General features: G+C 39.4%; 2 protein-coding genes and 1 pseudogene across 5 annotated transcripts in view; 1 reads left to right on the top strand and 2 right to left on the bottom strand.

The window, feature by feature from the left end:
- The first annotated feature begins 5,574 nt into the window (after positions 1-5,574).
- TBC1D8B (TBC1 domain family member 8B) lies at positions 5,575-78,799 on the top strand. 3 transcript variants are annotated; one of them, XM_036305420.1, is made up of 21 exons: positions 5,576-5,847; positions 18,541-18,651; positions 30,409-30,527; positions 31,030-31,255; positions 32,125-32,365; positions 36,400-36,607; positions 39,966-40,133; positions 46,571-46,720; positions 47,428-47,578; positions 48,053-48,267; positions 59,551-59,668; positions 60,574-60,859; positions 61,780-61,909; positions 62,438-62,536; positions 65,216-65,284; positions 65,420-65,660; positions 66,593-66,658; positions 68,064-68,147; positions 69,813-69,869; positions 76,308-76,405; positions 78,105-78,799. In XM_036305420.1, exons 1-21 carry the CDS (start codon positions 5,718-5,720, stop codon positions 78,498-78,500), a joined length of 3,363 nt encoding a protein of 1,120 aa, XP_036161313.1. In that variant the 5' UTR covers positions 5,576-5,717; the 3' UTR covers positions 78,501-78,799. The 3 variants fall into 3 exon arrangements, 2 of the variants coding, with proteins under 2 accessions (XP_036161314.1, XP_036161313.1); XM_036305421.1 differs by lacking the exon at positions 66,593-66,658 and having other exon boundaries at positions 5,575-5,847; XR_004966976.1 differs by lacking the exons at positions 61,780-61,909; positions 66,593-66,658; positions 68,064-68,147; ... (1 more) ...; positions 76,308-76,405; positions 78,105-78,799 and having other exon boundaries at positions 5,580-5,847; positions 65,420-65,489.
- On the bottom strand, positions 38,720-39,431 carry LOC118654239 (annotated as a pseudogene).
- A 29,716-nt stretch (positions 78,800-108,515) lies between the features above and the next one.
- RIPPLY1 (ripply transcriptional repressor 1) overlaps positions 108,516-109,003 on the bottom strand; it is a 2,533-nt gene continuing 2,045 nt past the window's right edge. For both annotated transcript variants that reach the window (XM_036304406.1, XM_036304407.1), the window contains one exon: positions 108,516-108,669. In XM_036304406.1, coding sequence (XP_036160299.1) covers positions 108,516-108,669 — 154 coding nt within the window. The remainder of the gene's footprint in view (positions 108,670-109,003) is intronic.

The following is a 109,003-nucleotide window of genomic DNA, read 5'->3' as shown; positions in this document are numbered from 1 at the left end:
TTTATTACCTTAGGCTATAACATATTTTGAGTTATTTACCTCAGACATCACCTTTCTGTTTGTAGTGGATTTTAAAAATATTTTAGATGGAAAACCAAGATGGTGGCATTCCCACAACCAGATCAAAATTACAATTAAAATACAGAGCAATCATGTTTCAGAACCACCTGAAAGCTGGCTGAATGGAAGTCTTACAACTAGAAAAGTAAAGAAGAAAGTACATCAATACTAGTAAGAGGGGCAGAGGTATGGAACAGGCTGATCCAACACCCACATGTGGCTTTTTTTTTTTTCATCAGGAGGAATATCTCCACTGCAGAGGCCTCCTGTGAGAAGAAAAGAGACCCAGCTCCACACCAGACCCCTAGCCCAGGGTTGCAGAGCTGGGAACCAAAGTTCCCATAACTTCAGGCTATAAAAACCAGTGGGGATTGTGACCAAGTGACACAAAGGCTGCTGGAGTCGATGCAGTTCCTCTTAAAAGACTGGCACACAAACTTACATGATCTTGCTTCCTCTGAGTTCCAACACTGCGGCAGTGGCTCAAGAGGAGCCAGGGGCATACTGGAAGGAACTGGATTGTCTGCATTTGGGCAGGAACTTCGGGGCAGCTTTCTCCCAAAAGGGTGTGCCAGTCACCTCACAGAGCTGACTGGCAGCCATATCTGAGTTTCCATCAGTGTGGCCCACAATGTTTGCTCTGCCCTTGTGATTCCCAGAGACCCCATCCAAGTTGTAGCCCCACCCAAGCTGTTTGCAACTGCTTTCCCATATGAATGGCCTGTCATGGCTCAGGCTTTAGACCTTCCTAAAATCTCTCAAACAAGCAGCAGCTGGCTTCAGTGTGTCCCAAACTTATCAATAAAAGGCTCAAGACAGGGCACTAGTGCCAGCCTGCCTTGCTTCACAGCTGGGCCTCGCCTGGGCACTTCCAAGCCCAATACAAATAGCATCAATATGCATATCTCTCTGTATCTCCTGCTGGGTGGCCCCTGGCAGTGGCTGACTTTGTACCTCCCTGGAGACTCCAGAGCTAGTGTACCTGGTGGACCAATTTCAGACCATACTAGATTACAACTCTACACATCCACAAGGGACATACTCAAAGGACAGTCTCAGTGAGCACTGAAGCCCCACTAAAGCAAGTGAAGATAGTGTAAGGATCAAATCAGTGAGTTGGAATATGAGGAAGCAAAAAACACCCAATCAGAAGAACAAAAGGAAAAACAAATCCAAAAATATGAAGATAGTGTAAGGAGCCTCTGGGACAACTTCAAGCATACCAATGTTTGCATTAAGGGGGTACCAGAAGGAGAAGAGAGAGAGGGAAAGATATTGAATACCTATTTGAAGAAATAATGATAGAAAACTTCCCCTACCTAGTAAAAGAAATAACCTTACAAGTCCAGAGGGTTCAGAGTCCCAAACAAGAGGAACCCAAAGAGGCCCACACCAAGACACATCATAATTGAAATGCCAAGGGTTAAAGAAAAAGTGAGAATCTTAAAAACATCAAGAGAAAAACAGTTAGTTAGCTACAAAGGAGTGCCCATAAGATTTTCAGCAGATTTCTCAAAAGAAACTTTGCAGGACAGAAGGGAGTAGCAAGAAATACTCAAAGTAATGAATAGCAAGCACCTACAACCAAGATTACTCTACCTAGCAAAGCTATCATTTAGAATTGAAGGTCAAATAAAGAGCTTCACAGAGAAGAAAAAGTTAAAGGAGTTCATCACCATCAAACCAGTATTACATGAAATGTTGAAGGGTATTCTTTAAAAGGAAGAAGGAGGAGGAGGAAGATAACAAATATGAACAATAAAATGGCAATAATACATATCTATCAACAATTGAATCTAAAAATCAAAATAAATGAACAAGAAATCTAATTAATAAAATAAACTGATGAATAAAATAGAATTAGAGGCATGGAAACATGGAACAGAATGATGAATCTCCAAGGGAAGTGGGTGGTTGGGGGCAAGAAGAGATTAACCTATGGATGCAGACAATAAGGTAGTGAAGGCCTGGGGTGGGGAGGGAACCAGGTGGACAGGGGCAATGGGGGGGGGGTAAATGGGGGACATCTGTAATACTCTCAACAATAAAGATTTTTTAAAAAGATTTAAAATATTTTAAAACATGGTAATACAAAATTTAGGTTTACACACTACATGAGACTTAAATTCCTGATTATTGGCAGGCCCTTTGACCTCCATAGATAAATATTCAGTGTCTTCTACCTAATTCAGTGAAATGTTTGAAAAACCGTACTTACTAATTCTTAACTTCTTTCTACAGAAAAATATGATCTCATGAATGTGAGACATTTGTGAACCTCCTAGGTTTTAATAGTTAGCGTAGTGCATAAAAAAGAGTTTAACATAAATAGTTATTGGCAAGTTCTCCTCCAACTGATATCTCAGTTCTCAACCACTGCATTAGAAAATTTTAATAGGCATGAGTTGATAGAATCCACTTTAAAAAAAGCAATTTAGTCAGCTAAAATTCATTAACAGAGCTTATTTTTTAAAAGATGCCTAGCCCTAGACGGTTTGGCTCAGTGGATAGAGTGTCAGTCCACGGACTGAAGGATCCTGGGTTCGATTCTGGTCAAGGGCACACACCTTGCTTGCAAGTTCCCCGGCCCTGGTTGGGGTGTGTGCTTGAGTAAAAAGTTTAAGATTAAAATGTTTAAGATTATTCCAAAGATGTTAGCCTGAGCATCTAAAGCAGGAGCTCTCTAAATGCCCCTACTGGACTAAAAGTAGGAAACATGTGGGCATATTTCGTGGAGTTGCAGAATAAAGAGGCAGAGGAACCATCCATTTCAGGACAGCCCTTGCCACAACCCTAACCTTTGAAGGGTGTTAGGAAAGAATGTGGTATGATGAGAAAGGAAATGAAAAAGGGAAGGAAAGGTAAAAAAAAGAAAGACACCTCACATCTCTCTACATTTACTACATTTACTGATCTTTCACCAGAAACAGGAATTATTTTCCTTAGTACACATCTATACCTCAACATTGGAAAGACTTTTTCCCAGGGATACATTGCAGTTTGGACTCTGGGTAGACTGCCTCTTCCCATCCTCTCCAGAAAGCTACCATGAGACTACTTACAGCTTTTTTTTAAAAAAAAATTATCTTTATTGTCCCCCTTTTCCCTTCCATTGACCCTTGCACCCCACACCACCCCCATACTGCACGATTGTCTGTGTCCATGGGTTATGCATATCCTATATAATAAAAGGCTAATATGCAAATAGACTGAATGGCAGAAAAACCAACAACTGGTTGCTATGACATGCGCTGACCACCAGGGGGCACTTGTTGAACATGGCGGGCATCGGCCGTGACCGGATAATGGAGCAGGTGAGCGGGGACGCCAGACCAAGGCAGGGTGCTAGTTGCTGTCATCAGGGCGAGCCTCTGGTGGTTACTGAAAATGATTTGCTTCTGTGTGCCACGGTCCCGCCCGGTGCTTGCACCTGCTGCTGGCGCCGGCCCCACTTGCACCCACTGCCAGCACCAGGCCCCAATCGCTCAGTGCTGTCAGTGGGTGAGAGCGGCAGCTTCCAGCCACGATTTCCCCTCAGGGCTTCTCTACCTCCCCCTGTTTCTAAGGGGCAGCAGCCACCTCTTGCACACACTGCTGGCGCTGGCCCCAATTGCTTCGCACCACCATCAGCAGGATCAAGCAGGGCTGGTGGGTGCCATCAGCACACGGGAGCGGCAGCAGCAGGAGCGGAACTGCTGGTAGACAGGGGACTGAGGGTCACGGTGGGAGGGGCCAGGTGGGGGTATGGAGGATGGGCCAAGACCCGGCCCTGTGCCCACTGCAGCCTTGCGGCCCACAGTGCCTTTCAAGGTGCATGAATTTGTGCACTGGGCCCCTAGTCCTATATAATAAAACTGTAATATGCAAATCAACTGAACAGGGAACAAGCAGTCGCTATGACATGCACTGACCACCAAGGGGCAGACGCTTAATGAAGGAGCTGCCCCTTGATGGTCAGTGCGCTCCCACAGGGGGAGCGCAGCTCAGCCAGAAGCCAGGTTCACTGCTGGCGAGTGTAGTGGCGGTGGTGGGAGCCTCTCCCACCTCTGTTGCTGACAGGCAGTAAGGAGTGAGGGGTCGTGGACTCTGAGAGCCCTGGACTGCGAGAGGGATGTCTGACTGCTGGCTTAGGTGGACATCCTCCGAGGGGTCCCAGACTGGGGGAAGGTGCAGGCCAGGCTGAGGACCCCCCCCACCAGTGCACAAATTTTGTGCATTGGGCCTCTAGTATGCATATAAATTCCTTGGTTAATCTCTTCCTGACCCCTCTTATTGCCTTTTAATAAAAGAGAATTGCAAATTGATCCTTTTCTCACCCCCAAGACAAATCTGCTTATAGTACATGTCTGTCTCCCTTGAGCTGGCCCACATCTTGAGAAGTATAAGCCACAGATGCTGCTCCAAGGCACTCTTTGGCTCTGCAACTAGGCTTTGGGTCTGCCCCACCCCATTTTCTTAGCCAAATGGCCTTGAGGCTGCTTCTCAAAATATCTTACCAAAAGTTCCTAGATACTTTGTACATTGTCTCCTAATTCCTTCCTTCATATAAACCTGTCCTCGCTTTTAGTGCACTCTAATTTTGGTGGGCTTAGTTATCACAATAAATAAAAAGATCCCTCAAATAATTCCTCACTGCAATATTATACAAATCACTGAACTTATTCGCCTTATTGTTTAAGCAGCTGTGTATTATAGCCTTGGTACAAAGAGGCGAAGGCTGCCCTAAAAGGATTTTTTTTTTCTTAAAGAGCTTAAAAAAGAAAAAATATATTACTCAAATTGTTTAGACCCTGAAAAGGAAAGTCTACGAAGACATTTTGTGGCTGATTACAGTAGTTAAATAAACTGATTGGGGCGGCAGTGGGGGAAGGAAAGGGCGCACTCCGTGAAGAAACTGGGTGGCTTCTGGATATTTTATATTCTTCCTGTAAGGGTAGAAAGAGCTTTCTAAGGAAGGTTTTGAATTAGACAAGATGTCGTATGACTACTTACTGGGTGCCCTTCGACAAGTCCTCTCACCCATCTGCACTTTGTTTATTTACGTGCAAAATGAGGAATGAAATCTACTTCGAAATCTCCTTAGTACATAGTAAGAGCTCCTTAAAGGTTAGTTGGTGCTGCTACCGCTTCAGAGAATGGGCCATTCCTTACTCCAAAATTCCAGAAACTTTGTTTTCTGTAGTTTAACGCCCTCGGTTGTAAAAGGATGAGAAGAAGAAACACTTTTCTATCTGAAACTCACTTATTTGGACAAAACAAACAAACCCCGCTTTAAATTTTAGATAGGCAAAATACACTTAACTGGTGGCGGGACCCACTTTGAAAGCACCCCCTCAGTTCTCACTCCAGTGGATTATGGGAAGTGTAGTCCCGCGTTCCAGTGGGATGAGTACAGAAAAGCGGGTAGGAAACTACAATTCCCAGAAATGAAGCGGGACTATTTCCCTGTCCGGAGGTAGCGCTGTGGGAGGGAATTGGCGATCTCGCTGCCTACGTGGGAGAGAAGGAGGGTTGGGGGAAGTGTGGAAAACCTGAACCTGAAGCACTGGTGCCTGAAGATTTGGTGGGAGGAAAAGTAGAAGGGAAAAGAGGGGTGGGAGGGTGAGGTGAAGAGGGGATTTAGGTCGCTGCTCACGGGCTGCACAAAGTTCTTGACGATGTGGCTGAAGCCGGAGGAGGTGCTCCTGAAAAATGCGCTGAAGCTGTGGCTGATGGAAAGGTCCAATGACTACTTCGTGCTGCAACGGCGTCGGGGCTATGGGGAAGACGGCGGAGGGGGACTCACAGGTAAGTTGTGGCCACCCTCACCCGCCTCGGGGCCGTGGTCGCTGGTACTGAGAAGGTGGTGAGGAGGACAGTTACTCGTCGCCACCCACCTCCGGATCCTGAACCCTGGGCGGAGGACTGGGGTTCTTACCCCGCCACCACCTTTGCGTTGCTCTCCTCGAGTCCTGAGAATGTATCCCTGGATCAGCAGTTGCTCTTTCGATGGGACAGCGTAAAGGAGGACGGGTTCTTTCTGAGGCAAAGTACCTTCCCTGTCGCTTCTCATGGGGGAGGAGCTGCTGAGTGTTAGACCTGAACGGGTCGCGTTTAGGCTGGTGACCAGGGCCAATTCGCAGTTGAGGACTTAACTATTTTCACAAAATCCCTATTGATAATCACTACCCTAAGGAGTGTAAACGTGTGTGCGGGGGGGGGGGGGGGCGAGAGGGGGGAGAGGCAGGGAGGATGGTGAGAAAGAAAGGAAGGAGCCCCATCACATCCAGAAGGACTGGCTTCAAATGAGAGAGTAAGGAGTGAAGGGAGGGCGAGGGAGAGGTCTACCAAATTGCTGACCTCTTCCAATTTAGCATCTTTTACTTTGTCTACATGGTTTCAATCCTTGGGCTCCCCTCTCTAAGTAACCTTCACAGTTTACTCCTGTCTTGAGTGCTTGGCGCTGCCCTTTTCTTTCAAAGCCATGATTGTAAGCAAACCAATTAAGCCAACGGAAGTTTTAACTCTTCCTGCCTTTTCCATCCTGCCTTCAATTCTTTGATTTACAAATCAAGAACTATTCCTTGGTCAAGTACTTAAAGCCCCCAAAGAATTTGATTTTCAGACCCCTCCTCTGGGGTAGGAGCATTCAAAGTTTTGGACATTGCTAAGACCAGAGCTCTTTTTTGCGTGACATTTTCTAGTTTGGTGTTGTGGCCTTGAAGTGGCGGACCAGGCTTAATTTAGGCAGTGTGAGTAGCAGAAAAAGGGAAGAATCAGAAACTCTGCCCTTTAGTCCCATTCGCATCTCTTGTTAAATGGCATTTGACAATTTTTTTTTTCATTTATTCAACCTTAAGTGCCTACTAGGTGCCTCATAGAATGCCAGGGTACAAAGATACAAGATTCAGTTATCTGCCTTGCAGTGCTCATAATCCTCATAGGTGGGAGAGAGTCTGCTTAAGAGGAAGTAACCAGTAATCCAGGGAAATTATAATTATAATCAGTAACTAGTAAACCAGCTAAATTGTAATTAGAACCAAATAACTGAAGGATTGAATAAAGATTCCTGGAGGAGATGACATTGCTTTTCCTCTTCTGCAAAATGGTGTTTATCTCACAGAGTAGAGAGGATAAAATGAAAGCTAATAGGTGCCAAATCAATGTATGTTGTTAAGATGTGTGCTGCTATTTCCTTTTTTCAAGCCACACCCAGCGTGGCAATAATTTTGAGTTTCTACAGGACATTTTTAAAAAGCCTGCAAGACCTATCTTATCCAGCTTCTAAAAAGGCTCTTTTGAAAATATGGCAAAGACAATTACCTCATTAGATTAACATTTTTTTTTTTTTTAGTTTTCTGGTTTTTAAAAGTTGCAAGTGTTATTTCTCAGAGGAATCTTTCCACTTAACAGATACATATACTTTCCAGATTAAAATTTGAGAATCAGTCTTCATCATTACCCAGTGATGTAATTTATCCTCTTAGTCTATTGAGAACAAGTCAAAATATATTTAAATAGATCCTTACAGCCCTGTGTTACAGCATAATATTTTGGTTCCCCATCATTCTGTTTGACCAGAATTTTTCTGGTGTTCTTGCCCACATTTACCCACATTAGGAAATGTATTTTGCTTTTTACCATATTCCTGAAAAATAATAGGCAAGTCATTCTTGAGAATCCAATCACTGTGATATATTAAATGGTTTTTTACTTGTTGCACATTTCCTTTAAATGATCACTTCTTGTTTTCTGTATTTGATTTTTCATTTCACATGCTTTCTTAAAGCATGGACCCTTTGCACCAGTTTCTTATCTCTTTCCCATCCACTATCAATTAATCTTCCCCATATCTCTAGAATAAGAGATTTGTCTGAAGAAATGAACCAAGATTTCTACCACAGGTGAATGTTGAGAATATCCATAGCCAAATTTTTGTGGTCAACTTATATCTCTGCATGATTGTTTTATTTGTGGTATTGTCAAGATCAGTGGTTCTCAACCTTCTGACCCTTTAAATACAGTTCCTCATGTTGTGACCCAACCATAAAATTATTTTCATTGCTACTTCAAACTGTAATGATGCTACTGTTATGAATCGTAATGTAAATATCTGATATGCAGGATGGTCTTAGGCGACCCCTGTGAAAGGGTTGTTCGACCGCCAAAGGGGTTGCGACCCACAGGTTGAGAACTGCTGGTCAAGATGCTTGAAATTACCAAGTGAGAGCTGCCACTATATTTCATGTAAATTAAACAATGGGTAAGAAAGGACCAAAGAGATGTTGTTTTTGTTACCTCACCTCACAAGGATATTTTCCCATTGATTTTTAGAGAGAGTGGAAGGGAGGAAGAGATACAGAGAGAGAGAAACATGGATGTGTCATCAATTGGTTGCCTCCTGCATGTGCCCCAACCAGAGCCAGGAATTGAGTCTGCAACCAAAGTAGTGCCCTTGATGGGAATCGAACCTGTGACCCTTCAGTTGCGGGCCCATGGTCTATTACTGAGCCAAACCAGCTAGGGCAAGGGGTATGTGTGTGTGTGTATGTGTTTGTGTTTTTTTGTGTGTGTTTTTTTGGAGGGGGAGTTGTCTAGAGCTAAATAAAGTGTGTGGTGATTTTCATGGCTGCTCAATTACCTTAGTCTTACTAAAATTGTGAAGCCAAGAGCTTTGCTGTGCTTTACTACAAATCCACATGTGGATTATCTCCCACAGGAGTTTGACTGTGCGAGCATAAGCTTGCCTTTATCCATTTTGTTTGCTAAAATCCAGTGTTATATCCTACTCCTTTAAAAGATTCATTTATACATTTTGTTTAATGAAGAAAAGATAATGACCATCTCAAAATGTTACTAGTTGTACTATCTTTAAGATTTCATTTCTTTGCCTTGTAATAACTGGCAATAACCACCAGCAATGTAATGACTTTTACTGTGGAGTTGGTGACTTTATTTTTTTCTAATAATGGAATTGGAGCAATAGAGAACCCTAGTATGGTTATAATAGGAGACTAATTTGGAAGTTAGAATTCTGAGGTCCTTTTTAAAATTCTGAAACACTTTTGGTGGATATCTGATAGATTATTTACCATTTGTCTAACTTTATCTTACTTAATTGTCCTGGTTCCCAGCAGAGTGGAATATCTTGTGGAAATTTTTGTTAAACATAAGATTAGTTTAATATAAAGTTACATTCTTTCATTTAGATAAGTAATTCACCATTCAGGATTTTTGCAGTTACCTTACATTATCCCTTGTTCCTCCTGCCTGATTAAGGATAATGTCTCTTCTATGGCATCTAAATTTAGCACCTCATTTTATGTGATTAAAAATAATTTATGCGTATTTGGCTTATTAAACACAAGTGAATTTGCTCTGCTTTGCAATTGGGAACTACTACCTGAGTGGAATTATGGTGCTGCATTCTATTAAGAACTTTAGTGTATGGGATTTAGGAAGATCTGACAAACAGGAACACAGAGTGTTCCCCTAGGGAGTTTCTATTTAATAAATTAACTATAAGCCAACATCCACAAATACATGAGTACACCACCGAGTCCAACAATTCCACTTACCGCATTAACCCACCTTCCTTTATCTTTCCTGATTCTTTAGTATTTTTATGTCTCTATTCAGTTGTAATTGTTTTGTAAAGGTGTTGTTTCCTCATCTTCTCTACCTCACAGCATTGTTATGTGAGTCAAGTGAGTTTTGAAACCTGTGAGCAACGATATAAACATTTGGTATTCATTTATCTATTAAAGAAGGAGTAAGATGTTAAGTACCATTTTCCCTAGTAATTACTTTTCTCATGTTGTACATAGAAATTTATTTGGAGTAGTAACATTATGTCCAATATGCAATGATATCACTGTAAAAGCAAAACACTGCTAGTTAATAATTCAAGAATTTGGGTATGATGATGATTGTGCATTTATGGTTTATAATCAGAGTGATGTACAACAATTAGAATAAAATATCACAGTAGCATTACTTTGTGATCTACAATTGCCCAAAACCTAGAAATTCTCAAATACTAGTAGAAATTTTACAGATATAAATACCACTTGTTGTCTTACTGAGTGGTACTAAAGAGTACACATAACTTTAGTTATCTTAGTTATGTTTTTAAAAACATAATAATTGAAAAAATAAAGATTCAGCTGGTGAAATCCCATGCTTCTGTTGTACAGTTGTAGAACGACTATGGCTGTAAAGTAAGTTAAAAATTAATAGCAAAATAAAGAGCACTGCAATGTTTACCATGTTGTACAGCTATGACATGGATTTTACATTACCTTTGTGTTAGAAAATTTGCCCAGTTTTCCACCTCTTGCTGCTATATAAGCACAAAAGGAAATGTAATGGAACAAGATATATTCATTCAACAGATAATTACAGGTGCCTTCTAAAATCCAAACACTGTTTTAAGTGCTAGCAATAACAGCAGTGAGCAAAACAAAATCCCTGTTCTCATGGAGCTAACATTTTAGTTGAGGAAGGCAAATAAACAAATAATGTATTATATGGCTGGTGGTGATGAGCGATATGAAGAAAAATAAAGTAAGGTATAAGGATAAAGAGGGTATTTTAGAAAAATTTGGTCTGAGAAGGCCTATTAGGTGATATATGAGCAGAGAGCAGAGGGACTAGAGTATATGAGCCAAGCAGATATTTGGGAGCAGAGTGAATATATATATATAATTTTTTCTAGGAATTTTGCTGTGAAGGAAAGCTGAGAAATGGATGGTAGCTAGCTACTGTGCTAGATTTTGAGTATACATTGTTGAATAAAACAGAAAGGGTTCCTACCCTCACACAGTTTATAATCTGGTGGGACAGACAGATAATAAACAAGTAAGCAAACTATATAATTACTAAGGTAGTCAATAATATCAGCCTGGTTTCGGTAGCTTCTAAATAGTCACGAATAAGGGGTATTTGAAACCCCCAAAGCAATTTTCCAAGGCCAGTTCTGGTGTAAAGTATGCTGATAAGATGTCCTGTTAAATGATACAAAGATTTCCTAAAAATAGTGGTTAATAACAATAGGTGGTATTCTGCTGGCAGAATTCCAGTGTGACATCTGTGGTGCAATTTGCCAAAAACCAGTTTGGATTGTTTTTGAATTAAATCAGCCATCTATGAGCACTAGCAGTATCTGGGATGGGATGGGAAAAGCATTCTAAGTGGGAGGAATAATATGATAGTACAAAAGCCAAAAATGGCAGTTGTTGGGGACTTAGCAGTTAGTCCATATTCAGTTACTTGTGATTGAAAATATGAGAATCAAGAGATAGTGCCCTTAGCAATTAGAAAATGTTAAAGAGCAATGACCTCATCTGTGGAAGATGGAGACCTGAGATAGAGAATTGAAGGGACCTGAGAATTAAACCGTTGTTATTTTTGTTCTAGAGCTCTTTCCACTCCAGCCTAGGTGGTCTTATTTTTCTCCCTTACTCCAGTAAAAATAAGTGAATTTTTAAAACAAAGAAGGGATAATCACATTTGTTGATTTTTATCACTATAATTGTTGTCCTCTTGTTTAAAACTAACCAAAATAATGGTCAGCTTTAGTTTTTCTAAATAATGTTTTTAAAGTACTGTACTGTATATGAATTTATTCATTTGTGGCCACACTTGCTTATTGCTTTGCAGCTAGGAATTTAAATTCTGTTATTTTCTTTAGTTTTCTGTGGGGCTACTCTTTTTGTACATCATACATGAAATCTTAAAATGTAAGAAGGTGCTATAAATAAAAATGGTAACAGTTCTCATAGTTCCCTATGTTTTAATCTTTAGAATTGTAACTAAGTTTGATTGATAATTCATGCATTCTTTCCTCCCCCCCCCCATGCTATTATAATCTGCCATTTTGGGTATCAGTTACTTCACTAAAATATTTTTGTAAATCTTTTAATGAGTAAAGATTTCAATTAGGGAAGGAAATGAGTGCTTACATATTTCCAGTTTTCAAGTAAATGCATTTTAAAAATTCAGGGAGAGGGAAAACAGAACAAAAGAGGAATTACTATTAACTGTTTTTTAATAATCTTTAAGTTGGTAGCTTTCAGAATACCACTGTGGTTGTTAGATTATTTTAAAATAAGCATGCATAATACTGTTTTAAGGACTTAGATCTGGTAGCAAAAGCAGTAAAATCGGGAAAACCCACACCTCTACTGAGAACACTATGTTTTCCTATTTGAATGTATTTCCTACTAAGTGTTTTGACAGTTTACTAGTTTGTTCATTAACACTTAATGAAATTGAAATTATAAAAAATTCAGTAAAGGTGTACTTGTTTGACTTTGTGAATATAGCAATTAATGACAGAATCTACTATAAAGTTTCATTTTTATGGTCAAAATTTATAATTCAACATTTTACTTAGAATGGAAATAAATCTTGTTTGTAATTAGGAAGTTCATTTAAATGATTCCTGTAGCTAGAGCAGTATTGCCTTACACATTGCCCTCAGTCTAGTTTACAAGTAGAAAGAGCCACTTGTCAAACTAGCAAATTGATAATGAGTACCATCTTCAAGCTGTGGCTGTTTTAATGGCCTCCCCTCCAACACTCCACCATTGGTCCTACCTGTGCATCATTATAATTAATCTAACACAAAAAAGAAATGTTTATCAAATTTGCAGGTGTCTGAAAATTGAAAGGGAAAATTACTACCATAGATCAGTTTTGTCAACACTGGCTGCATGTTAGATTCAACTGAGAAACTTTTAAACAAACTAAATGACATAAGTATTTATGGGTAAAATGATATTGATATGATGTCTAGTATTTACTTTAAATGGGGCAAATGACAGAAGACTGACAAAGTGATGATAATTATTAAAGTTAGGTGATGGGCACATAGAGGTTGCAGTATATTCTCTCTACTTTTTATATGAATGAAAATTTTATAATACAACATTAAGGGAAAAATAGAATACCCAATCCCTACCCCAGATGAATTAAATTAGAAACTCTGGGCTTCCGTAGCTTGAAAACTTGAGCTTGAGTAGTTTCAAAAACTTCTCCAAATTATTTATATTTGCAGTTTAAAATGAGACTCCAAATTTGGAGTCCAGAAAATAAAATCAAGATTCAGAAAGATCTTGGCAAATTAGAATGCTCAGCTGAAATCAATGAGATAAAATTTAACATGGGTAAATGTGCACTGCTTTTAGGTTTTTTTTAAAGAAAATCAACTGTATAGGACAGAATACCTAGGTTGGTGCTTATATTTGTGAAAAAGATCAAAGTTGCTTAGTTTATCATAAGCTTAGTATGATAATATGATGTAGTAGCTAAAAAAAGCTAGTATGATATTAGATTTTATTAATACAGCCACCAAGCCCCAATATAAAAAAAAAAAAACACTGCAATTTTTCAGATCACATCTGGTATTCAGGTTTGAATGACACATTTTATAAGAGACCTTGACAAATATATTAAGAGAATAGTAGAAGAAATAATAAGAGGCCCAGACAATCTCACAAAACAGTTGAAAGAACTAGGTATATTTTAACCTAGGAGAAGAAAAGAATAAGCAAGAGGAGACAAGTCAGCTATGATCATATTTGAAGACCCATCATGTTTAATAGAGTATAATATATTTTGTGTCGTCCCCCAAATTGCAAAGTAACCTTTTATTTATCCCAATAATGACCTTCCTTTTTAAAAAAATACATTTTTATTGATTTCAGAAAGGAAGGGAGAGGGAGAGAAAGATAGAAACATCAATGTTGAAAGAATTATTGATCAGCTGCCTCCTGCATGCCCCACACTGGGGATTGAACCCACAACCCAGGCATATGCCCTGACCAGGAATTGAATCATGATTTCCTGGTTTGTAGGTCAATGCTCAACCACTGAGCCAGGCTGGCAGAGTGCCCTTCCTTTTTTAAAAAAAATATTTTTATTGATTTCAGAGAGGAAAGGAGAGGGAGAGAGAGAAACATCAATGATGAGAGGGAATCATGCCCCCTACTGGGGATTGAGCCTGCAAGCTGGACATATGCCCTTAACTGGAATCGAACCCAGGACCCTTCGGTCCACAGGCTGATGCTCTATCCACTGAACCAAACCAGCTAGGGCCATCCTTCCTTTTTTAGGTGTGTAAGAAGTAGCTTTATTTTTCTATCTTAAAGATTAAAAAATGTTTATTGTAAAAATTTCAGAAAATATGTTTAAGTATAAAAAAGGAAAATAATAATTACCCATTATCCCACTACCCAGTTATAACCACTATAACCTAATTTGTGGGGCTCAGTACAAAAGGAACAAGCAGGACTCTTTGTTTAAAAATTAAGAATTTCAAGATGGTGACAATCGAGCATTTAACCAGGCAAGGGGCCCTTCTGAGCATAGGGCCCTATGGATAGATCACCAAGCCCCTGAAGCCAGCCCTGACTATACCATGTAGAGATTATATATATATATATATATATATATATATATATATATATCCTTTCATATTTTAGAAAGGCTTTCCAATTAATGAAATGCAATAGGCTGCCTTAAGAGAAATAAACTCTGGGGTTATAAAGGACAATGCTAGGCTTTCTATCAGGGATCCTATAGTGTAGATGAATGTGCTGGAGGTTGGCCTACAAGACCTGTTAGGATATTTTTCATCTGTAAAGTCAGTGGTGCTGTATCTCCAGCCAAAAAGAATTGGTTTGAGCCCTGGCTGGGTGCTCAGTTGGTTAGAGCATCATCCCAACAAGCCAAAGTTGGGGGTTGATTCCTGGTCAGGGCACATACAAGAATCAACCAATGAATACATTAATAAGTGGAACAACAGATCTCTCTCTCTCTCTCTCTCTCTCTCTCTCTCTCTCTCTCTCTCTCCCCTCAAGTCAATAAATTAAAAATAAAACACAACTTGGCCAGCCTGGACTTTGGGAGGAAGACATTCAGAGACAGTGATCGGTGCTGTGGCGGGGGTGGGGGTGGGGTGGGGGGTGGGGGTGCCTTTATGCTCTTCGGGGCTCTCTAAACCTTGTCACCTGTACAGAAAGTGTCAGGCCTGGGCTGAGCATTGATGGACCCAGGCCTTTGGGGATGTTTTTCAGCCACCTCCATGAGGCACGTGTGGGCCCAGCCAGCGAGAGCTGACCATGTAGAAGACGAGGAGGCATCCTGGGGACCCTCATGTCCAAGGACAGTCGGGGGCACAAGGTCTACTTGTCTATTCCTCCTTTTTTAGGTCATTGATGTTCTAAACAAATGGCTCTTTGTACTCTTCTTCCAAGTTTTATGTGAGTTTGAAAGTGTTTCAAAATAAAACGTTAAATTAAAATAAATAAATAGATAAATCAAACAAAGAATGGGTTCATGAACAATAATCATCACCTGTAAATTGACTATTTTCTTAAATTATGGAACCTTGCTTCTTTTGTTAATTTGCTATGCCGTTTAATAAAAAAGTATTACACATCAATTATGGTGGTGAGCCCTAGCTGATTTGGCTCAGTGGATAGAGCGTCGGCTGTGGACTGAAGGGTCCCGGGATCGATTCTGGTCAAGGGCACATGCCCGGGTTGCGGGCTTGATCCCCAGTGTGTGTGTTGGGGGGAACATGCAGGAGGCAGCCAATCAATGATGCTCTCTCGTCATTGATATTTCTATCTCTCTCTCGTCCTTCCTCTTTGAAATCAATAAAAATATATTTTTTTAAAAAAATTATGGTGGTGAATTTCTTTAAAAAGTTTGGTTTTACTTGTATGGCAGGATGCTACTGAAACCCCAAAGAGCTTTACCAGGCTCTAGAACAGGGGTGGGCAAACTTTTTGACTCGAGGGCCACAATGGGTTCTTAAACTGGACCGGAGGGCCGGAACAAAAGCATGGATGGAGTGTTTGTGTGAACTAATATAAATTCAAAGTAAACATCATTACATAAAAGGGTGCGGTCTTTTTTTTTTTTTTTTTTAGTTTTATTCATTTCAAACTGGCAGGATCCAGCCCGCGGGCCGTAGTTTGCCCACGGCTGCTCTAGAACATTGGTACCTTACTCAGTTATAGATATTCAAATGATTATTTGAATCATGATATTTCTTATTATTTTTAAATCTGTTGTTTTTTTTCATGCCGCTGAGAGATAATATCTATTATCTTCCCAGTTTACTATGGCTAAAGGACTTCCCATGTGTAGGCTGATTCATGACCTTGGATGTTCAGGCTGTCAGATGATAAACCTCTATGTATGTGGAAAAGCAACCCAAAGTTGTCAACTTATTGCCTTGTACTTTTAAAACCCAGACATTGGCACATATTAATTCCTGAATGACTTGCTGAAACTTAATGATTTTAGCTTAATGAGCTGGAAGAGTTCCCCCAAGTGACTACAAATGTATTTTAGAACTAGCTTCCAAATTATCTGTTGCATAGTTTTATATGAACTGCCTGATTTAATGCACTTACAAAAACTTAGCAATTTCCTTTCTACACAGTGCAAGGTACTTATCTTGTAAACATTTCTGTTGTAGAACGAAATGAATGACCTTTCTTGCCAGTGATTTTGACCACTTTGTACACAGTCTCAAAACATTCTATGAGAGAAATAATTGTTATGATGTTACCCAGGAATGATTATCTGTGGCCTCTCCTTTCCTTTCTGCCCCCTCACACTCCCACTGTTATCTTTCAACTGAGTCAAACTTTTCTTTACCTCTTTGTTCTTTCTCCCATTTTTCTAATATTACTTTTTTCTAGTGTATATAAGTAAGAAAATTGAGTTTGAGCTAGTTTTATTGAAAGTGTGGTAAAGGTGAAATAAATTATTTTCCTTGCAAATTTGAAAATACTTTTCTGAAATCTTTTTTTTTTTAATTTAAATTCTTGGGAGGCAAATCTAGAAGCTCAAACAGGGCTGTGTTTAATAAATGGTTTTGTTTGAAATTATAATGCCTTTATTTTGACAGTTTTGTCAAGTGATTAGCAACCCTCTGCAGGTTGCTAATTGTTATTCTGCTTTTGTGACCTCAGTTTTTATTTTCTACCAATTTCTACATCTACGCTCCCCCACCTTTTCCTTTCAGTTGAGCCAAATTTCTCTTTATCTCTTTGTTCTATCTCCTACTATTCTAATTTACATCCCTCTAAGTTTATAACTTCCTACCTCACATCTGCCAGCCTATACATATTCTCATTCAAAGCTTGCTTGTATTCTTAACTCCTTTTAAGTGGGTAAAGATAGGAAAATAGCCAAAAGCCTGCTTTATAATTGATTTAATGTTTTTCTCAAAAATATGTAATCTAAATTAAAGATAAATGCTTCATAAAGCAAAACCAACACTCAACCAATCAAAATTTCCAAAAAGGAAAGTGGATTTATGTATTTCAGCCATCCCATTGATACAACTAAGTCAACAATTTAGCACCTATTTTGTCCAGAAATATGTTGAAAATTAAAGGTGCAAACCCAGAGGTAGAAGATGTGGTTATTATCCTCAGCAAACTAATAATCTAGATAAAGAGATAAAATTAATATACCTCAAGCACTTAACAAATAGTTGTAATAACTAGCCTAATTATCAGAATGATAGGTTGTGTTTTATAGACTTTAAGTGCTATAAGTAATCAGAGAAAAGGGAAGGCATTATTGCTTGGGGTTGCCAATGAAGATTTCATGGGGGAAGCGGGTCTTGAAGAAAATGTAGAATTTGGATTAGCTAGACTGGGCTAGAGACTTGCGTTAGCATTTCTAAGTAAAAGAGAATTGCTTAACAAAGACCCCAAGGGAGAAATTAGTTGGTTGTTTAAGAAAACTGAAACCTTTGTTCTAAGGAGGAGTAGGAAATATAATCAGGTCATTAAATTGAAACTAACTGATCAAAAACCTCGAATTCCAAATGAAAAATTAAGAATTGTTTTTAAAAAATCCTTTTACCTAAGCATTTTAATTAATCAAGGTTTTATCTTGTTTAAATAGCTAAGATTTTCTTATATTAGTATTAGCTAACATTGAGTGTTTTACTACATGGTAAGCATTGTTCTAAGTGTTTTATATGTAATAATAACTAATTTTATCTTTACAACAACACTTTGTGGTTGATTATATTTTAATCCCCTTATTTTGCAAATGGGTGTGTAGAAAAGGTTAGGTACAACTGGCTCAAGTTGACATAAGTAAGTGACAGAGCAGAGCCAGGACTCAAACCCAGGTAGTCTCTGGTACTGGTATCTACATTCTAACTTGTTATATATACAACCTGTTATATTTATTTGAAGTATATATATATACTGAAAATATATCTTGAGATCTGGACAATTGAACTTGACATTTTATTGAAAGATCATTTTCTCAAACACTACTCACATTGCAACACTAATTTCTTCATCCAGAATATATTTTTTCTTTATGAAAGGTCTCTATAAGGAAACTTTGGGCTAGAAATTTTAAAAAGTAAATCCATTGTTTTTTGTCATTTGAAGTACTATTGATTTCATCTCTTGTAAAATCCTTATTTCATCAGTTTCTTTATTCCAACAGGGCTTCTGGTTGGGACTCTTGATTCAGTCTTTGACTCTACTGCTAAAGTAGCTCCATTTCGTATTCTACACCAGACACCAGATTCTCAAGTTTACCTGTCAATTGCATGTGGTAAGTATGATTTTTAAAGCATATACATCAACTCAATAAGGACATGAATAAATTGAATAACTATATTTATATTTCCTAGTTTTTTTGATTTAGAAAGTGTTATATTTCTCAGATTCTACTTTGAGAGAATAGGAAGACATCTAATTGTTTATTTAAGAAAGATTACAGATTATTACAGTTTGTAAAACATTGATCAGACTCACTAGGGCATTCCAACATGGTGGCTGACAGGACCAGAGTGAGGGAGTGAGAGGGAGAGTGTGTGGTAGTGTGTGTGTGTGTGTGTGTGTGTGTGTGTGTGTGTGTGTGTGTGAAAGAGAGATAGTCCAATTGACTGCACAGAAGTCTCAGGGTAGGGGGCCAGTAGTTCAAGCTCTTATGGCCAAAGAGACCCTGCTACTGCCACAGCCACTCCCAGGGCGTGGCTCAGGTTCAGAGACCATGCAAACTATAGCAACATGAAAAAGGAAATAGAAACCATGAACCAGGACCAGATAGAAATGAAGAATAACATATCTGACATCAAGAACACGCTGGAAGGAATTAAAAGTAGATTGGATGAAGCAGAGGATCAAATCAGCAAATTGGAAGATGAGGTAGAAATAAATACTCAATTAGAGCAGCAAATAGAAAAAAAAATTAAAAAGCAGAAAGATAGATGTGAAATTGAACAACAACATGTGAATACCAGAAGGAGAAGAAGGTGAACAAGAACCAGAGAACCTGTTTAAAGAAATAATGATAGAAAATTTCCCCAACCTGGTGAAGGAAAATGTCACACAAGTTCAGGAGGCACAGAGTCCCAATCACCATGAACCCAAAGAGACCCACATCTAGACATATCATAATTAAAATGGCCAACATTAAAGACAAGGAATCTTAAAGGCAGCAAGAAAGAGACAGAAAATTACCTACAAAGGATTTCCCATTAGAATGTCAGCTGACATCTCAATAGAAACACTTCAAGCCAGAAGGGAGGGGCATGAAGTATTCAAAGTAGTGAAAAGCAAGGGCCTAAATCCAAGACTACTGTATCCAGCAAAACTCTCATTTAAAATTGAAGGTGAAATAGCTTTCCAGACCAAAAAAAAAAAAAAAAAAGGTTAAAGGAGTACATTACCACCAAACCAGTAATGCAAGAAATGTTAAAGGGACTGCTTGATGAAGAAGAGAGAGAGAATCATAGGCATAAAGAACATAAAAATGGCAATAAATAAATACCTATCAATAATAACCTTAAATGTTAATGGACTAAATGCTCCAGTCAAAATATATAGGGTAGCTGAATGGATAGGAAAGCACGATCCATATATATGCTGTCTACAAGAGACCTGCCTGAGAATGAAAATAAAGAATGGAATATATATATATATATAAAGGGAAAAAAAGCTAGGGTAGTAATACTCATATCAGACAAAATAGACTCCAAAACAAAGGCCATAGCAAGAGACAAAGAAGGCCTCTACATAACACCAAAGGGAATGATTCAACAAGAAAATATAACACTTGTAAACATGTATGGACCTAATATAGGAGCACCCAACTACATTAAAAACTCTTGATGGGCTTTAAGGGAGAGGTTGACAGCAATACAGTCATAGTAGGGGACTTTAACACTCCACTGATATCACTGGATAGATCTTCTGGACAAAAAAATCAACAAGGAAACAGAGGCATTAAGTGACACACTAGATCAGATAGATCTAACTGAAATTTACAGAAGATTTCACCATAAAGCAACAGAATATACATTCTTCTCAAGCACACATGGAACATTCTCAAAGATAGACCATATGTTAGGACATAAAACAAATTCAAATTCAAAAAGATTGATATCATACTGAGCATCTTCTTGGATCACAATGGCATGAAGTTAAAAATCAACTACAATAAAAATAACCTCAAAACACTCAAATACATGGATGCTAAATAGCACGTTACTAAACAATGAATGGGTTACCAATGAGATCAAAGAAGAAATTAAAAACTTTCTGGAAACAAATGAAAATGAACATAAAACCACACAAAACCTCTGGGACACGGTAAAAGCAATCCTGAGAGGAAAATTCATAGCATTATAGCAGTGGTTCTCAACCTTCCTAAGGCCGCGACCCTTTAATACAGTTCCTCATATTGTGGTGACCCCCAACTATAAAATTATTTTCGTTGCTACTTCATAACTGTAATTTTGTTACTGTAAACAATATGTAATTATATATGTGTTTTCTGATAGTCTTAGGCGACCCCTGTGAAAGGGTCGTTTGACCCCCAAAGGGGTCGCGTCCCACAGGTTGAGAACTGCTGCATTATAGGCCTACCTCAAGAAACAAGAAAAAGCACTAATAAGTTACCTAATCCTACAACTAAAGGAATTAAAGAGAGAAGAGCAAGAAAAGCCCAGAGGAAGTAGAAGGAAGGAAATAATAAACATCGGAGTGGAAATTAATGACATAGAGACTAAAATTCAGTACAAAAGATCAATGAATCTAAAAGCTGGTTCTTTGAAAAGATAAACAAGATTGAAGAACCCCTAGGCAGACTCATCAAGAAACAGAGAGAACCCAAATAAATAAAATCAGAAATGAAAGAGGCAATATAACAATGGGCACCACAGGAAAAAAAAGAATTGTACTAGTAAGTATATACTATGAACAAGTATATGCCAAAAAACTGGACAACCTGGAAAATGGACAAATTTCTAGAAACATTCAATCTTCGAAAACTCAATCAGGAAGAATTGGAAAACTTTAATAGGCCAATAACAGCAAATGAAATTAAAGAAGTAATTTAAAAACTTTCAGCAAACAAAAGTCCTGGACTGGATGGAATTACAGTATAGTTTTACCAAACATTCAAAGAACTAGTACCTATCCTCCTCAAACTATTTCAAAAAATTCAAGAGGAAGGAATACTTCCAAGCTCTTTTTACAAAGCCAGGATTATCCTAATTCCAAAAACAGATAAAGACACTGCAAAGAAAGAGAATTACAGGCCAATATCCCTGATTAACACAGATGCTTAAATCCTCAGCAAAATATTAGTAAAGTGGATCCAGCAATATATTAAAAAGATCATACATGCATGAACAAGTAGGATTTATTCCAGGGATGCATGGCTGATACAATAATTGCAAATTTATGAATATGGTGTACCACATAAACAAACTGAAAAACAAAAATCACATGGTCTTATCAGGAATGCAGAAACATCTTTCAATGAAATCCAGCACCCTTTTCTGATAAAAACTCTCAGTAAAGTGGGAATAGAGGGGTCATATCTCAACATAATAAAGTCCATATATGACATACCTACAACCAACATAGTACTCAATGCAAAAAAATCTAAAAGCGTTTCCCTTTAGAACAGGAACAAGACAATGATGTCCGCTTTCACCAATCTTATTCAACATAGTAAGTGGAAGTGCTTTGGAAGTCCTAGCTACAGCAATCAGACAACAAGAAGAGATAAAAGGCATCCACATTGGAAAGGAAAAAGTAAAACTGTGATTCACAGATGACATGATATTGTAAATAGAAAACCTTTAAGACACTACCAGGAAACTACTAGACTTAATAATAAATGAATTTGTCAAGGATCCAAATTCAACATCCAAAAATTGGTGACATTTTTATACACTAATAATGAACTCTCAGAAAAAGAAACCCCCCCCCCCAAAAAAAAACAATCCCTTTTATCATTGTAACAAAACAAATATAATATACCTAGGAATAAACTCAACCAAGGAAGGAAAAGATCTGTACTTGGGAAAACTATAGCACACTGAAAAATAGAAAGAGGGAAGATACAAACAAATGGAAACGTTTACCATATTCATGGATTGGATGAATTAACATCGTTAAAATGTCTATGCTACCTAAAGCAATCTATAGATTCAGTGCAAGCCCTATTAAATTACCAATGGCATACTTCACAGAACTAAAATTAATACTTCAAAAATTTATATGGAACCATAAAAGATCCCAAATAGCTGCAGCAATCTTGAGAAAGAAGAACGAAGTTGGAGGGATCACAGTACCAGATACCAAACTATACTACAAGGCCATTATAACCAAAACAGCCTGCTACTGGCACAAGAACAGACATATAGACCAATGCATCAGAATGGAGACCCCAAAAATTTATTCACATCATTACGGTCAATATTTGACAAAGGAGGCAAGAACATACAATGAAGTAAAGACAGTCTCTTAAATAAATTCTGTTGGGAAAACTGGGCAGACACATACAAGGAGATGAAACTTAGACCACTAACTTACACCATCCTATATAATAAAAGTCTAATATGCAAATCGACCAAACTGTGGAATGACTGGTCGCTATGACATGCACTGACCACCAGGGGGCAGACGCTTAATTTGGGAGCTGCCTCCTGGTGGTCAGCTGCCTCCCACAGTGGTCAGAGCGCCACTTAGCCAAAAGCTGGGCTCACAGCTGGCGAGTGCAGTGGTGGTGGGTAGAGCCTCTCCCGCCTCTGCGGCAGCACTAAGGATATCTGTCTGAATGCCGGCTTAGGCCCGCTTTCCAGGGGAGTGGGCCTAAGCCATCAGTCAGACATCTCCCGAGGGCTCCTGGACTGCAAGGGCACAGGCTGGGCTGTGGAGACCACCCCCCACCCCCATCCAGTGCATGAATTTCATGCACCAGGCCTCTAGTACAGAATAATAAGCTCAAAATGGCTAAAAGACTTAAATGTAAGGCATGAGACCATAAAAATCTTAGAAGAAAACGTAGGCAGTAAAATCTCAGACATCTCACGTAGCATAATTTTTGCCGATATATTTCCTAGGGCAAAAGTACAAAGGAAACAATAAACAAATGGGACTACATCAAAATAAAAATTTTCTGCACAGCAAGAGAAACCACTATCAAAATGAAAAGGGAAGCTACTGTATGGGAGAACATATTTGCCAACAATACATCTGATAAGAGGTTAAAATCCAAAATATATAAAGTACTCATACAACTCAATAAAAGGAAGAAAAACAATCTAATTAAAAAATGTGCAGAAGACCTGAATAGGCATTTCTCCAAAAGAGGACATACAAATGGCCAAGAGACATATGAAAAAATGTTCAAAGTCCCTAATCATCAGAGAAATGCACATTAAAATCACAATGTGGTATCACCTCCCACCTGTCAGAATAACTATCATGAAAAAAATCAACAAACAACAAGTGCTGGCAAGGATGTGGAGAAAAGGGAACACTAGTTCACTGCTGGTGGAAATTCAAATTGGTGCAGCCACTATGGAAAACAGTATGGAGTTTCCTCAGAAATTAAAAATGGAACTTCTGTTTGACCCAGTGATCCCAATTCTGGGAATATATCCTAAAAATCCTCAAATACCAATCATAAAGAATATATGCACCCCTTTATTTATAGAGGCATTATTTACAATAGCTAAGATTTGGAAACAGCCCAAGTGGCCATCAGTAGATGAATGGATAAAAACGCTGTGGGACATTTACACAATGGAATACTATGCAACTGTAAGAAAGAGGATCTCTTACCCTTTGAGACAGCATGGATGGACCTGAAGACTATTATGCTAAGTGAAATATGCCAATCTGAGAAAGACAAATACCACATGATCTCACTTATTTGTGGAATCTAATGAACAAAATGAATTGATCAACAAAATAAGGCCTGGAGCATTCAAGCATGGAACAGACTGATATGCCTCAGTGTGGGGATGGGAGATGCGAAGAGATAATCCAAAGAACTTATATACTTACTAGAGGCCTGATGTACAAAATTCATGCAAGAGTAGGCCTTCCTTCCCCCGGCTGCCAGCACCAACTTCTCTCTAGCACCCAGGACCCGGGCTTGCTTCACAGACCCGGCTTCATCCAGAAGATCGTCTGGAAGGTCATCTGGTCTAATTAACATATTACACTTTTATTATAGACTAGAAGCCCGGTGCACAAAAATTTGTGCACTCGGGGGGGAGGGGGGTCCCTCAGCCCGGCCTGTGCCCTCTCGCAGTATGGGACCCCTCGGGAGATAATGACCTGCTGGCTTAGGCCTGCTCCCGGGTGGCAGAGGGCAGGCCCAATCCCTAGGTGCAGCCCCTGGTCGGGCTCAGAGCAGGGCCGATTGGGGAGTTGGGGCGCCGCCCCCTGTCATGCACAGAGCAGAGCGGATCAGGAGGTTGCAATGCTACCCTCAGTCACGCTCAGGGTAGGGCCGATTGGGGGGTTGGGGCACCGTCCCCTGTCACACTCAAGGCAGGGTCGATGGGGAGGTTGCGGCGCCACCCCCTGTCACGCAGAGAGCAGGGTCAATCAGGGGGTTGGGGCACTGCCCCCTGTCACTCACAGAGCAGGGCCCATCAGGGGGGTTGGGGCTCTGTACCCTGTCATGCACAGAGCAGGACCCATCAGGGGATTGGGGCGCCACCCTCTATCACCCACAGAGCAGGGCTGATCAGGGGGTTGGGGCGCCGCCACTGTCACACTCAGGGCAGGGCCGATGGGGAGGCTATGGCTCTACCCCGTCACACACAGAGCAGGGCCCGTGGGGGGGTGGAGGGGTTGGGGCGCCTTCCCCTGTCACGAACAGAGCAGGGTGGATAGGGAGGTTGTGGCCCCGCCCCCTGTCACACACAGAGCCACAGGGCGATCAGGGGGTTTGGGCGCTGCCCCCGTCACGCTGATCCCGGTGCCGGGAGGCCTCGTGGCTCCGCTGATCCTGGTGCTGGGAGGCATATTACCCTTTTACTATATAGGGTAGAGGCCTGGTGCACGGGTGGGTGCCGGCTGGTTTGCCCTGAAGGGTGTCCTAGATCAGGGTGGGGGGTCCCTACTGGGGTGCCTGGCCAGCCTGGGTGAGGGGATGATGGCTGTTTGCAGCTGGTCACACACCCTTCAGGGTGGGGTTCCCCACTGGGGTGCCTGGCCAGTCTGGGTGAGGAGCTGAGGGCTGTTTTCAGGCTGGGGGTGACTGAAGCTCCCAACCGCTCCTTTTTTTCTTTTTCTTTTTTTATTCTGAGCCAGCTTTAGCTTTGAGGCTTGGCTCCAGCTCTTAGGACTCCACTGCTGAAAGTAGGTTTCTGGCCTTTGCTTACAATGTTGCGATCTTGCTGGCTGAAGGCCGGCGGACTAAAGCAGGTTTCTGGGGTTTTGTTTAGCTTCTATATTTGTTACATAGTTGCTTAGAGTTGCAGCTCAGAGGCCTTCAGTGGCAGGAGGGGAACGTTAGAGTCCTCCGTCACTGAAGCAAGCAAGCCTCATGTTACGTTCAAGCTGCCTGGCTGCCGGCCGCCATCTTGGCTGGCAGTTAGTTTGCATATCGTCCTGATTAGCCAATGGGAAGGGTAGCGGTCATACGCTAATTACCATGTTTCTCTTTTATTAGATAGGACTAGAGGCCCGGTGCACAAAAATTAGTGCACTCGCGGAGGAGGGGGGGGGTCCCTCAGCCCGGCCTGTGCCCTCTCACAGTCTGGGACCCCTCGAGAGATAACGACCTGCTGGCTTAGGCCTGCTCTCGGGTGGCAGAGGGCAGGCCCAATCCCTAGGTGCAGCCCCTGGTCGGGCTCAGAGCAGGGCCGATTGGGGAGTTGGGGCGCCTTCCCCTGTCATGCACAGAGCAGGGCCGATTGGGAGGTTGCGATGCCACCCTCAGTCACGCTCAGGGTAGGGCCGATTGGGGGGTTGGGGCACCGCCCCCGTCACACTCAAGGCAGGGTCGATGGTGAGGTTGCAGCGCCACCGCCTGTCATGCACAGAGCAGGGTCCATCAGGGGGGTTGGGGCTCCATACCCTGTCATGGACAGAGCAGGGCCAATCAGGGGGTTGGGGCGCTGCCCCCTGTCACGCACAGAGCAGGGCCCATCAGGGGGTTGAGGAGCTCCCCCCGTCACTCACAGAGTAGGGCTGATAGGAGAGTTGGGGCACCGCCCCCTGTCACGCACAGAGCAGGGCCCATCAGGGGGTTGAGGAGCTCCCCCCTGTCACTCACAGAGTAGGGCCGATAGGGGAGTTGGGGCACCGCCTCCTGTCACACTCAGGGCAGGGCGGATCAGGGGGTTGAGGCGCCGCCCTCTATCACCCACAGAGCTGGGCCGATCAGGGGGTTGGGGCGCCGCCACTGTCACACTCAGGGCAGGGCCGATGGGGAGGTTATGGCTCTACCCCATCACACACAGAGCAGGGCCCGTGGGGGGGCGGGGTTGGAGCGCTGCCTCTATCACCCACAGAGCAGGGCCAATTAGGGGGTGGGAGTGCCGCCACTCTCACACTCAGGGCAGGGCCGATGGGGAGGTTATGGCTCTACCCCATCACACAGAGAGCAGGGCCCCTGGCGGGGCGGGTTGGGGCGCCGCCCTCTATCACCCACAGAGCAGGGCCGATCAGGGGGTTGAGGCAGCGCACCCTGTCACACACAGAGCCGCAGGGCGATCAGGGGGTTGGGGGGCTCCCCCCTATCAGGCACAGAACCGGGCTAATCAGGGGGTTGGGGCTCCTTCCCCTGTCACAAACAAAGCAGGGCGGATATGGAGGTTGTGGCCCCGCCCCCTGTCACACACAGAGCTGCAGGGCGATCAGGGGGTTTGGGCGCTGCCCCGTGTCATGCTGATCCCGGTGCCGGGAGGCCTCTCGGCTCCGCTGATCCTGGTGCTGGAAAGCCTCGCGGCTCCGCTGATCCCAGTGCTGGGAGGCATATTACCCTTTTACTATATAGGATAGAGGCCTGGTTCATGGGTGGGGCTGGCTGGTTTGCCCTGAAGGGTGCCCTGGATCAGGGTGGGGGTCCCCACTGGGGTACCTGGCCAGTCTGGGTGAGGGGCTGAGGGCTGTTTTCAGGCCGACTGAAGCTCCCAACTGCTCCTTTTTTTTTTTATTTTTTACTTTTTTTTATTCTGGGCCAGCTTTAGCTCTGGCTCCAGCTCTGAGGCCTCTGCTGCTGAAAGAAGGTATCTGGTTTTTTTCGGTTCTATAATCGAAACAATGTATAACTCCAGCTCTGAGATCCCGGGCTCTCTGAAAGCAGGTTTCTGGGGTTTTGTTTAGCTTCTATATTTGTTACAATGTTTCTTAAACTGCAGGCTCAGAGGCTGGCAAGGCAGGCAGGGAACGTTGGAGTCCTCCGTCACTGAAGCAAACAAGCCTCATGTTAGTTTCAAGCTGCCTGACTGCCGGCCGCCATCTTGGCTGGCAGTTAATTTGCATATCTCGCTGATTAGACAATGGGAAGGGTAGCGGTCGTATGCCAATTACCATGTTTCTCTTTTTTTAGATAGGATAGGATATGCATAGCCCTTGGACATGGGCGATAGGATGGTGAAGACCTGGGGGATCGGTAGGGGCTGGGAGGAGCGGTGTAAGGGGGAAGAAAATGAAGATATCTAATACTATACTATCAATAATAAAAATATGTATATTTTAAAAATAAAACTATAACCCTTAATAGATTAAAAAAATACAGGAAGAAAATGTTAGAACTTTTATCTTGTACTTTAATTATTTTGTTTCTGTGTATGGTTTATAATGTATATAAAATATGAATGTCATAGGACATGTACTATAATAAACAAAAATATGTGTAAAAAATAAAAATAAAACATTGATCAGTTGAGGGACCTGAAACATGTGTTCCATTAGTGCTAATTTTGAATAGATTTTGGTCATTGCTACTGCTATATAACTCCTTTCTTCAACTTATTCCTCCTTATTCACCCAACTGTAAGGAAGGTAAGAACTTCCCCATAAAATACTGTTTCATCTGTAATAACTCAGATGAGGAGAATCAAGCCCAAAACTTCAAAGTCATTCCCTAAGAAAGGATAAGTCTGAAAAATTGAATCTTTTTTAATTGCACACCTACGTTCTCACAAAAGGAATCATATCCTTGAAGTACTTGAAATATGAAAGGATATCTCTCAGGTAATGCTACATATTAATTCTCCTGGAGCGGTTTAGATTCTTCCTAATAAAGCAACTCAAAATCTTAAAAAACACCATGACAGTATGTTACTTTTTTATGATGCTATTATAATGTTGCTCTAAATTAGAATCCCAGATTTTTAGCTTTTTGTATGCTGAAATACTGTCTTTTCTCTCTCTCTTTCTTTTCTCCATCTCTGTTATCAAGTAGATACACTTTTCAAAAAAAAAAATTCATGTGACTTTTGGATAGTTCATATGCATCAGCATATAGCTACAGCATACAATTAATTTTTAAAGATGTGTGGCTTGTGCAGCCAGCATGGCTCAGTGATTGAGCATTGACCTATGAGCCAGGAGGTCACAGTTTGATTCTTGGTCAGGGCACATACCTATGTTGGAGTTCAATCCCTGTGGGGGGGTGTGCAGGAGGCAACTGATCAATGATTCATCATTGATGTTTCTCTCTCTCCCTTCCTCTCTGAAATCAATAAAAAAAAATTTTAAAGAAAAGATTTGTGGCTTATTTTTTACATCTCCCTCTAAATTTCCTTTAGTGTAGGAGGTGAGCATTTTCTCCTGGATCTCTTAAATTGAACGTCATTTAAACTAAATGAAGAAGACACTACACCTGCTGATATTATGAGATGTCTGTAACCTCAACTCTAAACTTGGTTGGTCAAAATTATATAGAAAAAATGTCCTTTCATTGCACTGATGCAGAAATATAGTAGTTACCTACTAATGAAGCTTCCTTATAATTAAAGGACCAAAATAAAGGCCTTAAAATTTTCACATAAATTTTATTTGTGGTTCATTAAAGAAAGTTATTGCACTTGGTATGGTGACTTTAACAGCATGAATATGATTCTAACTGAATTGTAGGAAATAGGCAACTTTGCAGTTTCAATACATTTTTAAGTATCACTCTATATTATAAGATAAACTAGGAAGTCAAGGTATTTCTTTTGATTGAAATTTGTATAATCTACAATGCTTGGGAGATCTTAAAGATATGCAGAGATTGATATTGCAGTGTTCTTCAGGCCAAAGCAACCCAAATTTAATTTATTTAAGCTAACCTCCTAAAAGCCACCTAACCCTGATTCAGCAGGTACCATGGATTTAATCTTGCTACAGGGTTTCTAAACTCTTCCATGAAATTTTGACAGGCCTTTTAATTTAAGGGTGGCTCTGAGCAAAGGTTTCACACCTTCTGAAATAAGTTGAATTGCCACAGTTGAAATCTATATTCATACAGTGTGTTTAGGGTTGTCATGTGCATGCTGTTTTCAGTAACACAGATTATAGGCACAGTAGTATTATTTGAAGACCAAGAATTAAGTTATGTATATTTATATTCTGGTATTCTAGCTATTCTCTTAAAAGATACTGGTTATTGTAGGCACCAGTTACTGGCATCTTGTTTTTAGAATTTTATCTTTCCTCATGAATTATATTTACTTTTCTCCCCTTTCATTAAATATTTTGTTTTTATTTATAATGAAAACTAGAGGCCCAATGCATGAAATTCGTGCAAGAGTAGGCCTTCCTTCCCCCAGCTGCCAGCACCGGCTTCCCTCTGGCACCTGGGACCTGGGCTTCCCTTGCAGCCCCAGCTTCATCTGGAAGGATGTCTGGTCTAATTAGCATATTATGCTTTTATTATAGTGTTCATGCCCACATGTAGAGATGAAGTAGAGAATAAATTTAATACATTTATTTTTATGAATATCATTTTTGAAAAGAGCATATATAATTTTATTTTTTTTAACTAAGCTTGTAAATATTGAGCAGTTTTGTTGTGGAGTTTTTCTTGTGTCTTTTATTCTTTTCCATTATTAATCAGGAGCCAACAGAGAAGAAATAATGAAGCATTGGGATTGGTTGGAACAAAATATCATGAAGACTTTATCTGTGTTTGACTCAAGTGAAGATATTACTAATTTTGTACAAGGAAAGATAAGAGTAAGTGGCCTGGGTACAATTTGTAGATGAAATAACAAAAATCTTGACCCTCTTATTGAAGTATTAAAAGCTGCATAGAAGGTCAATGTTTTATTGGCACCTTTTAGGATTGGCAGAAGCACACATATGAATGTCAGAATCAGTGCTAAAGAAAAATTGCAAAGTCAGTGGTTAGTTTTTGGTGCCCTTGTGAGTGCTCTTAGGGATATTTTCATTTTAATATCTCTTGAGTTTGGAGTTAGAGTGAACACTTCACTCAATCAAAACAATATTTAGCATCTGTATTTCTGGTAGTTCTTTGTGAGGCATTAGAAAAAACCTAATGACAAAATTAAAGAAAATCTCATCTCTGTCCTAAGTATGTAATATGCATACATATACATATGATATATGTATCTGTGTAGATATACACAGTTGTATTCAATGAACTGTTTAAATATATGAAATAAATTTTTGTTGATAGGTAATGATTGATTTTCAGAAAATATTTTGTCTCCCTTAGGGATTAATTGCTGAAGAGGGAAAACATTCTTTTGCAAAAGAAGATGACCCTGAGAAATTTCGAGAAACTCTCTTGAAATTTGAAAAATGTTTTGGTTTGCCAGAGCAGGAGAAATTAGTGACGTATTACTCATGCAGTTATTGGAAAGGACGGGTTCCTTGTCAGGGCTGGCTCTATCTTAGCACCAACTTCCTGAGCTTCTATTCTTTTTTGTTGGGATCAGAAAGTAAGTGATTTCTATTGCTTACCATGACTTTGAACTTTCTGACTGACTTATCAACTCTGTAGTGGTATTAGATTGTATATAAAGTACTAGGATTGATATTAAGGGTAATTAAACTGTACATTAAAAGTTCAGTTGATCTAGCCCTGGCCGGTGTGGCTCAGTTGGTTGGAGCATTATCCAGTGCAACTGAAAGGTTTCTGGTTCGATTCCCAGTCAGGACACATTCCTATGTTGGGGGTTTAATCTCTGGTGAGGGTGTTTATGGGAGGCAACTGATCAATGATCTCTCTCTCTCTCTCTCTCTCTCTCTCTCTCTCTCTCTCTCTCCCCCGCCCCCATCACTTTCCCCTTCTCCCTCTTTCTTTCTCTCTCCCTCCCCCCCTCTCTCTAAATATAAAACAAGTTTACTACATCTAGAGAAAGAATTCTTTTAAGGCTGGTTATTTAACATAGGAACCATAAGAAATATGTATAAAATGTCTTGCATAATGCCTTTCATATTGTGGGAAGTGAATGAATATGAAATGATGGTGATCTAGCATATAACTCCTTTTCTTCAGTTGTTATAAACTACCTACTTTCCTCGATCTATGCTTTAATCCTTGTTTTAAACATACAATATAAATATAGTAGCCATAGTACCACTATGTAATTATGTAAAGTAACAGAATAATTTATATCTATTCCTAGACTCCCCAATTATTATGTTTATGGTTATGTTTTAAAATTATAACTAATGTTGGATTCAAAGATTTTAGTTGTTCATATCATTTTTCAAGTATGTTACTATTCTTTTGAAAGACCTGATTGATAAACATTAATCAACATTTACAAATTTAATCTGATCTACTTATAACTCTTATTTACAGTAAAACTCATTATCTCCTGGGATGCTGTCTCAAAACTTGAAAAGACTTCAAATGTCATACTGACAGAGAGTATTCATGTGTGTTCTCAAGGGGATAGCCACTACTTTTCCATGTTTTTGCATATTAACCAAACATACCTTCTTATGGAACAGCTAGCCAACTATGCTGTAAAGAGACTTTTTGATAAGGAAACATTTGATAATGACCCAATTCTTGATGATCCTCGACAAATCACCAAAAGGTATTCAAACCTTAATTAATACTTACTTTTTTAAAATATTGTTTGACCAAAGAATGGTAGCATGGATTAGCATTAAAAGTTAACCATTCTGTATTATGTGATGTGCTTTTTTGGGGGGGGTGGTAATTATTGATATTTATTTATATGCATTTCACAAATAGTGTTCTCTTCATGAAATTTAGTGCTAAGAAGCAATTGAAGTTAGGTTTGAAAATTATTTCTTGAGATCCCAGTAGGATTTGCCATGGAGTGCTTTTAAAAATGTAGAGATTTATATGTGCAAGGTTAATCTAACTCTAAATTTCTGTATGAGTAGTATAGTTTTAGGTCTGAAATTATTAAATGTATTTATTTTAAAATAATTTATAAAGAGCATTGTTTTTTGTTTTGTTGTTTTATGTTTTTAAATATTTTTTATTGATTTCAGAGAGGAAGGGAAAAGGAGAGAGAGATAGAAACATCAATGATGAGAGAGAATCATTGATCGGCTGCCTCCTGCACGCCCCACACAGGGGATCGAGCCCCCAACCCAGGTATGTGCCCTTGATCAGAATCCAACCTAGGACCCTTCAGTCCCCAGGCCGGCCTTCTATACACTGAGCCAAACTGGCTAGAGCAAGGGCATTGTTTTTTTATGAAGAGGCAAGTTTGTGGAGTCAGTGGAGAATATAGTGTTTAAAAGGAGAGTACAGGAACTCTTGGACAAGTCATAATCACTCAGGACCTCTGTATTTTCAGAGAGCACTTATAAGGAATGAGCAATATATTATGTGAAAGCAATTTATAAAATATAAAGTACTAGATAAATATTAATAATTAGTTTCTGCATCAGAAGTATATGTCTGAAAGCTGTTTGCCTCTATATGTATTTAGTTTGCTATCACATATTCTACAATTTGCTTCCCCTCCTTAAAATAATATATCATGGACTTCTTTTCATTGATATAAATAAACCTCATCCTTTTAAATAATAATGAAATAACCCATTGAATTACAATTTGAGTTAAAATTAATGTGGTTTTCCGTTCATATTTATAAAAATTATTTTTTTTCAATTAAATCTTTATTGTTCAGATTATTACATTAGTTACTCTTTTTTCCCACCATAACTCCCCTCCACCCAGTTTCCACCCCACCCTCCACCCTCACTCCCCACCCACTGTCCTCATCCATAGGTGCACGATTATTGTCCAATCTCTTCCCTCACCCCCACACCCCTTCCCCCCCCACAAGAATAGTCAGTCCATTCCCTTTCTATGTCCCTGATTCTATTACAATCACCAGTTCATACTGTTCATCAGATTATTTATTCACTTGATTTTTAGATTCACTTGTTGATAGATGTGTATTTGTTGTTCATAATTTGTATCTTTACCTTTTTCTTCTTCTTCCTCTTCTTAAAGGATACCTTTCAGCATTTCATATAATACTGGTTTGGTGGTGATGAACTCCTTTAGCTATTTTCTTATCTGTGAAGCTCTTTATCTGGCCTTCACTTCTGAATGATAGCTTTGCTGGATAAAGTAGTCTTGGTTGTAGGTTCTTGGTATTCATCACTTTGAATATTTCTTGCTACTCCCTTCTGGCCTGCAAAGTTTCTGTTGAGAAATCAGCTAACAGTCGTATGGGTACTCCCTTGTAGGTAACTGATTTTCTTTCTCTTGCTGCTTTTAGGATTCTCTCTTTGTCTTTTGCTCTTGGCATTTTAATTATGATGTGCCTTGGTGTGGTCCTCTTTGGATTCCTTTTGTTTGGGGTTCTCTGTGCTTCCTGGACTTGGAAGTCTATTTCTTTCACCAGGTAGGGGAAGTTTTCTGTCATTATTTCTTCAAATAGGTTTTTAATATCTTGCCCTCTCTCATCTTCTGGCACCCCTATAATTCGGATGTTGGTACGCTTGAAGCTGTCCCAGAGGCTCCTTACACTATCTTCGTATTTTTGGATTCTTTTTTTATTTTGCTTTTCCGGTTGGGTGTTTTTTGCTTCTTCGTATTTCAAATCTTTGACTTGATTCTTGCGACCCTCTAGTCTGCTGTTGGGAGTCTGTATAATATTCTTTATTTCAGTCAGTGTATGCTTAATTTCTAGTTGGTTCTTTATCACAACATCGAGGGTCTCATTAGATTTCTTGAGGATCTCACTGCATTTATCGGCGGTCTCACCAGTCTTTTCGAGGGCCTTATTAAATTTATCAGCAGCTTCTAGACAGTTCTTTAAAGACCTTAAAAGTGTGGTTTTGAACTCTATATCCAACAGTTTGCTTTCCTCTAATTCTGTTGTTTGTGTCCTGTTTCTTTGTCTCGGCATTTTTTATGCTTCACTGTGTCGATAGAGTGCCTTTCTGTGCTAAGTGTCCCAATCACCTGAGGTAGACACTCTTGGTGCACCCCCTTGTGGGCTTTGTGCACAGTCTTGTTGTAGTTAAGCCTTGATTGTTGTAGTTATCACTGTGAGGAATTGACCTCCAGGCCAATTGGCTGTGAGAATCAGCTGTGTCTGCAGTGGGAGAACTTCTGTGCTGGAGACACCCCTCTGGGGCTAGACTTGCTTCAATGGGGCTTTGGTGCTCACTGAGTCTGCCCCTGAGTGTGTCTTTTATGGTTCCACGGAGCTGAAAACTGGGATGGTCCCACTCTGACCTCTGGGTTTCCTGGCTCCTGGATCTCTAGGGAGGTGCTAATCTAGCCTTTGCCTGAGGCTATCCAGCAAAAGCCTCCCTGCAGGGCTTGGCGGGGCAGGTCCCACGGGATCAACAGGGTGGGGTTAGCAATTATGGCTGCTCTCAGTCTTGCCCTCAGAGGCTCTGCTTCTCAGTGTCCCAGTAATCACTGCAAGCCCCACGGAGAGAAAGCTGCCCTAGGGTTCTGAGTGATGCCAGACAGTCCCGCTTCTCCCGTATGAGTCTGGGCCCCTAGAGACTCGCCCAGAACTTTAGCTCAGAGCCTGAGACTCCCTCCCGATTGAAAACGACAACGGCACCCTCAGCCGCCAGCCCGCTCCGCATGCACTCCGCACCTTAGTATTTTACTTCAGCACTGTGCCTCCTCTGAGTCTCGGTATGCTTTTCTCTTTCCTTCTAGTTGTAGAATTTCCCCTCAGCCAGCTTTCCTGTGGTTCTGGATGATGTCCGTTCCGTCTTTTAGTTGTATTTTTGAAGTGGTTGTTCGAGGCAACAAACTCCAGTGTTTACCTATGCCGCCATCTTGGTTTCTCCTATCAAAATTATTTTGAAAGACATGAAGTATCTCATATTCAAATAGTATATGCTGGAATGATGAATTTAGTTTTAATTTTGTTGGCTCTGAGTTAGAACTTGCATAATTTACTTACTACTCCAGATGGCATAGCTGCTTAACTTGAGTGTTTAGTGCCACTAGAAAATTGTTCTATTTTAAGCAATTGTTTTTTATTTATATATGTATGTATAAGTTAACAACTAATCTGTATTTATTGACACCTATATGGTGCCTAATACTGTGCAAACAGTATTGTTTTATCTTGCTTCTAATTTGGACTTTTTAAAATATTAATATTATCTTTTATGTACTATTTATCTTTTATGCAAAATTTTAGTTTTAATATTACTTTTTATGCATTAACTTTCTCTCTAAATTTGGATGCCATAAATTTTCATTATTTTATTTTGTTTGAACTGGGTAACATGATTTTCTGATAACCAGATTATAACGATTACTGTCTACTGAGATTAGTTTTAGCCATAATCAATAATATGACAATATAGTAGTATAATAATAATCTTCCAGCAAATCACTCCTTAGCAGATGGTTTGAAGACCTATATTATCTCTAATTTTTGTGCATTCTAATCCACTAATTTAAAAAATTGGAAAAGAGAACAAACAAAATGAATCTGTTAGGAATCAGTAGTTTCTTCCATTTCATAATTTGTTGAAGAATATAGCATCTAGTGTTTAAACTTTCTGCTTTACATTGCATTTGTATTAATCAGTATAAACATGTGCACCCTTTAGAAGTCATTATTTTATTTAAGTCCCCCTTTTTTCTTTCCTACAGAGGTCTAGAAGATCGAGCCCACAGTGAGCAGTTTAATGCTTTTTTTAGGCTGCCCAAAGAAGAGACTTTGAAAGAAGTACATGAATGTTTTTTATGGGTGCCATTCAGCCACTTCAATGCTCATGGCAAAATGTGCATCTCAGAGAACTATATCTGCTTTGCTAGCCAGGATGGCAATCTATGCAGTGTAATCATTCCATTTCGAGAGGTAATGTAAGTTTGGTTGCGTACCAGTTTTTAGTTTGAAGATATTAACATTCAAAGAGGAAAATTTCCTTTAATTCTATAAAGTATTAAAAACTCATTATGCCACTTTATTTTAGTAATTTTTAGATAATAATTTTTAAGTCAGCATTATTCTTTAGGATAAGAATACTAAGAGCCTTATAGCTCTTGTTGAAAATGAAAAAAGTTACATAAAAATTTAGAAACAGGGTTAGGGTTTAGGATGACTCAAAATGGAACATGATTAGACAGACATATATGACATGAACACCAAAACTTAGATATTTGATATGCACAGTCAAAAAAGATAGAATTGATAGCTTTTGTGTAAGTCAAAAATAGTCAGCATTGCACCACTAAATTGTGTTGTCATTTTTAAAGACTACATGTTAGTTAAGACTTTCCCTTGAGAAGTTAAATAACTTGTACCTGTATCAGTGGTACAACTAGTACATAAAGTCTATTTCTTTTTTTTAGGATAATAAGAAATTTTATTATTTCCTTTTTAAATTTTTTTCAATTACAATTGACATTCAATATTATATTAGCTTTAGATGTACAGCATAGTGGTTAGATATTTACACCCCCCAATAAGTCTAGTACTCCCTGACAACATACATAGTTATTACAATACTAGTGATCCAGTGCACAGATTCATGCACATTGAAAGGAAATTAATTAGAAAGTGGCTGGTGGGGCGGGACTGGGCGAGATGGGCCAGACACATCCTGGAGCCAACCTCCTGCGGTCCCTACCTGGCATCTGCAGAGTGAGTGGGGTCCCTCTGGCAGGTGGGGTCCCTCGGCCTGGCCTGTGGGGATCTGGCTGAAACCAGTTCTCCGACATCCCCCGAGGGGTCCTGGAGTGCAAGAGGCCACTCTGAAAAGTTGCTGTAGTACAGGGTGTGGAACGCAAATGCAAGTGTGCAGTAAACCAGATTCAGGGCTGACAGTGCCCCAGCAACAACATAACCCACAGCCAAAGGTGGATTTGCATGGCCCCGCGAGGAATCAGGCTCCCTCCTCTCTGGTTTTGAGGTGCGTGACCTGAGAACCACTGCTGCCAAGTCACTGCTGCTCAGCAGCTCCTGCATTGAACATCTGCCCCCTGGTGGTCAGTACGCGTCATAGCGACCGGTCGGACGATCGGAAACTTAGCATATTAGCCTTTTATATATAGACTAGAGGCCCGTGCACAGAATTCGTGCATGGGAGGGGGTGTCCCTCAGCCTGGCCTGCACCCTCTCAAAATCTGGGACCCCCTCGAGGGATGTCTGACTGGCAGTCGGACATCCTTCTCAAAATCCGGGACCACTGGACTCTAACTACACGTCTGCCTGCCTGATCACCCCTAACTGCCTCTGCTTGCCTGATTGCCCCTCAGCACTCTGCCTGCCTGCCTGATTGCACCTAAGCACTCTGCCTGCCTGATAGCCCCTAACCACTCTGCTGCCTCCTTGATCACCCCTAACTGCTCACCTGCCTGCCTGATCACCCCTAACACCTCTGCCTGTCTGATTGCCCCTAACTGCATCTGCCTGCCTGATAGCCCCTAACCACTCTGCCTTCCTCTGTGATTGCCCCTAACCACTCTGCCTGCCTCCCTGATCGCCCCTAACTGCTCGTCCATCTGCCTGATTGTCCTAACCGCTCGCTGGGGGCTGCCGGCCAGGGTGAGGCACCATGGTCCATGGTCATTCTGGTCTCTGATCGTTCTGGTCATTCTGCCATTTTGGTCCTGGGCTTTTATTATGTAGGATTAATGACTATATTCCTTATGCTATACTTTACATCCCCATGATTATTTTGTAACTGCCAATTTGTACTTCTTAATCGCTTCACCAGCTCTCCAAACCTCTTCTCATCAGATAACCATTAATTTGTTCTCTGTATCCATGAGTTTCTTTCTTTTTTTTCAATTTGCTTTATTTTTCTGCTGAATTGAGTACTCGCTCCTAGTTAAGTTAGATTTTTTAAAAAATGTGTTCTAAACATTAGCACAGGGAGCAACACCTTACCAATAACCAAATAATAAAACAAACTAGATCCCAGTGGTTATGGCCACATCTAAGTTGTTGTGATGATCAGGAACTCTTTTATTTGTTTGCGTTAGTTTTTAGTTCTTGATTTTATCTCCAAATACGAAAGAGCTGAGAGGCTCCTGCTGCCCCAACAAAGAAATTAACAGCAAACTCCAGTTTTTTGGAATAATTACAAGTGAGTATCTTGACCAAATAAGCCCTGTAACCATCAAAACAACAGACTGAGCTGTACTGAGATTTTCTGCAGGTCAAGCCATGTCAGCCAATCCAGTACACACCACCCCCAATTCATAATTGGAGCCCAGAAAACTGTTCTTGGACTTGCCAGATGGTTGTACAGTGGCCTCAATTTCTCAGGCAGCATGAGCTCCACTTTATCGAGGACCCGGTGGTAGGTGGCCCTCAGGCCACGGACACTGGTGGCTGATATCTCTGTGGATGAGGGATCGTGGCCAGGCAGGCGGGTGGTCACATACTCATCCCTGGCTGACAATGAAGGGCAGCTTGTCACTTCCCCTGCCTCAGGGCCTCACGTCCTCCTCTCCCCTGGGGTGCCCACCCCACCGCTGTTCAGCCTGTCCCCCCTGCGAATCACCCTGGAGCTGGTCCAGGAGAAGACCGAGGAGACCTGTATCTATGAGTTTTTTCTTTTTTGTTTGTTCATTGATTTTATTTTTTAGATTCCACATATAAGTGAAATCATATGGTATTTGTCTTTTTCTGTCTGACTTATTTCACTTAACCTAATACCTGCTAAGTACATCATGCTGTCACAAATGGTAAGATTTTATTCTTCTTTATGGCTGACTAATATTCCATTGTATATAAGTACTATGACTTCTTTATCCAGTCGTCTATTGATGGACACTTAAGTTGTTTCCATATCTTGGCCATTGTAAATAATGTCACGTTGAATAGGGGATGCATATATTTTTTTGGATTTCTTGGGATAAATAACAAGATGGTGGAATGGTAGTTGTGTTTTTAATTTTTTGAGGAACATGCATACTGTTTTCCATAGTGGCAGCACAAATTTTCAATTTCACCAACAGTGGACAAGGATTCTTTTTTCTCCACATCCTCTCCAACACTTGTTTGTTGAATTTTTGATAATAGCTATTTAGGTAGGTGTGAGGTGAGATCTCATTGTGGTTTTTCAAAGTTTATTATTTAATAAGTCATACCAGGAACCTAAACTTTAGCCACAAAAGAGTTAGCTAAACACATTTTGCCTGGAAGTGTAAGCATCAAGGGAGAATGTGATTCATTTATAATATGTTTTTACTTCCCCCTCCCCCAGGTCTTAGCTATAGATAAGACACATGATTCCAGCAAATCTGTCATCATTAGCATCAAAGGAAAAACAGCTTTTCGCTTCAGTGAAGTTATAGACTTTGAACAACTGGTGGCAAAACTCAGGCTCAAGTGTGGGACAACTTTAAATCAATATCATGATATTAGCACAGAGGTAATTATATAGCAATCAAATAATTTTGAAAAAATGTTATGTGTTTTGTGTGGTCCATTATTTCAAATGTAATTCATAGTGACTTTCCTATTCATTCTTATATTTAATTTTTTAAAAGACTAATACCAAAGAAATTATATTCTCTAAGACCCATTATAAAGTAGAATTGAGAATTAGGAATGTATCCTTTTTAGGAACTCATAAACAATTTATTTTTCATTTTATTTAATATTTGTTAATCCTCACATGAGGATATTTTTTTCCCATTGATTTTTAGAGAGAGTGGAAGGGAGGGGGAGAGACAGAGAGAGAAACATGGATGTGAGAGAGACACTATCTATTGGTTGCAACCAGGACCTGGATCTAGCCCACAACCAAGGCATGTGCCCTTGACAAGAATCAAACCCATGACCCTTCAGTCTGCAGGCAGTGCTCTAACCACTGAACTACCGCCTAAGGCAAAAAAAATTTCTTATTTTTATTTATTTTTTAAATATATTTTTATTGATTTTAGAGAGGAAGGGAGAGGGAGATAGGAACATCATTGATGAGAAAGAATCATGGATTGACTGCCTCCTGCATGCCCCACACTGGGGATCGAGGCCACAACCTGGGCATGTGCCCTTGACCGGAATTGAACCTGGGACCCTTCAGTCCACAGGCCAACGCTCTATCCACTGAGCCAAACCCGGTAGGGCAACAATTTATTTTTTATTTATAGTTTACATTTAATAACTTAATTTATATTAGTTACAGGTGTACAGAATACTGGTTATGCAATCACATACTTTACAAAGTGTTCTCTCCAATATTTCAAGCATCCACCTGGCACCATGAATAGTTATTATAATATTATTGACTATATTCTCTATGCTGTACTTTACATTCCCATTATTATTATTATTACTGTTATAATTATTATTATTATTTTGTTGTTGATAATCCTCACCTGAGGATATTTTTTCCATTGATTTCTAGAGAGAGTGGAAGGGATGGGGAGAGACAGAGAGAGAGAGAAACATCAATATGAGAGACACATCAATTGGTTGCCTCCCACAATCACCCCGACCAACGCTAGGGATCAAGCTTGTAACTGAGGTATATGCCCTTGACTGAAATCGAACCTGTGATGTTCTAACCACTGAGCATCAGCTAGGGCCCTATGATTATTTTGTAACTACCAATTTTTACTTCTTTTTTAAAATACCTTTTTATTGATTTCAGAGAGAAAGGGAGAGGGAGAGAGAGATAGAAACATCAATGATGAGAAAGAATCATAGACTGGTTGCCTCCTGTACACCCTCCATTAGGGATAAGCCCACAACCCTAGGCATGTGCCCTGACCAGGAATCGAACCGTGACTTCCCGGTTCATAGGTGATGCTCAACCACTGAGCAACACTGGCTGGGCCCAATTTGTACCTCTTGATCTTTTCACCTGGCACTGTACATAGTTATTACAATATTATTGACTATATTCTTTATGCTGTATTTTATATCCCCATGATTATTTTGTAACTATCAATTTGTACTTCGTAATCTCTTCATCTTTTTCAGTTTTGTTTTCTCTTTCTTTAGATTTCACATATAAGTGAAATCATGTGGTATTTTTCTTTCCCTGAAGGACTTATTCCACTTAGCATAATACCCTCTAGGTCCATCGATGCTGTTGCAAATTGTAAGATTTCATTCATTTTTATGGCCAAGTAATATTCCATTGTGTGTGTGTATGTGTGTGTATATGTAAATTAAAAATAAAGAGAGATCCAAAATGGCAGTGGATTAGTTGGAAGCTACACTAACTACATTTTTTACATTTTTTAAAATTGATTTTTAGAGAAAATGGAAGAGAGAGATAGAGAAACATCCATTTGTTGCCTGGTGCACGAAATTTGTGCACTCTGTGGGGGGGGTCCCTCAGCCCGGCCTGCGCCCTCTCACAGTCTGGTAGCCCTCGTGGGGTGTCCAACTGATGGCTTAGGCTTGAGCCCGGCTTCTGGCTGAGCAGTGCTCCCCCTGTGGGAGCACACTGACCACCAGGGTGCTGCTTCTGTGTTGAGCGTCTGCTGCCTGGTGGTCAGTGTGTATCATTGTGACTGATTGTTCCACCATTCAGTCGATTTGCATATTAGCCTTTTATTATATAGGATATGCACCACAATTTTCTTATCCAGTCCTCTATTGATGACACTTGGGTCACTTCCATTTTTTGACTATTGTTAACAGTGCTGCAATGAGCATAGGGTTGCATATATACTTTACGTTTTTTATTTTCTGAGGTAACTCCATGCTGTTTTCCACAGTGGCTGCACCAATCTGAAATACCACCAACAGTGCATTAGGCTTCCCTTTTCTTCACATTATCACCAGAACTTGTGTGTTGATTTATTGATAATAGTGATTCTGACAGGTGGTATCTCATTGTGGTTTTAATTTGTATTTCTCTGATGATTAGTGGTGTTCAGCATCTTTTTATATGTTAAATGGCCATCTGTATATCTTCTTTGGAGAAATGTCTATTCAGTTCCTCTGTCCTTTGTTTTTTAATCCTCACCTGAAGATATATTCTTTATTGAAATGAGAGAGAGAGAGAGAGAGAGAGAGAGAGAGAGAGAGAGAGAGAGAGGCAGACACATCGATTGGCTGTCTCCCATATGCAGCCTGACCTGGGGTTGAACCAACAACCTAGGTATGTGCCCTGGCTGGGAATTGAATCTGCCACCTTTTGGTGTATGAGACATTGCTCCAACCAACAAGCCACCCAGCCAGGCCCATTTTTTAATTGGATTGTCTGTGTTTTTTGCTGTTGAGTTGTCTGAGTTCTTTATAAATTTTGGATATTAACCCCTTATCAGTTTTATCATTGACAAATACCTTTCCTCATTCAGTAGGTTGTATTTTTGTTTTGTTGATGAGTTCCTTTGTTATGCAAAAACTTTTTAGTTTGATGTAGTCCTATTTGTTCATAATTTTTCTTTGTTTCCATTGCAGAGGAGATACATTACAAAAAAAAATACTTCTAAGAGAAATGTCAGTGATTTTCCTGTCTTGTGTTTTCTCCTGGGAGTTTTATGGTTTTGAGTCTTAAATTAATCTATTTTGAGTTTATTCTTCTGTGTGGTGTAAGAGAGTGGTCTAGTTTCATTTTTTGCATGTATCTGTCCAACTTTCCTAACACTATTTATTTAATAGACTATCTTTACCCCATTGTATGTTTTTGCCCCCTTTGTCAAATATTGACTATAAAGGCATTTATTTCTGGGCTCTTTATTCTGTGCAATTGATCTATGTGTCTGTTTTTTGCCATTACCATGCTGGTTTGATTACTATGGTCTTGTAGTATAGTTTGATATTAGGTAACATGATACCTACAACTTTGCTCTTTCTCAAGGTCACTGTTGCTATAGAGCAGTGGTTCTCAATCTTCCTATTGCCGTGACCCTTTAATACAGTTCCTCATGTTGTGGTGACCCCCAACCATAAAATCATTTTCGTTGCTACTTCATAACTGTAATTTTGCTACTGTTATGAATCGTAATGTAAATATCTGATATGCAGGTTGTATTTTCATTGTTACAAATTAAACATAATTAAAGTATAGTGATTAATCACAAAAACAATATGTAATTATATATGTGTTTTCCGATGGTCTTAGGGGACCCCTATGAAAAGGTCGTTCAACCCCCAAAGGATCACGACCCACAGGTTTTGAACCGCTGCTATAGGGGGTCTTTTGTGGTTCCATATAAATTTGTTGGCATAGTTGTTTATAATGTTTTCTACTACTCTCTCTAAAAGATCAATAGAAAAATATCCTCGGGTGAGGATTAAAAAAAGTAGTTTTCTTACAGTCCTTTCTATTTCTTTGGTTTCAGTTCTTTCATTTTTTATATTATTTATTTGGATCCTTTGTCTTTTTTCTTGATGAGTCTTGTTAAAGGTTTGTCATTGTTTATCTTTTCAAACAACTAGATCTTGGTTTCATTGATCTTTTTTATTGTTTTTGTTTTTACTCCTTTTATTTCTGTTCTGAACTTTATTATTTTCTTTTTTCTTCCTCCTACTCACTTTAGGCTTTCTTTGTTGTTCTTTTCCTAATACCTTTAAGTGTAAAGTTAGAATGTTTATTTGACCTTTTTCTTCTTTCTTGAGATAGGCCTGTAATGCTATGATTTCCCCCCTAAGGACTGCTTTCCATGTATCCCACAGATTTTGGGTTGTGTGTTCTCATTTTCATTCGTTTCAAGGTATCTTTTGGTTTCTTCCTTGATCTCATTGCTAACTCATTCATTGTATAGTAACATGTTACTTAGCCTCCATATTTTTGTGTGTTTTTTCAGTTTTCGCCTTGTGATTGATTTCTAGTTTCAGAGCATTATGGTCAGGGAAGTTGCTTGATATGAGTGGCTGTAAATAAATTTTTTTCTGTTGGCCCTTTAAGAGGATGCCCTGGCAGACAGAGATCATGCTGCTTTTCATAGCAGGATGTTTTAAGTGAGCACCATTTCTGGTTCTGGTGCTCTAGGCTTGGGAACCTGTCTTGGGGTTTAGACCCCAAACTTTTCAGGGGGAACCCCCAACAATTGAGATATCCCCATAGGAGCCCAGCCAGCCCTCTCATGCCTCCATACTTCCTACCAGTTTCAATATGGCTACTTCTATAAGTCCTTGATTAATAAGGCTTCTCTCCAGCTAGTCTTCAGTTGGTTATTCAGGATGATTTTTGTATTATTTAGTTGTAATTCCAGTTTGGTCCTGGGAGGAGGTTAGTATAGCTTCCAACTAATCCACTGCCATCTTGGATCTCTCTGTATTTTTAATAAATAATCTTTTTTACATTTTTTTAAAATTGATTTTTAGAGAGAGTGGAAGAGAGAGATAGAGAAACATCCATTTGTTGTTCCACTTATTTATGCATTCATTGGTTGATTTTTGTATGTGCCCTGACTAGGAATCGAACCCTCAACTTTGGCATATCGGGATGATGTTATAAGCACCTGAGCTACCTGGCCAGGGCATCTTTTGCCCACTTTTTAACTGAATTCTTTATTTTTTTTAAGTCTCCTTTAGTTCTTTGAATCTATTTATAATAGCTGCTTTACATTTTTAGTTTACAAAATCCAAAAACTGGGCTCCTCAGGGACATTTTTAATGGTTTGCTTTTTTTGTTGTTGTTCATATTTCTTATTTTTATTTTTAAGCCTGGGTTGCTTGGATCAGCCACTGGGTCAGTATAAATTGGTGGTCAGCCAAGGATAGATCAGAAGATTTCTTTAAATGCCTTAAACCATTAAGTTTACCACCTTTTGCCAAGGGGATCTTTGTGTGAAGATATACCTCAAACTTTTGGCAGTTTATAAATCAGTCTTAGCTTTCATTTCTTACTTCCAAAGTCAGCCAGAGTTGAGTGACTGGGATCTTTTCTTCTGTCTCTTTCTTTTCTTGGGCAGGTTCATAGTCCTGCACATGCACGTATACATTTAGATCCCCAAGAATATGTTGGAACCTTTCAAAGTTCCTTATGGCCATCTAGTTCTCCAGGCCTTCCTTTTAAGTTTCTAGCCAGGCTTTTGTTTTCCACATACATAATTAGGTTTAGACAGTTGTGATGTAATTAGCATATTGCTACGTTTTTTTCCTAAAAAAGCTGAGGTCTGAATCAAATGAAATGATAACACCCTGGAAATGGAGATTTTCCAGGGAGGTGATACTTTGGTCAAAATCAGTGGTTCTCAACCTTCCTAATGCCGTGACCCTTCAATACAGTTCCTTATGTTGTGGTGACCCCCAACCATAGAATTATTTTCGTTGCTACTTCATAACTGTAATTTTGCTACTGTTATGAATCGTAATGTAAATATCTGATATGCTATATGTGTTTTCCGATGGTCGCGGCCCACAGGTTGAGAACTGCTGGTCAAAATACTGACTGTGTCCAAGGGATGGGAATTTTAGTGAAGCTCCAATGAAACATCCTTGGCTATGATGATGCTGGCTTTCATGGCTACCACACCTCTGAGCTTGAGAGGGTAACAGATAGGAATAGCCCCAAATTAAAATTTCACAGCCTGGAGTGCTCTTGTTGATATTCATTTGTTTTACTTCAATTGATGCTTTTCCATTCATTCTGTGGCTTTGGTTAATTTCCTATGTTCTGTGTGTTGTTTTTTTCCCCAATGTTTTGCGAGTATTTTATTGCTGTTGTAGGGGAGTGGTTTGGTTCACTTAGGTCCTGAGTTTTCTGTTACAGATAGTAATTTGTTGTGTCTCTAGTTTTGATAGAAAAACAATGTCTCCTGGTCTCCTTGAAATATTGCTTTTGAAATATTTATTATGCATATAAATTGTGGTTTATAAATGATAGATAAAACATCACTTTTTCTTTTTGCAAAAACTATTAAGCATACGTTTGGGACAATTACATTCTTTCTTTTTCAGGTTCCTATTAGTTCTCATTCTACAGATCCATCTGATAATATTGAGGTACAATCTTTGCCATGTCAAAGGGAATACAGTGAAACTGTGAACACCGAAGCTTTAATGACAGTATATCACCCTCAGAATATGGAGACTCTTAATTCCAAAATGGTACAGAAACAAAATATTTATTACTATGGACTGAAACACTTGATTAAAAATGAAAATCTTGGAACAGAACAGTGGTCGCCAGCCTTTTGGACCTCACAGACCACCAGTGGTCTGAGGACCACTGGTTGGTGACCGATACTCCAAAGGTTTCCTTAAACCAGCGGTCGCCAACCTTTCGGACCTCACGGACCACCAGTGGTCCACGGACCACTGGTTGGCGACCACTGGACTAGAAGGTACCGCAATTGAACACTCTTTTGGGGCTTGAAAAGGTTTTCCAGCAGGTACTTCTATGTAACTTGTTTGGTTCCATTACACAAAAGGACTGTTACCATGAATTAAGATAAAGGATAAAAGTTGAACATTGGGCTTTAATTGTACATATTTCTAATAATCAGTCCTAATCAAGGTTATTTGGGGAGAATGATGGTTCAAACCTTTACCTCCTAAAAGTATTGATATTGCCATTTTATATGAGTTTAGCTAAGCATTAAAATAGTAAATTAAATCTGTTATGCTCACATGGATTTAAAAGATTTTTGTGATGACAATAGACCAGTTTGGGGCCCATCTGAATACTGATTTTGAGTTTCTACAATCTTGATTTCCAAACGTATTATTTCATGATGATGAGAGCTATCAAGTTATTTGAAAGAAGTTAATGTCTCATTATGTTTAGTTGCTTAGATTTTTTGTTGTTGTTATAGTTGAAAGAAAAGATGAAGGAACAGTCATGGAACATCCTATTTTCAGAATGTGGGCGTGGTGTTACCATGTTTCGGACTAAAAAGACTCGAGATCTGGTTATAAGAGGGATTCCAGAGACCTTAAGAGGAGAGCTCTGGATGCTTTTTTCAGGTATTACATTTATTTATTTAGCAGACATTAATTATGCCCCTTCTAGGACTTATGCACCAAGCTACCTAAAAATAATTGCAAAGATGGCTAGGATAAAGTTATTCATCATGAATCCAGACTAATCACAGAAGGAATGTTAGTTTTGTGTACTTACTGATATATGAACACATCCATTGTCTAAGCAGATTATTTAATTAGGCAAGTTATAGCTAATTGGTCAGAGGGATCTCTATCTCTAGTGTCAAAGGAAAGTTAAGAGGAAAAACGGTTCATGAAAATGTTATTCTGTTGGATAAGATTGGTGTTGTACTCATGTTATAGATTCTAGGGTGAAGGTTTTTCTTTCATTTGTACTCAGATATCACTTGAGCATAAAGCTAAATTTAAAGGTATTCCAATTCTTCATGTATAGATGCAAGAAGTAGTTTAATTACGTTCCTCTTCTTTTGTGTGTTAATGTAATCATCTTTACAGGCGCTGTTAATGATATGGCTGCTCATCCTGGCTATTATGCTAAAGTGGTTGAACAGTCCTTAGGGACCTGCAATTTGGCTACTGAAGAAATTGAACGTGATTTACGTCGCTCCCTGCCTGAGCACCCAGCCTTTCAGAGTGACACTGGCATATCTGCTCTGAGGCGAGTACTCACTGCTTATGCATACAGGAATCCCAAAATTGGATACTGCCAGGTATGACTTTGTTATGAACCCAACTGTGTTAATGTTCCAAGTGATAAAAATCACATCAAATCCAACTCAAATAGTTTGAAAAGTACAGAGGTTGAGTTAATTAATAGTGCATATTATTAATCTAAGTAGAATGATAGTGATAATATTTAGGATTATTGACATTTTATTAATTTGTTTCTCTTTTATATTTAACCAATGTTTACTGAATCCCTGCTCTTTAAAAAATATAGTTTAGTGTCTGTGTTGGACAAAACGATCTGTAATTACAGCCAAGTACATTCCGTTCACAGGGCACACCCAGGGAATAAGAATAACATGCTATTATGACTAAGTTGTAAAACCTATGCACATCCCTTGCATTTTGGGCATCTTTATTAAAAGAAACAACAACAAAAACAAAACTGATTTTTGTTAATAATAATCATATAGTGAAATGTGTTTGTAATTTTGTCTCAGTTTAATTTGTTGTAAGGTGGGAGGGGGAATTGCTTGTTTCACCATTTCAGATCTGTGTTGTCTGAGAGTATTAACATTTTTTTTTTGAACTTAGAATAAAAGGGTTTTATTAATTATAAAGATGTCTTCCCTGCTTTTAAAACTTTCCCCTAAGTTGATTTCATTTCTCTTCTTTTTTTTTTATGTTAACCTCACATGACTTTATTACAATTATTTTTTAATTATTATTTTTCAATTACAGTATTAAATGAGGATTTTTAAAATGTATTTAATTGTTTTAAAAGCACCCATTTTAAGAGAATATAATGTGCAATGAAGAAACCAGTTTAGGCATTTGCTATAAACTGAATTATTCCAAAAGAATAATCTATAACAGCCCTGTAAATTCCTTTAAAATGCTAACTAACAGGACAGTTTGACCAATTTTTTTAAATATACTTCCTCTTATGTGTTCAATATAATATACATATACATATATATATATACACACACACATATATATACACATATATATATACACACACACACATATATATACATATATACATATATATATATATATATATATATATATATAGTTTAAGTGCCAAAGACTATATAAAGATGAATCAGATAAAAATCTTGCCCTTAAAAGTATATAGACTAGTAGGTATTAAAACATACTTGTTGGCAAATGAAAAAAAAAATGAGGAAGATTGTTAGAGAAATATAAAGTCCTGGCAGGATTTAAAATAGGGAAAATTATTTTCATCTAGAGCAGGGGTGGGGAACCTTTTCTTTGTTTGCCAAGGGCCATTTGGATATTTATGACATCATTCGAGGGCCATACAAAATTATCAACTTAAAAATTAGCCTGCTGCTTGGCTGGCTGGCTCAGTGGTTGAGTGTCAACCTATGAACCAGGAGGCCATGGTTCTATTCCTGGTCAGGGCACATGCCTGAGTTGCGAGCTAGATCCCCAGTAGGGGGTGTGCAAGAGGCAGCCGATCAATGATTCTCTCTTATCATTGATGTTTCTATCTCTCTCTCCCTCTCCCTTCCTCTCTGAAATCACTAAAAATATATTTTTAAAAATTAGCCTGCTATATGTGGTCAAATGTTTAACTCAGCCCTAATGCCTTGGCAGGGCCAAGCCAAATGATTTCGTGAGCCTTATATGGCCTGAGGGGCCAGATGTTCCCCACCCTGATCTAGAGGAATCAGAGAAGGTTTCATGGAACAGGTAGCATTTGTAGGTCTTGAAAATTATGAATTTTAGTTCTGTGGAGATGGAATGAAAGAACATAGCAGATGAAGGGATCAGTCTAAACAAGCACATATAAAGGTAAATGTGAAATGTATATAAGACCCTGTTCTGTTTAGTGAAAGTATGATGAATGAAGCAAAGTGACTGGAGAAAAATAATTACTAAGGTACCTTAGGATTGGTCAGGAGTTTGAATTTTATTTTGTAGGCAGTTGCATAATCATAGAAAAAAATCCTTTAGGAGCACACCGTATTTATTAGGATATGTTAGACAGTGACACAAGTAATTTCAAACAGGTAATATCTCTAAACATAAAAGTTTACTTAAAGGAATAAACAGAGATGAGTGGGTTTTTAAGTCAGTAGGCAGCTCTCCATGAGATTATTCAAGGACTTAAGCTAGTAGCAGGCTTGATAATCTTTAAAACATGGCTTCCAAGGTGTTCTTTTATTGCTATTACTACTCAGAGGAAAGAGGAGAGAGTATGGAGACAAAATTGTGGGAGATTCTATCTAGGCCTGGAAAGTGCATACCTCATTTCACCTACATTCTTTTTTTTTATTTTTTAATTATAGTTGACATACATTATTATATTAGTTTCAGGTGTGCACCCCGGTGATTAGACATTACATAACTTACTAAGTGATCATCCTTATAAATCTCACATTCATCTGTCACCATACATAGTTATTGGAATAGTATTGACTATATTCCCTATGCTGTACTTTACATCCCCACAACTATTCTGTGACAACCAATTTGTACTTATTTTTTTAAATTTAAATTCTTTATTGTTTAAAGTACTACATAAACCTGCTTTTCCCCCCATTGACCTCTCTCCATCCGCCTCCACCCACAAGCACATGCCCTCACTCCCCCGCCTCCCTGTCTGTGTCCATTGGTTATGCTCATATGCATGTCTACAAGTCCTTTGGTTGATCTCTTAACCCCCTCACCCCTGCCTTCCCTCATAGATTGGACAGGCTATTTGGCGCCTCTATGACTCTGGTTCTATTTTTGTTCATCAGATTATGTTGTTCATTATATTCCACAAATGAGTGAGACCATGTGATATTTATCTTTCTCTGACTGGCTTATTTTGCTTAGCATAATGCTCTCCAGTTCCATCCATGCTGTTGCAAATGGTAAGAATTCCTTCTTTTTTAGAGCAGCATAGTATTCCATTGTGTAGATGTACCACATTTTTCTCTCCACGCATCTGCTGATGGGCACTTAGGCTGTTTCCAAATCTTAGCTATTATGAATTGTGCTGCTATTAACATAGGAGTGCATATATCCTTTCTGACTGGTGTTTCTGTTTTCTTGGGATATATTGCTAGAAGTGGGATTACTGGGTCAAATGGAAGTTCCATTTTTTATTTTTTGAGAAAACGCCATACTGTTTTCCACAGTGGCTACACCTGTCTGCCTTCCCACCAGCAGTGCAAGAGGGGATCTTTTTCTCCGCATCCTCTCCAGCACTTGTTATATGTTGATTTGTTGATGATAGCCATTCTGACAGTTGAGAGATGGTACATCAATGTTGTTTTGATTTGCATCTCTTGGATGATTAGTGACTTTGAGCATGTTTTTATATGTCTCTTGGCCTTCTGTATGTTCTTTTTCGAAAAGTGTGTACATCCATTGACCATTTTTTGTTTGGGTTGTTTATCTTCCTTTTGTTAAGTTGTATGAGTTTCCTGTGAATACTGGAGATTAAACCCTTATTGGAGATAGCATTGACAAATATGTTCTCCCATTTAGTGGGCTTTCTTGTTTTGTTGATGGTTTCTTTTGCTGTGCAGAAGCTTTTTATTTTGATGTAGTCCCACTTGTTTATTTCCTCTTTAGTTTCCGTTGCCCTAGGAGCTGTATTGATATTGTTAAAGATATTGCTATGACAAATATCTGCTACTTTGCTGCCTATGGCTTCTTCTAAGATTTTTTAGGGTTTCCCGTCTTACGTTTAAGTCCTTTATCCATTTTGAGTTTATTTTTGTGTATGGTGTAAGTTGGTGGTCTAGCTTCATTTTTTTTTGCATGTATCTGTCCAATTTTCCCAACACCATTTATTAAAGAGACTGTTTTGACTCCATTGTATACTCTTGCCTCCTTTGTCAAATATTAATTGAGCATAATGGGTCGATTTTTGGATTCTCTGTTCTGTTCTATTGGTCTATATGTCTGTTCTTGTGCCAGTACCAGGCAGTTTTGAGAACAGTGACTTTGTAGTATAGCTTGATATCTGGTATTGAGATCCCACCTACTTTGTTCTTCTTTCTCAGGATTGCTGCAGCTATTTGGGATCTTATTTTTTTTATTCCAGGTGAATTTTAGAGAGTTTGTTCTAGGTCTTTGAAGTATGCCATTGGTATTTTAATGGGGAGTGCATTGAATCTATAGATTGCTTTTGGTAGTATGGACATTTTAATGATGTTGATTCTCCCAATCCATGAACACTTTATATTCTTCCATTTGTTTATGTCTTCCTCTATGTCTTTTTTCAGCGTCCTATAATTTTCTGAGTACAGGTCCTTTACCTCCTTGGTTAAATTTATTCCTAGGTATTTTAATTTTTTTGATGCAATGATAAATGGGATTTTTTTTTTTTTAGTTTCTCTTTCTGTGAGTTCATTATCGGTGTATAAAAAAGCCATAGATTTCTGGGTGTTAATTTTGTATCCTGCTACATTGCTGAATTCATTTAATTCTAGCAGTTTTTTGATGGAGTCTTTAGGGTTTTCTATATACAATATCATGTAATCTGCAAATAATGACAATTTTTCTTCTTCTTTCCCAATTTGAATGTCTTTTATTTCTTCTTCTTGTCTGATTGCTATGGCTAGCACTTCCAGTAGTATGTCAAATAGGAGTGGTGAGAGTGGGAATCCCTGTCTTGTTCCTGTTCTTAGGAGAAATGGTTTTAGTTTTTGCCCATTATGATGTTGGCTGTAAGTTTGTCATATGAAGCTGAGAATTTTTATTAAAAAAATGTGTTGGATTTTATCAAATGCCTTTTCTGCATGAATTGATATGATTATGTGATTTGTGTCTCTCAATTTGTTTGTGTGATGTATCACGTTTATTGATTTGCGGATATTGTACCAGTCTTGCATTCCTGGAATAAATCCCACTTGGTCATGGTGTATGATCTTTCTAATGTAATGCTGGATCTGGTTTGCTAGAATTTTGTTGAGGATTTTAGCATTTATGTTCATTAGGGATATTGGCCTGTAATTTTCTTTCTCAGTCGTGTCTTTATCTGGTTTGGGGATTAGCATAATGCTGGCTTCATAGAAAGAGCTTGGAAGTCTTCCTTCCTCTTGAATTTTTTGGAATAGTCTGAAAAGGATAGGTTTTAGTTCTTTGAATGTTTGGTAAAACTCCCCTGTGAAGCCATCTGGCCCCAGGCTTTTGTTTACTATAAGTTTTTTTATGACTACTTTAATTTCCACCTTAGTTATCGACCTGTTGAGATTTTTTTAGTCTTCTTGATTGAATTTTGGAAGGTCGTATTTTTCTAGGAATATGTCCATTTCCTCTAGGTTGTTTAGTTTGTTGGATTAGAGTTGTTCATAGTATTTTTTTATAATCATTTGTATTTCTGTGGGGTCTGTTGTTATTGCATCACTTTCATTTCTGATTTTGTTTATTTGGGTCCTTTCTCTTTGCTTCTTGGTGAGCGTTGCTAGAGGTTCATCTATCTTGTTTATCCTATCAAAGAACCAGCTCTTGGTTTCATTGATGTTTTGTATTTTTTTTGCGGGGGGGGGGGGGTGGGTCATTTCATTTATTTCTGCTCTGATCTTTATTATCTCCTTCCTTCTGCTCACTCTGGGCTTTTCCTGTTGCTCTCTTTATAATTCTTTAAGTTGTTGAGTTAGATCATTTATTACCAGTTTTTCTTGTGTGTTTTTTTAGGTAGGCCTGTAATGCTATGAACTTCCCTCTCACGACTGCTTTCACTGTGTCTCAGAGGTTTTGGAATGTTCTGTTTTCATTGTTATTCATTTCCAGGATATTTTTAATTTCTTCTTTGATCTCTTTGGTAACCCAATGATTGTTTAATAGTATACTATTCAGCCTCCAAGTGTTTGAATTATTTTGATTTTTTATTGTAGTTTATTTCTAATATTATGCCATTGTTATCTGAAAAAATGCTTGATATGATTTCAGTCTTCTTGAATTTGGAGAGACTTTGCCTGTGTCCCAATATGTGGTCTATCTTTGAAAATGTCCCATGTGCCCTTGAGAAGAATGTATATTCTGTAGCTTTGGGGTGAAATGTTCTGAAGATGTCAATTAAGTCCATCTAATCTAGTGAGCCATTTAGGATTGCTGATTATTTGCTGATTTTTTTGCCTAGAGGATTTATCCAGTGATATCAGTGGGGTATTAAAGTCGTGTACTATGATTGTATTGCTGTTGATCTCTCCCTTGATATCTTCTAGAAGTTTTCTTATGTATTTGGGTGCTCCCGTATAGGGTGCATATATGTTTACCAGCATTATATCCTCTTTTTGTATCAATCCCTTTAGTATTATGAAGTGGCCTTCCTTATCTCTTGTTATGGCCTTCACTTCGAGGTGTATTTTGTCAGATATAAGTATTGCTACGCCAGCTTTTTTTTAAAAAAAAATTTCCATTTGCCTGAAAGATATTTTTCCATCCCTTCACTCTAGGTCTGTGTGAGTCTCTTTTTATGAGGTGGGTCTCTTGTAGACAGCATATATATGGGTCATGTGTTTTTCTATCCATTTAGCCACTCGATGTCTTTTAATTGGAGCACTTAGGCCATTTACATTTAAAGTTATTATTGATAGGTACTTGTTTGCAGCCATTTTTATTTTTTGTGTCTGTGTTCCTTCTCCCCTCTATCCCCCTTTTTTTTTCTTCTTTTTACACTAGTCCCTTTAGCATTTCTTGCATTGCTGGCTTCGTAATGATACACTCCCTTAGGCTTTCTTTGCCTGTGAAGCTCCTGATTTCCCTCTCAATTTTCCATGATAGCTTCGCTGGATAGAGTATTCTTGGATTCAGCCCCTTGCTTTGCATCACTTTGTATACTTCCTTCCATTCCTTTCTGGCCTGATGTGTTTCTGTTGAGAAATAATTTGATAATCTATTGGGAGATCACTTGTAGGTAACTTTCTGTCTCTCTCTTGCAGCCTTTAAGATTCTCTCTTTGTCGTTAACATTTGCCATTGTAATTACAATGTGTCTTGGTGTGGATCTTTTGGGGTTCATCTTATTTGGGACTCAGTGCTTATATGACTTTTCTTCCCCAAATCAGGGAAGTTTTCTGACATTATTTCTTCAAATAGGTTTTCTAACCCTTGCTCCTTTTCTTGTCATTCTGGCACTCATTATATGTATGTTGCTTCATTTCATGTTGTCCCCAAGCTCTCTCAGGCTCTCCTCCTGTCTTTTGATTTTTTTTCTCTAGTTGCAGTTCAGATTGGGTGTGTTTTGCTTCCCTGTCTTCTAATTCGCTAATTTGGTCCTCCACTTCTCCTAGTCTACTGTTGAAAGCTTCCATAGTGTTTTTTATTATAGCTATATCACTCTTTATTTCCTCCTGATTCTTACATAGGTTAATAAGGGTCCTGTATGACCGTATTCTGAATTCGTTTTCTGACATATTGCATGCCTCCGTTGCATTTAGTTCTTTTTCTTTCTATTCCTTTTCTTTCTATCCTTCCTTTTCTTTCTTTGGGGGTTGTTCTTTTGTCTCCCCATTTTGCTTTCACTGAAGGATGTAAGTGTTGAGTTGCACGAGTCTTGTGGCTGCAGTGGTGGGCTTAGTGGCCGGTCGCGTGGTCGTGGGCAGGGGCAGCTGCTGCTCGTGAAGCTGCTGGTGTGGTCACAGTGTCCGGGGCTAAAGCATCTGGCTGGCACGAGGGGAGTACGCTCTGGAACTCACAGTAGCCTTCAGCTGGGCAAACTGGAGTCTCGGTGTCTGTGGGTTGGCAGCCGAGGCAGCAGGTCCCTGGCCAGAGTGGCTTTAGGATCTCAGGTGGTGTCTGAGTGCCCCCTGGGTGGACTTGAGGCTGGGCTCCCAGTCACAGCAGCTCTCCCCTTCAAGATGTCACTGCCTCTGCAGCAGAGCCAGTGTTCCAGGAGAAATAACAGCAATCACAGAGACTGCCAGGCTATGTGAGCCCAGTCCCCCAGCCTCCATAGGTCCTGTGAGATCTAGCTGCCCCTCAGTGACACACACACACACACACACACACACACACACACACACACCATGTCCACACACTCCCCTTTTGCTCCCTCACTCACTCACACTCTCTCCCTCACTGCCATCCTCCCAGCCACCATCTTGAAATTTCCCAATTTGAACTCCTTAATCCCTTCACTTTTTCCATCCATACTCCAAACCCCCTCCCATCTGGAAGCCATCAAAATGTTCTCTGTATCTATGAGTCTGTTTTTGTTCTGCTTGTTTGTATAATTTGTTTTTTCTATTCCAATGTTGATAGATATGTCTTTATTGCTGTTTGGTCATTCATATTTTTTTATCTTTTTTTTCTTAAAGAAGACCCTTTAATCCAGTGGTTCTCAACCTTCCTAATGCTGCAACCCTTTAATACAGTTCCTCATGTTGTGGTGACCCCCAACCATAAAATTATTTTTGTTGCTACTTAATAACTGTAATTTTGCTACTGTTATGAATCGTAATGTAAATATCTGATATACAGGATGTATTTAGGCGACCCCTGTGAAAGAGTCATTCGACCCCCAAAGAGGTTGCGACCCACAGGTTGAGAACCGCTGCTTTAATCTTTCATATAATTCTGGTTTGCTGGTGATGAACCCATTTAGTTTTTTCTTATCTAGGAAGCTCTTTGTCTGTCTTTCCATTCTAAATGATAGCATTGCTGGGTAGTGTAATCTTGGCTTTAAGCCCTTGCTTTTCATCACTTTGAAAATTTCATGCCAATCCCTTCTGGCCTGTAACATTTCTGTTGAGATATGAGCTGACATTTTTATGGGAGCTCCCTTGTAGGTAATAAACTGCTTTTCTCTTGCTGCTTTTAAGATTGTCTCTTTATCTTTAAACTTTTGTATTTTAATTATGATGTTTCTTAGTCTGGGCCTCTTTGGGTTCATCTTTGGGACTCTGTGCTTCCTGGACTTGTATGTATATTTCCTTCAATATAGGGATGTTTTCCGTCATTATTTTTTTCAAATAGGTTTTCAATTTTTTGCTCTCTTCTCTTTCTGGTACCTCCATGGTATGTAATTTGGTACTCTTGAAGTTGTCCCACAGGTTCCTTACACTATACTTATTTTTTTAAATTCTTTTTTCTTTTCGTTATTTTGATTGGGCATGTTTTGCTTCCTTATATTCCAAATCCCTGATTTGATTCTCAGTTTCATGTACCCTACTGTTAATTCCCTGTAAATTATTCTTTATTTCAGTTAGTGTATCCTTCATTTCTGACTGCTCCTTTTTTATGCTGCTGAAGTTCTTAGTTCATGGAGCATCCTTATAACCAGTGTTTTGAACTCTGTATCTGGTGGATTGCTTGTCTCTATTTTGTTTATTTCTTTTTCTGGAGTTTTGTTCTGTTCTTTCATTTAGGACATGTTTCTTTGTCTCCTCATTTTGGTAGCCTCCCTGTAGTTGTATCTTTGTATTAGGTAGAGGTGCTGTGTCTCCCAGGCTTGGCAGAGTGGTCTGATGTGGTAGGGGTTCTGCAGAGTCCAATGGCACAGCCACCCCAGTCACTCAAGCTGATTACTCAAGGCATACTCCCCATGGGCTGTATATACCCTCATGTTGTAGTTGAGCCATGATGGTTGTTGGCACGTCAGTGTGGGGGGGGGAGGGGAGGATTTACCTCTAGGCCAATTAGCTGTAAGGACTTGCTGCAACCACTGACTACCGACTACCTTAGAGGATCAGCTCTGCAGGGGCCCACTTCATAGAGTAGGGATTACTTCAGCTGGGCTCTAGTGGCCGCTGAGTTCACTCCTTGAGTGTGTCACTTGTGGAGGTGGTTGTGTGGTTCTTCAACATGGTCTGAAGCTGTTCAATGGGTGCCAGCTCTGGGGCCTCCAAGGAGGTACAGGCTGAGTTCAGCTGCTTCCTGTGTTCTGCCCGAGGCCACCCACATGAGCTACAAATCCATCAGCAGATGGTTGCCACTGTGCTAGGCTTAGAGGTGCCCAAGTGAGGCCAAGCTGCTAACCAAGGCCAGCTGCTACTAGTGCCAGTCCTGGGGCCATTTAGCAAGAGATACGGGGTAAAACAAGGCCAGATGCTTGCTTATTTGAGAGATTTTAGGCAAATCTGAAGCATGAGCCAAGACAGGCCAATTGTATGGAAAAACCACTAGAAACCCTTTGGGTGGGCTGGAAAGTTGGTTGGGGTAGGGTGGGGCATCAGGGTGGGGCAAACAGTGTGATCCAGGTTAATGGAGTCTCTGATATGGTTCTCTCTTTGTCTTTAAACTTTTATATTTTAATTATGATGTTTCTTGGTGTGGGCCTGCTGACTCTGTAGGGGTGGGGGCTCATCAAAGGAATAGTGGCCTCTGCAAGCACTTCTGTCTGAGAGAAAGCTGTGCCCCCTCCCCAGCTCTTGCCTTGATGTCGAACAATCCACTTCTTACTCGTATGTCTTGGATGCCTTTTTAAAAAATTATGTTTTTATTTATTAGAGAGAGAAAGGAAGGGCAAGGGAGAAAGATAGAAACATTGATGAGAAACATTGATCGGCTGCCTCCTGCACACCCCCTACTGGAGATCAAGCTTGCAACCCAGGCATGTGCCCTCACCAGGAATCGAACCAGAAATTGGTCAACACTGAACCACTGAGCCACACCAGCCAGGCTTGGATACTTTTTGAGTTGCTGCCCCAGTGCTGGAGCTCAAAGGGAGTGAGTCCAATTAAGTCTGTGCTCAAGAGGAACTAGCTGGGACTCAGCAGCCCCCCCTACCCCCCCATCTCCTGTCTCCCTCAGCCTCAATCTCCATTACTATTTTTGCAGCCAGAAGATATGGGGACTTCTCTTCTGGTGCTGGAACCTTGGGCTCAGGGTCTAGTGTGGGGATAGAACCCCTTGTACCTCAGGGGGCATCTCTGCAGCTGAGATATCCCTCCCAGTTTTTATCCAACACACATGGGTGTGGGGCCAGCCTGTTCCGTGTCTCCACCCCTCCACCAATCTCGATGTGTCTTCTTTTTTAATTCCCTAATTGTATGACCTCCATTCAGCCAGATTTCAGATGGTTCTGAATGATGGTTGTTCTGTAGTTTAGTTGTAATTTTGATGTCTCACCTACATTCTATTGGAGGATCTTGTCTCTTGGTCATACCTATTTACAAAGAAGTCTGCAGAATGTTGTGTTGCTGAGCACAGACACTATGGAAGAAGGGGGTATGGATTATGGTTGATAGCTAGCTCTCTCTGCCACAGATTCAATCATAATGGGTGGAATACCCATAAGGATTACATATCAATTCTATTTATTCATTGAAACTTAGCAATACAGAATTCTTTTGAGAAGTATTTAAATGAATGAATCATCTAAGTGACTATTTTTCATTTCTTTATGAATTTTAGGCAATGAACATTTTGACTTCAGTGTTGCTTCTGTATGCAAAAGAGGAAGAAGCATTTTGGCTTCTGGTTGCTGTATGTGAACGAATGTTGCCTGATTATTTTAATCGTCGAATCATTGGTAAAAAACAAAAACCACATGAAAAAAACACATATTTCTTTTCTAAACAATTTATATGCCTCTTGTCTATCCAATTATTAAATGGAAGAACAGATCAATTAGGTTTTAGAATATACAAAATGCAAGCAATATGAATATGTCACATTCATAGGCACGCTCAAGTAAAGAACTTTTTATACTGAATAATAATTGGGAAGATTGTTTACTACGTTGCTTTAAAAAAGTACCTAGTCTGTTTCTTAATAAAATAGAAATTTTAAGTTTACTCTCTCTGTATTTCTAAAACAATGATGATCTAAAGCATCAAGAGCTGCTGTATAATTTTTAATAGTTTCTTGATAAGAGGTTTTAGTCAGCTTAAAATCTCCACATTTATGTGAATTATATAGATATTTGAAAGGTTTGAAAGAAAGACCAAGTTCTTGGTTTCTTAATTGTATAATATTTTCTTCAGTAATCAAATATTTATAAATCTATGATTCCCCTGCCTTAAAACCATAGATGGTCTCTCCCTTGTACTCTCAGAAACCTTCAGAATCATGGCTAGATCATTGATTGCATGGTCTTTCATTTTAGTTATTTGTGTATTTATCTTAAGTTCTACTAGATATTAAGCTTATTGAAGTTGAGACCATTTCATTAATTTGTGTATTACAGGTTTTTGTGCATAGTAACAATTCAATAAATAATTGTTCAAATGAATTTGAACTGAGTTTCTCAAGTGTTTTTTGATGCAAGACACTCCATTAATAAAGAGATTTGTAAAATATAGAAAAGGCACTGACGAAGTTCCTAATTTAAGGAAGAAAAATGAGGTTTATCAGAATACTAATAGACGTGGGAAGTATTGGTAACAAATCCTTTTGAAAGGTATTCATTTTTAAACTTCTTTTTATGTTCTCCAGGTGCCTTGGTAGATCAGGCGGTCTTTGAAGAACTTATCAGGGATCACCTTCCCCAGCTAACAGAACACATGACCGATATGACATTCTTTTCTTCAGTTTCTCTCTCATGGTTTCTCACACTTTTTATTAGTGTACTACCTATTGAAAGTGCAGTGAATGTGGTGGACTGTTTCTTCTATGATGGAATAAAGGCCATTTTACAACTAGGATTGGCAATACTTGACTATAATTTAGACAAACTGCTGGCATGTAAAGATGATGCTGAAGCTGTGACAGCTTTAAACAGGTACTATAAGAACCATAACATTTAAATCTGGAGAGCCCCTTAGAGATTATGTTGTTTAATTCCTTTATAGGTGAGGAACCTAAGCCTAGAAACTTGAAGCAATTTGCCCAAAGTCACAAAACTAGTTGAATGAGAAAGCTACTCCTAAAATCCACTCCTCTGTTTCCACTTAGAATATAACAAAAGTAAATCACTTTGAAGTAAACCACTAATATTGTTGATTTATTATTCTGGATTTTCATAGTCCCAGTTTAAACTATAAGGTGTCACTGGGTAAAAGTAATTTGAAGGGGAATGGGTAGTTGATAATGTTAAATATCCACTGAGGAAAATTGTTCTGTTTTCTAAGTGGTAGACTGAGCTTTATTTTCCTATTGTCTTTTCTTTGAATGCTGTTTTGTGTTAAAACACTGTGGGGTGTGTGTATGTGTGTGTGTTTGCATATACACTAGGTATGTATATGTTAAATGAATGAATATTTCATTGGGTAACTGTTGTAATGGTGCACCAAATCCCATTATGTACCCATGAAATATAAATACCCCATTCTAACATTTAGAACTCACTATGTTAAGGCTTTGATGTACCTATTCTTAACTTATTTCTCCTTACATGCCTCTACATACCCTATATCCCATCCTTACTGGGCTATGTGGTATTTTCTGAGTACTCTCAGATTACGCTGAGCCTGTTTGTTTTCATCATGTTCTACTCCCCACCTCTGAAATAATTACTTCGCCATCCCATTCTCCATTCCCATGTCTTCCTAATTCCAAACCATCTTCAAATTTTACTTCTTCATAAAACTGTCCCTTGTCCTCTCAGTTGACATTAACCTCTGACTAACTATGGAGAATTTAGCTGTCATTTCTCTGTATTTTACTTCTACTAATTCTTGTATTACTATCACTTTTGGATAGGTTCTTTGACAGTATCACTAATAAGGATAGCCCATTGCCTTCAAGTGTTCAGCAGGGTTCAAATGTGAGTGATGAAAAAAGCAGTCATATTAGAGTGGATATTACAGATTTGATTAGAGAGTCAAATGAGGTAAGTTTCTAACATAAATATATAATTGCATAGCATATTTAAAATAATGGATACTATAGTTATGTCTCTAGTGGTATATTAAGAGTAAGGTAATACAAGTAAAGATATAATTTTAAAATACGACTTCACTTTAACAATGCATTCTGTGAACTGTTCCTAGGTTATGCAGCCTCCTCTCCTTCCATTTGCTTTTCATTAAATGAAACTATCACTTGCTTTCACAAATAATTACCACTTTTAAATATCTGTCACTGTATAAAAAGGAGAAAATTATTCTCTTCTTAGAGACTAAGAATTTTACTAATGTTCTTGTACTTATTCTTGGCACATAGTAGATGGAATTCTCTCCAGTGAATATGTAGAGAAAATGAAATGTGGAGGTGAAAATTTGCATAATCACTGAACAAGTTAAGAAAGTAGCTAGAAATAGAATGAAAGCCTCTGGGAATTGAATCTGATGAAATTCAGTTGTAAGAGAAGTGGATGTTTATTATGAATGAGTGTTTACCAAAATCATATTTCTTGCAGAAATATGGTAATATTCGTTGTGAAGATATACACAGCATGCGCTGTCGAAATAGGTTGTATGTAATACAGACTCTAGAGGAAACAACAAAGCAGAATGTGGTGAGTACCCACTACCCAATGGGGGATACCAGTTGGAGTGACAATTTTTTCTTCAATTTCCTTTTAAAAATTATTCTATGTAAAGAAAATGAGAGAAACTAAACTTTTAGGTAGATTCTTGCTACTGCTTAGCTTATAAATTTTTGAGAGGAAATAAGTTATTCTTTTGGGGGAATTGCTTTCTTTATTTTATTTAATCACAATTTACATTTAATATGATTTGTATTAGTTTTAGGTGTACAGCATAGTGGTTAGACAATCATACTTTACAAAATGTTTCCCCCAATATTTACAGTACCCATTCATAGTTATTACAGTATTGTTGACTATAGTCCCTATACTGTACTTTACATCCCCATGACTATTTTGTAACTACTAATCTGTACTTTTCAATCTCTTCACCTTTTTCACCCAGTTCATTATATTGGTTTCACTAACATGTTTTGTATTATTTGACCTTCAATAGTGAGTACTATGATATACGCATTTAAGCATAACATATTTGTGATGTGCTTTGTCAATAAGAACAGCTGACCTACATAGTAGTCAATGCCTCTAATCCTGGATACTAAGATAAAGGGAAAAATGTCTAAAGCAGTATTTTTTAAAAAATATATTTTTATTGATTTCAGAGAGGAAGGGAGAGGGAGAGAGAGATAGAAACATCAGTGATGAGAGAGTATCATTGATCAGCTGCCTCCTGCATGCCCCCTACTGGGGATCGAGCCTGCAATCCGGGCATGTGCCCTTGGCTGAAATCGAACCTGGGACCCTTCAGTCCGCAGGCCGACACTCTATCCACTGAGCCAAACCAGCCAGGGCTAAAACAGTATTTTTAAATACTCTCATTTTTAAGGATAGTTTAAAATTTATTTGACTTTGAAGAGCCTCATATATCTCTTTTTAAAATTATCTTTGTTGTTGAAAGTATTATAGATGTCTCCTCCTTTTTTCCCCCCATGGACCTCATTCTCCTCACTCCTGCCCCCTCCCCAGGCCTTCACCACACTATTGTCTATGTCCATGGTTTATGCATATATGCATATAAGTTCTTTGGTTTATCTCTTCCCGCCTCCCCACCCCCTTCCCTCTGAGATTAGTCAGTCTGTTGCATGCTTCCATGCCTCTGGATCTATTTTGTTTGTAAGTTTATTTTGTTCATTAGATTCCACATCTAAGTGAGATCATATGATACTTGTCTTTCTCTGACTGGCTTATTTGGCTTAGCATAATAATCTCTAGGTCCCTCCATGTTGTCTCAAAGGGTAATAGACCTTTCTTTTATATCAGCTATATAGTATTCCATTGTGTAAATGTACCACAGGTTTTTTATCTGTTCATCTACTGATGGGCACTTGAGCTATTTCCAGGTTTTAGGTATTGTAAATAACACAGCTATGAACATAGGGGTGCATATATTCTTTCTGATTGATGTTTCAGGCTTCTTAGGTTATATTTGTAGAAGTGGTATCACTGGGTCAAATGACAGTTCCATTTTTAATTTTTTGAGGAAACTCCACACTATTTTCCATACTGGTTGTACCAGTCTGCATTCCCACCAACAGTGTACTAGGGTTGCTTTTTCTCCACATCCTCCCCAGCACTTGTTTGTTGATTTCTTGATGATAAAAGCTTCTGCACAGCCAGAACTGGTTTGGCTCAGTGGATAGAGTGTCGGCCTGCAGACTCAAGGGTCCTGGGTTCGATTCCGGTCAGGGCATGTACCTTGGTTGTGGGCACAACCCCAGTGGGGGGCATGCAGGAGGCAGCTGATTGATGTTTCTCTCTCATTGATGTTTCTGGCTCGCTATCCCTCTCCCTTCCTCTCTGTAAAAAATCAATAAAATATTTTTTTTAAAAAAAAATGCGTTCAAAAGCTTCTGCACAGCAAAAGAAACCAGCATCAAAATGAAAAGGGGGACCACTCTATGGGAGAACATATCTGATAAGGGGTAATTTCAAAAATATATAAAGTACTTATACAACTCAACAAAAGAAAAACAAGCAATCCAATTAAAAAGTGGGCCTGGCCGGTGTGGCTCAGTGGTTGAGCATCAACCTATGAACCAAGAGGTCATGCTTCGATTCCTGGTCAGGGCACATGCCCAAGTTGTGGACTTGATCCCCAGTGTGGAGCGTGCAGAAGGCAGCTGATCAATGATTCTCTCTCATCATCTATGTTTCTATCTCTTCCTCTCCCTTTCTCTCTGAAATTAATAAAATATTTTTAAAGTTTTTAATATTCATTTTAATGATGCCTTTTTAAATGTCCTTAGTAAGTATTTATTGTTTTCATCAGATAGGTCTTAATTGTTTCTTGTTGGATTTATCTACTCCTTTGCTCTTGATGGTTTTGTTGCTAATATGAATGACATCTTTTTTCCTTTACATTTTCTAATTTGTTTATTGCTCTGTATGTAAAAGCTATGGGTTTGTTTATATTGCTTTATTAAGTGACCAAGTTACTGACTCATACTTTTGGACATATCAGAGTAGAATTCAACTGTTTTCTATGTACAACCTTTTTAAAGGGCAAACTAGGTGCATTTACCTTTGTTACTCCATTTAAAAGTTGGAAGGAAAGTATTTTACTCTGGCAGAGAGAGATTTCTAAATGGATTCAAAGAGAATTTCTATACTGGAGTGTTAAATTCTAAATTGCTTTTAATCTTTTTAAAGTTGCGTGTTGTATCACAAGATGTGAAATTGAGCCTTCATGAATTGGATGAACTTTATATCATCTTTAAGGTACTGTTCTTCTTTAAATCAAAAATAATATTCTTGTAATATATTTTTTACCACAACTACTCTTAAATATTTTTATCTTTATTTTAGTAGGCATGCTTACTTTAATGACTTTCCTTTTTTATTTGTTTTTAATAGAAAGAGCTGTTTTTTTCTTATTATTGGTGTTTGAGTTGTCCGGTATTGAAGCACCATGACCCCAGTTTGCCATATTTGGAACAGTATCAGATTGACTGCCAGCAGTTCCGAGTGTTATATCACTTGTTGAGTCCCTGGGCTTCTTCTGCAAACAGAGACTCACTAGCTTTATGGACATTCCGATTGTTGGATGAAAACTCTGACTGCCTTATCAACTTCAAAGAATTCTCTTCTGTAATTGGTAAGATAATGTTGAATAATTTTCTGTTTTCAAGCAAAAAGTAAAAGGACCCCAAAAATATTTGTACTACCTATTACTGCCAATTTAGTCAGATTTTTAAAACATACGTTTTTACTGATTTCAGAGAAGAAAGGAGAGGGAGAGAGAGAAACATCGATGATGAGAATCATTAATTGGCTGCCTTCTGCATGCCCCACACTGGGGATCAGGCCTGCAACCTGGGCATGTGCCCTGACCAAGAATCAAACCATGACCTCCTGGTTCATAGGTCGATGTTCAACCACTAAGCCACGCTAGCTGGGCTTTAGTCAGATTTTTATCAGCCGGAGTTACATTGTCTCCAGCTTTAGCAATGACTGGACTTTTTTCTGTGTTTGTTGCTAAGTCTGAGTATATCGGTCTTATTTTGCCCCTACCCTTCCAAAAAAGCAAATTGTTAGATATGGATGTTTTAACAGTTAACATGAAGAGAATGTCCTGATTTTCCTACACTCAAGCACGTGGGTACTTCAGGAGGACTTTCTCCCTCAGTAAAAATCCAACCACATAGCTAAGGAAAGTAGTAGAGAAACATCCAACAAACATGTACCTGGAGATAGGCCACAAGTTTTATCATTCCTTTCTTTTACAGCACTCCAGCATGCTTTCTTGTCAGGGATTATCCCTTGAAGAATTCTCTCCTCAAATGAGGAATTTGGGGGAAGGGAGATCAGCAGAAGAGCATTTTGTCACTTGATAAAGTGGATTTTGCTTACACACCAGAAGGAAAGGATCTAGCTGACTGGGTGTTTATTTAACTGTTAGCTTAAGCAATAGAAGGTTTCTGAATTTTAATTCTTGACTAATATCTGTATCTTAATTTATCTTATTGGTGGAATTGATTAAATGTCCTTTGGATATGTGACTATTTGCAATTAAATTTTATTGAACAGACATAATGTACAATGGAAGTTTTACTGAGAAGCTTAAACTACTTTTTAAGCTGCATATTCCTCCAGGTAAGAGTTTAACAGTCTTTAATGATGTTTAGGAGTTGACTCCCTTTTAACAAGTATAATTACAAATATAATTCCATTTTAACAAATAACAGTATTCAGTATATAAGGTTATTCCTTTATTGTGGCCCATGGATCATACTACCAGTACTTTGCTGATATGTAAATACAGTGAAATCTATGGAAGAGAATCTGTATAACTTATAGGTTCACAATTTCCCTCCTGTTTGTGGCCTATCAATTTAGTGATAGTTTGTCTATAAGAACTACCTATCATTTGAATATTGGTGTAAAGTTGAATTTTTATTGTTGTTGTCATTAGAGAGTAGAATTTAACTTTAAACAAACTGCCAAACTTGTAAAATAGTACAAATTATTCAGAAAAATGAGACCAGGGCAGTGATAGTGAACATTTGGAAAAGGAAATAAATTAAAGCTACCATTTATTGAGTAAACACTTGCTCTGTCAAGGCATTTATTTTACATGCATTCTTATATTTGATTCTCACAATATTCCTGAAAAGTGGTATTATACTTTCAATTTTGACAATAAGGAGACTAAGGGTCAGAAATATTAAATTACTTGCCAAAGATCACACGGCTGAGATTCAAATGGAGGTCTGACTCCAGAGCTCATGTTTCTGTCTATTCCACCATACTGCCTCCATGTGACCACACATTCCAGTTTACTTAAGTGTTTCCTACTAACCTTAAGAGGCTGACTTTTCCAGGCCTGATCCATATTTTGGAAAACAGTCTTAGGCTTTCAACTAAAGATAGTTGTTCACAAAAACAAATAGCACTGTCTAAAGCTACACTTGGGATCTCTTTTAGTCTTCCCAGGATAGCCAGAGACCATGCTTTTACCAAACCAAGAATCTAAAAGCCATCTTTAACTCTTTACACACTCAGATCACAAGCACAGCATTAAAAACAAAAGACAAAACACCAAATAGTTTAATTTTGAAGAACTTTCATTACTAAGTCAAGTTGCCATTAAAATTTCTAATATTATCATGTAATAAATATGCTTTTAGTAGGAGGATCAAAAATAGAAAGAACATTAAATATCTGTTAGAGTACTGAACTTCATGTTTTCCTTATTTTTGAAGATGTTTTTAAATAGTTGAGGTCACATTTTCAGAGATTTCCAAATGCTAGATTATCTTATTTCAACTTGTAATGGCTCTCAGAAAACTATAAAAAAGTAAGTAGGAGGAATAATAGAACTCAAAGTGATCAAGTATTTCCTGTTACTTGCTACACAATAGAGTAGTACGACTTCCACATTTCTTCGTATGTCTTTTACAGAAACCCTTTACTTAAATCTCTGCCCCCAGATTTAAGTTAAAGGACCTGTTTCTGTTCTTTATTGTTAGTAAATTTGATTTGGGTAATCTATTTTCAGCTTATACTGAAGTGAAATTAATGGACCCTTCAAAGGGAGATGAACTTTCCGAGGAAGAATTACTTTATTTCAGTCAGCTCCATGGTAAATATCTGTTCAAAAATGTATCTGTTTGATAATTACTCACTCAATAGAGATCTTCCTGGCTTGAATATTCTTTACCCAACTACCACTAGTAAAATTTGGGTAATTATACCTTATGATTCTTTTGTGCTACTTCAGTACTTAGCACAATGTTAAATGCATGTTAAGTACTCCATAAATATTTGACTGACTAAACTGCATTTTGGTTTTGATGCATGGAATTTCTTATTTACTGGAGAATTAGAAAGAAAATGCAGTTTGTTACCACTTATGTTGCAGAAATTTCTAAAATATATCAGATCATTTTCATGCCTATTTAAAAATACAATGAAGGCAATAGAATCTTTGATTTTGAAGGTCATAGCTATTCTTCAAACAGTAAATACTTATTATAAACTAGAGGCCTGATGCACAAAATTAATGCAGGGGTGGGGGAGATTCCTCAGCCCAGCCTGCGCCCTCTTGCAATCCGGGACTCCTTGCTCCTAACCACCCGCCTGCTCGCTACATACTACTTGGCTCGTCGCTCCTTACCGCCCACCTGCTTGCTCCTTACTGCTTGGCTTGCTGCTTGGCTTGCTCCTCCTTAGCGCTGCTGGGCGGAGGCAGGAGAGGCTCCCACCACTGCCACTGCGCTCACCAGCCGTGAACACGGCTTCTGGCTGAGCAGCACTCCTGCTGTGGGAGCGCATTGACCACCAGGGGGCAGCTCCTGTGTTGAGCGTCTGCCCTCTGGTGGTCAGTGCGTGTCATAATGACCAGTCGTTCTGGTTGTTCCACCATAATGGTCGCTGGGCTTTTATTATATAGATCATTGTAGGTTTAGGAGACAGGGATGAGTCTGTGTCCAAGACATAATTTGGAAGGTTTGTGAGCTTATTTTGTGTCCTTTGCTTGTTTTTCATAAATACGAATGTCTTATAGAGGAATATGTCTGATTAATGTATGTTTACTGCATGTTAGTATTTGAACATAAAATTTGAAGAGACCTAATAAATCATCTAGTCAGTCCCTTAATTACATAGATAAGGGTGCTGAGGTCCAGAAAGAAGTGCTGACTTCTGCAAGATTTCACAATGAGTCATTGCCACAATCAGGACTAATAGCTCAGTCTTCTTACTTCCAGTATGTTTTATTTCATAATAAAAGAAATATTTAATTTGAGTAAAGTAAAAAAGAAGAAAATACCAACCAGAAATAAATACTTAATATTTTTTATGCTTCCTCCTAGGTATTTTTTCGTATGGATCGCCCCCTAGTGTTCTTTTTACTGTAAAAGTTTTTTGAATACTTTCTCTTTTCTTTTTTTTAAAATCCTCTCCTGAGGACATGCTTAGAGAGAGGAGGAGAGAGAGAGAAAGAGAAAAAAATATTGATCAGTTGCATTCTATATGCTCCCCAACTGGGGATCAAACTCACAACCCAGGTATATGCCCTGACCAGGAATCAAACCTATAACCTTTTGGTGCATGGGACAATATTCAACCAACTGAGCCATTCCAGCTGGGCTTGAATACTTTGTCTTCTAATGATAGGAGGCCAGGCTAAAATTGGTTTGCTGAATTGAAGAAAATAATGTGTTTAAGAGTCTTAATATAAAATATTATTTTACAAAAGCTATTTGCTAAATAGTTTACACATTGAAATTGTCCTCTTTTCTTTTAGTTTCCAAGCATGCAAGTGGGAAGGAAGCAGAATCAGTAAAAATCAGCCCTGAAAAAGGTACTATGATCTAAGAATATAATTTTAGTTATTGGAGGTTTTTAAGCAAAGGGGAAAGGCAGATTCCACACTTTTTTTTATGTGACATTTTAATTTAACTTAATGTTTTTTATTTTTATTTTTCAATTATAGTTGATGTACAATATTATGTTAGTGTCAGGCATACAACCCAGTGGTTACATATTTATATAACTTATGAAGTGATCACCCCCTTAAATATAGTACCCATCTTATGCCATACATATTTTTTACAATATTATTGACTATATATCCTATGCTGTACTTGACATTCCCATGACTATTCTGTAACTACCAATTTGTATTTCTTTTTTTAAAATATATTTTATTGATTTTTTACAAAGAGGAAGGGAGAGAGATAGAGTTAGAAACATCGATGAGAGAGAAACATCAATCAGCTGCCTCCTGCACATCTACTGGGGATATGCCCGCAACCAAGGTACATGCCCTTGACCGGAATCGAACCGGGACCTTTCAGTCCATAGGCCGACGCTCTATCCACTGAGCCAAACAGGCCCAATTTGTATTTCTTAATCCCTTCACCTTTTTCACCCAGTCCCCCAATCCTCTAGCAATCATCAGTGTTTTCTCTGTGTCTGTTTCTATTTTATTTATTTTGCTCTTTAGATTCAACATATAAGTAAAATCATATGGTATTTATCTTTCTCTGACTTATTTCATTCAGCACAATACCCCCTAGGCCTATCCATGTTGCAGAGGACACGATTTCATTCTTCTTTATGGCTGAGTCATATTCCCTTGTATATATGTACTGCTTCTTTGTTATCCATTCATCTGTTGATGGATAATTAAATTGCTTTCCTATCTTAGCTATTGTAAATAATGCTGCAGTACACATAGGGATGAGTATGTCTTTTCAATTTAGTGATTTGTGTTTTTTTTTTATATAAATACCCAAAAGTGGAATTGCTTGCTTGGTCTTTCCTTGTGTCTTGTTACGGCCTTTGTTTTAATGTCCATTTTGCCTGGTATAAGTATTCCTACCCCAGCTTTTTTTTGTTTTGTTTTGTTTTTACATTTTCATGAAGTGCTTTTTTCCATCCCTTTACATTCGTGTGTATCTTTACATCTGAAGTGAGTCTCTTATGGACAGCATATGTAAGGGTCATTTTGTTATTTATTCAGCCATCCACATGTTTTTAGATTAAAGCATTTTTAATCCATTTGCATTTAAAGTAATTGTTGATATGTATTTGTTGCCAATTATTATTCATACTTTTATAACAGCTTTGCTGGACAGAATAGTCTTGGTCGTAGGTCCTTGTTTTTCATCACTTTGAATGTTTTGTGCCAGTCCCTTCTGGCATAAAATGTTTCTCTTGAGAAATCAGTGGACAGACTTACGGGAGCAACCTTGTAGGTAACTAACTGATTTTCTCTTGATGCTTTTAGGATTCTTTGTCTTTAACTTTTGCCATCTTAATTATATGTCTTGGTGTGGCCCTCTTTGTATTCATCTTATTTGGGACTTTCTGGGCTTCCTGCACTTGTATGTCTTTTTTCTTCACCAGGTTAGGGAAGTTTTCTGTCATTATTTCTTCAAATAGGTTCTACATTCCTTGCTCTCTCTTTTCTCCTTTTGATACCTCTATGATGCAAATGTTGTTATGCTTTGTGTTATCCCAGAGGTTTCTTAAACTATCCTAATATTTTTTAATTCCTTTTCTTTTTTTTTCAGTGCTCTGGTTAGGTGTTTAATGCTACCTTGTCTTCCCAAATCGCTGAATCAGTCCTCTACTTCATCTAGCCTGCTGTTGATTCCTTCTCATGTATTCTTTATTTGAAATATTGTATTCTTCATTTCTGACTGTTTTTAATGGTAATTATGTCCTTTTTTATGTTTACTGTCTCTTTTCGTTCTCCCCCACTTCATCCATTTTTGCATAAGTTCATTGGTCATCTTCATAACCATTTGTTTAATTCTTTATCTGGTATATTGGTTGCCTCCATTTTATTTAGTTACTAGAGGCCCGGTGCACAAAAATTTGTGCACTAGGGGGGGAGGGGGGCCCCTCAGCCCGGCCTGTGCCCTCTCGCAGTCTGGGACCCCTCGGGAGATAACGACCTGCTGGCTTAGGCCTGCTCCCGGGTGGCAGAGGGCAGGCCTAATCCCTAGGCGCAGCCCTGGTCGGGCTCAGAGCAGGGCCGATTGGGGAATTGGGGCGCCGCCCCCTGTCATGCGCAGAGCAGGGCGGATCAGGAGGTTACGATGCCACCCTCAGTCACGCTCAGGGTAGGGCTGATTTGGGGGTTGGGGCACCGCCCCCTGTCACACTCAAGGCAGGGTCGATGGGGAGGTTGCGGTGCCACCCCCTGTCACACACAAAGCAGGGCCGATCAGGAGGTTGGGGAGCTCCCCCCTGTCACGCACAGAGCAGGGCCCATCAGGGGGTTGGGGAGCTCCCCCCTGTCACTCACAGAGTAGGGCCCATAGGGAAGTTGGGGCACCGCCCCCTGTCACGCACAGAGCAGGGCCCATCAGGGGGGTTGGGGCTCTGTACCCTGTCACGCACAGAGCAGGGCCCATCAGGGGGTTGAGGAGCTCCCCCCTGTCACTCACAGAGTAGGGCCGATAGGAGAGTTGGGGCACCACCCCCTGTCACACACAGAGCAGGGCTGATCAGGGGGTTGGGGCGCCGCCACTGTCACACTCAGGGCAGGGCCGATGGGGAGGTTATGGCTCTACCCTGTCACACACAGAGCAGGGCTCGTGGGGGCGGGGGGGGGTTGGGGCGCCACCCTCTATCACCCACAGAGCAGGGCCGATCAGGGGGTTGGGGCGCCGCCACTCTCACACTCAGGGCAGGGCCGATGGGGAGGTTATGGCTCTACCCTGTCACACACAGAGCAGGGCCCGTGGGGGGAGGGGGTTGGGGTGCCACACCCTGTCACACAGCCATAGGGCGATCAGGGGGTTGGGGATCTCCCCCCTATCAGGCACAGAGCAGGGCCGATCAGGGGGTTGGGGCGCCTTCCCCTGTCAGGAACAGAGCAGGGCAGATAGGGAGGTTGTGGCCCCGCCCCCTGTCACACACAGAGCTGCAGGGCGATCAGGGGGTTTGGGCACTGCCCCCTGCCACGCTGATCCTGGTGCTGGGAGGCCTCGCGGCTCCGCTGATCCCGGTGCTGGGAGGCATATTAGCTTTTACTATATAGACTAGAAACCTGGTGCACGGGTGGGGGCCAGCTGGTTTGCCCTGAAGGGTGTCCTGGATCAGGGTGGGGGTCCCCACTGGGGTGCCTGGCCAGCCTGGATGAGGGGATGATGGCTGTTTGCAGCTGGCCACACACCCTTCAGGGTGGGGGTCCCCACTGGGGTGCCTGGCCAGTTTGGGTGAGGGGCTGAGAGCTGTTTTCAGGCTGGGACTGAAGCTCCCAACTGCTCCTTTTTTTCTTTTTTTATTCTGGGCCAGCTTTCGCCTGGCTCCAGCTCTTAGGCCTCCATTCCTGAATGCAGGTATCTGGTTTGTTTCGGTTCTATAATCAAAACTCTGTATCAACTCCAGCTCTGAGATCCCAGCTCGCTGAAAGCTGGTTTCTGGGGTTGTGTTTAGCTTCTATATTTGTTACTATGTTTCTTAAACTGCAGGCTCAGAGGCCGGCAAGGCAGGCGGGGAATGTTGGAGTCCTCCGTCACTGAAGCAAGCAAGCCTCATGTTCAGTTTAAGCTGCCTGGCTGCCGGCCGCCATCTTGGCTGGCAGTTAATTTGCATATCGCCCCTGATTAGCCAATGGGAAGGGTAGCGGTCGTACGCCAATTACCATGTTTCTCTTTTATTAGATAGGATTTTTCTGTGTATTTCTCTTGTTCTTTCATATGTGGCTTATTTCTTTGTCTCCTTATTTTTGCTGTCTCTCTGTAATTGTTTCTGTGTATTAGGTAGATCTTCTATGTCTCCCAGTCTTGGTATGGTGTCCTTATGTAATAGGTATCTTGAGGGGCTTAGTGGAGCTGTCTCCCTAATCACTTAAGCTAGGTGCTCCGGGAATGTCCCTTGTGTGGTTTATGTTAAGCCTCCTGTTGTAGTTGAGTCTTGATTTCTCTCGGTCCACCTGTGGGTCAGGTTGGCCTTTGGGCTGGCTGACTATGAAGATCAACTCCAACCAGAGTATATGATCTGCTGTTGTATGACCCCATGAAGTGGAATTCGACCCAGCAGAGTCTGGTGCCTGCCAAGATCTCCCTTTGGGTGTGCCAATTTTGGAGGTAGTTGAATTGTGCTCTGATATAGTCTTAATACTGCCACAGGATGTTTTGGTTCTGGGACTTCTCCTGAGGGAATCTGGTGCAGGTCAATGTCAGGCACTGCCTGTGCCCAGCCCTGGGCTACCTGTTTGGAACTACAGAGCGATCCACAGTTTTTGGCTGCCTCTGCTGGGCCTGAGTGCACATGGGAGGGGCCAAACTGTACACCAAACCTGGCTTCCACCAACACAAAGGTCATGGACAGATCAACAAAAGGTCCAAAGCACCCCAATTTCTACCTTTGCTTGCCAGCTTCCTGTTAAGCTCAGTCACTAAAAAAGCCTTTGGTGGCATACTACAATGCTAGTTGCATGAGGCATGTTCTCAGTGAGTCACCAGGTAGGAGGGACAAGTGGTGTTTACCAGGTTTATACAGATTCAAACTTAGTGCCAGTGCTGGGTCTGAGGCCACTCAGCAAATATCTCAGGGTACACCAAGGCCAGCTGCCTCCTAACAGCAGCCTGAAAACATTTGTGGTGGAGCAGGGTCTCAGGGAGTCATCAAGCGGAGGCCAGCCAGAGTTTATCAGGCCCAAACAGACCAAGATTTGACCCTGTGAAGGGAAGGTTGTGCAATGGTCAGGTATGCAAGGGAAAAATGATCCCCTTCCTAGAGCCACACAACTCAGTCTTTGATTCTGCTTTGACCTTTTAAAGAGCCCAAGCTTGGCAGGGCAGGGCCACTGGGGATAGGGGGAGTGAGGCTAGTGGATGGTCCATGGGGGAAGGGTGGTGCCAATTAGGCTCTGGAAAGTGAATGGCCTCTGCTCCAGAGACAAACAACTCACACCCTGGCACACCATAAGTCTGCCTGGACCTCAATATCTCGGGCCTAGGCAGCTGACTCTTCCATGGGGCAATAGGGAGTTCCCTCAGGCTGATGCCATAAAAAATGGAGTGCTCCACCCAAGAAAGATGGCATCTGTGGTGTGAGAGAATGATTCAGCACAGCGATCCTGATGGCACTCCCTTCAGCTCTCTCCAGAGCCACAGACCCCAGTTTAATCTCACACAATGTAGTCTGCTCCGCCCTCCCTACAATGGAGCCCAGGGTTAGTGGCTATAAACAAGATTTTGTGCACTGGCCCTTTAAGAGGGTGCCTGTGTCTAGTGGACTCTAGTCTCTCCCGGGTGGACAGAATTCCTGCTGATTTTCACAGCCTGATATTATGTGACTTCCTCTTCTAGGCTCTGGTGCTCTGGACTGAGGAGCCCCACATGGGATTGAGACCCCACACTCCTCAGGGGGAACCTTTGCAGCTGAGATATCCTCTGGATTTTCAGCCACCACCCATGGGTGCAGGGCCAGCCCTTTTCACATCCTTGTCCTTCCTACCAATCTCGATGTGGTTTCTTCCTTAATTCCTTGGTTATAAGACTTACATTCAGCTAGTGTTCTGTTGGTTATTCAGGATGATTTTTCTATGATTGACTTGTAATTCCAGTTTGGACTTGGGAGGAAGTGAGTGTAACTTCCACCTACTCCACCTCTGTCTTGCATCTTCGTACCATAATTTATTTTAATAACTAGTCCAATATTGATGGATATTTAGGTTGTAAATTCTGCTGTAATAGACATTTTATTCTTACATTTTAACATACTTTTCACATGTTTCTTTAGGATAGGACAAGTTCATATTGGTATGATAATACTAGGTCTCAAGTAATAAGCACATTTAATATTTTTATAATTAATAAAGTCAGATTAATATCTTAATTAAACTCTTCAACTGAATGAGTGAATAAGTTGTTTTGAAAAGAAAAAGAGCCACCATAGACCAATTAATATTTGCATATTAAGAACATCATATAGAAGGTATTTTAAACTTCATAGTATACATGAAAATATCTACATGACATTTACATCATCAAGCCAGCATGTACTGTATAATCTAAAATGCATCCTTCTCAATTTTGCTTCAAATATTCCCTAGTCCCCAACTTTCCCAAAGTAAAAGTTTTAGTTTAATGGAAATGGAGAAGTGTCCTGAGAACAGCTAGGTGAAATTAAAGTTTAATTCAGGTAATTTCCTGGATAAGAAAAAGGTAGACTCTTATAACTCAGTGAAATATCTTTTGATAATTATTTTTTGAGATTTGAGAAAATGAAGTAAGCTGTTTATTATGAAAATGGTTTTGTTCTCCTCATTCAGGCAAAGGAAAAGTTGATATTCAAGCATATCTTAGTCAATGGCAAGATGAACTTTTCAAAAAAGAAGAAAACATTAAGGATTTACCAAGAATGAAACAGGTATAGTGCTTTCAAAGAAAAAATTCTAGGTTTTTTATGATATTTTAATGAATGTGGGTATGTCCAACTCTAAAGTAGCTAATATGCTATTACAAAAATATTTAAATCATCTGTGTATTAACTCTGCTTCAAATGAGAACTGAAGAATGGGATCAAATTATTTTTTTAATTTCTTTATTGATTAAGGTATTACATATGTGTCCTTATCCCCCCATTACCTCCCTATCCCCCCCCACTCACGCCCTCACCCCCCTGTTGTCTGTGTCCATTGGTTAGGCTTATCTAGTGTTTCAGTGTAGTTTCTATGCTATGACATTTGTACCTATAGAAAAGATGGATATGTATAACATATTTCGGTGTTTTCTATTTCCATCTTTATTAGAAATTTTTATCTATTTGGTACACATTTTTAGTGCTTATAGATGACAAACCCAGTGCTAGGTACTATAAATAAGAAATTACTAAGATAAGTCGCACCCTGGTTCCTAATGATCTTGTATTTGAACCTGCTCAATGACTAGTATTGACACAATTCTAAATCCATCCTTTTCTTACAAAGTATTTAGTCAGTATATGCTATATGTTATTATATTTTTAATTAAAATCTGTTAATATAGATCCTTAATATTCCCAGAACTTTACTAAAATGAGAACCATCAAATAGCTTAGTATTTCTCAATGGACTTGGTAATTTGATAGTTGAACAAGTACTTTTAAAAAATGCATCAATGGGATGTATTCATTCTAAAATTCTTAGAAACAGTACTATAGTGTTAGGAAAAAAGAGAAGTGAACTTAAAAGTTTGGAATATATATATATATATATACATATATATGTATATATATATATGTATATATATATAATTTTGGGGGGTAAATATTTTTATTGATTTTTAGAGAGAGAGGGGAAGGGAGAGAAGCATCGACATGAGAGCTGAGAACAAAACATCAGTTGGCTGCCTCCTGCACATCCCCTACCAAGGAATCGAACCAGTAACCTTTTTGTGCATGGGATGAAATGATGTCCAACCGAGGCATACTGGGGGGAACAATATATTTTTATGAAGTACATCCTTTGTATTTGCTCTTTATTTACAGATAAACTTTTCTGGTAGGATTGACTTATAGGACTCTTGTGTTGGAATCTTTTTTTTTTTAATTGACATCTCTTTTAGGAATATCTATGATTATCTAGGGACAATTAATCAAACAAACCAGTTGATTTCTCCACTTGAGTCCCACCTCATCCTTTAAAGAGAAACATGTCCAAATGGGCTCCTTAGAGTTACCTTGTACTACTAGATAGGTCCCAAAATATTTTTCCCTAAATTTAAGTCATCCTAGTTGAGCTGCTCACTCTAGCCATTTGGGTATATCAAGGGCACCTCATCTTAATCCTTTTATTTAGATTTATTAATGAATGAATTATTTACATGTAGGGAAATATAAGACTTTGCCTAATTAAAAGTAATATATTGCTATTGGGCAACAAATGAGATGATTTAAATGGACTTTTTCTATTGTTGCTATCCATCTTTCTAGAACCAAGATTTATTTGTGGATTAATGATCAGTTCTTTTACTTCTTTGGTGAATGTTTTATGATACAAATTCGAAATAGGTGACTATTTACTTATATGTTCTCTTTATATTTGCTAAATCTAATATCAAATGCGGTATTTCTAACTTGTGTTTTCTAGTCACAATTTATTCAGTTTTCAAAGACCCTTTATAACTTATTTCATGGGGACCCTGAAGAAGAGTTGTTATATCAAGCCATTGCTGTTGTAACCAGCCTTTTGCTCAAAATGGAAGAAGTTGGAAGGACACTTCATAGCCCTACATCATCAGCCAAAGGATTCTCTGGTATAGTTTGTGCTTCTGGAGGACCCAGTGAGGGGAAAACAGAGAGCCCTTTGGAGAAAGATTCCTCCTTGCTCAGGGAAGAACCTCAGTGGTCATTTGCATTTGAACAGATTCTTGCTTCTTTGTTGAATGAACCAGCAGTGGTGAGGTTTTTTGAGAAACCCATAGATGTAAAAGCCAAACTAGAGCACGCAAAAACCTCTCAGTTAAGTTCTAGAAACAAGATGTAAATCTCTTAACAGGAATTGCCTAGCAGACAAATTTACTAAGATTCCTGTAGTTGTCAGCTTGATTCCTGGGAGTAAAGATCAGGGATTTATTATGTTACCAAAATGTTTGAAAAAGATATTTGGAAACACAATGAATCATTCCTTTGTGGTAGTCTCTGATTTTTATATTCTCCAATAAAAATGTAATTTTAAAAAATATTGTTTTTCAATTAAAGTTTACATTCAATATTATTTTGTATTAGTTTTAGGTGTATAGCATAGTGGTTAGACAATCATATACTTTACACAGTGATCCCCCTGATATTTCCAGTACCTTCCTAGTACCATATATAGTTATTATATCATCGACTGTATTTCCTATACTGTACTTTACATCCTGTGACTACTTTGTAACTACCAATTTGTACTTCTTAATACCTTCACCTTTACAAAATATGCAGTATCAGGGGAGTGTGTTAAATGATACCACCAGAGGGCACCAAAGTAAGACTTTTGGTAAAGAAATTACTAGTTTGTGCTGCTATTTCCATATGAATAACTGATAATTTTGAAAATGTGGTGTTAATGTTTGAGTATTAATGATGATGATATGTTATACTGATGAATGCTACTTTCCAAATTGGCACAGTCCTATTACAATGCTTTAGAAAACCAGGCTCTTAGATGTATAGCCTTAATTATAAGATTACCGTATGGGGGCTCATTTTCAAGTTATCTAACTGAAATGATGTTAACTTTTTAAAGTTAATCTAATCTTGTCTTCTAATAAATATTTTTAGTAACTTCCAAATTCTTCCTACCTGAGCAGTTCAGAAGCTGCTAACTCATACTTCTGTGTTATTGATAAAAATATATCAAGAACTCAAACTCTGGGTTAATATAAAGAAAAACAATATTGGATGTGGATCTAAGTGGATGAAGCCAGCTTTTTCAGAAGGGTTAAGAAAAAGTTCAATTTTAACTGTTTCTCATTAAACTGAGAAATTACTTGAAATTCTTCTGAGCACTGCTGTTTGTGGCATTTGTCTCAGAATAGCTTGTGACTGCTTTGATTCTAGCTTTAGGTTTTGGATTTTTACCAGTCACGTTTTAAGTTATATTAGATAGACTGTATTAGTCTGGCAAGTTCATAAAGTATACTAGTGTGTATGGCTGTGAAGATAATGTATAGAATTGCTGGTATTTACCTAAAAATTTTTTACTATATGATTTAGATGTAAATTTCTATATACTTTATGCTGCTTATGTATCAGTCATTACAGTGAAGGTCCATGTAAAAATAATGGGCTTCATTAGCACTTTAAAGAAAAAATAAGCAAACTACACTTCTGATAGGAGCAATGTATTAATCATTTGACTTAAGAATTGTGGGGAGAAATCATCCACTGAGTTTCTTTCTTCAAAAAAGACTTTGGTTTCAAGCCCTTTGACTTTTAGATCTGAAACAGTGAAAGAATAGACATCCTTTAGACTCGGGTGACCCAAGAGGTCTCCTTTTGTGAAAAAATTGGTATAGTCAGCCTTTGACTAGGACCCATTGTGAATAAGGTGTAACACAGATGGCTTTGTCACCATAGAATATATTATTTTCAGAAAGACTCAAGAATTTTTAAGTGAACCCTTTGAAAATTTCATAAATTGGACTTAACCAAACACTTAATACTTGATAGCAGTGTCTTTAAAATGATTTGGTCAACCTTGTCTTTTCAAGGAAATTACCATTTAAAGAGATAGTTGGTAAATAGTATCTATGCCTTTTCTCAGAAATGATTTGCTAAAACATCTCCACATTTTAGAATTTAGTTAATAGTTTATATGTAAACTATCACACATTTGCTATTATGTAATGATTGATACATTAAACTTTAGTAGCTATAAAAAGACACAGGCTCTATTCTATGCTTATATACAAAGGCACTATTGCACATATTTTGTTAAATATTTTGTCAATTGTATTTACAAAAAAAGATACTTTCTTAAGAGTAAATGCTATTAATATTTGATATTTTAAAGTCAGAATATTGAAGATTATAGCCTATATTAATTAACATTGAATACGTAAACAAATTTTTCAGTTGCAACAAGACTATACATGCAAGTTAAAAAGACAAACATTTTCTCAGTCTGTAGGAGAAATAAGCAAAATACATAGTTTTATAGTTGCTACCTTGCTGAACAAATGGGTTGTTCTTAATAATAAAAATCTTATGTAGCTATGTCAAACTGAACCAGAGCATTATACCTTATACATTACATTAAATATGTTATAAAGTGGCTTTTCTTGTCTTATAAAATAAATGTTATCAATCTATTCTAATAAACATGAAAAGTGGTTTACTTAATGATATTGCTATGTTATTTGTTACAATGTATTTTTATTAACACTAAATTCAGTTTTCACTTGAGGACTTCCTTCCTGTATTAGTTAAGGTTCAGTTGCAGAGAACAGAATTCACTCTTATTAGTTTAGCCAGGCAAAGATTTATTACCAGACATTAAGTGGCTTACATAATTATCAAGAGAACTGACTCTAAATTGAGCTTTGAAGAACAACTTCCAAAGCTATACCAGAGAACCAGGCCACCAAGGGAGTTGCTAGCTCTTCTATGATTAGGAAACTGCTACTTCCTACTGTCATGATGAAAAGCCAACACTACAGCTGCTACTCCAGAACCACACCACCTACTTTGATTTACACCAGCAAAATAGATGCCAAACCTTTCAGAACCCACCATCTAGTTATAGTTAACTAAATTGCAATAGAACAACCAAACATCTTCACAACCATGTGTACCAGAAGAAATGGCAGAAACATAGCCTTCACCTTCCTTCTGTCATTCAAGTCTCAATGTGTATGCATCTGATTGGCCTTGTTGCAAAGGAATCTGGGAAATGTCCTTTTAGCTTTTGTAATACAGGATGGCACACTACAAGGCTGGAATGAACATTGGATACTGTATTTGTTATCTATTGTTACGTAACAAATGACCCCCCCCCCCCACACACACACACACAAATTTGTTATCTTTCCATTTCAGTGGGTAAGGCTCTGCTTAGGATTTCACAAAACTGCAACCAAGTTGTTGGCCAAGCTGGTTCTCATATAGAGGCTCAACTGGAGAAGAATCCACTTCCAAGCTCACTCAGACTATTGGCAGAATCTATTTCCTTGTGGTTATCTGGAGGGCCCAGCTTTTTGCTGGTAGTCATCTGGAAGCCAACCTCAGTTCCCAGAGGTTTCATTCAGCTCCTAGCAGCTGCCCTCAGCCTCTTCAGGCTGCCCAAAGTTGTTTGCTATGTGGATTTTCCCAAAATGGCCACGTCATCAATCCAACAAGGAGTCTCTAGAGCAGCGGTTCTCAACCTGTGGGTCATGACCCCTTTGGGGGTCGAACGACCCTTTCACAGGGGTCGCCTAAGACCATCGGAAAGCACATATATAATTACATACTGTTTTTGTGATTAATCACTATGCTTTAATTATGTTCAATTTGTAACAATGAAAATACATCCTGCATATCAGATATTTACATTACGATTCATAACAGTAGCAAAATTACAGTTATGAAGTAGCAACGAAAATAATTTTATGGTTGGGGGTCACCACAACATGAGGAACTGTATTAAAAGGTCGCAGCATTAGGAAGGTTGAGAACCACTGCTCTAGAGCAAGTCCGCTAACAAGACAATGCCTTCTATAATGTAACATAACCCCACAGTGGTGACCTCTCATCCCCTTTGCCATATTTTTTTAGTTAAAGGCAAATCACAAGTCCCGCTCACTCTCAAGGGGAGAGAATTATACAATGGCATGAACATCAAGAGGCAGGGATCAGAGCTGCCAAACAGTATTTCAAATGGCTGTACCACTTAACACTCAAATCATTCATATAATTAATATGTTCTGGTAGCTCTGCATCCTCACCAACACATGGGATGGTCTGCCTTTTACATCTTAGCCATTCTGGTGGGTGTATAGTGGTGCTTGTGGTTTTAATTTGCATATCCCTGATTTTAAAAAAATAAACTATTGAGGTATAATTTTTTAAGATACTTTTATTGATTTCAGAGAGGGAGAGAGAGAGAGAAACATCAGTGATGATAGAGAATCATTGATTGGCTGCCTCCTGGACACCCCTTACTGGGGATCGAGCCTGCAACCTGGGCATGTGCCCTGACCAGGAATCAGACAGTGACCTCTTGATTCATAGGTCGACACTCAACCATTGAGCCATACCAGCCGGGCTTGTATAATCTACATACAAATTAATACTCGCTTAAAGTGTACATCTTGATGTGTTTGACAAATTTATATACCTGTGTAACCAACCACACCACAATCAGAGTACAGAAAATTTTTACCACCCTAGAAAGTTCCCTTGTTCCCCAATCAGGTCAACCACCCCTACCCCAGGCAATGCTTCTTCTGCTTTCTGTCATATAGTAAATTTATTTTTACTAGAGTTTCATAGAAATTGAGTCAACAGTAAGTTCTCTTTTATGTCTGTCCTTTCTTGTTCAGAATAATGTGTGTAAGATTTATCCATGCTGTCACCCATATCAGAAGTTTATTCTTTTTAGGAAGTATTTCATTAATATGAATCTACACAATTTGTATGTCCATTCACCTGTTCATTGTCATTTGAGTTGGATCTAGTTTTGTCTATTATGAATAACTAGAGACCCGGTGCATGAAAGTTCATGCACTTGGAAGGGGGGTCCCTCAGCTCAGCCTGCCCTCTCTCACACTCCGGGAGCCCTCAGGGGTAGGAGGTGATCAGGGAAAGGCGACGCTCCATCACACCTCAGCTGCTGCCACTGCCGGCAGCGCAAGCCTCAGGCAGCCCTGGTTACCTGATCCTCAGGTGGCCCTGGGCGGCTGGGCCGCCACCATCCGAGGCCTGCCTGCACCTCGGACCAGCCCTGGGCAGCTGGGGAGTTGAGGGGACTGTGGGACTCTAGAGGCGGAGCAGCCAAGCCCGCCTGGGGGCGGGCCCGTCTTTGCCACATGCCTGCCACCTCAGCGGTGCAGAGGGGACTGGGAGCCGCCATCTTTGAGAGCATGGCAGTCAATTAGCATATTCCCTCCTTATTGGCTGTGGGCACCGCCATCTTTGAGGGTGGGACAGTCAATTAGCATATTCCCTCCTTATTGGCTGTGGGTGCTGCCATCTTTGTGACAGCATGAGGTCAATTAGCATATTCCCTCTTTATTAGATAGGATGTTTCAAGGAACATTTATGTACAAATCTTTTTGTGAACATGTTTTCATTTCTCTAGGATAAATCCAGGAATGGGATCAATGGGACATATAAATATATTTTTCACCTCATAATACATATCCAAACTGTTTTCTAGATCAAGTATATAGTTTTGCATTCCCATCAGTAATATATGAGAGTTCCAATTGCTCCACATTCTTGCCAGCACTTGGCATTCTTAAATTTTGACCATTTTAGGGGGTGTGGTATTTCATATATTATAGTGTTTTCTTTTCTTGCAAAATAAGCCAGTCAGAGAAAGATAAATATCACATGATCTCACTCATTTGTGGAATATAATGAACAACATAAACTGATGAACAAAAACAGGTTCAGAGAAGCATCGATCAAACAGTCAAACCTCAGAGGGAAGATAGGGAAGGGTGGGGGTAAGGGGGAGAGATCAACCAAAGGACTTGTATGCATGCATATAAGCCTAACCCAGTGGTCGGCAAACTCATTAATCAACAGAGCCAAATATCAACAGTACAATGATTGAAATTTCTTTTGAGAGCCAAATTTTTAAACTTAAACTATATAGGTAGGTACATTGTTATTAACTTAATTAGGGTACTCCTAAGGCTTAGGAAGAGCCACACTCAAGGGGCCAAAGAGCTGCATGTGGCTTGCGAGCCACAGTTTGCCAACCATGGGCCTAACCATTGGACACAGACACCAGGGGGGTGAGGGCATGAGTGTGGGAGGGGGGGGATAAGGACACCTATATAATACCTTAATCAATAAAGAAAAGAAAAAAATGTGTTGGGGTGAAATTGGTTAAACATGAACATACAGGTTTCAGGTGTGGGTTCCTGTGTTATAAGAACTGTATATTGCACCATGTGCTCATCACCCAAAGTCAAATATTCTCCTTTCACCTTATATTAGGACATTCTTCTCCCACCATCTCCTTCCCTCTAGTAACCACCACACTGCTGTTTGTGTTTACAAGTTTCAGTTTTATATCCCACATGTGAGTGAAATCATATGGTTCTTAGCTTTTTCTGACTTATTTCACTTAGCATAATATTCTCAAGTTCCATACACATTGTTGCAAATGGCACTGTTTCATTCTTTCTTATGGCTGAGTAGTATTCCATTGTGTATATGTACCACATCTTCTTTATCCAGTCCTCTATCCCAGGATACTTTGGTTGTTTCCTGTCTCAGCCACTGTGAATAATGCTACAATGAACATAGGGGTGCATATATCTTTGCAAATACATGATTTTGAGGTTTTTGGGTTGCTGGGAGAGGGGTTGCTGGGTTGTATGGTAGCTCTATGCTCAGTTTTTTGAGGAATCGCCAGACTGCTTTCCATAGTGGTTGTACCAGTCTATATTCCCACCGGCTGTGGATGAGGGTTCCCTTTTTTTCCACAGCCTCTCCAACACTTGTTAGTGCTTATCTTATTGATAATGGCCACTCTAACAGGTGTAAGGTGGTATCTCATTGTAGTTTTGAATTGCATTTCCCTAATTGCCAGTGAGGTTTAACATCTTTTCATATATCTATTAGCTGTTTGTATGTCTTCTTGGGAGAGGTGTATTTTCAGGTCCTCTGCCAACGTTTTTATTGCGTTGTTTATTTGTTTGGTGTTGAATTTTATGAGTTCTTGATATAATTTAGAAATTAAACCTTTGTCGGAGCTACCGTTTGCAAATATCATTTCCCATCTCGCTGGCTGCCTCTTTGTTTTGTTAGTTTCTTTTGCTGTGCAGAAGCTTTTTAGTTTGATATAGTCCCATTCACTTATTTTTGCTTTACTTCCCTTGCCTTTGGGGAGAAGTTCATAAAATGTTCTCTATGATCAAAGTCCTAAAGTTTGGTACCTATTTTTTCTTCTATATAACATATTGTTTCTGGTCTTATATTTAGGTCTTTGATCCATTTTGAATTAATTTTTGTACATGGGGACAAACAATAATCCAGTTTCATTCATTTGCATGTGGCTTCCCAGTATTCCCAGCACCATTTATTGAAGAGACTATCTTTATTTCTGGCTCCTTTGTCAAAATTATCTGTGCATATATATGTGATTTTAAAGCTGGGTTCTCTATTCTGTTCCATTGATCTGTGTCTGTTTCTCTGCCAATACCATGCTGTTTTGATTATTGTAGCTCTGCAGTATAATTTGAAGTCAGGTAGCATGATACCTCCAGCTTTGTTCTTTTTTCTCAGGATTGCCTTGGCTATTCGGTGTCTTTTGTGGTTCCATACAAATCTGATGCTTTCTCATTCTATTTATCTAAAAAATGACATTAAGATTTTGATGGGGATTGCATTAAATCTGTATATTGCTTTGGGTAAAGTGGCCATTTTAACTATGTTGATTCTTCCAATCCATGAACACAGGATATTTTTCCATTTTTTGTTGTTTCTTTTTCAGTCTCTTTGAATAATGCTTTGTAACTTTCAGTGTATAGGTCTTTCACATTCTTTGTTAAGTTTATTCTTAGGTATTTTATTCTTTTGGTTGCAGTTGCAACAGGAAATGTGGTTTTTTAAAAATATTTCTTCTTCTGAAGGTAATAGATTTTTGCACATTGATTTTGTGCCCTTCAACTTGACTGTATTTGTTTATTGTTTCTAGTAGTTTTGTTTTTGGTTTTGTTTTTTTTTGGTGGAGTCTTTAGGGTTTTTGATATATAGGATCATGTCATTCACAAAAAGTGACAATTTGACTTCTTCCTTTCCTATTTGGATGCCTTTTCTTTCTCTTGCCTTATTGCTCTCACTAGGACTTCCAGCACTTGAATAAGAATGGTGAGAGTGGACATCCTTGTCTTGTTCCTAATTTTAGAGGAAAAGCTTTCAATTTTTCACCATTGAGTATGATATTGGCTGAGGGTTTATCATATATGGCCTTCATTAAGTTGAGGTACTTTCCTTTTATTTCTATTTTATTGAGCGTTTTAATCATAAATGGATGTTGTATCTTATCAAATGCTTTTTCTGCATCTGTTGACAAGATCATATGATTTTTATCCTTTCTTTTGTTAATGTGGTGTATTACATTGATTGATTTGCATATGCTGAACCATCCTTGTGCCCTTAGAATGAACCCTGCTTAATCATGATGTATTTTTTAATGTACTCTTGTTTTCGATTTGCTAGTATTTTGTTTAAGATTTTTGCATCTGTATTCATCAGATAATTGGTCTGTAGTTTGCTTTCTTTATGTTATCTTTGCTAGATTTTAGTATGATGGTTATATTGGCCTCATAGAATGTGTTAGGAAGTATTGCCTCTCCTTCAATTTTTGGAAGAGTTTGAGAAGGGTAGGTTTTAAATCTTTGAACATTTGGTAGAATTCACTGGTGAAGCCATCTGGACCTAGACTTTTCTTTTTGGGGAGTTTTTTGATGGTTGTTTCAATTTCCTCACTATTGATATGTGTATTTAAATTTTCCAATTCTTCATGATTTAGTCTAGGAAGGTTATATATTTCTAGGAACTTATTCATTTCTTCTGGGTTATTGAATTTGGTGGCATATAGTCTTTCATAATATGCTAGTATGATACTTTGTATATCTGTGATGTCTGTGGTGACTTCTTTCACTTCTGATTTTGTTTATATGGGTCTTTTCCCTGTTTTCCTTAGTGAGTCTAGCCAAGAGTTTGTCAATTTTATTAAATTTTCAAAGAACCAGCTCTTTGTTTTAATTTTTTGTATAATCTTTTTGTTCTCTATTTCATTCAATTCTGCTCTAATTTTTATTATTTCCTTTCTTCTACTGACTTTGGATTGCTTTAGTTTTTTTCTCAGTTCTTTCAGATGTGATGTTAGATCATTTACTTGGAATTTCTCTTGTTTCTTGAGATAGGCCTGTAATGATATAAACCTTCCTCGTAATTACTGCTTTCGCTGCATCCCAGAAGTTTCTATGTGTTGCATTGTCATTCTCATTTGTCTCTACATATCTTTTGATCTCATCTTTTATTTCTTCTTTTACCAAGTCATTTTTTTTTTAATCCTCACCCGAGGATATTTTTCCATTGATTTTTAGAGAGTGGAAGAGAGAGGGAAAGACAGAGAGAAATATCAATGTGAGAGAAACACATCAATCTGTTGCCTCCCGCACACGCCCCGACCAGGGCCTAGGCTGGGGAAAAGCCCACAACCAAAGTATGCACTCTTGATTGGAATCGAACCCAGGACCCTTCAGTCCACAGGCCGATGCTCTATGCCCTGAGCCAAACCTGCCAGGACGACCCAATCATTTTTTAGTATCATATTGTTTAACCCCCATATGTTTATGGTTTCTTCCTTTTTGAAGTTGCTCTCAAGGCATCATGGTCAGAGAATATGCTTGGTATAATTTCAATCTTCTTGAATTTGTTGATGCTAGTTTTGTGACCCAACATATGGTCTATTCTTGAGAATATTTCATGTGCGCTGGAGAAAAATGTATAATCTGATATTCTGGAATGAAAGGTTCAATAAATGTCAATTATGTCCAGTTGGTCTACTGTTTCATTTAAGGCCAATATTTCTTTATTGATTTTCTCTTTGGTTAATCTATCTAGAGCTGTCAATGGAGTATTAAGGTGCCCAACTATGATTGTGTTTTGCTGTCTTTCTCCCTTTAATTCTGTGAGTAGCTGTTTTATATATTTCAGTGCTCCCTGGTTGAGTGCATGTGTATTTAATAGTGTTATGTTTTCTTGATGTAGTGTCCATCTTTGTCCTTGTTATCTTGAAATCTATTTTGTCAGATATAAGTATGGTTGGTTACCCCTGCTTTTCAGTGGTTGTTATTTGCTTGGAGAATCATTTTCCACCCTTTTATGTTGTATCTACCTTTGTCTAATCTAGCTTTGTCTCTTGTAGGCAGCATGTAGTTGGGTTTTATTTTTTGATCCACTCTGCTACTCTGTGCCTCTTTTTAAAGAATATATTTTTATTTATTTCAGAGAGGAAGGGAAAGGGAGAGAGAGATAGAAACATCAATGATGAGAGAGAATCATTGACTGGCTGCCTCCTGCACGCTCCCTACTGGAGAGTGAGCCCGCAACCTGGGCAGGTGCCCTTGACCGGAATCAAACCTGAGACCCTTCAGTCCACAAGCAACATTCTATCCACTGAGCCAAACCGGCTAGGGCTACTCTGTGCCTCTTTATTGATGAATCAGACCAATAACATTTAGGGTAATCATTGCTGTATGAGGATTTCCTATAGCCATTTTATCTTTTGTTTTCTGGTAGCTCTATGCCGCCATTGGTTCTTTTCCTTTGTGTTTCTATCTGTTGTTTTTGTTTGGTGGTATTCCATACTTCTTTCCTGTTTCCTCTCTTTTAAGCTATGTGTCCTGGTTTGGGGATTTTTGTGTGTGGTTACCATTAGGTTTATTAAAAATAAACTTGCATGTATACTGTAGCTTTTTTTTCTTTTGAGTGCACCTGATCTTCATTCTCCTTTGCCAGTTCAGACCTTACTCCCTCCCCTTTTATGTTTTTGTTGTCACAAATTATCCCTGTTTATGCTATAAGTTTTGTGGTGATCTTACTCATAGTGTTGTGACCTCATGTTCTTTGTCTCAGGTAGAATAACTCCCTTGAGTTTTTCCTGCAATGGAAGTTTTCTGGTGATAAAATTCTTCAGCTTCTGTATGTCTGGCAACATCTTTATTTTTCCTTCATATTTAAAGGATAATTTTGCTGCGAATATTATTTGTAGATGGTAATTTCTCTCAGACATTTGGATATTTGATTCCACTCTCTTCTGGCTGAGAAGTCAAATGAAATTCTAATGGGTTTTCCTTTGTAGGTCACTTCCTTCTTCCCCCTGGCTGCTTTGAGATTTTTTTCCATCATTTTTGACAGCTTTAATACCAAGTGCCTGGAGATAGCCTCTTTGGATTGACATAACTAGGTGTTCTGTTTGCTTCTTGGATTCAAGCATCTAGTTCTTTCCATAGGTTTGGGAAGTTTTCATTCACTATTTGTTTCAATAGACTATCTGTTCCATGCTTCCTCTCTTCCTCCTCCTCCGGAATGCCTATAATTATAATATTGCTTTTTCTGATGGATTTAGATAGTTCTTGTAGTGCTCTTTCATATTTTTTTGTGCTCAGGTCTCTCTCTTCTTCCCTCTGTGTCATTTCTAGATTCCTGCCTTCTATATCACTAATTCTTTCCTCCATCTGGTTGGCTCTGTTTTCTATATTCAGTAGTTTACTCTTTATCTCCTTAACTGCATGCTTCATTTCCAGGATTTCTGATTGGTTTTTTAAAGTTTCAGTCTCTTGTAAAATACTCTTTTTGTTCATTGATTTGTTTTCTGAGTGTGTTCAATTGCCTGCCTGTATTTTCTCACATCTCATTGACTATTTTCAGAACTGCATTCTTCAAATCTGTCATTTATATAATGTATTTCCTTGTGTTCCAGCTTGCTTTCTCGAGTTTTTTTCACTTTCTTTCTGGTCATTCTCATTATTGTGACTATTCATGGTATTTGTTGTCCTCCTTTGCCTATCAGGGGTCCTCAAACTATGGCCCGCGGGCCACAAGCAAATACAAATATTGTATTTGTTCCCGTTTTGTTTTTTTACTTCAAAATAAGATATGTGCAGTGTGCATAGGAATTTGTTCATAGTTTTTTTTAAACTATAGTCCGGCCCTCCAACGGTCTGAGGGACAGTGAACTGGCCCCCTGTTTAAAAAGTTTGAGGACCCCTGGCCCTACATATTTATCTCTGAAGAGGTCTTTCTACTCTTTTCCAGTAGATGGCACTGAGTTGCAGGATTTTTTTACTTCTGTGATCTCCTGGTCTTAGTCCTCTGCAGCTTCCATAGACAGTACAGCCACACTGCTTGGGGGTGGGGTTTGTTTTGCCCTCACTGTATGGTGACCCCTGACCTCCATGGGCTGCCACCCCAAGCACCCCTCCTGGGGATCAGTCACAGAGGGAAACAGCAGTTCTATAGTAATAGCTTTTGGTTTACAGATAATATGCTCCTGGACCCAACTCCAAGGGCAATAGGAGGTGAGTTTTGGGAGTCCCAAGTTGTGTCAGGGCTCTGTGGTTCTGCTTCTTTGTCTGAGACACCGCTGCTTGCCCCTTAGTGGAGAGCCAGATGGCAGAACCCTATGCTCTGTCAGGAAACTGCTGACACATACACTGTTCATTCCCTCATTGCTCGCAATGCTGGAATACCCCCAGCTCCGCAGCTCTCTGTTCCTCCCTGCCGAAGGAAGTGCCTGTTACCACTGGCTTTCTCCCCTCTCCCTGCCAGCTGAGCTGCAATCTCCCAGCTGCAGGACTGTGTCTGTGAGCCATCTGCACTTTCCTTCCTTCTCTCTTTCTTGTCTCCCCATTTATTCCTGGTTGCTCACCTTTAGATGTTTCAGTGAGCAGGTCTCTCAGGTATGCGTCTGTGTTGAGCAGGGATTTCTTTGTTAAATTATAGTTGGTTAACTTGTTGAAATTTCAGGTGAAGATGCCAAGGGGATCTCTCATGCCCACATTCCTCTGACATCACTCCTTGTAGTTTTAATTTGTATTTCAATGATGACTAATGGACTCCAGTATCATTTAATTTGCATATGGGCCATTCTTACATATTCTTTTGTGAAGAGTGTTAGAATCTTTCACTGATTGTTTAAAAAAAATTCCAGTTTTATTGAGAAATAATTTACATATTCTACTGTATAAGTTTAAAGTGTACAGTACGGTGGTTTGATTTACATATATTGTGAAATGATTGGCACAATAGGTTTAGTTAACATCTCATATAGGTATAATAAAAAGGAAAGAAAAAATGTTTCTTTGAGATAAGAACTCTTAGGATCTATTCTCTTAACAACTTCCCTATATATCATATAGGTATAATAAAAAGGAAAGAAAAAATGTTTCTTTGTGATAAGAACTCTTAGGATCTATTCTCTTAACAACTTCCCTATATATCATATAGGTATAATAAAAAGGAAAGAAAAAATGTTTCTTTGTGATAAGAACTCTTAGGATCTATTCTCTTAACAACTTCCCTATGTATCATACGGCATTGTTAAATATAATCATCATGCTGTACATTACATCCCTAGTATTTATCTTACAACTGAATATTTGTACCTTCTGACCACTTTCCTTTGATTCCCTTTCCACCCCTCACCTCTGGTAACCACAAATGAGATCCTTTTCTATGAGTTTTGTTTAGATTCCACATATAAAGGAGATCATACAGTATTTGTCTATCTCTGACTTATTCCACAGTGTAAATTCTTCAAGGTCTATGCAAATGGTAGGATTTTTTCCTTTTTTATGGCTGAATAATATCCCTGTGTGTGTGCATGTGTGTGTGTGTGTGTGTGTGTGTGTGAGATCTCTTCTTCTTCTTCTTCTTCTTCTTCTTCTTCTTCTTCTTCTTCTTCTTCTTCTTCTTCTTCTTCTTCTTCTCCTTCTTCTCCTCCTCCTCCTCCTCCTCCTCCTCCTCCTCCTCCTCCTCCTCCTCCACTTTCTTCTTCTTCTTCTTCTTCTTCTTCTTCTTCTTCTTCTTCTTCTTCTTCTTCTTCTTCTTCTTCTTCGTTAATCCTCATTTTTCCATTGATTTTTAGAGAGAGTAGGAGAGAGGGAAAGACAGAGAGAAGCATCGATGTGAGAGAAACACATCTATTGGTTGCCTCCTGCATGTGCCCCAAAGAGCGCCCAGGCAGGGAGGCACCTAAAAACAAGGAACATGCTCTTGACTGGAATCGAACCCAGGACCCTTTGGTTTGCAGGCTGATGCTCTAGCCACTGAGCAAAACCAGCTAAGGATACAGCTTCTTTATCCATTCATCCATCAATGGACACTTAGGTTATTTCTATGAGTTGGCTATTGTGAATAATGTTGCTATGAACAAGAGGGTGCAAATATCTTTTTGAATTGATGTTTTTGTTTCCTTTGGATATAGTCTCAGAAATGGAATTGCTGGATCATACAGTAGTTCTACTAATAACTTTTTGAGGAACCTTTATACTGTTTTCCATAATAGTTGTAACAATTTACACTCCCACCAACGGTGCACAAGAGTTTCCTTTTTTCCACATCCACATCTTTTTGATGATGGTCATTCTAACAGGTGTGAGGTAATATCTCATTGTGGTTTTTTGCATTTCCCTAATGACTAGTGATGTTGAGCATCTTTTCATGTACCTGTTGGCATTTGTATGTCTTTGGAGAAATGTCCGTTCAGATCCTTTGCACATTTTTAAAATTACTATTTTTGGTATTGAGTTGTATCAAATCTCTACATATTTTGGATATTAACCCCTTATGAGACATATGGTTTTCAAATATTTTTCCCCATTCTTTAGATAGTCTTTTCACTTTGTTGATGGTTTCTTTTGCTGCACAGATGCCATACAAGACAGTGCCCATGAGCAAAAGCTTCCCTGAGGCTTTTGGTTTGGTGTAGTCCCACTTATTTATTTCTTATTTTGTTTCTTGTGCTTTAGGTGTGATTTCCAAGAAATCATAACCAAGGCCCATGTCAAGGAACTTTCTTCCTATGTTTTCCTCTAGAATCATCATGGTTTCATGTCTTATATTTAATTCTTTAATCCATTTTGAGTTCATTTTTGTAGGTGTTTTAAGATAAGGTCAAGTTTTATTCTTTTACATGTAAATATCCAATTTTATTTTACTGTCTATATCAGTTTGTCTTTTCTGGTCATTTCATATAAATTAATTCATATGCATTTGATGTTTGGCATTTGGTTATCAATGCTTTTGAGGTTCATTCATGTGGTAGCTAACTATCAGCATCTCCTTTTCATTGTTGAGTAGTATTCCATTGTATGGATATATCATAATCTGTATGTAAATTCAACAATTGGTGTATATCTGGATCGTTTCCACCTTTTGCCTATTACCAGTAATGCTAGTATTTGCAGTACAAGTTTTTGTGTGGTCATATGTTTTCATTTCTCTTAAGTATATACATACGAGTAGAATTGCTGGATCACATGGTATCTCTATGTTTAACATTTTGAGGAACAGCCAAGTTGTTTTACAAAGTGGCTGCACCATTTTACATTTCCACAAACAGTTTATGAGGGTTCCAGTTTATTCACATTCTTGCCAACACTTGTTATTGTCTGTCTTTTTTATTGTAGCTACCCTACTGGGTATGCAGTGGTATCCCATTGTGGTTTGGATTTGTATTTCCCTGAAGTCTAATTATGTTGACCATATTTCCATGTTCTTATTAGCTGTTATGGGGTGAGTTGTGTCCCCTCAAATTTCATGAGGTAGGGTCTTGTCCAACTGAGGCACAGAAGTCACCACAGGAGTGGGATCTGCATAGCTCTGTACCCTAAAGAGGTGGCTGAGCTTGCATCCACGAAGATCCTTTTTGGGCCCTCAAAACCCCTAATGGCCTTCTGTGGTATTTAGGTAGCCATCATTTTTTCATGTTGCTACATAAGACAGTGCCCATTAACAAAAGCTTCCCTGAGGCCTGGCAGAGTTGGGCCTGAAGACCCTGAGGCCAGCGAGTCTGATTCAGAGTGGCCACCACCATAACCATCAGATCATGAAGGTAGGTGTGGTTCACTGCAACTTCTGAGGCTGAGCCTGGCCAGTGACAGCTGTGAAGAGTGCTCTGAGATTGCAAGACAGGGGTTGCAGCCTGTCCCCTACCCCTCTCCCCAGTTCACCTGCCTCCACTTCTCACTGCCTATTCTTCATACTACATCTTTGAAATCCAGTGTGTATTTTATGCTTACAGAAAATCTCAGCCTGGACTAGTCACTTTTCAAGTACTCAATTGTCACTTGTGGACAGTGGCTACTATATTGGACAGCACAGCTCTATACTTTTATTTTTGTCTGATCTGTCATTTACAGAAAGAGGTATGATAGACTTGTCCTATCACTATAGATATATCGACTTTTATTTCTATGAAGTTTTGCTTTAAAAATTTTGAATCTAGGTTATTGTACACCTTAAAATTTTTATCTCGCCCTAAATGGGTTGGCTCAGTGGATAGATCATCGGCCTGCGGACGGAAGGGTCCCAGGTTCAATTCCGGTCAAGGGCATATACCTTGGTTGTGGGCACATCCCCAGTGGGAAATGTGCAGGAGGTAGCTGAATTGATGTTTCTCTCTCATCAATGTTTCTAACTCTCTATCCCTAACCCTTCCTCTCTGTAAAAAATCAATAAAATATATTTTTAAAAAATGTATCTCTTCCTGGTGGCTTGAATCTATTGTCATTATGAAATGATCCTTGTTATCTTTAGTTCATACTTCTTGCATGAACCCTTTAACATCAGTTATTCTCATGACTTGATTTTTATTGTTGCTGTATAATTTAATACTCTGTATATTGTTGACTTTACATGACATATTATTTATGAATGCAGTTAATATTTACTTTGATTTACCAATAGATTTACTATTTTTGTTCTTCATTACTTCTTGGATCTCTAAGCTGCCATCTTGGGTCATTGGTATTTAATGTTTCTGCTGGTAACATATTTTCTCAGTTGTTGTTTTTGAAAATATAGTTAGCTCACTTTTCTCGAAAATGTTTCTTATAACTTTAGATTTACATGCAGTTGTAAGAAATAATATACAAAGATCCCATATACTTTTTACCAAGTTACTCCCCAATCTTGCATATAGTACAGTATTACAACCAGGAAATTGTCATTAATTGAGTACACGGACTTGAGATGTCTCCAGTTTTAATATTTGTGAGTGTGTCTTGTTCAATGCAATTTTGTGTGTCTACCACCACATCCAAGATACATAGCAGTTCTATATCACAAGGCATTCCCGTGCTACCCTTTTACAGACATATCTACCTCCTCCCACCCACCCCAACTCCTGGAAACTACTAGTTTAATCTTTTTAGAATTTTTATTGTTTCAAACATTATGTATATGGAATCATGTGGTATGTGACCTCTGGGGATTGGCTTTTTTCATTCATCACAATTCCTTGGAGGTTAATCTAAGTTATCGTGTGTATATTTTATTGTTGACTAGTAGTTCATAGTGTGGATATGCCTCAGTTTGTTTAGCTATTCACCAATGGAAGTACATCTGAACTGTTTCCAGTTACTGGATATTATGAATAAAGCTGCTAAGAAACTCACAAGTTTTTGTGTAGATGTAAGTTTTCATTTGTCTGGGATAAATGACCAAGAATGCAATTGCTAGGTTGTATGGTATGTGTATGTTTGTTTTGTGAAAAACTGCTATACACGTTTCCCAGGGTGGATGTACCATTTTATACTCCAATATGTAAGTGATACAGCTTTTCTGCAACCTCTCTATAGTATTCGATGTTGTCACTATTTTTATTTTAGCCAATATGATAGACATGTCGTGGTATCTCATTGTGATTTTAATTTACATTTCCATGGAGATAAATGTTATGCCTGGCTTGAATTGTGTCCCCCCAACATTCGTATGCTGAAGTCCCAGCCCACTGTACCTCAGAATGTAACTGTATTTAGGGATAAGGTCTTAAAGTGCTAAGTACATTGGAATGAAACTCTTAGGGTGGGAACCCAATCCAATATGCCTGGTGTCCTTATGAGAAGAGAAAGACAGCAGGGGCACATGTGCATAGATGGATGACCATGTAAAGAAGTTTCAAGAGCAGCCATCAGCAAGCCGAGAGGGAGGCTTCAAAAGAAACCAACCCTGCTGGCACCTTGATGTTAGTCTTTCAGCTCCAGAAGTGTGGAAAAATAAAAGTTCTGTAGTTTTTGTCAAATATTTTGTTATGGCAGCCTAACAAACTAATATAGGTAATGATGTTGAACATCTTTTCATGTGCTTATTTACCATGTGTATATTATCTCCAGTGAAATGTCCATTCATGTACTAGTATTTTACCATTTTCTAATTGGACTTTTTTATTGTTGAGTTTTGAGATCTTTTAAATATTTTAAATATGAGTTTTTTTGTCAGTTATGTGATTTGCAAATATTCTCTCCTGTTATGCAGCTTGAGTTCTCATGTAATTCACCGGATTTTGATGAGGTTTAATTTATCAGAGGTTTTTTTTCCCCTTATAGTATGGTGATTTTGGAGTCAGGTCTAAGAACTATTTAACTGCTTATAGATCCCAAAGATGTACTGCTATGGTCTTCTATTAAACTTTTATAATTTCACTAGAGGTCCTGTGCATGAATTTGTGCACAGGTGGGGTCCCTCAGCCTGCCCAGCAATTGGGGCCGATCGGGGCCATCTAGCCCAATCCCGATCAGGGTCGATCGGGGTCGGCCAGCCAGGGGTAGGGACCACAGGAGGTTGGCCAACCAAGGGAGGGACCATGGGAGGTTGGCCGGCCATGGGAGGTTGGCTGTGGGAGCGCACTGACCACCAGGGGGCAGTTCCTGCATTGAGCATCTGCCCCCTGTGCGAGAGTCCACTACCAGCGAGGCTTTCGCGGGTTCAAAGGCTTGGAGGAAGAGCTGACACACAAATGATACACAAGATGAAATATTATTTTTAATACCAGGGGAAACCAGAGGAAAACTCAACCATAGCAGTCAAGTTCTCTCTCCTTGCTCCTATCCCAGCTGCTTTTATTTGCTAGAATACACAATTGCCTTTAGGAATGCAAACAGACATATCAGTGGTAATGTTTAGTAAACAGTAAGATTGTCAGGTCTTGGGGGAGTTTGCTTTAGGCCATTGAGTCAGCAGCAGGTAACAAAATGTAGATATTCACCCTGTGAATATCAAAAGGAGTCCTGGTCAGCCTTCTGCCAGACTCCTCGCATTTATATCAATTACTGTTGATCTTGGTCTCCAGCACCCCTGGTGGCCAGTGCGCATCATAGCAACTGGTCCAGCGGTTGCAATGGTCGCTTAGGCTTTTATATATATAGATGTTCATATTTTTCTGTTATCCATTTTGAGTTAATTTTTGTATAAGATGCAAGATTTAGGTCAAATTTTTTGTCCAATTGTTCTAGCACCATTTTCTGAAAAGACTCTCTCCATTGAATTGCTTTTGCACTTTGTCAAAAATCAATTGGACATATTTGTATGGGTGTGTTCATTTTCATTTTCAAAACATATTTTTACTGAATATCAAATTCTAGATTGCTTTTTTGGTTTTAATTTTTCCAGCAGTTTGACAATATAATCACATTGTCTTTTTTCTATTGTCATTTTTAGTGTTGCTTTTTTGAAGTTAACTATCTTTTATTTAATTTTTAATTGAATTTATTGGGGTGACTTTAATTAATAAAATTATATAGGTCTCAGGCATGCAATTCTGTAATACATCATCTGTATTGCGTGTTCACCACCCCAAGTCAAGTCTCCTTCAGTCACCATTTATCCCCCCTTTACAACCTCTTCTACCTCTTTCCCTCACCCCACCCCCCTTTCCCTCTGGTAATTTCTCTCTTTTTGATCATATTCTCTTCTATCTGGTTTCAGTGTGATGTGTCCAGCTACATGTAATATTCTTGGATTTACAAAAATGGATATAAGGAAGCCTTGCAAATATTTACATTTATAATCTTACCTTCTATGCAATAATAAGAGAAACCTTTCTACTAACTCCTCATGAGCCTATTTGTGGTTTTGTATATGTTTAAGGGGAAGGGTACACAAAAAGTGCATAATATATAAAAATTAGTATCATCACCCTTTCTTTTAAAAGTAAAAAGGAACTCTTTTACTATTAATTTTATTTTTATTCCCATGGCTCTGCCTTTATTTTACTTTGTTTCAGCAAACGTTTTGGTTAGTTGGAATTTCTGCTACCATTTTTAGTGTTGTTCTTGTGTTCTGAGGTAATGCTCTTATGGATTATTTGTAAATTTTCCACTCTTATAGAGAATTGTTTTAATTTCAGTATTTTTGGGGAATTTAAATAGGATGAATCCTTAAAGTGATTTCTGGGGGAGGAGGGATGCAGTTTCCTAACTGGCTGAGTAAATTCACAGTGACATAATATGTTCATTGTACTCAATATGCAGGCAGCCTAGCTTTGGAGACATAGCATGAATTGAAGATTTTGTAAACTATTGCCAATGACATCTACCAAAAATCACCAGTCCCAGCAATTCAAGCAAAGCTAATTCTCCCATATTCACATTTTTCTATATACAGAGCCTTGTGAGCAGCTTCCCATGTTGATTAGGAAATGGAGTATCCAGGAAAGGTGGGCAGGCAGAAAAATGAAAGTATTTCTAGAAGTAAAGCCATGAGTATTAGCATCTCTTGTAATTTACCTGAATGGCTTTTATGCCAGATCTCCAAGGGTTCCTCCCAGAATTTTCTGGGGCTTGTGCCTGCATTTGAAAGGCAGACTGTTATATTGATGTTCTTTTCACAGTGCTTATTAAAATTCCACAACACTCCCCTGGCCAGGTAGCTCAGCTTATTAGAGTGCCATTCTGATACACCAAGGTTGTGGGTTCAATCCCTGGTCAGGGCACATACAACAATCAACCAATGAGTGCATAAGTTAGTGGAACAACAAATTAATGTTTCTCTTTCCTTTCCTCTCTAAAGTAAATATTTTTTTTAAATTCCACAACACTGCTACCACCTCAGAAAATATTAAATAGCCATTAATAAATTTTAATTTTGCAAAGAATAGATTTTTATTTTAAATTTTTCTTACATATGGAAATTAATTGTCACAGTTTTCCAAAAATGTTTTGACAAGTTTCCATGCATCTGTTTGAGCAGGGGAAATTTTCACTGTTAACTGAAGGCAAAGCCCCTTCTCCTAGCCTAACAATTTTCCTGCATAGTCAGATCACTTCTGGGTGTCCATGAAAGAGCTACACACAACTAGAAGCTCTCAATATGGAATTTGAATTAAAAATAAATTTCCTCCCCAGGTTCTCAGTCGGTGGATGGTAAAGAAATTGAACAAGTACACCCTCTGCCCAGTGTAGGCATGGGCTGGAGCAAGACTGATTCTGGGCAAATCTTCCTACACGTTGTGGGTTCAAGGAGGAGTTTTCATGCTTGAATCCTACCATGCACCCTTCTCCTCAATACTTTATACTGAGAAAACTATGCACACAAGGACAAATTAGTAGAACAGCATGCATAGTGTCATTTATTAATAAAAGCTTGATTTGAGAATTCAGCATATGCTTGGTAACCCCCCCCCCCCTCTTTCTATCATTCTGTTTCAGAGTTCTCTGGTTTAAAAAAAAATAAATTTTAGGCCCTGATGGGGTAGCTCAGCTGGTTAGCATTGTCCTGATACGCCAAGGTTGCAGGTTTGTTTCTCTCCCTCTGTCTCTCTAAAAATCAATTAATAAAAAAGGACTGTAAAATGAAGCTTAAGTTATTCCTCCCTTCTGATTCTGAGAAGCTAAGGTCTTTAAAAAAAATTGGGCCTGACCTTATCATCCAGAGCTGGTGGAACCGATTACTGTGTATAGTCACAAGTGTGAATTGCTTTTCATTGTGATGACCCTGCTCACTGGTGATATGTAGCCTAAAAATTGATCTCAGACCAATCAGATTAGTAGCTCTGATTCAGGAAGATCTAAGAAAGGGATATATCAAGAGCCTGGAATTGCGTGAAGGTATTTTCTCTCCACCATCGACCAATACTGAAGCATGGAGAGAGGGTTAAAAATGTACTCCTTCCCTAGCCCAGCCGGTGTGGCTCAATGGTTGAGCATTGACCTATGAACCAAGAGGTCACAGTTCGATTCCTGGTCAGGGCATATTCCCAGTCAGGGCATATGCCAGGGTTTTGAGCTCGATCCCCATTGTGGGGCATGCAGGAGGCAGCCACTCAATAATGCTCTCTCATCATTGATGTTTCTATGTCTCCCTTTCCCTTCCTCTCTGAAATCAATAAAAATATTTTAAAAATTAAAAAAATGTTCCTCTCCCCTAATATTAGGGAGAGTATACTTGCTGTTCCACACATGTCTGTTGGGTGAAGTTGATTTCAATGCTGGCTCCCTCTCTTGGGTTGCCATGGTGATGAGAGAGTGAAGAGCAATTGACAGCAGAAAAAGAAATTTAGTGCTACCTGGAGATCCAATGTTCCAGGAGGAAGTAACAAGATTTTCCTCTCAGCAGAACCAAGCTTGCCAGGGCTTCAGTGCCACACAGGGACTAAGGAGGGAGTTTGGGGGCTAAATGATTTGTTATCTCAGCAGCCTTTATGCTGTTGCAAATGTTAGAATGAGAGGAGACCAGCCTCTGGTACTGACAGTCAAGCCTGCATTTTCTACTCCCAGAGTCATGTCAAGGGACACGGAGATTTTATCTTACTGCTTCCCTCAGTGCCTGCGAACAGTTGCTGCCATCAAGACCCATGCTGATGACACACACACATCAGCACCTCACAATCTGTACTGACTAAGGACAGAGTTGCCCTTTTGAGCACTTCAACATGAGATGAGTGGCTAAATCAAGCTGGCTGTGAGTACAGAACAGTGGCTAATTTCTCAGCAGTGCATGCAGCTTAGCTGGGGAGATCATGTTCATCTCTCCTCTAACCTGCCATCTAACATTTGATTTGATTTTTGGCATGTGCTGTAGATGTGACTATCTTGGGTTTCCAGTCCTGATAACTTGCTGCCATTTCTTTTAGAAGAATCTTTGTTTGATAGTTTACTGAGGATAAAACGTTGGCCACAGTAGAAGCAGGAGACTTGTCAGAGTGCAGTAATGTGGCCTCCAAACCATAAGCCAAGTCCTAGATTATAGATGATTCATGTTTAGCTAGACCTCAGGGCCCTGGACAATTACAAGTGTTAAAGAAAAGCACTAGACTCAATGCAAGATTCTGAGGCCCAGTCTTGACTCCTTCAGTGACTTGCTGTGTAACCTTGAGCAAGTTACTTCCCTTCCCATTATCTTCAATTTCCCTGTTGAATATATCATGGGGAATATAAAGAGATTCAAATGAGGTCATGGATATAAAGCTGCTCTAAACTGCAGAAAAAAATTAGCACCTAAGTAAAGCAAGTTTATTAATATTCACAGGATAGTGAAGGACAAAGATGCACAGTCCAAGATTCTTAAAAGTATATATGGAGAAAAGCAAGTGTCTTAGCCCAGGTCTTACTCATAAGCCTTAGGTGAGTGTGTGGACATTGCCTCCCTTGGGGTAAGACAGTGGGCTTGAGGACACCAGGGACCTAATAGAAGTAGATAGGGCGAGAGTCAAAGATGTAACTACTGAAATTATAGCATGTGTCCAAAAATAATGAGATGTGTATACACACACACACATATACACATATGTATCTCACACCCATATAATATGCCAAGTACTCTGCTAATTCGTGTGTGTGTGTGTGTCTGTAATCTCATTTAATCCTTATAACAATCCTGTGAAATTAGTATGACTATCATCCCTATATTATAGATGAAGAAACTGAGACTTAGAGATCAATTTGCTATCTTTTTCATGGTCACTTAGCTAGCAAGGAGGATAACCAGTATTTAAACCCAGGTCTAGTGTGACTCCAGGGCCTGTCCTCATAACCACCAGGCTGGCCATAGAATCCTCTGGATGGATGAACCTCCTGATCCCTTCTCTGGTGCCGTAGGTCCAGGCTCAGTCTAGAGCTCAGCCACTAGAGGTTGCTGCTGTTAATGGACACCAGTTGAATTGCTAGGGACTTGCAGCTGGCTCTTCTCTTCCAGATATGGAAGACCTTCAAGAACCCAGAGCCTGATTCCACCTTGTTCTTGGGCTCTTCCTCAACCCCCTTTAATTCATACTTGGCCCCAGGCCCTAAGGATTCTAGTGATGAAGATAGAAATGCCTTAGCATGGTAGTTTGTGTGCTTCTTTCACATAGGCCACAGGACACCAGGCAAGCTGCGGGCCCTTATAGGACTCTCAGGACTTCTTTGGGAAAATGAGTAGAAGGGTAGGAGGGACCCAGTAGTTAAAAGCCAGGACTCTACCTACACTGTGGGGCCTACCCCCAGCCTCCCCACTTCACCTCTCTGAGCCCATTTCCTATCTATAAACATAAGAACAGCACAATTCACCCTGCGTGGGGCTTTTGAATCTTATTTGGCATAAAACAGCTTAGTGTCTGGCTTACCGTGGGAGAGCTCAACAATTGGTAGTTCCTCACACGGGGCCCAGACTCTGCAGATGGGAAGCACCATGCTCAGCCAGGGCCCATTAGAAGCCGCAGGGTGGAACAGAAGTCCCTCCTGTGCCCCTCTCCTCTGGTAGCCCTGTGACTGTAGCCCAGGTTCTGTGAGAGCCTCCCACTGCCCTGCAGGAGAGCCCCAAACATCCCTCTCTTGGTGACACCTTTCAGTGACCCCTCAGCTTTTCCTGGTCCAGAATTCTTCCTAATCTCTGATTCGCTTCCTTACAGCCAGAACTGCAACATTTTCTCTCCTGCCCTCCAAGAGATTTACTCTTCTTTAAGCCCTGTAGATTCCACCTCCTGAAAGCACGGGGCTCTGGAATGAGTCAAACCTGAATGCTGTCCTGATTTTTATAATTGGTGTAACCTAGAGCAAATCCGGGCATCTCTCAAATCATGTCTCAGCCATTTATGCATTGTGTGAACTTAACCTCCCTGAACCTGTTTTCTCATCTATAAAATGAGGATAATACTAGTACTTAAGTCTCAGGACTGTTGTAAGGATCAATTGAGGGATACAGGTAGCCCTGGCCAGTGTGACTCAGTTGGAGCATGGTTCCATACACCAAAAGGTTGCGGGTTTGATTCCCAGTCAGGGTGGGTACAAAAAGCAATCAATCGACATTTCTCACATAAATATTTCTCTCTCCCTTTCTCTCTCTCTAAAAATCATCAATAAAGGGGGACATACGTAATACTTTCAACAATAAAGATTAAAAAATAAAAATACAGGGAGCAACAATAAAAAATGCACCATGTCTAAAAATAAAAAAAAATAAAAACATTAATAAAAAGTGAGGAATGCAGGTAAAGTGCCTCACACTTAGATGATGTTACAGATGATCAGCTCTGTGATTTTTGGAAACTTATTTTTTTAATAATTTTTTTATAAATATATTATTGATTTTTTACAGAGAGGAAGGGAGAGGGATAGAGAGTTAGAAACATCGATCAGCTGCCTCCTGAATGCCCCCTACTGTGGATGTGCCCACAACCAAGGTACATGCCCTTGACTGGAATTGAACCTGGGACCCTTCAGTCCACAGACCGATGCTCTATCCACTGAGCCAAACCGGTTAGGGCGCAAGTTTTTTTTTTTTTTTTTTTTTTTTGTTTTGTTTTTTTTTAAACAAACCCAAAACCCCGATCTCCCTAATTGTAGCTATATCTCAGGGCTGTTATTTTAAGTGAGTTAATCCATGTAAGGTTCCTAGCCATGCACCCAAATCTATTGTAAGAATTTGATAATTATCAGTTGTTATAACTCCTAACCACCATGTTGCCTAGCCTTCTCTGGACAGGAAAAGTCCCTTCATCCACCTCGGTGGATGTTATCACCTCCTACCCACCCACCCCTAACTTTGCCTGTGTGGTTATCCAGTGAGCAGTTTGTCCTCTATCTTCCCCAGTCCTCTGTTGTAAATTGGTAGCACAAGTTCACTGTTCTGTCCTGTCAGAGGCCTGGAGTTAGTTATTGTGTTTTGGGTTTATACTGTAGCTTGAAAGGCTTGTAGCAACCTCCATGCAACCACACAAACCCATGTACAAAAACCTTGCTAACTCTTATTTTTCTCATTCATAAATGGGCATAATAACTGTGCCTATCTTCTAGGATTGTTGTGATTATAGTACCATAGAAGATCCATGGCTGTAACATGAGTAGCAAATGCCTTGCAAAGAGTATTGTGGCCACTACTTACTAAGCCAGGTTTTTGTGTTTGGGTTCGTGTGCTTGCCTGGAGGTTGCCACAAGCCTTGGCAGCTGGGAGTAAACAAAAAACACAGTAACAAACAGGTCAAGAGAGTGAACTCAGGCCATCTATCAACCTTGTTTGGGAAGAAGATTGGCAAACATTTTACAGCACGGGCCTGGGGTGGAAGGGAGACAAACTGCCCACTAGACAACCACACAGGCACAATTAGGGACAGGAATGAAAGGTGGGGGTTGGTAACACCCACTGGAGTAGGTGGGGGGCCTTTTTCTGCCCAGAGACAAAGGAGAATAGGCGACATTTAACGAGTATGTGCAGTGTGTGTGTGTGTGTGTGTGTGTGTGTGTGTGTGTGTGTGTGTGTGTGATATGATAAGAGATTACAGAGCTGGTTGTGAGAGTGTTGAGAGCAGAGAACTGACCTTGACACCTGACCTTAGGGGAATGGGCCCATGGATAGAGACAGCATTGTGGCAGATATGGGATTTGAAACCAGGTGCTTCTGCCTCCAAAACCCATGCTCTTAACCATTATAATATTAATGCTTGGCACAGAGTAGGTACCCAATAAATATTTGTTTAATGAAAGAATTCATATTGCTGCCTCTTTCTGGAAAGATTTTTCCCTCCATCTCTAGCTGGGCCCAGCTCAAATCTAGCCTCATGTTCAACCGGTGTGTCCTCTCTGTTACTATGGGGTGCAGGAAACAGGAGGCATCCGTGCCGGGGTCTGAAGTATGGGACACTAGGATGGAGCTGGAGGAAAGACTCTGGGTTTTGCACAGATATTTTTCTTCTGACTTTGTACACTGGTTTTGAAGTTGTTATTAGGACTGAATATACCCAACACAAAGTAACTCACACTGGGCTCTGATTAGAACAGTAAATTCCAATTACTTAGCAACCATGTGTACAGAGGACTGGAGCAATTTTTGAGCTATGAAATGCTGGGAGCTTAGAACTCAAAACAAGGATTTTAAATGGAACACTGAACATGTTAAAGTACTAATCCCCAGTAGACTTCAGATCAATTTTATTTTAACCCTTGGAATAGTGGATTCCAAGTAGCCTTCCCACAATCCAGGAACCCCTGGCAGGTGCCTTACAGAATGGAATGGAGAGGCTTTGCTTATAAGAGAGAGGACACCATGGTGGGAATTCTATGGTTCCCCGCCCCCCTCCATTGTGGCTTCCTTGAGAACAGCTCCAGCTCTGTTTGGTTTGTATATGGAACTTCTACATTCAATTCAAAGGAAGGGTGTTCCTGCTAAAGCACAAAAAATAAGCTTTGAAACCTCTGTCCTAAGAAGACATATTTGGCCGTTGTTTTGTGTTTTCTTTTTTAATGAGGGACGAAAATTGCAAAGATGCTTTGACTGATAAACCATCAAATGGTGCCAGGGAGATCAGGTGGAGATGACTGACAAATCAGTCATTAGTTGAGTAAACCAGTCATTAGCTGACTTGAGCCTATAAAGCTCATTTCTGTTATAAAATTAATAAAACCACTACTGCAACTATGATTACTATGACTGCAACCACTTATTTAGTGCTTTTATTACGTGCTGAGGGCTGTGCTAAGTACTTTACATATATTATTTCATTGACTCATGCCAACCCTGAGAGGAAGTGCCATTATTTTCCCCATTTTACAGATGAGGAGACTGGACCTCAGCGTGGATAAGTAACTTGCCCAAGGTCATACAGCTAGCACATGGTAGATTCCACTTTACTTACAAGCACAAACAGAATCAACTAAAGCCATATAGCAGTCAAAGGTCAACTGCCTGGCAATAAAAAGGAACAAGGTTAAATTTTTACCAATAGATGGCACCACTGTATGAATTTGGTTGCCTACTCAAGGCTGAGTCCAATTCAAGGAAGTCCCAGCAGGGTTCAGAACTGAAGTAGCCTGTCACAAGTTGATGGAAGAGGGAAGAAAAGATGGCTAGTGTTTTATTCTTGAATCAGACTGCGTTACTCTGTCCTGTTTGTAGCTAAGCAAAGAAATGGGAAGCCAGCAAGGGAGAGGACAGAGGAATTTCTGTCAAGAACTGCTTTAAAAAGACCTTAGAATCTTTTTTCTTCAACATTTCCTGAGTGCCTGCTTTGTGCTAGGCAGTGTGCTGTGCAATGAAGTCACGTGGAGATATTAAACACAGCCTTATCTTACTGCATAAGAAGCGGGTGGATGCTATAGTAAAGGAGGCACTGAATGTAATGGGGACACCCAACCTAGACTCAGAGGTCTGGGAGGCTTCTCACTGGAGAGGTGTCTAAGCTAGTCTTATTGGTTGAATGGGAGTTTATCAGACAGATAAAAGTGGAAGAACATTCCTATCATAGACTTAAAGCTACAGACGTGAAAGAAAGCATGACACATTCAAGGACAGGCAGCATAGGTTTTACGTGTTGAGAGATGAGTCTGAAGAGATAGGCAAGTGAAGAATAAGAGATACAAACTTCCAGTTATAAAATACATCACAGGATATAGTGTACACCATGGGGGAAATAGTCGATGATATTGTGATACTTTTGTATGGTGTTAGATGGGTACTAAACTTATTGTGGTGATCACGTTGTAAGGTAGATAAATGTCAAATCACAATTTTGTACGCCTGAAACTAATATAGTACTGACTGTCAACTGCATTTTAATTTAAAATTTTTTTAAAGAGAGATAGGCAACAAATAATTGGACAGCTTGGAATATCAAGTTAAGGAATTGATTTGTGAATATATGAGTAGAGAGGCAATAGATTCTCAAGGGGATCTGTGATTTTTTTTAAAGGAAACATTTTCAACTATTGGTGAGACAATGAAGAGCCATAGTAGGCCTTTAAGCAGGGGTGCAGCATGATCTGATCTGGTGGCCACTGTGGAGGATGAATTGCAGAGGAACATGCTTGAGCATGAGAGCCTGAACTGTGGAAGTAAAATTGATAGGACTGAGTAGCCCCCTAAGCTCTCCTCCCCATATGCACACACCCATTTCCAAGGCTGAACTAAGGCTGCACCTCTCACCCTCCTACCCCAACTCATAGCTCTAATCCCAATTTTCAAGCTACATTTTGGGGGCCTTTTTGCCCCCTTTCCATTATGTCTTTGAAGTTTAATATAGCCTGATTTCACAAGTTGATATAGAGAGCCTGGCCTGTGCTGGGGCCTCTGGCCTTACACCCCCATCTGTAAACTGACCTTAGATAGAGCAAGAATTGGCCTTGAACTGGTCTCTGACCCTGTGCCCATGGCTTCACAACATGAACAGAGTTCGGTTAAGAAATCAGCAGTTACAGGAAAAAGGCAAACATCATCTAGTTTATTTTTCTCCTGATTCATCTCATGCCAACAGAGACCCCAGTTGATAGCAGCCAAAATGAGGGGAGGTCCCCAAAGCAAGCTGATTCTCTAGATGCCCTCCCTCTTGCTGCAAGGCCCATCAGAAAAGCATTTCAACTCTGCTTAAATGTGTTGGTATCCCTGGAGGAGAAGCCTGAAATGAATTTTTCCACAGGGAGACAGGACTATGTGGCCACCTGGAAGGCTGGGGAGTCAAAGAGCTCCAAAGAGTGACTGTTCCCCTCTACATGGGCATGCTTTGTTCTGATCTGCTTCCTGGGGGCTTCAGAAAGCAGATCTTCCTTCCCTTATAGCTACTTGTACCCTCCCACTGTCAACACAAAAGCAACAGTCAATGAGATGCCAGGGATCTGTACTCACAGTCCAGTTGGGTCCTCAAGTACCAACTTACCCTGGACCCAACTTTCAATCCAGAGAGCTGCGCCTGGAGATTCCTGGCTAATCGATGCCCTGGAGCCTTGCCAGGCATACAAAACCTTAATCAGACTCTGGCTCAGTTTGAACAGGTCAGGGATGGGGAAGGAGGATGACTTGTGACTCTGTGTGGTGCTGACCTTAGTATCCTCACACACCCTTCTGGCCCCTTTTTATTTGCCTCCTTTTTCTCTTACTCTTCTTAGTCTTCCTCCTCTTCTTCATCCTCCTCCTCCTCCTCTTCACTGTCTGAGTCTTCATACAGATTGATTGTTGCCTGGACAGGGAAGTTCTGTAGTAAAATCTCCCCATAACTGTACAGGTAGTCGAAGGAGCGGGATTTGGGCCAGAAGAGCCTGTGGACAGAGAAAACCATGGCCCTTACCTTAGACAGGTCTCATATGTACAGAGGGGTCAGTAGGACCACAGAGGAAGCCAGGCCCTAAACTCCTCGTCCTACCCACAATAATGGTGTGAGAGAGAAAGGAAGAAAGAGAGCTTTATAACAGAATTTTCTGAATTGTTACAAAATGGCTCCAGGCAGAAAGGTAACATATGGTGGGCCTATGACTGTGGGGATCTGCAAACCCAGCATCTATCAATTCTGACACTGATTTCACACTCACCTCACAAGGCCTCTACCCAAGAAGTATGTATATTTCTCCTGTATTCCCCATCTCCTACTAAGGT

The sequence above is a fragment of the Myotis myotis genome, unplaced genomic scaffold (genome assembly GCF_014108235.1).
Source record: "Myotis myotis isolate mMyoMyo1 unplaced genomic scaffold, mMyoMyo1.p scaffold_m19_p_4, whole genome shotgun sequence".
Taxonomy (NCBI): Eukaryota; Metazoa; Chordata; class Mammalia; order Chiroptera; family Vespertilionidae; genus Myotis; species Myotis myotis.
This window is presented reverse-complemented; position numbering and strand designations above follow the sequence as displayed.

Bases quoted from the DNA above. Each gene is read 5' to 3' on its own strand.
- TBC1D8B (XM_036305420.1), top strand. From the start codon at position 5,718: ATGTGGCTGAAGCCGGAGGAGGTGCTCCTGAAAAATGCGCTGAAGCTG. The intron at 40,134-46,570 runs GTAATTATATAG...TTTCTTTTTCAG, and splicing joins ATCATGATATTAGCACAGAG to GTTCCTATTAGTTCTCATTC. The intron at 65,661-66,592 runs GTAAGATAATGT...TTTATTGAACAG, and splicing joins AGAATTCTCTTCTGTAATTG to ACATAATGTACAATGGAAGT.